The sequence below is a fragment of the Lissotriton vulgaris genome, chromosome 2_1 (genome assembly GCF_964263255.1).
Source record: "Lissotriton vulgaris chromosome 2_1, aLisVul1.2, whole genome shotgun sequence".
Lineage (NCBI taxonomy): Eukaryota > Metazoa > Chordata > Amphibia > Caudata > Salamandridae > Lissotriton > Lissotriton vulgaris.
In genome coordinates this window covers 502,397,790-502,541,968 of record NC_141687.1, presented here as the reverse complement: position 1 = coordinate 502,541,968, position 144,179 = coordinate 502,397,790, and positions in this window count along the sequence as shown.

Genomic DNA, 144,179 nt, shown 5'->3' with positions numbered 1-144,179 from the left:
CCGATCCCTCAGCTTAACGTGTGTAAAATCCCCCAAATTACATGTTGCAGCTAAAACTCTTAGCACTGGTGTATAATTATCCGCTTACTCATTTGATAATTGTAGTACCGAGGAAAATCAACTTTTCTCCAATTCTATATTTTGCATGGATTGAAGTTTTCTTCTAGTGTGAATTCAAACTCATTGCATTCCTGTTCTGCCTCTGGTAAAGATATGCTGGGGCACTTTTTGTACTTTTCGAGCGCAAACAATCGGTGTTACAGTGCTTTATTACATTTTGAAAAGTGATTATCACTCCATTGAGCTCCAAAACCCGAAAAACGCCTAATTCTACTGCTAGCACTCATAGCTTACTGGACTTGCAAACAATAACTGGCAAAGGCAATAGGTCTCCAGTGGCGGGTGAGATTTTGGCTTTGCCAGTGCTGTGTTCTGCGCTCTGCTTCAACACTAGTTTACCGTCCAAGAAAACAGCATCTTGCCGAGCTTGGAAGTGTAAACTTATGATAATATTTCATAAGAACACTTCATAGGTGGAGCCTGGTTTGTGCATGCAGAAATTCAGGCGGTCACTTTAAATTCCAAGACTGCCATTGCTTTTACATACATGCACAGCTGACAATTTTAAAATGTTTTGTCATCAAATATAAAGAATCCTTCCTAGATAGACGTGCATGCCCTTCATAATTTCCGAGCTTGACTATGCCAACTGCCTATACATTGGTGCACCCAGATTCATCATACACAAAATACAACTAATTGAAAATGCTTCCTGAAGACTCCTTGTCTGCCTAAACCCAAGAGAACGCGTGACTTTAGTCCTGCAATCTGGCAACCTTTAGCTAGGAGGGCAATACTCAAGGTACTGTGCATTGTCCACAGAGCCACCAAGGAAAAGGACAACTATACCATTCAAACTAAATTCAAGTAGTACAAACAAAACCGGAGACTACGCTCCAGGCTTGCACCACACATCATCACACCATCTCACTATAATAAATCCATAGATGGCACCGCTTTCTCAGTAGAAGCCTTCAAGCTCTATACTTCACTACCATTAAAGATTTGAAACATCCAGAAAAATATACATTTCAGATAACAGTTAAAAACATGGTAATCTCCTGAGGAACATGGCGGCTGCTAGCTAAACGGCCGCGGTCACACTCTCCCGTGAACCTGACGCATATTTTTTTTTTACTGTTGGTGTAACCCCTCTCTCCCGCGTACCTCAGAGGAGGTGATGCGAGGCAATTATTTTGGCCCGGATAGACGGTCGGTCTTGCTTCCTCATTTCTTGGAGGTCGGTGACTGGTGCTGGAGGTGGGAGAGGCGGCTCGGCTGTGGGGGTGCCGGGACGCCGCCCGCTTCCTGCTCCGGATCGCCAGGGAAAGAGACAGCACTGGTGCCGGCTTCTATCCGAGTTCCGAGGCGAGAAATGAGCAGCGGGCAGATCTTGAACAGCAGGTACTGTTAGTTGGGAAGTACAAAGGTAAGAGGGAGCGTATAGCACCCCCAGTCAGCCTCTTTATCAGTTCCACCTGCAGAGCTGTTGTGTGGCGTTTAGAGCACCGAGTGAATTTTCCTGATTCATGCCCTTATATAGGTACAATTCACATTGCCCTTATATAGGCAAACAAAAACCAATCCCTTATTTAGACATAGCCCATGCAGACCAAATACAGGCATGGTTATTTCCACCCATACCAAACATCACAACGGTTTCTTGGAAAATCGGCTTAAGCAGTTAGGGAACTTTCCCTTGCTTGAATATTGATTTGTCCAAGAACTCATGTACTTTGCAAAGAACAACTATTCCCTAGGGGTTCTTTCCTGACCTTATTATGCCCGACTTTACGTCAATCTATGGCATTCCTAAACACCTTAAAGGTATAAATATACCTTCACTTGCTCTTGCAAACTACGGTGGTTCGGAGAAGTTCGACTATTTACTTGCCCAACGCAGCACGCTACAGCAAGTGCCGAAGGAAGCTGACCCTCCAGCTGATGCACTGATCAAGAGACTGCCTTTTGCGGAGAATCCAGCTCCAGTGTTTCCAAGCTCCCCTTGGGGGGTGTTGGGAAATCGGGTTCTGAGACAGATATACCAGACCGCCTTCATTCTACACCAAGGTATGGAGCTGCTTAGAACCTAGAGAATCTTTGGAAGATTCTTGGCAAAAACAAATAAACCTATGCTACACAAAACGTACTTCTTCCCGCGTACTAGACTTAGGTGAGGTACATCGGGGTAGGCGTATTTAGAAGCACCAATTGAGTATTTTAGTCAATGTTATTTATTTATGTATTTGTATATGGCTTAGAAACCATACAATGCTTTTACAGTATTATTTTATAATACTATTCTCGCTGTACGCATTATACTTTTCATTCTGCTTAACGATTGTAGCAGTTCACTTCTCTTGTATGAGAAAGAAGACTGTTCGATAAATTTTTTTATTGAAAACTCCTGTCTCTCTATTTCTCTACCAGCTCTGTTGAAACGAAGCATGCACAATTGACTGAGTAAAATAGTTATCTATTGTTTCCGCGACTCTAGAGATATATTTCTTATTCTTGGGAAACAAAGTTGTCATGTTTATGCGGTTGTCAGAAACTAAACCCTTCTTGTGAATTTGAGAAAGTTTCTAGTAACCTCTGAACTAGCTGGCACTCACTATTAAGTTTAGTATATTTGATAGAGATCTAGTCGACCTCAGTCATATGTCTAATCTATAGGATATATTATTCCAATGTGCAGACGTTTGGTAAGGCACTAATTTAACGCTAGATAGTAAAGTAACTCAGTTGTGCTTTTCTCAGAGACCCCTTTTCCCGTAAAATACTCCAATAGACGTCTGGAGTAGGTAAAGGGATAAAGTATCCGCCATAGCTGAATAGGACGAAAATCCTATGTATTAGTTTTTGGTTTGTTCAACGTTGAAGGATACAGTGTTCCAAAATATTGTGCACCTTATCTTTGTTTCCTTGAAACTTGCTCTGCAATTTTCATTAAACAATGTCGGTTAACAGCGACAACAACGCAACCGGTGGAGCTGAATTAAATCCAGCAGCTTTTGACATAAAAGGTTTCCAAGAGACCGACCCGGATTCTATAATCATCCCAGAAATTTTAAGGAAAGCCATCACTATGAAATTTATAAGAAATGACCTATCAGTAAGAGGTGGTAGGGTAGTTTTTGTGACAGAGACACATGAATATCATCAGGCAGAGGTATTCTGTTGATGGATAATCTTCCCTGAAGCAAATCCAGTATCAAAAGTGTTTCACTTCTAGAAAGAAGATGAAGCTCCAGAGCAATACATTCCTTTCGAGAATGTTGAAATTCCACGAACATACCAAGAGCATGTGCTCTGGTTTAAAGGCGCCCTAAAACATACACATCACATTACAATGCTCGGTCCACTAGGTAGACCAGGAGCAACATGGCTAGCTTTAGCCAACTACAGACCTGACCCTGACATTGAAGCAATGTAAGACGATGAATTACTAAGTAATATACCGAATTGAGTAGAATTATATAGCTATAGGTCTTAATTAAAAATAATCCTACTCCTTCCAAGAAGAAGTGAGCGAATACAAAACAAACTTCTAAAGAGAAGTATTCTCAATCCCGAGGTAGGTCTTCTCAAAAGGAGCTCTCTGAAAAGAGGTACAACCTCAGGAATAGGGATAATTTGAGAAAACCTGATAGATATTAAGATACTGATACACGTTCCTCTTGTACCTTTAAGACTTCCTCTTAGAAATCGGAAACAAGAGGACGATCAGAACAGAAAGAAGAATGCATGAAGTCCAAAGACGATCAACACATTTCAAAAAATAAGAAAACTCAATTCACCAAAAAGAAGGTAGCAGGTCTAAAAATCAGACCTGCTGAGGATCTTGAGGACACGACTCAAGAATGAGGAATGGGCTCAGACATTGTTGGACAGCGCAGCAGAATTCACCATAGCTCGCAAGAACTTGAAGGATCATCTGGAGACAGTGGACTTGAATGAATACATCCAAGTTGAAACTGCAGATACCAGGGTTAGTGTCCCACATAGTTATATGAAGTAACACTACGGATGGAGAGGGACATAACTTGAAAAATAAGAGCAATCTTTTGGGAGGAGCTCTCTCAGGGTTATGACATACTTTTCGCTGCAGTTGTTACTTTGTTAGGGAGCACACATCTACCTGCCATCTGTCCAGAGTCCAAAGACGCTGTTTGCAACGCTTCTGCCCTGACGGCCGTCCCGCTGTTTCTGCAGGCTTGGACGCGGGCGGCCGGCCAAGGACTCAATTTTCCGTCTTCCCTCGTTGGCGAGCAATATCCATGTCATCACATAGCAGCAGGAGACGCTTAAATCCATGCCTAACCTCCTGCAGCGCGGGACGCGCGCGGGCGTGCCCTGGCGAAGCCCAGGCCAAGGACGGGCCAGTCCGCGCCCGTCAGAGACCAGGGGAGGCCAGGTCGGGCCACCCCCCTAACATTGAAGTATGGGTATTCGAAAACAACTTTGTACACAAGACCAAGGGGGATTAAAGGCCAAAATACCCTGAAAGTCAGCTTCCATATTTAATTATCTGACATCAGCAGCAGGGGCATTAAATAAAGAGATTGAGAATGCTGAAAAGGAATTAGGTCTGGAAACAAGTAAGGCTGAAGTCGAGGGCATAACTCTGCCTGACCCTGTGCTCAAAATACCTGTTCCCCTGGAACCCACAGTTTTGTTATCCACACTGTCAATAGCGAATAAGGCCTCGACTTATGATGGAATTCAGGGGGAAACAACCGATTTGACATCTATGGCTTTGATGGTCGAGGTGGAAGCGGCATCAAAGGGACTCCTGTGGAAATCCCGGGGAAAGGGAGATCCACCAAAAAACTGTGTAAGTGGGATAGAGGAAAAAAACACAATTCCCCGTGGTCAAGGGAAGGCTGTTCGGGAGAACATTTACTTATCGGTACAGAATATAGTGGAGGATATTTTTTCCTCAAGGCTGGAGTCTGTTTTAACCACCATAGCCAAAGACTTAATTGACACCTTGAACACTTGTGTTGTAGGGATCTTGAAAATATGTGAGCATATTGATACCTTTTTAGCTGCATCGCAAATGCAAACGCAAACGCAAACTTTATCTGTAAATTCCAGCTCATTCCTGCCCTTGAAGGTCTACTTAGATCCTAGGCCAGCTGTAGGTAAGGCTATTGGGGGTACTGAAAACCAACTTTCCCCTTCACACGCTGGAGGGAATACAGTTCGGATGGATGATTGTATAGCTCCATTGGGTCCTCAGGAGGGTGGTAAGAACACTAGTTGTGCTATCTCTAACTCTTTAATCAGGGTATCGGCGGGGGCCAGTAGAGAAGCCTCGCGGTTTCCTGTAAAGAGTAACGCACCTGAAGACAGCAGACTTGACCTTCCCCCAGAAGCTACTTCCTTGGTATTGATTCTTGTCGGGTACCCCGTTTAGGCAATGATGGGAAGGACTCTACAATGGCCCTTTTTTCAAACGTTAACAAATGGTGTGATGCCCAATGTGCTGAGAATGCTAATATCTCCTCCAATATTAACATGGTTAGACGGGTGGGGTGGGTCAGTAATCGTACAAAATGTATTGATGGTGATTGCATTATAGTAAACTTCAATAGACAGAATGTAGCTGACAGGTTGCTATGGGATGCCTCAGAGTTCCAAAAAGTGAAGGGGGGCAACAGGGTAGTGCCCCTGGGCTTCTTCTTTCCCCCCAGGTAAAAGGTCAAATGCACCAGCTAGGTTGCAGCTGAATGAACTCCCTCCGAGGCTTCGTCAATCTCCTCATGATTTGTTTAATAATTCAAGGGGGGATACCAATTGGGAAACTATAAGTAGGAGAAATACATTGGTATTGCCTAACCTCCCTATGTTAAAAGGAGAGGAAGGAATTGACTTAACCACATCAAACAGTTTTTCTCCACTATCACATTTATATAATAATAATGACTGACTAGGGTTATCAGTTGAATCTAATCTTGAAGACGGTCATAATTCACACTCACTGGCAGCAGAAACTGACCCCAATTCCAAGATCATTAGCTGGAACATCGCGGGTCTTAGATCCAAAAGAGATGTCCCTAGTTGGTTCAATTTTATAAAACAATATGATGTTATTTCTCTTCAGAAAACTTGGGAGAATGAGACTATTTTTTGGTTGGATGGCTTTATATCATACTGCTTACCAGCTCGTCCGAGTATAGCAGGTAGAGCAAAGGGGGGACTCGCCCTCCTTCTTTCATTAAAATTAAAAGGTTTAACAAAGAGGCTGGAGGCAACTTCCCACAACTGTTTGTGTGTAAAATGATGTACTCCTAGTTATCCTAATGTTTTATTTGTTAATTTCTATAACTCTGGGGAAGGCAATCTCATGAATGAACATTTACTCTATCTACAGGCATTTTTAGAAATTTATAGGTCAAAACAAACTTCTTTTTATCACATTATTCTTGTGGGCGATTTTAAAATCCATTTGTGTAACTTGAATTGTCATGTTGTTAATCACTTGGGTCCTGAATATTCTGTGTTACCCCATTTTGAAAACAAGCAACAGGAGGAGGTTCTGGATGACCTTCTGGCAGGTGCTGATTTGTTTGAACCTATCTTTAATGAGTCAAGTGAACGGTGTCCAACTTTTAAAGCTCGAGAAAGGGACACTATTATTGATTATATATTTGTGTCCCCTACAATACTAGCTAATGTCACTTTCTATAATGCTCAGTTCTCCCCGTTCAGTGATCATAATCCAGTAATTTTGGAGTTAAATAAGGATGTGTGCCTTTTGGGTTCACCAGGAAGGTTTATAGGATCTAAGTGTTTATCATCAAGGGATCAGGGGAGGAGACTTAAGTGGTCCAAAGTTATCCCTGAATCCTTCCATAGTGATCTGTATGAAAAGGCCAAGCTTAAATTTGATATGTGTAAAGATCCTAGCACCCCAGGAATTGAGGTAATTAAAGCCTTTGCGGGCATTTGCAGGCAAGTAGCTCTGGATTTGACTATTACATCTAAACCAAAATGGAATAATGGGGAAAGGTGGTTTGATGCTAACTGTTCTAGGGCCCATCACAAACTAATGCATGCCTCAAGAAAACACCAAGAGAGAGGGAGCATTTAGCTCAAGCGAGGAAGTGTTATAAGTTAGCCGTATCTTCCAGAAAAAATGAGATAAAAAAAGAGGCATGGAATGCACTCATGTCCGTCGAGGTTATTAAGGAGAGTTCCAGATTTTGAGCCATTATTAATGCTCCTTTTTTCTCGGGTATGGAGAATGACAGTATGGAAGCTAATATCACAGAATCTCAATGGTTAGATCATTTTCAGTCCATTTATGGAATCTGTGAGGGTCTAGAGTCCTCTCCGCCTTCAGAAACATATGGAGATTCATCAGGTTTCGTTTTTTTTAGAGGAGGATATCGAAATATCTATTAAAGAGACCTCCACTAATAAAGCTCCTGGACCAGACTGTGTTCCCTCAGATTTGTATAAATGTGACCCTAAATTGTGGGCGAAGATTTTGGTGAATGTGTTTAATGCTGTAGTGGCTTATGGGGTCCCTGCTTCTTGGTCTAGGTCCATAATCATCCCAATATTTAAAAAAGGCCATAGAGGTGACCCATATCACTGATCGATTCTGTAGTTAAGATTTTAGGGAAAGCGATTTTGGCTAAAGTTACTGATTGGGCTAATGAAAATGGAGTAATATATAATCTGCAATATGGTTTCAGAAAAGGGAGAAGTACTATGGACCAATGCCTTAACTTACATCTATTAACAAGCAAATATATGGTAGCCAAGGAGGGTTCCCTGTATATGGGATTTATGGACCTCACATCAGCTTTCGACCTGGTTAACAGATGGAAGCTGTGGTCCATTTTACTTGATTGGGCATTGATGCAAGTTTGGTATATTTTTTGGCAGATTTACATTGGGATCTATTGGCTGCAGTCAGGGTCACTCAGGATGGCAAATGTACAAGACATTTTAAATCATGCAGAGGTCTGCCAAAGGGTTGTATCCTGGCCCCTCTGCTTTTTACCCTTTACATAAATAATTTAGATAAAACATTCGCCCAGGCAAGTTTGGATACTCCGCGTGTAGGGCACTTCCTATTCCAGTTCTCCCACACGCGGATAATGCTATTTTATTATCCCGAACTGCCGTGGGCACCCAGAGGCTTTTGGATGATCTTGGGGGTTTTATGGGTTCTTTGAATTGAATAGTGAATATTGCCAAGTCTAATGTTATGAATGTGGGGCATAGAAATAGAAAGTCCTAATCCTTCACTTGTAATGGAGAGGTGGTGTCCAAAGTACCCTCTTTTACTTATTTGGGCGTACTTTTTGATGACAGAGGCTCATGCGTCCCCCAATATATATGAAAAAAAATGCTTTAGTTCGATCTACCTCAGCATCAATGGGGTTTGCACGGCGCCTGGGAGCTAGGCCTTTTGAAGCCATCCTTTCCATCTATAGAACAAAATGCCTGGCCATTGCTATGTATGGTGCTGCAATTTGGGGTTACAAACAAGTGGGTGGGGTACAGTTGGCTGAAAATTGTTTTTTACGCACCCTCCTGTCTGTGCCCCAATCAACCTCAACCTTTGCTATTCATCATCAATTGGGCCTGGGTTATGTGACCGGCCTATTAAAAGTAGCACCTTTGGTCTGTTGGCTTAAGACTTGGCTCAACCCTGATATAACATTGAATCCTCTAATCCTACGGAACTGTGTTTTACTGGATAAGGCCACTAGTTGTGGAAAAAGGTAGGGCCGATGACCTTTTTCAGAGTTGCCCTGCGTTAACCGCCTCTATACCCACTCAAGTTACCAAACAAAGAGGCAGGCGCTGGAGACTGGAAGGCAGGAAACAGAAGTTTTATTCCGACGGAGCAGAACACATCAAATCAGACAACAGGGTATCTTCTCGAGGTGCTCTAACCGCATCTCTGAGGCCTGGCCTCTTATACACGAGTTTATTGCTTTAGTGTATGAAACACATCTCTGTCAACCCTTTGATGTACGGAAAGACATCCTCGGAATCCCCCCTTCAGGCCTGTTCCCACACACATTTACAGTTGAAGTCCCCACCCCGGTCACAACAGGTGATGATTATCGCGCAGCTGGATATTCCGCCGATTCACGGAATGTGTGGGGTTGATCGGATCTCATAGGGTGGGGTCCTTTGAGGGGGGAAGCTTCCTACTGTACAGGGGGGCAATAAACAGTATCCGCAGGGCCAGGTGGCGGCCTGGGAACGAGGAGGACAAACGGGCACACAGGAAAAGGGGGTTGTATCAAAGGACCCGGGACCATGAAAGGAATGAAGGGAGGTGTCGCGCTGGGAACAGGATGGGGTTCCGAGGCAGAGCTGTGCTGAAGAGGGGTTTATGACCCAAGGCATGTGAGAGCGAGGGTTGTCAGCGTGCGGGGGATGCTTGCGAGGTTAGGAGGGAGAGAGAGTCCAGTGGCGTGGGGTAGCAACCCACAGATCCAGCAGTTGGTGGCATGGGTGGCGAGATTGTGCAGGTGGAGTAGCTGCACAAAAGAGTTGTTCCAGAACTCCTTTCGCCTTTCTCTGAGTTGAGGAGATAGTGAGATCAAATAATGTTCTTTTATGGTGGTAGGCTGTGCAGTTGTTAACAATATCTGATGAGCAGGCGTGCTCTCTTCCAGGATCCAGAAGGAAGTCATAAGGAGGAGGCAAAAGAGGAAGACAATGAAGAAGGCGATTGTCTTTGATTTGTGCATATTGTCAGTCTTTGGGTTCCTGTTGCTTCCATCATCTTCTTATCTGGTGCTTCCATCATCGTCAAGGTGCTCGGTAGCGGGCAGAACCACAGACTTTGTTTAGCTTCTCTCCGGGTAACCCTTGTAGTGTTTAGGTCACCGTTCTGAGATTTAACTCAGTCTGTGGTCTACTTAGCCGAAGCTCCCTCCTTTCGACGCAGGAAATACCCTTCTCTGGTTGGCACAGTGGGATCAGAGAATTTGGCAAGTTCAAGTGCCTCGGTGTCAGGATAGCAGTTCAGTGATGGTCGATCCTTGTTCAGGAGCTCTTCTTGGTTGTTGATGTTTTCTGTCGTGGCCAGGGTCGAGGAGACCTTCTTACAGTGGTGTGCGTGCAGCCAGTGACGTTTCCCCTCCACTCGAAGCGCCGTCCGGGTGGTGATCAGCACTTGCCAGGGGCCCGTCCACCAGGGTTCCAAACTCTTCGCCCGCTGAAAATTCCGGACTAATATATAGTCCCCCGGTTGGATGTCGTGGCCCGGACCCCTGGAAGCATTGGGGATGGCCTGCTGCACCTGCTGATGAATGACAGACAGAGTTTCAGTTAACTTGTACAAATAATCAGACATTAGGACGTCCGGGACGTCATGAATGAAGGTGGGTTTAGGTGCAGACCAGACGCTCATGGGCCGGCCGAAAACGACCTCGTATGGTGTCAGGTGGTGTTTGGTGGGGGTGGAACGCATTGATAGCAATGCCAGTGGGAGAGCGTCTGGCCATTTCAGTCCTGTGGTAGCCACTATCTTGGCTAATTTTAACTTCAGTGTGGCATTGTGTCGCTCGACTAGTCCAGCAGACTGGGGGTGGAAGACTGCGTGGAACTTTTGTGTGATACCCAGTCCCTTTAAGATGAGCTGGATGACTTCGGCTATGAAGTGGGGGCCATTGTCGCTCCATAAAATTCGACAAAGGCCGTAGCGAGGGAAGAATTCTTTTAGCAGTACTTTTGCAGTGGCCATAGCAGTGTTATCACGGGTTGGGTATGCCTCCACCCACTTGCTAAATGCACATACCACTACAAGCACATATTTCAGGCCTTGGCATCTGTCTAGCTGGATGTAGTCCATCTGTAGGACTTCAAATGGGTGATTGGGAACCCCAAACCCTCCCCGGGGGACCACAGTTCCTTTCCCAGGGTTATGTTGCAGGCATATCAGGCATTGTTGGACCAGATGTTTGGCGGAGTCCGTGATTTTATCGTTGTGCCAAACTCTGGAGAAGAGTTCAATCATGGGGGCTGATCCTATGTGGGCAGGGGAGTGTGCCATAGTCAGTATGGGAATCAGATATGAGTCAGGTAGCAACCATTTGTTTGCGTCTTTTGTCCGCCAGCAGCCTTCATCTCCTTTAGTCCCACCCGTGCCCATTCAGTCAGTTCGCGTTGTGTGCTAGCCATTTGAATATCCCTAACAGTGTCCCTAGCGTCGGACCATTTTTCTGCCTGCGACCTGGTCACGTACATGCGTGTTGTCGTCCTATTTTCAGCTGTCGTTCGAGCAGTGAGGTCCGCTAGTGCATTTCCCTGTCCAATAATGTCTGTCACTTTCTTGTGTGCCTGGCATTTGATGACCGCAAGTCTTTTGGGGAGAAGGACAGCTTCGATCAAGGCGGAGACTAAATCTTCATGCAAGATAGGGGTGCCGTGTGAGGTCAAGAATCCCCTTTCCTTCCAAAGGAGCCCAAAATGGTGAACCACCCCGAAGGCATACTGGCTGTCGGTGTAAATGTTCGCTGTGGTACCTGCTGCTAGGATGCATGCTCGTGTCAGGGCAATCAGTTCCGCTGCCTGGGCAGATCGTTGTGTGATGCGGGCTGTCTCTACTACAGTTCGGGCCGTGGTGACTGCATAGGCAGCTGAAGTGGTGCCATCGGGGAGTTTGATGCAAGAACCGTCCACCCACAGCTCTCCGTCAGGGTCAGGAAAAGCCGTGTCTCTGAGGTCAACCCTACTTCTAGTCTGTTCGTCCGTAAGAGTCACACAGTCGTGTACAGGGGGCACATTGGGATCGTTCTCTGGTAGGGGTAGCAAAGTTGCCGGGTTCAGTGTGGTGCACCTTTTCAGGGTGATATGGGGTGCAAGCAAAGTCAGCTCGTATCCAGTCAGTCGTGCACTCGTCAGATGTTGCGTCTTGGTTTGGTTCAGGAGGGTGTCAACTGCATGGGGTACTAGTACCGTGAGGGAATTCGAGAGCACGATCCCCTCACTCTGTCGGATAGAGATAGCAGCGGCAGCTACAGCTCGAAGGCAGGCAGGTAAGGCTCTGGCTACAGGGTCAAGAGTGGCAGAGAAGTAAGCGCACGGTCGTTGCTTTGGGCCAATGGACTGGGTTAGGACAGATAAAGCGCACCCCTCCCTTTCGTGAGTGTAGAGGGAGAAGGGCTTTGTGTAATCGGGGGTACCTAGGACAGGGGCCGAACAAAGGGCATCTCGTAGTTCCGTGAAGGAGGTTTGGCACTCAGGGGTCCAAGGGAGTGGGAAGGGGACATCTTTAGCTAGCAGAGAAAGCAGCGGTTTCACAATGAGGCTAAAGTTTGGTAACCACTGTCGGCAGAAGGAGGTGAGGCCTAGTAGGGAGCGAACCTGTTTCTGAGTCTTGGGGACGGGGGTTTCGAGAATGGTTTGGATCCGGTCGGGAGTAAGTTTCCTTCCGTCTTTGGACAGGAGGTGGCCTAAGTAAGTGACCTGGGGTTGGCAGAATTGCAACTTCTTTTTGAAGACCTTGTGGCCATTTTCCGCAAGGAAGTGCAGGAGTTGAATGGTGGCTGTGACTGCCAGTGGAGTGGTGTCGGCCGCCAAAAGAATGTCATTGACGTATTGTACTAACACCACTCCATCGGGTAACTGGACCTGATCCAGTTGTCTCTTGAGGGCCTGACTGTAGATACTGGGGCTTTCAGTGTAGCCTTGGGGTGCTCGGCAGAACCGATATGAGCGGGCTTTCAGGGTGAAGCCGAAGAGATATCGGCTGTCTGGGTGGATGGGGATAGAGAAAAATGCATTTTTGAGGTCAATGACAGTGAAGGTGGTGGCAGTAGAAGGAATCAAGGTCAGGATAGTGGTGATGTCTGAGACCACGGGGTACTGGGGTACAACCACTTTGTTGATCTCTCGAAGGTCGATGATGAAGCGGTATGCTTTCTCATCCCCCTCTCCCTGTTTCTTGATGATGGGCAAGATAGGACTGTTGCAAACGTTGCTAACCACTTCCTCTACCACTCCTGCGTCTATCAGTGACTGAATAATCTTTACCAATGCCTTCTCGCCCTCGGGCGATATCCGATATTGTGGAAGTTTTGGGAGTGTTGCGTCTGGTCGGACAGTAATGTGCACTGGGTCAATCATCATGCGCCCTACGTCCGAATCCGTCTTGGCCCACAGATACGGAGGCAGAGTGTCAAGCAGGGATGTGTCAGCGTCATTGATAGAAAACATGCGTCGGGAAGGGCAATGTCTAAGCAGAATGGGGTTGTCGTACAGGAAAACTCGAACTCCATCTTGGGAACATCTAATGGTCGCTCGGAAGTGTTTCAGTAAGTCAAGTCCCATAATGGCGTCAGGAGTATTGGGGGAAAGCAAAAACGTTGTGTCAGTGGTATTGTTTTCTAAGTCGAAGGGGATGGGAGCGGACAAAGGGTTAGTGGAGGGCGTTCCATCGAAACCTATCGATGTCACAAGTGAGCCAGACAAGGGTGCCCTTGGAATCAGTCTTTTAGATAACACACTACGTGTTGCGCCAGTGTCTACCAGAAATGGAGACTTTGTACCCAGGACCTTAGCAGTGACATAAGGACCTTGCTGGTCAACATAGAGCTCGACTGGATCCCTCCCTTGCCCTTGGCAGTCCTATGCAAAGTCGTGGGCATCGTTGCAGTCAGACTGTTGGTACTGATTCTGTCTGGGTCGGTCAAATGTATTCGGTCTGTTTGATCTATCGTTAGTCATGTCATTTGTGAGCCCTCGCTGCTGTCCTCTATTTCTTGGTCCACCCGCTACGTCCTTGGGGTCCCTATTTCTGTTCATCTCTGAAAGAACCGGGCACTGGGATTTCCAATGGCCATATCCTTTACAGAAGGCACACTGGTCCTCTCTAATGTCTGTACGTCCAATGTGGGGTGTCGAGGTGCGGTCTTTAGGAGGTGCGTTCTTAGGGACATTCGTCTGATAGCTTCCTTTGTATTGCTCTCGTCCTATAGTCACCCCTTGCAATTGCGCAATCATCACCCTCTCTTTTAAGTCTTTCTTCTTTTTCTCTGTCGCTCTATCGTTTTCGTTTTTCTGGTGTTCGTAATATTGGGCCATCTGGAGGATAGCCGCAGGTTTGGAGGCAGCCCAACTACTCTCGCTGGCCTGCAGTTTCTGGGAGACCTCCGGTGACAAACCTTTAACGTAATTTTGGACAAACAGATGGTGTCCGGTTGCAGTGGTCATGTCCTGGCCGCTGTAATCGGAGAACACCGTTTCAAACCGGGAGAAGTATTCCGATACATCCTCCTGGGGTTTCTGACGACAAGCCGTTACTATCGACCAGTCCACTTTCTTTTCTGGAATCAGGGTTTTCAATTTCTGTACGATCTTATCTGGGAGGTCTAAAATGGGTTTCAAGGGTTTCTGTCCAGGCTCTCGTTGCTTATCTATGTCATCGAGTTGTGACCAGGTATGTCCGAACAGCTCAAGGTGGTCGACTTTCCGGATTTGCTTCCACACATCAGCTGGGAGACATAGCCCGAAAAACAAATCGATATCAGCCAGGGTCATGATCGTTGAACCTAGGGCTGTACCTAATTCAGTATAGAAGGCAGTGGGGCTTTTACGTAAATCAGGCAGAGATTTTCGGAACGTCAGAATATCCTGCCGATCCCATGGCTGGTAGACCCAATTATACACTACCCTCCCTCTTGCATCTTTGTGGTTACCGTCATCATGAGTTCCTAGACCTCGTGGAGGAACCCAGTAGGGGGCAGCCTCTCTAATTGGCATCATGGTGCTAGCTCGCTCAGTTTGGGGTTCGGTTGCTACGGGTGTCGGGGGTTTAGCTTCCGATTCTTGTTCAGTGAGGTGTCGGAAAACCTCAAGCGTACGCGTAAGGAGGTCCGTCACATGACACTCACTCTCATCCCCGATATCGACCTTTCTGTATAGAGTCGTAAGGCTCTCGGGACCCTTTTCTCGATATCGGTCCTCGTACGCATTCAAGATATGGTAACACAGTCGTACGGTAAAATGTCGTCTGTGGCTCCCTGTATACGTGTTGAACATGTCTGTGACGTGCTCTTCACTTTCCTTTCTTTCTACCAATGTCCTCACTACCTTGTCAATCCCTGCTCGCTCATCCTTGCTTAATCTGTTCGTTCTTGCAGAATCAGCCTTCCGGGCCTCTGGTAGTATATGAAAGAAGGGTCCCAGTAGAGATTGATACATTTGCTTGAATTTATTTGCAAAAATTAATTGAATAAAACAGGCAATGTCAATTAATCACAGTGCATGATCTATCTATTTTAGTAAGTAAAAGTGCCCCAGAAAGGGAAGGGAAGTGGGATAGCGTGATGCTGTGAAAGGGGAATAGTGAGGGAATAGAGTTTGTGACAAATCATCTATTGCAGAATTATTTCAAAATGCAATAAGGTTTTGTGGCTTCAGGTTTCTGAGCCCAAACATACGGGGATTATCATATATCCCAAAACAATTGAATTGTTTCTGTTGACAACGTAATATTCAAAATCTTAGGGGAAGGCCAACAAAAACAAAAATAGGAGTAGCCGTCGACGTTTCGACCCCACGCTACACTTGTAGGCGTGATTGTGACCTTACATCGGGGTCTTCATCAGGACAGGGTAGTCGGCAAAAGGGCACTACAATATCTGGAATTGAAAAATATAGATGTAACTTCCTGACATTCAATGCCAATTTACCGTAGTGAGCGGTAAACACATGACTAAAACTATTACCATGGTTAACTAGATGAAAACCTATTATTAAACATGTTAGGACTGTGCAGTTAAGAACCTTAGTACAGAGAAATCAATCAACATTTAAATATACATTTCAAGTCATTCCTTATGAACCACAACTGGTATCTAATTTGTGAAACATCGGTGTATACAGACTCACACCAACACAATGCCCTGACTTAACCAGGAGGAACCAAAATCGTAAGTAGGAATTATTAAATCCATAGGGGTCCTAAGATTCCCAAAAAGTTGGACCTGGATATGTAGTTGAATGGGGTCTATTCGAGAATTATACATAGGCAAATTGGAGAGAGACAGATTAAAGGAAACATACCTGCTCATGTAGAGCAGACTTCATGGCATTGGCCAAATCATTCTTGCTGAGCGAGCAGGCTGCATCTGCAGGTAGAGTGATATACATTACTTGGACAGCCCATATTGGACTGTACATGGTGACCTAACTGTTGGAAAAAGGCGCTTACCTATTAGAATGGCTTGAATGAATAAATTCTGCTCTTGAATATATATTAGGTAAGGGATGTGCCGCATCTGTGGAAGTTAATTGAAGGTTGTGTTTCAGAATGCTGCACAACTGATAGGTGGCTTTTATCTAAACCCCAAACAAAAAGGGGTGCTCACCTGATTTGTGTTGTTACCAGCGGGAGCCTGATTGTAGCGAATCAGAAGGGATTTGGTCCACCCGAACCTGTGGGCGGTGGGGTAACTGTTAGTCGGGTCGTACAACGATTTAAATACATGCAAAGCTTATGGCACATGAAGCATAACGCATTTACCTCGAGGGGGTTGGACGTTGTTATTTAGTCAAAACGGAGCGTCCGTGAAGATCGCCTCGCGCGTTGCAGTATCTGTAAATAAACAGAGGCGGTAAATTGTGCCCAGACTTAATTTAATAGTTGGCATACCCAACTAAATGTAATAATACACGTTACATGAGCTACACCTTCATGATGTATTTACGAGAGTTTATTTATCACTTACACGACAGCCCCTGTTTCTGATCTACACCCTCATGTTGGAGAGGTGCATCAGTATTCAAGAACGTAGATATGTGTTACATTTATAACGCAATCGCGCTAGATTGTAAACATTAGGTGTTGCATTGCCTCTTTCAATTAGGTTGCCACTAGCAACGCTCAGGACTATATGTCCGTCTTTCACTCTGACCCGGAACTGTCACTTGCACCATGCGTTACCAAGGGCAACGCTCCGGAGGTATATAACCTCCGTGCAGGCCCCGCCCATTTGCTTACAGCCTGCAGTCAGGAGAGGCGGAAATCCTTGCATTCCGTGTCAGTTCCTAAACGGTAAGAATTTTGCTACCCCACAAAATTTCCTGAACTTCCCTAAAATCTTCACAGAGTCGGCAATAATTTACCGCCTCTGTTTATTTACAGATACTGCAACGCGCGAGGCGATCTTCACGGACGCTCCGTTTTGACTAAATAACAACGTCCAACCCCCTCGAGGTAAATGCGTTATGCTTCATGTGCCATAAGCTTTGCATGTATTTAAATCGTTGTACGACCCGACTAACAGTTACCCCACCGCCCACAGGTTCGGGTGGACCAAATCCCTTCTGATTCGCTACAATCAGGCTCCCGCTGGTAACAACACAAATCAGGTGAGCACCCCTTTTTGTTTGGGGTTTAGATAAAAGCCACCTATCAGTTGTGCAGCATTCTGAAACACAACCTTCAATTAACTTCCACAGATGCGGCACATCCCTTACCTAATATATATTCAAGAGCAGAATTTATTCATTCAAGCCATTCTAATAGGTAAGCGCCTTTTTCCAACAGTTAGGTCACCATGTACAGTCCAATATGGGCTGTCCAAGTAATGTATATCACTCTACCTGCAGATGCAGCCTGCTCGCTCAGCAAGAATGATTTGGCCAATGCCATGAAGTCTGCTCTACATGAGCAGGTATGTTTCCTTTAATCTGTCTCTCTCCAATTTGCCTATGTATAATTCTCGAATAGACCCCATTCAACTACATATCCAGGTCCAACTTTTTGGGAATCTTAGGACCCCTATGGATTTAATAATTCCTACTTACGATTTTGGTTCCTCCTGGTTAAGTCAGGGCATTGTGTTGGTGTGAGTCTGTATACACCGATGTTTCACAAATTAGATACCAGTTGTGGTTCATAAGGAATGACTTGAAATGTATATTTAAATGTTGATTGATTTCTCTGTACTAAGGTTCTTAACTGCACAGTCCTAACATGTTTAATAATAGGTTTTCATCTAGTTAACCATGGTAATAGTTTTAGTCATGTGTTTACCGCTCACTACGGTAAATTGGCATTGAATGTCAGGAAGTTACATCTATATTTTTCAATTCCAGATATTGTAGTGCCCTTTTGCCGACTACCCTGTCCTGATGAAGACCCCGATGTAAGGTCACAATCACGCCTACAAGTGTAGCGTGGGGTCGAAACGTCGACGGCTACTCCTATTTTTGTTTTTGTTGGCCTTCCCCTAAGATTTTGAATATTACGTTGTCAACAGAAACAATTCAATTGTTTTGGGATATATGATAATCCCCGTATGTTTGGGCTCAGAAACCTGAAGCCACGAAACCTTATTGCATTTTGAAATAATTCTGCAATAGATGATTTGTCACAAACTCTATTCCCTCACTATTCCCCTTTCACAGCATCACGCTATCCCACTTCCCTTCCCTTTCTGGGGCACTTTTACTTACTAAAATAGATAGTTCATGCACTGTGATTAATTGACATTGCCTGTTTTATTCAATTAATTTTTGCAAATAAATTCAAGCAAATGTATCAATCTCTACTGGGACCCTTCTTTCATATACTACCTAGCACCCAGGTCCCATGTGGATATCTCGGGTAGAACCCCCCTTCTATACCATTCCGGGCCTCTGGGTCATTTAACACTGCCACTTGTGTTGTACCTAATACAAGGGGTTCGGCCGGCACAGAGGCCACGGGGGCCGAAGCTCTGGTGCTACTCTCGCCTGTGCTTGGGGGTGGTGGGTGCTGTGCTAAGGGTTGGGAAGGGGCATATGGAGGGGGCATGTAGATGATCGGAGGACCTAACAGCAGATCATCGTTGGCTCGCTGTTTCAGGGGTAATTCAGGATAGAGCGTGGAGGGTGTTCTAACCGGACACTGGCTTGATGTTTCCATCTCTAGTTTCTGTTTGGCTTCTTCTCTTTCCTTAATTTCTTCTTCTAGTTTCTGAGCAGCTAGGTGGGCTGCTTTTCGCAGCTCTTTTCCCAACCTACTCCCAGTTCTCTTTTTACGTTGTTCGGTTTCTTTGCGCCACATGCCGAGACTATCAAGCATAGTGGGCGTTGTCTTGTGTTTACCAAGGGCTGTTTCTAGCGCGCTTATTTTATCCTCATCGAAGGATACTATCAGTGGCCACTGACTTTCTCGATCCTTTTTCGTATATTTATGCCACAGCTTGCTATAAGCTATAGCGATCAGTCCATGCTTCATGAACATGTCCTTATTAGGGGTGCCTTCCAGTGGAGCCGGATGGTTCATCTCTAATAAGCGGTCCGGCTAAACAGGCTACCAATCAGTGGGGAGAAGACAGGCATGACGGATTACAACGGGGACAAAAGTCAGCACTACCTATCTTATCACTGCGTGCAAAGACTAGACAGAATTTTTCTATTCTACGTTGTTTGCAGGCGGTGAATACCTCAAAAAGAACCAATATCGAACAGTCAATGTTCGGTCAATCAAACAATCAATGGGGAGAATAAGTAGGCGCGACGGGTTACAACGGGGACAAAAGTCTGCGTTACCTACCCTTTCACTACCTGCAAAGAGAGAACCTGTTCTTCCCTGTTTTCAGACAGAGAATCTCCAGAGAACAATCCACGAACAGTAGTTCGGGCAAAACAATCAATCAGTGGGGGAGAAAGATAGGCACAACGGATTACAATGGGGACAAAAGTCTGCGTTACCTATCCTTCACTGCTTGCAAAGAGAGAGCCTGTTGTTTCTCCGTTTGCAGACAGCGAATCTCCAAACAAATCCACAAAAGAGTAATACTAGTATTTTCCAAACAATCAAACAATCATTTCGCAATTCGTCGTGTTTACACGACCTTACCCGGACCGCATGGACAGTTTCTTGTCTTCCGAATCCAGCGCCTGATCGTCCTCTATTCTTCGTGATCCTCGCGGCACTCCTGATGGTTCCCAGTCAGGACCGTAGATCACTCGAGAGAGGTCTGTTCGGAACCAGTGAAGTTCGGATGATCGGCTGTCAGACGAGGGTCTATCGGACAGGTGCACTCCCGATCGTTGCAGTCGTTCACTCTGTCGTCAGGACCTCTCCCACTGGATCCACGAGTCGCTGATGGGCCCCACGTTTGGGACGCCAATTGTGGAAAAAGGTAGGGCGGATGACCTTTTTCAGAGTTGCCCGGCGTTAACCGCCTCTATACCCACTCAAGTTACCAAACAAAGAGGCAGGCGCTGGAGACTGGAAGGCAGGAAACAGAAGTTTTATTCCGACGGAGCAGAACACATCAAATCAGACAACATGGTATCTTCTCGAGGTGCTCTAACCGCATCTCTGAGGCCTGGCCTCTTATACACAAGTTTATTGCTTTATTGTATGAAACACATCTCTGTCAACCCTTTGATGTACGGAAAGACATCCTCGGAATCCCCCCTTCAGGCCCGTTCCCACACACATTTACAGTTGAAGTCCCCACCCCGGTCACAACAGGTGATGATTATCGCGCAGCTGGATATTCCGCCGATTCACGGAATGTGTGGGGTTGATCGGATCTCATAGGGTGGGGGGCTTTGATCAACTCGAGGGTCCTTTGATAGGGGAAGCTTCCTACTGTACAGGGGGGCAATAAACAGTATCCGCAGGGCCAGGTGGCGGCCTGGGAACGAGGAGGACAAACGAGCAAGCAGGAAAAGGGGGTTGTATCAAAGGACCCGGGACCATGAAAGGAATGAAGGGAGGTTTCGCGCTGGGAACAGGATGGGGTTCCGAGGCAGAGCTGCGCTGAAGAGGGGTTTATGACCCAAGGCATGTGAGAGCGGGGGTTGTCAGCGTGCGGGGGATGCTTGCGAGGTTAGGAGGGAGAGAGAGAGACGCGCTGGCTATCAGCGAGGGGCAGAGAGGCCATGGTACTCAAAATGGCTGCCGCTTACGCGCACGAATGGGCTCGAAAAGGGGCCAGATGGCGCCGATAATGTTGACGTTTGCGGCCTAAGTTTTAACATAGTATCTAATGGTTGTCATATGTAAAATCTATGCTTACCAAGCTGGGACAGCCAGATCGTTATCATAACCCGGATGGGATTAGAAAAGATGATGTGAAGTGGGTTAAGACACAATTTTTTAATTTAAAGATGATGGAACGGGAGGAAGAGGAGCTTCAAAAACCTCTTGTTAGGGCCCATTACTTGATAAATGCCTCTCCATTAATTGAGCCCTATTTAAAAATTGCTGACCAACCACTTCCATCGGTGGCTCCTGACTAGGTTTCGATTGAATATGATTCACTTTATTTTGGGGGAAAGCATAGGGTGGTGTAAACCAGAAGACGCCGGCCCAAGCAAGTGTGATAATTTCTCATCACAGGACACCTTGCATTTTATGCTATTTTGTGACCTTTTTACTGATATTCAGAGGAAGTTTGTAGTTCCACTCCTGAGGGGAAAATGATTTTTGCAGGCTAGACCAGCACTACTCTATCTTCAATTATTAGATAAACCTTGGATCATGTTTGGTGTTGCTAGTTTCCTTGCTGCTGCTGTGCGCCTTAGGAAGAAAAGATCTTTTATACTTGGTGTCATATGAATTGCTGATTTTTATATTTTTAATGAAATTGTTCTTATCTATTTCATATGGATTATTGATTTGATTCTGATGTATTTTATCTAGTATTGCCCATATGTACATACTAAATGCTGTCAGTTCTGTGTCGTCTTGTGTATATGTACTTTTTATGATTTTAATTAATCGAATAAAGTATTTTTTGACTGACTGACTGACTGACATACTTTCAAGGAAGGATTTGATCCAAAGATAGGCAGGGCCCTGTATGCCAGCTTGTCAAATGCGGCCGATAAATCCAGTAACACCAAAGCCTGTGAGCCCCCTTCATCAGCATTGGCTCTGATGGTGTCAAGTAAGGCCAGGATCACTGACTCGGTGGAATGGAAAGGCTGGAATCCTGCCTGGCATGGCTCCAAATATTCAGATTGTTCAATAAAATTAGGTAAGCTTGTGGTAACATGGGCCTCCAAAATCTTAGCCAGATAAGGGAGGAGAGAAATAGGCCGGTAGTTGGAAGGGTCTGTGGAGTCAGCCTCTGGTTTTTTAAGCAGAGGAACCACTACTACATTTTTCAAGGCGCTAGGGACCTTCCCCTGTATAAGAGACTCGTTAAGAAAAGGTAGCACACTGTGAGGTAGGGTGGAAAAAATATCCCTCATAATGTGGGGGAGGGCAATGATCATTAGGAGAGCCGGATTTGACACGCATCAATAACTCTGCAAGAGTCAGAGGGCAAATGGTGGAAAAAAGATCAAAAGTAGATGCATTGGTAGCCAGAGTGTCCGAGGAATCCCTGATTGACGTGATGGCGATATTAGCTTTAATGGTAGATATTTTGACTATAAAGAAATCGTTCAGGGAATTACATAGGACTTGGGTGGGAAACTGACTTGGAAGAGTCCTGTTGATGTTACATAGGTCATTGACTACAGAGAAGATTTCCTTAGACTTATTTTGGGCAGCGGATATTCTATGAGAGAAATAAGCCTTTTTAGCTCCCAGGATAGCTATCTTGTATACTCTGCGAGCAAGTAGGAACTGAAGTCTGTCTTCAGGGGAATAGCGCACTCTTCATTTCCTTTCTTTTTGGCGAAGTTCAAGTTTCTGTTTTTTCAGCTCTGCTGAGAACCATTTGTGGGCGCCCGAATGACGGGAACGGGTAATTTTGGTAAGGGGGGCATGAACATTGCTGGCAGCTAGGAGCCATGTAGACAAGTTTGCTTCCATCAAGAATAGACAGAGGTGTGGATTTGGCCAATGTGTCAATGAAAGCTTGTTTGTCAAGGGCCCTCCACTTTCTCGACAGTCCACCTTTAATGGGGGGAGCTTAGATTTAAGAAGCAAGGAAATATTGAATCGTATTAAATGGTGATCTGACCATATGCAAGGGGAAATAGTCAGACCGGATAACGTCATGTTGGTAGACCAGATTTGATCCAATGCGTGGCCCTTTATATGGGTAGCAGAGAAGACGTGTTGAGTGATGGCGTTCACGTTGCAGGGAATTTATTGGCTGATGAAGCCGCGAAGGCAGCTGTGCAAATGGCTTCCGTAGCAGCAAATCACTCGTTCAAAAATGAAAATAGACGTCGAAATAATGTTAGCTGTCAATGCCACAAGCATTGGCAGCTGACTGACTGACATACTTTTAGCTGAACAAGACTGGTCACCTGAATTTGTCAGGGAGTGCCCACATGGTGAAGAAATCATTATGCCAGCTTTCTCCAATCATATTCCAATTCATAAAAAATATACCCATGCCAGGAAATGGGCAGTAGCCCAGGCTCCTGCATTATACAAAAATCATGTAGGATGGCGTGAGGATTCTCCTCAACATAAAATCCAGTTAAAAAATCAACCAACTGCACAAAGGCAGTATCCAGTTAAGCAAGAAGCTAAAAAACAGGTCAGGGAGATATTAGATCTACTTGAATACTGAGGGGTGATTGAAACATGCACCTCGTCCATGAACAATCCCTTCTTTCCTGTCTCCAAACCAGAAAATACATATTGTCTAGTTTTGGATTACAGACATTTAAACTCTTGTTGCAAAACTTTTGAAGTACAGAATGCACACAGTGCAGCACTAATGAATAACATTGTGCGTAAAAAATATAAAACCACATTATATATTTCTAACGGTTTCTTCTGTCAAAACATTGCACCAGAAAGTAGGAACTTGACCGCTTTCTCAATTATGGGGACACAGTGTCAATCCTGTCGTCTCCCCGAGGGATTCAAGAATAGTCGAGGGTTATTTTCAACCAGAGTAACAGAGTTACTACAAACCTATGATGATGAGACATTATTATATGTCAATGACATCTATCTAACAGACAATGACTTGGATAGGCACTTGAACAGAGTGAACACCATAATATTGGGCTTCGCCTCTGAAGGGTACAAATTAGATTTTAAGAAATCGAGAATCGCCCACCTCAACGTACTTTTTCTAGGATACGAGTTATCAAGTGAAGGCAAAAGCCTGGCAACAAGCTTTCTAGAGAAATGTGCGCTGCTTCAACCTCCAAAAATGCTGTCGATTCTAGGTTTCCTAAATTTCGGAAGAACATACATTCTAAATTATGCAGAAAGGGTTAAACCTCACTACGAATTAATCAAACCTGATTTCAAAACAGTTAATTGGACACACAAACACACAGAAATGTTGCGTTCAGTCCAAACGGACATGTTGGAAACAACACATTTACAGACTTGAGTAAACGTAAGCAACTTACTGATCCGAATCATTCCAGGAAGATGCTGATTCACATACTGAACTTTTAATGAAGGAGAAAAAGTTCTAATATTACAAATCACACTTGTATACACAGGCAGAAATGAAATTCCCTTCTACAGAAAAAATTCTGACAGCAATTCAAACTGCAGTAGCAAAAGAGAGAGCCCTCGCACAGGGTAAGCGCATAATGGTCGTTTCTCCTGTACCTACCTTAGAGGCAGTGACAAAAGCGAGCATTCCAAATGCAAAAGCTTTACATCCGAGATGGATACAATGGGTTAATTCTCTTGCTGCATCAGACGTTGAATGCGTTTTTGACCCTTATTTGAAAACACAAGAATTTCTACAATATGAACAAGAATGTACTCTACCTACTGAGAGTCTGCCTCTAGAGTGGTATGAATGTATAATTTATACAGGCGGATCAGCACAGCCCGCGATTGGGGGTAAACAATCTTACAGTGCTGCGTGCGGTCATTGGCGAGATGGCAAATTCCGACCAATGGTCACTAAAACTCAATCTCTAGGAGATTGTGCAGCTTAGCGAGCTGAACTACAAGCATTCAAGATGGCGCTTGAAAATACTGATTGCGAATTCCCCACACTCATAGTGTGCAATTCATAATATTGCATTCAATCTTACAATCAATACTTGCAGAGCTGGATTGAAAACGGTTTCAAAGATACAAAAGGTGGCACAATCAAGAGTAAGTTGCTATGGGAACAAGGGGAACAAGTACTTCAGTTACGACAAGAACTACAAAAAACTCACATGATCCATACACTGAGTCATCAACATGATGGCGTTCACGTTGCACAGAATTTATTGGCTGATGAAGACGCGAAGGCAGCTGTGCAAACGCTTCCGTAGCTGCAATTACTCGTTCAAAAACGAAAATAGACGGCAAAATAATGCTAGCTGTCAATGCCACAAGAAAAGACAGTGGTGAAATATTACCAAAAGGCTTTCTACTCAAATACTCATACATAACTGATACATATAATGTTCAGTTTGCTCGAATTCCTGGAGTGGGGGATAGAGTGATTCCAAACATAGAACATAGATTAGGACTAATCCTAGCAGCACATGAAGGGCTTGCCTCTGCACACGCAGGTGTTTCCGCTACAGTATCATTATTAAAACAGAGATACTGAGGAAATAAACCAGAAACTATGTTTTGGGAGGTGAAATCAGCCAAAAGATGAAAGTCTCTACAGTGAAACATCCTGCGCAGACACCCATATTGATTTCAGACAAACCATTAGCTTGCGTTTACCTGGATCACTGCGGTCCCTCACATGGGGATGGTAACTATAAATATATCATGGTTGCAGTGGATTCGTGCTCAAGATTCATTTGGATGTGGTCTCAGCCCTCTGCTGATGCTCGAACTGTTATAAAAGATTTGCGAGTCTTTATCGACACATACGCAGTAGGCATGCTACATTCTGACCAGGGTCCTGCGTTTAGCTCCAGAGCTTACAAAGAAGCCATGGCCAGCATGGGCGTTGCATTGCGGTATTGTAGTCCATTCCATCCTGAGGGAAATTCGGTAGTGGAGAGAAAAATCCGGGACATAAAGCAATCTAAAACAGCTACGGTTCTAGGCTCGGGTGACGAGTGGGTTAAACATCTAATAAGTGTCCAACGTAGTCTTAATAATCTGCCAAGAAGTTCTCTAGGGGGTATCACTCCATATAAAATCCTTTTTGGTACTAGAATGATGGCGCAGGACCTCAATTGTCACACTTCAGTGGTGGAACAAAAAACCAAAGATATCAAAGATCGTTTGGCTGTTTTGCAGGAATTCAATGAAATAAGAGCCAGACAAAGTAACGTACTCCAGAAGCCAACAACCACTGAAGAGAAACCATCCGTCCCAGCAAGACCTGTCTGGAATCCAAAGATTGGGGATCTGGTCAGAGAAAAGATCGTGGACAAGAAGGAATTTGGGCCTTCTTACAGACAACCAGTCCCTGTCCTAAGCCATCCATGGATCAAGAACAGTGGTACTGCCGCCCCTTGCTGGAAGAAATGAGAACAGGTTTGTGTCCATCGACCTGGTCACACCACATCATGTGGCCAATCATAAGTAGTGGGCCAAGTGGACTCCAAAGATGTAGCAGACGCCTGAATCTGGCTACTATCCAAGAGGTTCAGACTGAGACACTCATCACTTTTGAAGAATCTGCAGTGCGAAAAGAAGGACTATGCAACAAGACCATGGAACTTGTACCTCTTGGGACCCAAATAACAGTTCGTCAATAAATGCCTGCCTACAATGAGATAGCAACTGACCATACAAATGTATCAAGTGATCAAGTGGTTCCAGTGATTTCACCAAATCCTGATGCAATCCCAACAATTGACAGAACTGCCTCTGGCTATTTCATTGACTTTGATATGTCTTTCTAGGATCCCAACGAACCGAAAACAACGCCAGCTGAAAGAACTTTCAAAGAACAAGCAATAGAACTTTTTCATCAACTGGAAAAGACTTATCTGGTTTCACCATGGATTGAACTTTGGATTGTGTTGGGTGTTCATTTTCTTCTGCTTTGGTTGACTCTTGTATTTACTTTGGGAATGCTGATAAATGGAAGATATCTTAAAAATGACAGCAAGTAAGTACATCAACTTACTCCTCAAGCCTCACATATCATCTCATCGTGAACAAAGAGACTTGTCATCAGTGAACATCACAGCCGTTCCTATACCAGGTGGCATAGCTTGGGACAGAACTGAATATGACATTCTTGGTCCGGCGGAGCTGTTGAAGATTCCACACCAATTCAAGATTTCCTTGAGTGACTTTGTTTATCTAGTACCTTTTCTGATGATTGAGACTTCGAGACTGTTAATAATATAAAGCCAGACTTAGAAATGTCTGCAAATATACAAATCATGAATACTTAGAAGGTTCATCAGATTATGAAGAAATGTATAGTTATAATCACTATGGTCATAATTTCTTGGCTAAATCTGCAAATCCTAGAAATGCATTAAGTTATAACCAATGGGAACATTGTCCTACGCCACCAAAGGGTAGCTCAAAAACCTTTTTAGGCAAGTTTCCATACTTTTCAGGGTATAATGTTTTGAATCCAGAACCATTTTACTTTAAAAATGTTAATATGATAGGAATGAAAAGTATGTTAACAAATACAAAGCAAATTTATTCTGCGGCCCTTTGTGCTCAGCTATCTACATTAGGTTTTGACTTTTGGAGAGACACCATTGAGACAAAAACTGTCTGGGGCACAAAAGACTGGCAAGCGCAGGGATTAGGAACTTTATTCAGAGCCTGCATCATCCCAGAGCAAATAATGTTTTTGAATGACACTACTCAACACACATCTTGTCTTGGATTAGCCAAGATAATAGATTTAAACAAACTATCCATACCTACACCTACGACTGATAGCAGTAACACTTTAGAGAGGGTGGTCGACATACATACTATTTTGCTTCACAACAGAACAGATCCTGAATGGAAAAAATGGATAATCTGGCCCACAGACACAAACAACTGTCAAGATAGATTCCTGAACAAAACAGAGGGGTTCACATATACCAGGCCAGATCCAAGATATGTTTAGAGACAGCATCCAGGGATAGTACCATCATACAGTGTAGGGAAACTGTGCCTTGAGTGGCCACACAAGTCCACACTGAAGGAAGTGAAACATCATTTATCTTTACTTAAAGATGGCCCTGACCTGAGGGACTTCTTACAAGGACCGAAGAAGCTGCGTCATAAACGTTTTATATACGCCGGTATCTATGCTCTTTATAATGATGCGTGGAAGATTACACAAGCAGAGACTGCAGAACGTATACAAGAACTTGATCGTATTAATTTAGAGAAATCTCTCTCTGTAGTTCACAATGGGTTAACGACTCTGTCATCTAGAATATATTCTTTGGAGAGCATAGCATGCTCTGCCACAGAAATAATGGAACAGGACTTGGTCATGTTGCAACATGGTCAGTCGCAATTGCGTTCTATAATGCAATTAGGTTGGATGTTACAAAACCTTCATTCAGGCTATGTGCCTTGGCATTTAATCAACACAACGTCATTGTTTTCTGAATTTAATCTCACGGAGAAACAAATCAAATTGGCGCAGATGTGATCAGACTATACGGTACTGAGCATTGAAAAACTGGAAAGATTGCCATTTACAGTCGCTGAAAAACCAGTTATTGAATGGATAATACACCGTACAATCACTCTGCCTGTTACAATTTTCCACTTTCAGTATTGCTTAAAACGTCTACCTGTAGGCCTATATGAAAGGTTGGGTAGAGAATATATCAAGACATCCTGGGAATTACCTTATACACATAGATGTTGGAGTGGGGGGAAAGAAGTGTTTCTTAGTGGTAATAATTGTGTAAACGTACTATGCGGATCTCTCCTGTGTCCGGGTATAAATTTACATGGGGCCTGAGATGATTCCTCTAACAATTTATCCTGCCACCTGCAAAGTTCACCAGCTGCAGTGATTGATCCCATTTTTAGGCAACTTTCTAATGGAAGTTACATTATGTTGAATGACCACAGCTGCTGTGGCATGTTGCCAGGTTTAGCCTATCTCGTAACTATGTCAGCCAGGGTCACTTACTGTATGCAAGTATTGTTTCCAAAAATGAAGACAGACCGGGAGTCGTCGTTATGGCCTTCACTGAACATCTCTTCTATACGAATTGATACTTTGAGCAGAATGAAAGCCATTCTTTTACAAAAACCTGTGCCATTGACATCGGCCAAAGAAACCTATGATCTGCAAGTTGCAAGGACTTCTGCAGAGATACACACCTTATTAACTACAAACTGCCCAGTACATTTCTCAGAAATGTTAGGTCACATCTTAAACATGTCTGATAAAAGTGGTATTGTACATGTATTTAAGACGATTTAGCTCCCTTTGTAACAGTCCTAGGAATTTTTCCAAAGTTCGTGCACTCTGTGTTTGTCGGACTGCCTCTCGTTTTGGGACTCGCAGCAGGGATACTATTTTTGCTCCTTTTGCTCCGATATGGCAAGTTAAATCACCAGCGATACCCAGATCACCGTGGAAAACACTCTTCTGGTGATAAAGTGTCGTAAGCGCATTGTTCAAATTTTGGGATTAACTTGTTTACGAGAATTAAATACCACATGGTTTATGTCATTCAGACCAATCTGGCAAGATTGCATCTTACCTGTTCTACGATACCTGCTATGTGGAGAAGAATGCGTGTTAGATATCTGTCTCACACTCCCATCAGTCATGCTAACGGATGTTGATGCTTTGCTGGACCCGGTAAAGGCCCATTCACAGTATTGTTCCCAGTGGCTACCAATTCTGATGACGGCATTCATTGAGATCTCACAGACGCAAAATGATGACAGTGAGGTATGGAAGGAGAGCGGCACACAGGTACCATCCAATTTGAACATTGATAACGTGATAAAACGCTGTAGGCGATGCTTCTCATCTTTGAGCAATTAATCTTCTTAACGAGGTAATCCAACTATCACCTACAATGATAGACAAATTCTTTTCAGACTTGGAAGATTTGATGTTTCCTCCAAACAATAACTCTGACTTTTATATAGCACAGTGTTCAGAGAGACAGTGAATTCGACCTTTGTTTTTCAAAACAAATTTCTAACTTTGGAACTCTATCTTATTCTATGATCAAGCTTTTGCTTTTCCAAATTTGTATTTTTTCATTTTTTGCCACAAAGTAATCTGCTCATAGTAGAACTATTCATAGAGAACTAGAATTCTTTGAAATAACTGCCAAGTGCCAATATTTGACCTTGTCTACATTCACACAGTTTTATAATCGGCCATGGAATGGTCCCAACCTTTTTTGTTTTTTCTGTAAATTGGAGCCATTTCATAAATGTATTTTCGTGATTCATTCGGATAGCATTTCGAAATGTCAAACTATATGTTTGAATATAACAATGCTTTAAAATGCGTACAGCACAAATGCTTTTCATGTACAACCAATTTGAATGCATTTTTTATGTATTTGTGAATGAGTTTTAACACATCATGTTTAGATATGTTTTAATGTGTTTAGAACTTAGTAAGGTCGTACATAATAAAGTGGAGTGGGTGTTATGTGGCGTTTGGAGCTCCGAGTGAATTTACCCTATTCATGCCCTTATATAGGTACAACTCACATAGCTCTTATATAGGCATAAAAATCAATCCCTTATTTAAACATAGCCCATGCAGACTAAATACAGGCATGGCTACTTCCACCCGTACCAAACGTCCCAACGGTTTCTTGGAAAATCGGCTTAAGCAGTTAGGGAACTTCACCTTGCTTGAATATTGATTTGTCCAAGAACTCATGTACTTTTTAAAGAACAACTATTCCCTAGGGGTTCTTTCTTGACGTTATTATGCTCGACTTTACGTCACTCTATGGCATTCCTAAACACCTTCAAGGTATAAATATACCTTCACTTGCTATGGCAAACTACGGTGGTTCGGAGCAGTTTGACTATCTACTTGCCCGAAGCAGCTCGCTACAGCAAGTGCCGAAGGAAGCCGACCCTCCAGCAAAGCACTGATCAAGAGACTGCCTTTCTCTCGCCGAGAATCCAGCTCCAGTGTTGCCAAGCTCCCCTTGCGGGGTGTTGGGAAATCGAGTCCTGAGACAGAGATACCAGACCTCGTTCATTCTACACCAAGGTATGGAGCTGATTAGAACCTAGAGAAACCTTTGGTAGATTCTTGGCAAAAACAACTAAACCTATGCTACACAAAACTTACTTCTTCCGCGTACTAGACTTAGGTTAGGTACATTGGGGTAGGCGTATTTAGAAGCACCAGTTGAGTATTTTAGTCAATGTTATTTAGGTATGTATTTGTATATGGCTTAGAAACCATACAATGCTTTTACAGTATTATTTTATGATACTATTCTCGCTGCACGCATTATACTGTGCAGTCTGCTTACCGATTGTAGCAGTTCACTTCTCTTGTATGAGAAAGAAGACTGTTCGATAAAACTTTTTATTGAAAACTCCTGTCTCTCTATTTCTCTACAAGCTCTGTTGAAATGTAGCATGCACGATTGACTGGGTGAAATGCTTATCTATTGTTTCCGCAACTCAGTTGTCATGTTTATGCGGTTGTCAGAAACGAATCCCTTCTTGTGAATTCGAGAAAGTTTCTAGTGACCTCTGAGCTAGCTGGCACTCACTATTAAGTTTAGTATATTTGATAGAGACCTAGTCGACTTCAGTCCTACGTCTAATCTATAGGATATATTATTCCAATGCGCAGAGCCTATTGGGAATATAGGAACTACACTACAGAGCCTACTCGACCCAATATAAGTAAACTTTAATATCAACAAGCACAAGTCCACCAGTGGAAGTAGAGGTGCCTCTCTGCCACATGAGATAGGAGAAGTAGCGAAAGTGGCTAAAGCGATCTCCTCACCTTCTAAAATCAGCTGATACATGCTGCGAGCAAGAGTATCCCACTCATCCCATAATACTGACATTACCCAGCCTATTTTGACCCCCAGAATATTCACCCCTATTTCAGAAATTAAAGCATTGGTTATGCAGCGCAAACAGAGAGGGGACACAATGGACAAGTTAGATTCTAAGGGGAGAGAGGTGGGCAAGGGTAAGGGGAGAGGCAGGAAGAAGAAAAAATCGTCTTTAATAGTGAAAATGACTCCCTCTCTTAAAACATGTTACAAAGTCATATCCACTTCAACAGCGACTACAAGCGAGCCTGCAAAAAGGGCTGTCCAGGAGTGTTCTCAGGGTGACCTGCATAATTCACCAGTCGATGATACAGGCAAACCTTCAGACCACATAAAAGTAACCTCTGAAGCTGCGTTTCTCACCCAGCAGTGTAAACCGAGAGGGCCAAAACCACAGACCCCTCTGGGAAAGCAAGCTAAATGCCCGGTTGGACCAGGGGGATCAACAGTAACTCCATCAGCTGATCACCTGGCAGTCAGCCTTTCTAATAGGTATTCTGTAATGGAAATTCAGGACAGTACAAGGGATACTGTTACTGAGAATTATGGGGCCCCAGATCCTATGTCTCCTTCATTGTCCAATATATTACTTGCTATGAAGGAAAAGATGACGAGCAGGTTTATGGTCTCAGAAAGGAATCAGGCTGAGATGGTGAGCAGGTTCACCATGTCAGACGCGAATCAGGCGGCTATTCAATCATCCTGTGAGGTGTTAGGCTAGAAATTGGAGGAGGTCACCATGAGGACATACGCAATAGAGTCAGAGATTTCGAAACTTAAGGAAGCTATACACGCTACCTCAGTGGATCAGCCCAAAATAAAGGCCAAGGAAGATATTGATTAATTTCCTCTCATACTCTGTTAAGGAGCGAATTTTATCTTTTGCCCTCAAGGAAGGTACTATAACATATACACCTACGGGCCAAGACCCATTCCCCTTCTCGATAAGATCAGATAGTTCACATATCAGCAACAAGACAGTGGGAGTTGGGGAAGAAACTTGAGGCTCTAAAAGGTCTGGTGGCAAAGGCTAAATTGAAATTCCCAGCCCAATTACGGGTAATGTGGCACAATCAGACGCATCAGTTTTGCTCAACAGAGAAGGTAGATGCCTTCATTTTTAAAATTAAAATTGAGTCCGAGGACAGAGGAGGAAGGCGTTGATGGTATAGGGGGTTCCTTGGCATCAGGTTCCCAGATTTAACCAATAGCACTAAGTACATGATTAAAGCCCGAGGGAGCAGTGATCAAATAGGCATTGCCTATTGGAAGGGAGGGTTCGTCATGGGGTAAGGGGTCTCAGCAGGGGGAAGGGGAGCACTGCGTGGGGAGCAGAGGATAAAATTAAAAAAGTATTCCTCGTCTCACTTGAATTTTAGGAAAAGCACGTTTAGTCAATATCAAGGGTTTGTAAGCTAATGGCAGGTGTTTCCATAAAAAATAGTAAGGTCAGTTTTATCTCTTGGAATGCAAACAGGTTGAGATGTCCACTAAAGCAAAGGCTGATATTTAAATACTTATAGCTTTCTTCAGCTCAGGTTTGTCTTTTACAAGAGATACACTTGAGTTTAGAAGAATCCAGCACAACATTCTCTAGAATCCCTTGGACAAAAAGTAATTGTTCCTCACAACAAACGATTAATAGTAGGGGTGTCACAGTCCTGATTAAGCAGGGAGTTACTTGCTCTATTAAATCTGTACAGACCGACCAGATGGGGAGGTGGATAGTGGCATGACTGGATTTTGGAGGAACAGAATTAATTTGTGCTTCTTTTTATGGACCAAACGTTAACGACCCATCCTATATCTGTATTTGATGCATGACTTAGATTTGGTAGAATTTTGGAGGGCAAAGAAGGGAGATCTTCCGGGGTACATGTTTTATAGTAAAAAGTGGGTAATGAACATATGTTACTCCCTGACCTGATGCACAGCTGAACTACGTTAAACTGCTAATCAAAGTTTAATTCACAAATTATTACTCAGTTTTTTCATCAATTTCTCTTGGTTTTATTCACTGTATTGTTTTTCTATATGATGAACACATTTAGCATTTTTTTAAATTTCATCTTATTCATATCATATCAAATATTGTTCATTTCCTATACAGTTAGTCTTTGGTGTGATATAGCTCACACTTAACACAGCCCAAAACAATTGTTTTCTGACGAATGAGGATTAATTTGCCCGATGCATTTCGGGACCCTGCCCCTTCTTCGGGGGCCTTCCTGCAAAAGGAATACATCTATATCATATTTGATTTTTCAATATCTACATGCTTACATTTATTTATGTACTCAAAGGACACTTTTAGTTTCAAATCTATCACCAATATAGCGTATACAAAACATGTCTTCTAGCATGTTCATCTAACTTTACATTTCTATTCCTGTGTATTGTCATATTTATGCAATTCCAAACCTCTCGCTGATCGCGTTTTTACTCTGTAAATGTTGTGCTAATCATTATAGTCTTGTCCAAAGCAGACAACTGGGTATTGCACAGTGATTATCCTTGTTTTACGTAGCTGGAGACGGTGGGTACTGAATGATTTGCTTTCAGGATATTTTCACAATTTACGGAAATATACATGGGAAAAGATGTTAATTTTCTCTTAATCAGATCGTAAACCTGGGTGTCTAGGGGGATACTGAAAATGAAAACTAGATTCCTGCTGCGGGAACTGGGTCTGAAACATTTAAATAAAACATTGCATGAACGAGGACGGTGTCATTATTACCTTTTCGTTCGGTGTTGAATTCTTTACGTTAGTGTGCAGCCGGGAGATGTGAATATACCGGGAACTGTAAAAATAATGAATCTGATATAATACCGCTCTGCATGCTGGACGCTGTTGTGTATGAAAAAAATCTATACTTTTGTTACCTTACAGCGTGAAATAGCCTTCCTGCATGAGCTTGTGGGTCATGGGTCGATGCTCCCTTCTCAACGACTCTGTATATTGTGGTCCTAAGGGAGTAACATAAAGTTCGGTTCAAGTCTAAGTTTATATCGAACGTGGGTTTAAAAACTATCTCACGGTTTATTTCTATCTGCACGTTTACCGCTCGTTTAGCTTACCGGCTCAAATTCTTTTTTCGGGCTTTCGGCTTTCAGTCACTTGTTCAATCGGCTCGTAAACTCCAGTGTATCGAAATCTAGAGAGATTAAAATGCGATGCTTTTATTTACCTAGCCGGTGACTCTATTTCCTTCTTCGTTTTTGGGCGCCATGTTGGAACGGTGTAAAGTTACCTTAACCATATAAAATGGAAAGTAGCTACTAACGCTATGGATATTAACATAAATCTTATCGATCATTTAATAAAGGAGAGAAATGTTTAGACTTCATTGAAGAAACTTCCTTTTAGGGAGCTTGTGTGATTTCGAGCGCCATGTTGAAACAGAGTAAAGACACATTAAATATCATCCTGATTGGTATAGACCTGTTTTTACATCTAATTAGTAGCAGTGTGAATGGAAATAAATCTTAATTTTAACAGTAGAATGATGCTACTGGTTAATTTCTGGTGGTTGTAGACACCTGGGGGAAACCCAATGTTACTGATGGTTGGTACACTAAAACGCAAACAAAAATAAAAATAAGGAGGATTAACTGCCTAGTGTGCATTGGCGATATACAAAAATAATGTTACATTGCCTGAGAGCTACATACTATCGAGGGAAGAATCCGGCAATTAGAAGTCAAGAGGATTTGACTCAGCGATGGGTGTCCAGGAAGATTGGCAAAAGTCCAGGATGACCTAGAGGGGGGCAGGCAGGAGAATAGGGGCAAAATGGACCAGAAGTGCAAGGCACAATGGCTCATTAATAACATGCAAAACTATGAATACGGGGAGAAAGCAGGTGCTCTTTTGGCTTGGAAGGCTAGAGTTGATCACTCAAAAAACAATATCAGTGAGCTTATAATAAATAATAATGGGGAAAAATCTATCAGTGTAGAAGATATGCAGACCTGCCTCCTCTCTCTCTTTTCATATCTCTATAAAGATACTTTCTCAGGAACGAATACAAATCTGGTTGAGGAGTAAATCCCTGCCAACGTTAACTGAAGCTAGCTGTGAAATCCTAGATGCTCCTATTACATTAGCAGAAATTAAAAGCCAAATAAAGAAATCTGAAAACAATAAAGCATCAGGAATTGACGCATTGCTGAATGAAGTTTATAAACTCCTATCAGATGAAGTGACCCCGGCACTGGGCACCTTGTTTAAATCAGCATATAATCTCAAAGGCCAGGTCCCAAGCTCCTGGAAGGAAGCAACTATCGTACTGATATTAAAACCCGGTAAGGACCCACTTAAAGCTAATTCATACCACCCAATTTCCCTGCTGAATGCCGATTATAAGATCTTTATGGGTATTTTGGCAGGGAGACTGGCTAAGATGGTTCCTGATCTGGTTAACATTGATCGGAAGGGCTTCGTAACCGGGAGAAACATTTAAGAGCAGACACAATTGCTGATAGGCAATATTGATTTTGGCATAGTAAGATCAGATCCCTTGGCAGTAGTTGCCTTGGACGCAGCCATGACTTTTGACAGGGTCTGCTGGGTGTATCTCTGGGAGGTATTAGGGGCAATGGGCTTCCGCCCTATATTCATTCAAAAACTGAGGAAATGCTATCAGGGAGCGTCAGCAAAGATTCTATTAAACGTTATGCTTACCTCTGGTTCTAACATCCAGAGGGGAACAAGACAGGGGTGCCCTATTTCACCTCTGTTGTTCAATATTTAGGTAGAGCCACTGGCACAAGCCATTAGATTGGACGATTTAATATACCCCTTTAAATCTCAGCATTATCAATGTAAATTATTTCTATATGCTGATGATATAATATTATATGCTAGCAATCCAGGGGAGACTATTCCATGGGTTGAAACTCTTTTGGAGGAATTAGGCTCCATTTCTGGTTATTTAGCCAACTCCCCCAAAACAGATATGATGTGTTGGAACATCGATCAGTGGGAGGGGCCTATTAGCAGCGAGTTTAAATACCTTGGTATTTATATTGATAAATAACTGGATAAAATACTCCTGATCAACTTGAATAAAACTATTAAGGAAATTGATCACCTCTTTGCAAGGTGGAGGAATCTTCCCTTGACAATCTACAGGAAGGTTAACCTGGTGAAGATGGTCACTCTCCCTAAGCTGACTTATATGTTCAATGCAGTTCCTTTGGATTTTCCCAAACAGTGTATTTGCAAGATCCAAAGCAAGATTGGGAGTTTCATGTGGGGTGATAAAGGAGTATGGTTATCATGGAAGAAATTGAGGCGCAGACTTACTAAAGGGGGGTTGGCCCTCCCAGACATCAGCTGGTATTCAGTTGCATTCCAATTTAAAGCTATACGGATGCTACTTTCTAAACCAGCAGAGACATCATAGGGAAGATTGTTGGGCGAGATGGCAATGACCGAGGGTGGAAGCGGTGCAGAAAGTTTTCTATGTAAGTTTGGGGCCCCAGGTTCTTTAAAGGAGTGTGTCCGAAGGTCCTTAAGGAGACCCTGGAAACCTGGTATAAAGTGAGAACTAGATGCGAAATTGGTTATTATTTAGATTTTGCCCCTATATGGGACTCCCCTAGGACATCACTCTGTCTTCAAGATTGTTTGGATGGACCCATTAAGAGAGCAGGCATATCCATCTGGTCTGACTTGATGGACGCAAATGGAATCCATCCGTGGGAGTTATTAAGAGCCAAGATAGGTTCTGGTTTTTCTATGTTTAAGTATTTACAACTTAAATCTTGGTTTGATGCAGAAAAAGGAGGCATAAGAGGAGATTAGGATACAGAGATTCTTTTTCAATCAGTCCAGCCAATGAAGAAAGAAATCTCCATTTGGTATTAGAAGTTTCTAGATGAAGAAGACATACAAATCCCACCACAATCATCGGTCTGGAACCAATCCCCCTTCGAGTCCACCATAGCAGATCTTTTAGAACCATCTCTAAAATTACTTTATGAATTCATCAAACCAGGCAGCGTAAAGAAAAATCTAATTTTTGTCACCAATGCCTTTACCATACGCCTGCCAGAATTGCCAAGTTCGTCCCACTGCTTTCAGCAAAATGCCCTAAGTGTATGAAATCCAACGCCAATGATATACACATCTTCTATGAGTGTCCCGAATTATGAACTTTCTGGAAGGGGGTGGGATACTCTCTGTGTGGCATCTTTAAAGTAAACATTGAGGTTAATATATCACTAGTGTTCCTAGCAATTATAGTTTATCCACTTTGGACCTCACAGATTCATTGTGGGTTGTTGTTATACTTGGTGTGTTTCGCCCGGAGAGAAATATGTATGAAGTGGAAAGAATCTCAACCCCAAAAAACAGAAGAATGGCATAAATCCTCATATGCTATGGCCCGCCTAGACATTGATGGGACTGGAGATAGACCTATAAACATCTGCTGAGATTTAAGAATAATATAACTTCTGTTGATCTTACTTTTTGGTCCTATGATTACACTAGCCCCCACTAAAAAGGGGTCGGTCGGGTCGACCTAAGCAAGTGCAGTAAGCTAAAGGGCGCCCAGGTAGAGAATGACGGCTTTTTAAGATCTGCAGTAGCTTATTGATGAGATGGGGACTAAAAAAAAAAAGGTTATTTCCAAGATAATTACATAATTCCACAACCCTGAAATTGAACTCAGCAGGATAATTGCAACTTCAAGTTCTATCTACAGTTTACAGCCCACAGATATCGAACTACCCAGCAAGCACACATTTTTCTATATCCAGGCAAGCTAATAAGAGCTGACCTATGGTTAGTCTGGGTATTATAAAGTAATGTCACTTAATATAGAAACGGTTTTAATGTATCCTTCATAGCAATGTGAATGTTGTTCCCAGATAACCATATTTACTGAAATGTCATAAAAATAGTAATTTGGAACATGTTTCTTATAATGTTTATTTTCATGTAGATTGTTTGTTTTAAAAGCCCCTTGATGGTAATTTCCTGACGAAGACACTTGTTGTCGAAACGAGTAGAGAAGAATTCGTCATTACCTCATTTGTACCACTTTTTAATATATTTTTTTATATAATTTGTTGTTCATGCAATGTACTTTTATTATGTATAAATATTTTGTATGTAAAACTTTTTTATTCATATGTATATGATAATTATTAAAACGTTAAGAATTTTCTAAAAACAGATACTATTTTGTTGTTCCATGTCATTTTCAGTTGTCTGGGTCTCATCACACTGTTTATCTAGGTTGCTTGCCTGGGTGTGTTATTTACAATAGTCTATTTACCCTGACCCAGGAGCTTGATCCAATTTTCATGGGGTCCTTGTTACTTATAATTATAGTAACACAACCCATCCTAGCAGATATTTTTAATAATGAAGACTATGAAAGCCTTTCAGAGATAGCTGCCCACATCAGCGCCATGAGAGTTGAGAGTTACTGCTACTAGCAAACTGTGGCTTGGCAGAGGTAAGCAAGTAGCTGTCCGCCATTTGCATAATTGAAAAAACAGATAAATATAAGAAAAAAATTATATTATTTTAAAAAGACACAAGACATTGATGCTCCAACTTGGTAATGATCCTGTAACAAACAGACTTGAAAACAACAAATTATAATAATTACTAATACATTTTTCATTTATCAGCCAAATATGTGTATTGGGGTCTGAACAAGATGTAATGAGCAGAGGGCACAGTTAAAAGCCTTTAAAGATGGCCATTTTGTATGTGCACTCCTACTTAGTGGCCATTTTTCATAGTTGGTCACTGTGGATGCACTCCCAGTTATCATGTTTAAATTGTGCTTGCGAAATTAAACTAAATTGCTTTTAAAGATGGGAACAGTGGATGTTCATGCATATTGGTAGCTATCTTTGAATGCATTTTACTTTATTTGTACAAATCCTGTTTAAAGAGGGCCACCGTGTGCGGTGTCTTGTGGGGTAGCAATGACATAACTCTTTTGGCTCCTGATGGATGTCATAGAGCTATGACGTAGGTGTTAGAGCGGAAAGCAGTGAAGGCTGATTTAGAATGTTGTGTTTGTGGTTACACGCAGAAAAATTAAGATGTGTAACACTAAGCTCTGTGTGGGGCACAGTCATTGGTGGGTACCCAGGCTGGGGAAGACTGTACAATGTGGAGGTGCGACCATTCACCTTGGGCATCTAAGATTAAAGAAAAAGCAGTAGCAAAACCAATAGGTTTCACAGTCAAGACCCTTTGGCTCTGCCAATGCTTAATCTGTACAGTGAGAAAAAACATACCTTAATGCAATTTTTGCCTGGTGGATTGCACAGATAACCTCATAGAAGCTACAATACCAACACATGTACCAAAATACATCCACACATGTGCATAAAAAGAATGATTGACAGGCTAGTTAGCTGAATACTTGTACCTTAAAGCGGTAAGCTCTATCTGTTGCTCTCCGTCCTTCCCCTCTTTCAATCCTTTCTTCCTTTGAGCTATCATCTCTCTCCGCATTCTACACTCACTCTAACACCTCCCCTTGCCTCGCTTTTCTCACTCCTCTCTCACCTGCCCTATTCTCTCCTCTTTCACAATAGCCGCTCCTATCACATCCACATCACTTTCTCCTCTCCAGAGTGGCCAGGGCCCGACTAGATGTTTCCCCAGAAGACTGGAAGGGTGGGGGATAGTTTTGCAGCAGTGTGGGCCGGTATTGTTACTGGGGGCAGGTTTTGCAGCAGTGCTGCAAAATCAGCCACTATTAACAAAAGCAGCAGTGCTTCACACTTGCAATGCCCACCCCCCCTCGGAGGGTTTGTCTGACAAATTGCCAGGGCTGTTTGGGTTCCCAGTCCGGCCCTGAGTGTGGCACTATAACACTCTTCTCAGCCCGAAGATGTAGAAGGAAAGGGTGTGCACAAACCTCAAGTAAGTTAAGAAGTCAGTGGCGATTGCTCGGGTACCAAATTGTGGGGCAGCGGGGGAGGTCGAGTACAAAAATAAGCACAGACACATAGACAAAGAAAGAAAGAAGAACAATAAAACTTGTTTTACTAACCTGCTGCTACGGTCGCTGCATTGCTGCTCTCCCGATCCTTGACTCCAGGGCTGGTGCACACTGTGCAGGGTCTAAGATACCAAATCCGAACACTGCTCTCATGCTAAAAATACTATTCCAGCATGAGAGAAGCAATGGAATTGGTCCGAGCAGCCTGGTTTGCCACTCAGACAGTGCCCGGGAGCCTGTGGCTTTTCTCCACACAGCTGTACAACACACCCAGGTGGAGAAATCCTAAATGTGCCTAACGGTTTGGCTGGCCTAAGACGGCCTGCTAAACCGTCATTCACACTTAGTAGTGCCCATCACTCCTCCTCCCCACTGTTGTCACAGATTGCATGGCCCCGCCCACGTATGACAGTCTCGCTGGCAGCCTGCAGGTACAAAGAAAAATAAAATGATAATAAAATTGATTATCATTTCATTTTTCATGTGTGTAAATCAGCTGCTGGGAATACGCTCCTCCGCCATAATGGAGGAGCTGCCAAAGTGCTCAAACAGAGGAGCTCATTTGATTAGAATGTTTTTTTAGTGTTGGCTCTGGCTGTAGTCACGTGTGTCTGGCACAGGTAAGAGCAGTGGGGAGGGGAGTAGACAGATGACGGATAGGAAAAATTAAATAAAAAAATAAATAAAACCACTTACCTTGCGCTCACAATTCAGTCTGGGGCGAGTGTAAGGTGAGTGGTTTAATTATTTTTTTTATTTTATTTTGCATATCCTGTCGGCTCCCCTCCACTGTCTCACCGCTCTTAACTGTGCTCGCTGTGCCTGGCCATAGTGACAGAAAAGTTCTATGTCTTCCTGGGAGATGGAAATGAGAAACTTGCCCGTGCCTATTCAGTTAAAAAGGACTGACTGTGCTACAGACCGTTACTAAATAGCTAACAATGTTTAATATTTATTATTGGTCTACTAAATCCAAGAATCAACTGTTCTCCTGCACAACTATGATGTACTTGATTGTGCGGGGAATGAGATTTTGATATCTTTTCTGATTACCTAGATACCTATCTCATTCATCCAATTTTGGATCGATTATTGACTGTCATTGAGTAAAAGGCAAACCCACATAAGTTAAATCAACCCCATAGACTGACGCAACTCTGAAAAACCACTTACGACTGGTAAAGTTTAAAAGTTTAATATAAAACTAAAGTCAAATGTAAATACAATCCTCTCAAGATAAGATTCAACAAGTATACAGGAACTAAAAGGAACATAAATTCTCTAAAGAATCTCAGTCCACACAAGAAAACGATTAAAACCAATTCAAGAATTCAACAAATTGAATAACATAGACACAAAATGAATATGATGCGTCATTTACAGAAAGTGAATAAACAAGTTAAATCTGTCCCTACTCTATGCTAGATGACATCCCTACTAGCAAGTCCTTTTACCTAAAAAGGTGTCAGCAGTTTGACTTCCAAAGAAGTTCAAACTCTCTCAATCTCTGATGGAAACCTATGTCGAGAAGCAGTACCCTTTCTGCCTACCCATCCGCTCTCTAAGGGTCCTCGGCCTACTGCTCTCCTTCTGCTCTCACTCCTCTGTTCCTTCTGTTGCGTTCTCTCTGCTCTGACTTCTTCTCCCCGGGGTGCTGTCCCTAAATACAAAATCACAGTATGGGTGGAACGCCCCTTTGAGACGCCCACCACGTACACATTTCACATAGTCCCTCTTCTGGGTTTTTCCATAGCTTCATCTCTTCGCGTCGTCTGTTAAGTTGACCTTGCTTCTTAGGCGCCATCTTCGTCATCATGCTGGTAACCTCATGACATTCCAGTTGACACTTTCAGAGCAAAGTGAGCTCTATTCATTACAGATGTGATTGTAACCTCTTTTGGTCCTGTGAACAGTCACTTCTAAACAAGACCCCAAATTCCAAGCGTCCCTTATCTCACTTAAGCCATAAACTTCGTCCAGCATTGTCACTTTAATTTAACAAGACCTTTGACTCTTGGCTCGCACGTACAGATCAAAGCTATCCCCCTCTTCCTGAGAGGCCACTAAATTATATGCAGTGGACTACACTCTTGCGAACCCTTGGTCCGTTAGGTTAAAATCACATATGAACACACTATTCTAAAATTCCTACAAACTCTTCTACACAGTATGACTTTTTAACACACATATATATAATCGAATTAGTAACTTATTCATTATAATCGAATCCTTGTTACATAAAATACAATGTTATACTCTCGTTCCTACACAGTGCTATATAGTCTGCACATTTCTTCACTTTACATTGCACCGCTTTCTCCGTTCAATAATTACATACGTTCATGAACTCTGTTTAGCACGTTCTACTGTTCTTAAGCATTTACACATTTCTATATTAGCCCAACCTATGTATACGGGCCTTTCTAATTCTAATGCACATTCTAGAATAAAGACAGATACATTTCTTATTACTAAGTTACATGTGCTTCAACATGAGAATGGGACCCCCTCTATTGTTACTGTGATGGTCGGGGAAAGAGAGGAAAGGCAAAGCATTGACAAATAATCTATATTCCCCCTTGACCTTTATAATTTCAATGGAATGTATCCAACATTTTAGTTTTTGTATTTTAACACATAAGGGCAAACATCAAGAGAAAAAAAAATTTTTGGGGGGAACTTTATAATTTTATTATTTTTTTCTTTTTCGTTCTATTTCTTAGTACAAAAGTTTTCTCATTTATCAATGTATTACATCAATTTATATGATTTTCAAAAACCACATAGTATAAAACACATCATATTATAACATCATCAATAAAAGACTATTCCATGCAGAGAAAACGATATACAAAACAATAAACATTCTTACAAACACATACACCCCTTTCTTATCATACATACTGCATTCATTCTTGATTCTGCGTCTGAGGGATCGCAGATGAAAGTGCAAATTAATACGCAAGGTCGACGCGTTTCGGCAGTGTAGAACCGCCTTTCCTCAGGACCTGTCTTGCAGAATATTCACGTATTCACAAACAATATTTTATAGCCCCTGCATGGTTGGGTATCTGTAACGATAAATGACATACATTTGTTTCATCTCTCTTTTTTTACATTGTTTTCATCAATTTCGTTGCCCTATGTGTAACCAAGAAAACACTATTCATTTACATATGTTATACTTTATTAACTTGTCTCTCTCTTGTGGTTGAACTTGGCCTGAGCAATGCTGTGGCATAACCGCGACTCTCATAGCAAACAACAAAACCCTAACCTTATCAATTGTTATAAGGTTCTGTATCTATGAACATGGTTACAATTACAGGGTAAATTCTATACTTGTTGTTAGAGAAGACTTATTGGTTGGAAGTTCTCACATGTCCATAATTTATACTGAATAGCAGAACGACAGTATTATCAATATAAGCATAGGGTGACATAAACTTCTATATATGACTGCGTCTTAGTCTAGTTTAAGACTTTCTAAAGTTCGAACAATTATTTCTACAAGGCAGCTTGAGAATGTTATCACTAAGAGAAAGAAGACAATCATAGGTTTAGTAGATGGTGTACCTTCTCTTCTGGAGAAAGGATTCCTATCAAGCTTCAAGCATAGACTTCAGGGTTTATTTTTGTGTTGCTACCTGTATCAAAGTGAGAACGGAGTCTATCACTTTCCTGAGATGTAACATTCTAATAGAGGGGTTTTACCAAGTAGTTATATACCAATTGCTTACCAAAATTGTCAGGTATAGATTTTTGAAGGTTGTTGGTTCTAAGGGTCGTTATGTTCATTTATAAAAACCGTTGTTTATCTGCAGAAACCCAAGAGAAAAAGGGGGGAGCAAAGCCCTGTCTTATTGATATTGAGTATGAACAGGAAGTATTTCTGTTATATATTGATGTTGCCACTATGTTACTGACCTTATGTCCAAGATGCCTGAGGTTCAGAGTAGCTAGCAACTCTATCCGTAGTTTTTTTAAAAAAACGAGTGATGATTGTGTACTTGTAGTTTAGGACCGCAGTATATCTGCAGAGGTTTAGAAATAAAACACATGGACCCAGGCTTACTAACGTTTTGCATAGCATAATTCCCAGGCTTGTGATTAGATGTGTCGAGTTTTCAGAACTGACCTTGTTTGTAGGAATTGTAAATCAAAGTGTCTACTGACGGCGGTAAATAAACTCAACCTAATGCGGCACTGAGTCTTTCGAAATTCGATCCCCAGAAAGCATAGGTGGGATGCTCTGAAAGTAAAATAGAAAAATCCTCATCAGAACCACTCTCTAGTGTTCCCTCGTCTTTTAAAATTGCACTCGCGCTGTACTTACTTCTATTCCTCTCTCGTTTGGACAGGCATCTCCCTCAGAACGATCCCGCACTCGCGCTGCTCAGGAAGCTTGACAAGTTGTTGTTTAGTCAGTTTCATTTATACGTGGTTTTCGCGCCACGGCGGCAGTCACCTGGTTGGAGCCCTGGCAACCAATACACAGCGGTGTCAAACGGAGTGTTTACATCGCTCTATGGTAACACGGACTACGTCATAGGGGGTGCCTGGAGCGCGATCACGTGATTAGGGTAACGCGGCGGCCATTACTGAATGGTGTTATTGATACCTAATTTGCGTGATATATACAGAGTATTCTATTACTGTTTTCTAATTGTAGTTCAGGTAATGATTTCTATAAATACGGGTTATTTAGGAAATTTATTGAGTAACATACCAGGAAATGTTCTCATTTAGGCCCCTTTTGACACTATCGAAATAAAAAATCCAAAAGCATTCCCGTTTTTTCCTGGTTATCTCCGGTGATTCCCCTTTCCTACATTGAATTTTCTCAAGTATACACCACTTAAGTTCTGACTCATTGTGGTTACGGTCTATACAATGTTGTGTCAGAGGTGATGTCAGCTTGTTTGTTCGCACTGATGATTTGTGCTCGCTAAATCTTAGCCTGAATTCGCGTCCAGTCTCGCCTATGTATGGCAAACCACAGGGGCATACAATATAATAGACGATGTTTTTGCTGCGACAATTTGTAAATGATCTTAGAGTGATCATTTTGTCATTGTGAGACAGATTGTTGCCTGTAATTGCAGCATCACACGCATGACAATTACCACATCTGTGGTTGCCTCGAATCGTATCTTGAAGGCAGGGCGATGTATATCGTTTTCTCTGCATGGAATAGTCTTTTATTGATGATGTTATAATATGATGTGTTTTTTGAAAATCATATAAATTGATGTAATACATTGATAAATGAGAAAACTTTTGTACTAAGAAATAGAACGAAAAAGAAAAAAACAATAAAATTATAAAGTTCCCCAAAAAAAAAAATGTTTTTTCTCTTGATGTTTGCCCTTATGTGTTAAAATACAAAAACTAAAATGTTGGATACATTCCATTGAAATTATAAAGGTCAAGGGGGAATATAGATTATTTGTCAATGCTAAGTTACATGTGCTAACTTCATGCTATAAGCTTCTAATTTCACGTTACAAGTTCTAAATATGCTACAATCTTGTAAATATGGTACGGATATATGTTTCATTCAAATTGCGCTCTCTCAGTTCCCCCCTTTGATGACCTCTAGGGGTCATCACAAACACCTCAATTTGAATGTCACTTTACACAGAACTAGTTACAAGGTTCCCTCTTTTTATCGTCTCGAGAGCTCTTAAACTTCTATACTGCTGATCTTGCAAAGCAGCTAATCTCCTTTCTTGCTCTCTCATGGACCTTTGTAACCGGTTTGACTTATACCATTTGTACAGTCTCACTAAACCCAACAGTGTGATTATGCAAATCAATATTATTAAGACAGGTTTCAAAATGTACCAAACAACACTTTTACCAAGGTTGGTAAACCAACTTCCAACCTTTCCCATTCCATGACCTACTTTCTCCCAAACATTTACTTTTGTTAAATCTTCGATTTCTTGATGTATCTCTGTAATGTTCCGTATAACCTTCTCAAGTGGTTTTGAATTGTCTGGAATATAAGTACAACATTCCTGGACCTTCAAAGCCTTGCAAACTCCGCCCTCTTTCGCTAGCAGAACATCTAAAGCAAGACGGTTTTGAAGAACCATTGCCCTAATCGACTGCATCTCTCCTTCTACTAGCATCAATGACCTTGCAGTACTTGCAGACAATCTATCCACAACTGTAGCTAGTCTCCTGATCTTAACATCATTAAGTATTAAACCTAAAAGAGGAAACATTGCTCCAAATATGTCTCCAACTACTTCAGCATCTCCTACTTCCCTTTTCACCTTTGTTGAAGCCTTTCCTTCTATTATCTCTAAATCCTTTGCATGATATATTTTGGGGAAGACAATTGCCAAATAACACGAACCATACCAATTGTCAGGCAATTTTACATAGGTATTTCTTCCACACACAAAATATACATTAGGAATCGCTTGCATCCCTTTCATGAAATCCTTCGTATAATACTCTAACCGAAAAGCATGTTCGCAATTAACTTCACCTACAAATACACTCTCATAATATGTCTTGCTTCGAGTTAAGCATAACTTTCCTTTCTGCGTTCTATCCAAAGCTATTGGACCATTACTACCCTTCCTTTTGTGTGCTTTTTCCTCTTCGGTCCAATCAGTTTTCCACTGTCCTGACATTTTTAGAATCTTCTGCCTCCTGTACCGGTCATCTACCTGTCCAATAAACTTCTTCTCAACCTCTGACACTTTGCAAGTCAGATTATTTCGGCGTGCATATGAAGTATCTAATGTATCCCAAGGAAGAAAGAATTTTGCTAATCTATCTTCCTTTTTGTGATAGTCCCACTTATTCATTTGTTTATAATTCGGGACTTCAGGCAGTACCGAATCATAATTTGAAAAGTAGTACTCAAACCCTTCTCTACCATAAAATATACTAAGCAATAAACTACATGTTATCCCATATGTCAGTGGGAGGTGATGATATCTGATGCCTTCATCTACAGAAGCCGGCAATTGCATGCAAACATAACAATCTTTGGCCTCCATGGCATCAATATATTCGTATAATAGCTTGGCATATGCATTTGATCTAAAATTTCCCTGCGACTCGTCTACGTGTAACCTACGAGCTTCATCTGCCAGCAACGCCTTTTCACGAATTACATTGCTCTCCTCCTTCTTCCCAACAAGAGCAGGTTTCAAAGTCGTTACAGGCTTTACATCTGTTGTCTCCTTTACGCTTGTATGTCCTACTATGTATGATATGGTAACTACTGTAATGATAAGAGAAATTACTACTGCTATTAGTGTACCTATTATGCATTTGACCTTTCGGTTTGGGTTGCCATTCTCCATGTCATCAAACAACGTGGCTCCTTTCTTTTTCGAGGAAAAGTTTTCTCTTTCAGGTCTTTACTTGCTTTATTTGATTTCTCAGTCTGTGAAGCACTCTTAACCAACAAAAGTCTCTTTTTCACAACAATGTCCTTTTACTTCAGCCACAGACAACCCTAACCTTCTCCGTCCTCTAAATGTAATCCCTAATTTGATTCTTCTTTCCACTCGGCGCTAGGTTATCTTCTTCTTTATAGCTTAATTATAAAAAGTCTCTATGCATCTACAACAATTCTCGTAAAGATCAGTAACTCCTCAGACTCGATTCCAGGAGTCAACATCCATATTTCCACTGTCACAATTTGATCGAGATTGGTCACCTGCACTTCTCTCACTCTCACTCTCCCAGATCTCTGTCTCCAGGACATCTGCTAGATAAGTCCATTCTGGGGTGGCGTATCTTCTGCAGGGCACACGTACCCTTCTTGATCTTCTCGGACTCTCAGAGACTGAGTCCGTAGCTCCTTCGTCTAGATCTGAATCTTCAGAGATCGGGACAAGGGTTCTCTCTGAATTTGCTCTCAAGGTTGACCTTCTCCTTCTTTCCGGCCAACTAGCTTCTCCATTCCTTGTCCTCCTGCTCCTTGTTCTTGGACTCGTCTCTTGATCACTTACAGCTTGTTCGGTATCTGACTCGAACTCCCAGCTGTTTTCTTCTTCTGAGGCAACTTCGGTCTCACTGGTGTCCTGACCGTCATCAGCCTGTTCCGACACAGGCTCAGCCTCTTCGATTATCACTACAGCTCGACTTTCCCTCTCTGTGGCTTCTCCGCTTCCCGCTGGATTTTCATCCGAGAGAAGAGCTGTTTCTTCCAGAGGTACTGGAACTCTTCGGGTGTGTGAGGCGTGTATCCAGTTGGGCAAGCCTCCACACTTTACTGCAGTGTTCGTAACTAGTATGACTTGGAATGGTCCACGCCAACGCACATCTAGACAGTTCTTCCTGACATGCTTCTTCACCAGGACCCAGTCCCCCGGACACAGGTCATGGCACAAGTCTTGTGCTGATGGAACCTCTGCAGCCTGGACCTGGAGGGACACAGAATGAATGGCATCAGATAGTCCCTTGCAGTAGTCCAAGATCAAATCGTCTGTGATGTTCAACAATGCTGCAGTCGGAACCGATGGCAGTCTCATAGCTCTCCCCATTAGCACCTCGTGTGGAGAGAGACCTGTCCTTCTATCAGGTGTGCTACGTATGCTCATAAGGACCAATGGAAGTGCATCAGGCCAACTCAGGGATGTCGATGAACAAACCTTGGCGAGTCTGGATTTTATTGTGCTGTTGATTTGTTCTACAATCCCCGAAGCTTCTGGTCGATAACTACAGTGGAGCTTCTGGTCGATACTTAAGGCTGAACATAGCATCTTCACTATTTCGCTGTTGAAGTGAGTTCCTCTGTCCGATTCCAAAGAGGCTGGCACCCCAAACCTCGGTATCAACTCTCTAAGCAACAATTTTGCTACTGTAAGTGTATCGCACCTACGTGTAGGGTAAGCTTCAACCCATCTGGAAAATATACAGACAATCACTAAGACGTATCTGAGTCGATTGCACTTGGGCATTTCAATAAAATCCAGCTGCATTCTATTGAAAGGCCCCCCAGACCTCCCTATGTGACTCAATGTGACTGGTGTTCTTTTTCCTACGTTTAGTTGCTGACAGATAGCACAACGCTGACATACTGCTTCTGCCGCTACTCTAAACTTCGGATTGTACCACGTTTGTCTGAATACTCTCACCATGGCATCTCTACCTATGTGTGCTGGTCCATGCAATCTCCTTGCCATTGGACTAACAAGTTCGTTTGGTAAAACTGCTCTCCCATCTGCAGAAATCCAAAAATTCATCTCACTTTTGGTACAACCAGCTGTTTCCCATGCCTTTTTCTCAAAATCTGGTGCATTTTCCTGGACACACTTCAATTCATCCCACGTATCTACAGTGTCTAACAGCATAGTCAAATAAGTTCTTTCTTGTATTCCCCCCACTTCTACCTTGGTGTGAGAATACCCCTGTTCCGCACAGTAACGTGCGACCTCATCTGCGTATCGATTACCTTGCGACACAAAATCTGTATTCTTTGTGTGCGCGGCACATTTGACAACCGCTATAGCTTCTGGACCTTGTAATGCTTCTAACAATAATCTCACGAATTCTCCGTTCCTAATAGGAGAACCCGAGGAGGTCATGTAACCTCTTTGAGACCACAACTGCCCATAGTCGTGAACTACCCCGAAACCATACTGGCTATCGGTGTATATGGTGACTCGAATTTTGTTGCCTGCCAAACAGGCACGGGTCAAAGCAATGATTTCAGCTACCTGAGCGGAGTGTACTCCTTCCAGGCAGGCGGCTTCCACCACTCCGGTGATAGTACAAACTGCATATGCTGCTCTCAGCTGACCGATATCGTCTCTTACGCATGAACCATCAACAAAGAATATTTCATCAGGGTCAGTCAATGGCTCATCTACGATATCTGGTCTTGGTTTGGTGCATAGTTCAGTCACATCAAGGCAGTCATGATCTGTACAAATTTCATCATCAATATCATTAGGAAGTGGCATCAAAGTAGCAGGATTCAAGACAGAGCATCTTTTTAGGGTCACATTCTCAGCAGCCAATATGACTTGCTCATAGCGTGTGAGCCTGCTATTCGTCAAATGCTGAGTCTTGGTCCTGGTCATTAACAATTCCACAGAATGCGGTACGTACACCACTAACTGATGTCCCATCACCACATTTTCACACCTTTCAATGCTGACACCCGTTGCAGCAACGGATTTGAGACATCCGGGCAACGCTGCGGCTACTGGATCTAAGGTAGCCGAAAAGTATGCAACTGGTCTACGGGCATTTCCGTGTATCTGGGCCAAAACTGCTAAAGCACAACCTTCCCTTTCACAGCAGTAAAGCAAGAATGGTTTTTCGTAATCAGGCATTCCCAAAGCCGGGGCACGACACAAGTCCTCCCTCAGCTGCAAAAATGCCATCAAACAATCTTTGTCCCATGGTACCGGATCACTCACCCCCTTGTGCGTCAGTTTTTGTAAAGGTTTTGCCTTCAGTGAAAAGTTGGCTATCCACTGCCGACAATAACCAACCATGCCTAGAAACATCCTGACTTCTCTTTGTGTTTTAGGCGCGTTCATTTTCATGATCGCCTCTATTCTGTCTGGAGACACCTTCCGTTTTCCCTTTTCAATCCTATGGCCCAAGTATTGCACTTCGGTCAGACAATACTGCAATTTACTTGGAGACACCTTGTGTCCGTTCTCGGCCAAGTGATTTAGCAGGGTGATGGTGTCTACTTTGCAAGCTTCCTCAGTTTCTGACGCCACAAGTAGGTCGTCTATGTACTGGACCAGAACCGAGTTCATGGGCAGTACTAGACTTTCAAGATTTTTCTTCAGCAGCTGGTTAAAAATCGATGGGCTTTCTGTATACCCCTGGGGAATACGACACCATGTTAAAACGCGATTTTCCAGCTTAAAAGCGAACAGATACTGGCTGTCCTCATCTAAGGGTATTGAAAAGAAAGGCTGACACAAGTCTATCACGGTGAACCATTCAGCTTGGAACGGTATCTGAAACAATATCACTGATGGATTCGGTACCACTGGACAACATGAAACAACGATATTATTAATCTTTCGAAGGTCCTGCACTATTCTGTATTTCCCACTAGGCTTCTGCAAACCCATAATCGGGGAGTTACATGGACTTCCCACGATCTCCTTCAGTATTCCCTGTTTAATCATGGATTCGATCACAGGCTTTATTCCTGCAATTGTCTCCGGTGTCAACTTATATTGTGGTGTTCTTGGATACTCGGCATTGGGTTTTACCATGATCTTTACCGGTTCTACCCCTTTAATCAGACCTATTTCCTCTCCAGTAAAGTCCTGTGGAAGCTCCTCCACCGTTAGGGTAGGATATAGTTCCACGCATCCCTGCGAGTTTACAACCTTAAAATCGGCATCATCATCGTTAGTCTGCACTTCTACTCCTTCAGGTGTGCAATATATTGTGCAATTTAATTTACACAACAAATCACTTCCTAGCAGACACACAGGGCTAGAATCACAAATCACAAACTGATGTTCATCACTGTACTTCCCTATCTTCACTGACACTGGTTCTGTCAGTGGATTCGTCATTCTCCTATTTGCGACTCCTACCACCTGAATCGTCTCTCCCGACATTGGCAGACCTGGGACTACCGCCAATCTCAAAGTGGATCGAGTGGCCCCCGTATCCACCAAAAAGGTCATAGGGCATCCAGCCACTTCAGCCTCTACGTATGGTCCTCTCTGGTCTACCTCCAGGGCTGCTCCTAGAGTACAGTCTTCTTCCCTATTCACTCGTTGTCCCGTAAGGGGATCAACGTAGTAGCATTCTTCTCCTCCTACAAACAGTGGCAGTTGTCTATAGGTTTTTCCTCCATTTGCAATGCGAGGCGGTTGAGGGAACTGAGCTCGAGGGGTCTGATTCCCCCCTTTGATAAACTTTCCCTTCGGAACCACGGTTCCCTTTACCAGGCTGTTCTGAACCTCATCCTCCTCCTGTTCTATTTCCCCCGTCTCGACATTATAGGGACACTCGCGTCTCCAATGTCCCACTTCGTTACACTGATGGCACCTCGTTGTCTTTTTCAGCGCCGCGATATCTACTCTAGGTCTCGGTTTTTCTTCCTCATCTCTGCTTTGATTATTCTGTTTCTTCCCTAGGGTTCCTGTTCCCTGTTGCCGCTGTCCACCCTTTCCAGCTGACTGCATCTGCACCAACATCAGCTTCTCCTTAAGTTTCTTTGCTTTCGAATCTATTTCATCGCTACAGTACCTCGCATACCTCAGGATCTCATCTAAAGGTTTGTTTTGCCAACAAATCAAATGCTGTTGAATCATTAAGCTTATGTCTGATCTCTATCCCAGGACGAACTTCGACACGAACTGTCCTATGTCTTTAGGATCCATCACATCCAATCCACTGTACTGTTTGAATGCTTTCAGCAATCTCTCATAGAACTCGTGAACGGTCTCTTTAGGTTCCTGAGTTGTTCGATCTATCTTAACCCAGTCTATGTCCTGCAACGGCACCTTCTCTTTTAACCACGCAATTACCCTCTCGTACTTTTCCATGACTCTCTCTGATGGACCATTCGTCCGGGCATCCCTATCTGGTTCACAAATGGGCCATTCGACACTAAGCTTACATGCCGTCCACAAATCTCCAGGTACTACAATGTCAAACAGGGTGTTCAAGTCGACCCACAGCACCTTAGAGATCTTCACGAACCTCTCTACTTGTTTGTACCACTCGACGGGGTTCTCCCTTAACTTTGGGAAAGAATTGGTAAATGCCGCTAGATCCCCCCTACTCCAGGGCACATGCATGTAGTTTCCGTTCGCGATCTCTCGCAAAGGGAAAGCTTCCATTCGCATTAGCCCTCCCTCCGGGGACCCCGCAAGTGTACTCCTTCTGACAGATCCCCTCTTGGACCATCTTTCCTCCCATTTATCCAAATTCCTCCACAATCTGATACTCAAGATCAGTTCCTTTATGTGTACTTTCAGTCCAATCGTCCTACGCTCATCTAGATCCTGATCCGTGCAGTTTAACCTATGGTTGCCCTGTAAAGCTTTAGTTCGTGATAAGTCTATCATATACCTGTCTGCCAACTCAGATAATTTTTCATGAACTGACCTCGCTTTCCGAGTAACATCCTTAGATATAAACAGTATTTCATCCTGTTCATACAGATCGATCCTTTCCATTGGCAATGTGCCGTCTATTATTTCATCCAAATCTGACTTCAAACTGGTTACATCGAGCCGTTTTGCTTTTATCTCAGCTCTCAGTACCTCACTCCTAGGTGGTTCGTTTACATCCCTCTCACCCCCACTACGAGTCCTACGTCTGGGCACAGGTGAGTTATGAGGAGTCCTCCTTGTTTCTCTTTGTTCCCACCTCTCTAGGTCCCAAGCTTTTCCATCTTCCCTAGGGGTATGGTGGAACAATGTTCTATTCCCCATTACTGCATTCTGTCTTTTCAGCTCGGCCTCTCTAGATGCGAGATAGGATCCTCCGTTCGGTTCTAAATCACTGCTATTCCCTTGCTGTCTGGTGTCACTCAATAAATGGAAAGGTCCTTCACGGCCCTCCATGTTCCCGCGATCCCGTCCGTGATCACCGGATGCATGGCGAGACCCTTCGCGACTCTCCATATTCTCGTGACTCCAATGTCGCACATTTTCGTCCGGGGCATGGTGAGTGCACCTGAAACTATTTCGGTACTCCTGTGTCTTTCGTTCTCCCTCACTAAGGATGGGGCGAGGCATCCCCCCACATCCTGTACTCTTGTCTTCACACAATTGTCTATTGCCACCGATGGTATGGCAAGTATCTCCTTTGCTTCCTTGACTCCCTCCCTCCCACTCCGGGCTGCTTTCGTCAGCTCCGCAGTGAGAGAGGATCCTGTTATCTTGATCTCTCCATTCTGTTTCTGTTTCTATTCTTTTATTCTGAGTTTCTACGGCAGCATCCCATTCTTTCAAGTACTCTCTTAACTCCTTAAAGGATTTTGGTTTTGGTCCCCTCAGATCCATCTGTCCTCTCTGACCCCCCTGTTCTATCCCGGGATCCGTTACTGGACCCAATGGGGTACTCCGATTCCTTGGTCCTAGCAACTGCCTTTGGGAATTGATCGTATTATTCCTACTTTCCATCTCTGCCCTTTCCCTGTCCCACCGTGCCTGTTCCTCCTGTTGGGCTCCCTCCGGGTTGTAGATTGACACTATAGGACCTATGGTAACAGGTACTTGTAGAGCATCTGGCAGTTGTTACGACCTTGCGCACTCCGTTTCTGGCACCTTCTGGACCACGAATCTTCCTACTACTCTTTGTACGGGACTAGATTGAGATACTTCCTCACCTTTCTTGGGATCCCACTCTGTTACTGGGAGCGGTTTATATTCCCCCCACCTAGCCCCGTCCCCTTGCTGTAGTTCGGGACTTTCGGCTTCTCTATTGTACGGAGGTGGTCTGTCCATTAATAGCCTCTCTATCAGACCATCATCCGACTCGCTGTCCTCGTCTTCTTCTAGAGGCTTTTTTCCTCCCGTAGCCTCTAGCATTGGGTACAGTTTGTCTGCTTCTATTTTTTGCACCCTCCACTTTTTAGCTTCATCATCCCATTTAGCATCCTGCACTGCTTTTACCGATCGTCTCACTCTTTCTTGGCGTCTATTCAAGCTCCTGTCGTGTGCCGCCCTGAACCATGCACTAAGGGCTTCGAACTGTGTTGGCCTCGGTAGAGGTCTCGTTGCTAGCATTACCGCTTTCAGTTGATTCAATACTTCTAACCTAAACGTCCCGTATCTCGGAAACGTCAGTTCCTCATTTCCTTCTGTTAGCCTACTCCACTCGGATATCCATAGTATTGAGTGTAACCCTACATTCACAGCCATATAATAAGCTGGTGTGCCTTCTGGTGGGGCTTCTTCCCCTGCATACAAGTTTCCTCTATCTCTCTTAAAGATCTCCCTTAAACGCTTAAAACACTTCATTTTCAAAAATCTACGATTTTCCTTATTTCTCTTCCTTATTGACTTCTCGCTGACAAACCACCAATTCCTGCGCGGCTCTCGCTGACCAGCCTATCCCAGCGCGACTCTACGCTAACCAGCCAATCCCAGCGCGGCTCTACGCTGACGTCACTCGTCCCCTCTGCAGCAGTTCCCCTCCTTTCTCAGCTCGTCTCGTGGTCTTGCATGCGTTTCATTCATACACCGAAAAATGACTACTTCCGACCAAGCGATCACTTTTCTTGACTGTACGTCCACAATCTAACTGTAATTGTCACCTCAACTGACGAGACGTCTTTCCTCTCACGTTCAGACGCTCGCTTTATCTGATAGGTTACTTACACACAGTAAACGTCCGACCAGCGTCCGTTACTCATACACTCACTCAGACATTCCCCCTATCACGGTCCTGCGGGCGATCAATGGTACCTCATGACCCCCTTTACAACGGTAGACAATTACTCTGGGTGTTCGATACACCCGAACCACTTAAGCCCTTCTCTGGACTTAAGATTTTATCCGGTTGCGCGCGCTCACAACCTTCCCACAATCACACTACAGGCATTCAACTCCGCTTGACATTACAACACAGGTACAACACAAAACACCGCAATCTGGCAACGCATGACCCTTATACTCACTCTCGACCGACTCTGCTGCTTTTCTCTCTCGCACCGTCAGCACCTTCTTCGGCAGGGATTCTTCTTCTGGTCGTCGATGACTAGGGACCTTGGGGTAATCTAGACCTGACATAGGTTGCCTTCCTCAAGAAGCCAACCATCTTTCTCTGCTACCAACTGCGGGGAATGAGATTTTGATATCTTTTCTGATTACCTAGATACCTATCTCATTCATCCAATTTTGGATCGATTATTGACTGTCATTGAGTAAAAGGCAAACCCACATAAGTTAAATCAACCCCATAGACTGACGCAACTCTGAAAAACCACTTACGACTGGTAAAGTTTAAAAGTTTAATATAAAACTAAAGTCAAATGTAAATACAATCCTCTCAAGATAAGATTCAACAAGTATACAGGAACTAAAAGGAACATAAATTCTCTAAAGAATCTCAGTCCACACAAGAAAACGATTAAAACCAATTCTAGAATTCAACAAATTGAATAACATAGACACAAAATGAATATGATGCGTCATTTACAGAAAGTGAATAAACAAGTTAAATCTGTCCCTACTCTATGCTAGATGACATCCCTACTAGCAAGTCCTTTTACCTAAAAAGGTGTCAGCAGTTTGACTTCCAAAGAAGTTCAAACTCTCTCAATCTCTGATGGAAACCTATGTCGAGAAGCAGTACCCTTTCTGCCTACCCATCCGCTCTCTAAGGGTCCTCGGCCTACTGCTCTCCTTCTGCTCTCACTCCTCTGTTCCTTCTGTTGCGTTCTCTCTGCTCTGACTTCTTCTCCCCGGGGTGCTGTCCCTAAATACAAAATCACAGTATGGGTGGATTGCCCCTTTGAGACGCCCACCACGTACACATTTCACATAGTCCCTCTTCTGGGTTTTTCCATAGCTTCATCTCTTCGCGTCGTCTGTTAAGTTGACCTTGCTTCTTAGGCGCCATCTTCGTCATCATGCTGGTAACCTCATGACATTCCAGTTGACACTTTCAGAGCAAAGTCTATCACCTCAACAGAGCTCTATTCATTACAGATGTGATTGTAACCTCTTTTGGTCCTGTGAACAGTCACTTCTAAACAAGACCCCAAATTCCAAGCGTCCCTTATCTCACTTAAGCCATAAACTTCGTCCAGCATTGTCACTTTAATTTAACAAGACCTTTGACTCTTGGCTCGCACGTACAGATCAAAGCTATCCCCCTCTTCCTGAGAGGCCACTAAATTATATGCAGTGGACTACACTCTTGCGAACCCTTGGTCCGTTAGGTTAAAATCACATATGAACACACTATTCTAAAATTCCTACAAACTCTTCTACACAGTATGACTTTTAACACACATATATATAATCGAATTAGTAACTTATTCATTATAATCGAATCCTTGTTACATAAAATACAATGTTATACTCTCGTTCCTACACAGTGCTATATAGTCTGCACATTTCTTCACTTTACATTGCACCGCTTTCTCCGTTCAATAATTACATACGTTCATGAACTCTGTTTAGCACGTTCTACTGTTCTTAAGCATTTACACATTTCTATATTAGCCCAACCAATGTATACGGGCCTTTCTAATTCTAATGCACATTCTAGAATAAAGACAGATACATTTCTTATTACTAAGTTACATGTGCTAACTTCATGCTATAAGCTTCTAATTTCACGTTACAAGTTCTAAATATGCTACAATCTTGTAAATATGGTACGGATATATGTTTCATTCAAATTGCGCTCTCTCAATTGCTTCTGAAACTTGCCATCTCCATCCAACGTTTGTTATACTGCCAAACCCCACTGAGCACCATAAACTGGATTATATTAATACCTATGAATTATCTCTAACAGCGGAAGTGCACTGTTGTTTAGTGCTAAAGATTATAAAACACCAAAACAAGTACATTTAAAGCTTGGATTTCAGGTCATATTGTAAGCGCTGCGCATATTCATTCTATAATCTGCCCTCACTGCTTCTCCCAATTTGAAGGTAATAAACTGCTTGGATGCTTTGGGGTCGCATACATTAAAAGAGAACAACAGAGTGAAGAACTAACAAATCCCCTCTTTTCTTTATTAAATGCAGTTTAATATGCCCTTCTTAAACTTCGTTGTAGGTGCTAGGAAGGTGTGGGCTCATAGAAGGTAACTGGCCTGACAAGCAACAAATGAGGACCGGAGTTTGTTGCCTTCTGGGCTGTCTTTGTGTACAATTAATGAAGTCGCAAAAGATGAGCATGGTGGGGTGGGGAGGAAAATCCCTGTGTTCAAGCTGCATTCCTCCAGTTCTTTAAACAGACCGGTACTGTCCGAGAGAGAGTACCTGCACACTTCTCAAGAGAGACATAATAAGTTTATTGACAGAAATTCATCAAACATCAATACTTCATGCAATTATACATTTGAAAGCACAGCAGATATAAGGAACTGGTTCATATAAGCCATGAGAAAATGTAAGAAGAAGAAAGGAAAAAAGACTTAAAATACTACGAGTAAGCAATTGTATAAAATATCAGGAATAATACATTAAACAATGTGTGATCAAGAATAAGGAAGTCAAGGATGTTGAGCAACTTCTTGTACCAGAGGGGTAGGAGCGAAGTATCTTTTTGCACTTTTATCTAAAAACTGTGTAACAGGAGACCATAGTTGTGATCGCTTCCCAGCAAGAGATATAGACTATACAAATGTTGTGTTCAACCTATGATTATAACAGACAGCCTACCAGCAGGCCAAATGAGATAATTAAGAAGATATTTGTGCATGAAAAAAGCATTGAAAAATAATATTATTATGAGATCATACTTGTTTCCAAAATGTAAGCACAAATGGATCTGTAAATAATAAATGTTTCGGATCAGCTTGTTTGAGGGAACATGACCAACTAGTATCAGGAGTTTCAGCATGTATTTTGTGTAAGGTCATAGGTGTCAATAAAAGCCTGTTGCAAATAAAGAAAAGAGTTTGTGTAGTATTTGCTGCCCTAGAAGTTTTCCTAATTTATGTCCAAATCCTGTGCCATAATGTAATGGGCCAGCTTATGTTTAAATCTGCTCACCAAGAGAATTCTATCTTTGTTGTGTCTCTATCAGTGGAAAAAATTGTCAAATGGGAATACATAATAGATGCTTATTGATTTATATGAAGACAATTGTACCACGTAGCATCATTCAGAGCTTCAAATTGAGCTCATTCCTCCAGTATTGCAGATCGTAGAAATGAAAACATTTGTTAAAAAGAAAGGGGTAGTTGAAAAAGAGTACTTGCTTGTGAGAAATGTGTCATGTGCAAATAGTTTATGTACCCGAAGATGACCTTTATTTCTCCAAGTTTTCTAATAAACATGTTTACTTTTAATTGGTATAAATGTATTACGGTAAATGGTGGAATTAAGAAAGGAGTCAAGATTGTTTGGAATAGATTGTAGAGTGGAGTTTAATAACTTGCAAGAATACTTGAGAACTGATGTGGATAACTTTTGTGGTTTGCATGAAAGATAAATGTCCTGAAATGAAAAATGTGAAAAGAACAACTTTTCCAGGTCTACCCAAAGTGGTGAATCTAATGGTGAGTCAGAGATTCATTGAGATAATTGTCTTAATTGGAACACCTTATGATATGTAGGGAAATCAGGGAAATTTTCGCAACATTCCAATTTTGGGCATGACAGTTTTATGAGTGACATTCTAGACATATTTATCTTCCATAAGAAAGATTCAAGGATGGAAATAATATTATGAAATAACTTAACTCCAATAGTTACAGGAATATTGGATATAGTATAAAGGATAACAGGGGTCAACATCATCTTGATGGTGTCTAAACGACCCCACCAGGAAAGATAAAGTAGATGCCATTTCGATGTGAGTGCAGATAATTTAAATAAACATTTATCCAGATTCAGAGTAATTGATATCCTAATAGCGGGAGTGAACCATAGGCCGAGGTATTTAGTATGTTGAGGATTCCATGTAAATTTAGAAATTGAGAAATTCTCTTTAAAAGGTGAAATCTCCCACTTTCCATTACTTAGTCTATAATCAGATACTTTATTTTAGCATTCGACTTCTCTCAAAAATGCAGGCTGTGGATGTGATAAAACCAAAAGTACATCATCTGCATAAGCTGTTAGTTTATTGTGTTGAGAATTAGATGTATATCCAGTTATGGAGTGATTTTGACGTATTTTAGATAAAAAAAGGTTCTAATGCTAAGCTGAATAGAAATGGGGATGGGATAGAAAGTAGGGGACCCCTACTAAGTTTTAAAGGTTCAACATGTTATATATATATATGTGCCCACTACTGTAATTATCTTTATTTTCTGTACATTTGACTGTCACTTATGCTTTAAATTATAGTGCCAAAGACGGATTACCTGATGAAGGCTCCACAGCCGAAACGCGCGTAGTGTCATCTACCGCTTTGCCTGAATCATGTCTTTTTCCCTCTTTTTTTATGCTCAACTATGTGTCCTTTTTTAGACTTAAATCAGAAAGTTCATAAAAAATATTAACTCTCTATCAAATGCAATGGAATGTATTTAATTTTTTTTTATCTCTAATAACCAGTAAAAAGGAAAAAAATATATTTTCATAAATAATAAATATTTAACAAAATGCACTTCAGTGGTTGGTGACAGTTTATATTTAGGGGTCAACAGACATATATATCTCTTTAACTTCATTGTCTAGTTATAGGCCTTTCCAAACTAGAAATGGGGATGGGGCAACCTTGACGCACTCTTCTCTGTAATGTAAAATATGGGGAAGTAAGGCCATTAGCAAAAATAGCGGCGTTGAGTTCAGTATAAAGTAAGGAAATTAGAGATATGATTTTTGGGCCAAAACCAAACCATTTAAGGGTGTGAAAAATAAAAGGGGAATATACTCTATCAAAAGCCTTCACCACATCTAAAGCAATCGCTGCAAGAGGTATTGAGAGATTTGACTATTTTGATAAATATAAAAAAATAAGCGTGTGTTATCAGTGATATAACGTCCCCTGACAAAACCTGTTTGTTCCTTGCCAAGTAGTTGAGGGAGATATGACTCAAGGCAAAGTGCTAGGGCTTTGGAGAATATTTTGTAATCGACATTAGCTAGGGAGATAGGTCTGTAATTTTGGCAATAACGGTGGTCTTTTCCATCTTTTGGAATGAGACAAATTAGAGCTTCTAATAAGGAACCTGATGTCTTATGAGACTCAAGAAAAGAAGACATGAGGGTGTGTAAGTGCGGGTTAAGTATTTGGGAAAAGTGCAAATAAAATTCAACTGTTAATCCATTAAATCCTGAAGCTTTGTTCTTGCGGACAATTTTCAATGCACTGAGCAAATCCGCTTGTTTAATATCGGATTCTAAAAGGTCAACATTTATTGGAGGGTACACAGATTTCTGGACAGTGAAAAGATAATGGAATATGTATCCAAGAGTGAATTCCCTGGTGTGTACAGTGATTTACAGAACTGCACGAACTCATATAAAATTTCAGAGTCTTTGAATTTTGATATATGATCTGAGTGAATAATGGATTCAATTTGAAATATGTTCTGCTTAATTTTGAGATAGTTAGCTAACAGTTTACCTGATTTGTTTTGTCTGCAATAACATTTTGCACTAGACTTTAGTAGATAAATGGATGCATTCTCTGTAGAATCCTCATTAAACTGAATATTTGTTTGAATGAGTTCTGATAGACAATCTTTGGATTTAGAAGTATAAAAGTAGTGCTCCAGTCTCTTTATTTTAGATAGTAGTTCAGCATGGAGTGTTTGTGATTGTTTCTCTTTGCTAGAGATATATTTGATTATGAAACCTTGAGTAGCATGCTTAAAGGCATTCCAAACCATGTGAAAGGGAAAAATGGGAGATTGATTAAAGCGGAAATAGTCATGAAATACATTGTAAAAAAGGAGTTAAATTTAGGGTCTAGAAGTAGGGAGTTATTGAACTGCCATCTATTTGGAAGAGTAGTTGGATAGCATATCTAACTGAATCCAAACTGCGGCATGATCAGAAATAAGAATGGGTCCTATTGCTGCTGCGCATAAAGATTGAGAGACATTATGTGATATAAAAATGTGATCAATTCTGTATTGGGTTTCATGTAGAGGAGAAAAATAGGAGTATTCTTGTAAGGAGGGACTGCATAATCTCCATGCTTCTGTTAGTTGTTGTTGCTTTATGTTTTGTAAAAAAGATTTATGAGCTTTATTTGAGGTGAAAAGAACCTTGAAATTTCGGTCCCAAACGGGATCTACCACCTGGTTACAGTAACCCGCAAAGATGATTTGCAAGGAACTGGGAAATTTGGGACAAGACAAGAGCATCTCCATTTGTAGGGGCATACACATTAAAAAAGAAACTGGAGTTCCTTCCTATCAGTAAATTAGTAAACAACCATCTGCCCTCATCGTCTGATTCTTGAGAAACAACCTTCACATTCAATGCCTTATGACATAGTGTCATAACTCCATTTCTCTTGCCATCTCCAGGGGAGAAGAACACAAACATCACCTACTCAATATCTTTTTAATTTTAGTGATTCAGATTGGGTGGAATGAGATTCTTGTATCAAGGCTGTATTAACATCTAGTTTAGATAAATCTGATAGAACTGGTGGTCTTTTGATAGGGGAATTTAAACCTTTGATGTTCCATGTTACAATTTTTAAAGACATAATATATTTATATTATAATGATAACAAAATGAACCAGCAATGGTGTAAAGGATATTAAGGAAGTACATGCATTATAAGAACAAAATTCAAAAAATTGAGAGAAAGGAGAGGAGTGGGACAAGAGATACGAGATCAAGAGTGAAAGAAATAATTTTAGAGGGGAAAACTGAGTAGAAAAAACAAGTTAGAAATTTCCAAAAAGAAATTTGATGACAGACTTAAGAGAAAAACAAACAACATACTGTTAGATCTGGGTATTTCTGGTTGGCTAAGGCTGACGCCAAAGCTAGGCAGGAACCACCATTCTAGTCAGGGCAAGGGAGTCACACGCCAAGATAACCCCTGCTCACCCCCTTGGTAGCTTGGCACGAGCAGACAGGCCAATCTCGGAGGCAATGTGTAAAGCATTTGCACCAGCACACAACATCAACAACATCCTAGGCACACCACAAAAGGAACTACACACAAGGTTATATAAAAATAACTTCTGTATTGTCAAAACACATCAGATAGAATCACACATGTACATTGGATTATTTACACAGGACAGGGCACAAGGGCACCTGTCAGAATCAGCACTTAGTAGAAAATAGAATATAGGATATAAAATCACTGTAGCACAAATTAGCAAATGTAAAGCACAACAGTAACTACTGGTAACAGGTAAGTACCACCTACGCACCCCTAAACACCTTAGGAGAATGTCACGCAGGGAACCAGGACCTCACTAGGACCACCTGTATTAGAAAGAACAACCACCTAAGTATCACAATACAATTAGGGGTATAAGCAAGAACACATTACACATGATGCATCACAACATTCAGAGGTGTAGGGAAGGAAAACACATGATGCATAAAACATACATTCAGAGGTGTAAGAACAAGGCACATGATGCATCAATAACACATTCAGAGGTACCGGAGAAAACACATGATGCCTAAAACATTCAGAGGTGTAAGGAAGGAAAAACACATGATGCATAAATCAACACATTCAGAGGTGTAAAATCAAGGAAGACACAAGATGCATAAAAACATTCAGAGGTGCCAGAACATACCTCAATAGCGCAAAAACACATGATGCCTAAAATCATTCAGAGGTGTAAGATCAAGGTGCGTAATCATATTAAATGCATTACATTTCCTAGCACCACATCACATTGCGCAAAACTCACATTAGGCAATTACCATCAGATAGATAATCACATTGCGCCTAAATAAAATCACATACCAGCCCCCATCTAATAAAGGGACTAAAGAGCCCTGTGTCCAGAATGTCAGGGCGTGCTGCCAATGCAGCGCCAGTCAGGGGTGCGCCACTGCGCAAAACCTAAATGTTGCAGGTGCCCACTACTTGCTGGGCACCTGGGAACAATCACAGGGCTTAAACGTTGCAGCTGGCACTAAGTGCTGCGCAGCTGTAGCAGGCCTGGCACCACTGTGCCATCTCTGTCCCACACAGGGACTCTCTCTTCCTTGGCGCCTAAACGGTGCAGCTGCCCACCAATTGCTGGGCAGCTGGGAACTTCCCATTGTGGCAAGGGCTCTCATTGGCCCTAGGTACAGCACTGCGCCAACATGTAGGAGCCACACAGGCTCTGGGAAACAATGGTGGGGAGGGAACCATCTAGCTCCTTAAGGCAAACATGCCCTTGAGCCTCTCAGGCTCCTTAAAACAAATATGGCCCCCTTAGAGCTTCGTGGGCTCTAACAACACACATATGCCGCCTCACGACGATGGAGCCCCTCACTGGGGACTCAGCAACTACTGGCCATCGTGGGAGCCACGGGGCTCTGAAAAGAAACATGCCCCAGATGCTGTGCCTACACAGGCACCGACCTGTGCCCCAACAGAGCCTCTTGGGGCTTCTAAAACAATTTTGCCCCTTGTTGGAGTCACCCCTCTGGGGACTCGTGATCAGACGAAATGCCCCCTAAGCCTCCCTGGGCTCGTCAACAAATGTGGGCGTTGGAGCACTCTGGGCTCCGTCGACACGTTGGGGCGGCCCACTGCCATCTGGGGCCGCCCTACCTCCACCCTCGTCCTTGTGCCTCTCTCCGGCACCAACAGCAGCCCCCACGGAGCCCCCCAGCCCTTTTTACTGACCGGGCTGTTCCTCTGGCGGGGGCTCCTGCTTCACTCGCGGCGGGGGCAGCTCCTTCAGGCGGTGGCGTGCGTGGGGCTCTCTCACTCGGGAGAGCCTCGCAGGGAAACCAGGCAACTTCGGAAGGCTTCTCCTGTGGGCGGCGCGGGCTCCTCTTCCACAACAGAACCCCGCCTGCACCTTCAGCCGCCGAGCTCCTCTTCCCTCCCCGGACTGCGGGGGCAGGACTTCCAGCCGCCTCTCCCCGGGCCGCGCGGCGATTGGCCGGCCGAATCAACACTTCCGGGTCGTCGCGGGCAGCGCGGCAGCCCGTTTCAAGCAGGCAGGCGGGGTATCAATATCCGAGGGGTAGGCTCCCTCGTAAATTCAAATATGAAGAGAGGTAGACACTTGCTATGCTCCGTCATTTCGGGCAAATGCCGGGTGGGCACCGGCTGGGCACACAAGGCGCACTTAAGCGCTGGAAGTAAAATAAAGCGCTCCCAGCGCTAGAAATACAAATAAAGTGCTCCCAGGTGCTTAGGGGCAATATAACGCACTCTCCAGCGCTATTGGAAGGGATAAAGCGCTCCCAGCGCTATAAATCCAGTTCAGGGACAAGAGAGGTGGAGCACAGCAGCTCCCAACAAAGAAAAGTCCTCCAGCTCCCCCAGGAAAGTCCATCAAGTGTCCAGGGGCTGGGCAGGGCTCAGGGAGGCAAGCCTTCCCCTGAGCCCAAGCAGCAGCACGCCCCTGGCAGGATTCAAGTCAGAAACAAGAACATTTTGGAAGGGGACACAGCCCCTTTTTATACTATAAAATCCTTTGTCTAGCAGGGTGCAGGCAGTGTGAGAACCAGCTAGAACTGGTTATAGGGAATTCCTTTCAATGGCCAGGCTAGGGACATCAGACGCACCCCAGGGGGTGGAGTCAGCATTGTGGGGGGAAAGCCCAGCCTCATTCAGGACCCTCAAACCAGACGGTCAATCCACAAGCAGGCCCAGGCTCACTCCTCCCCTCGCATCAGCATGCTAAACACTCCATTCACCACTGGGGCAGACCCTCCCAGACTCTTGGAGCCAGGCTCACCAGCCAGCCTCAGCCAATCACACACCAGGCACAAATTTCTCAAATATGCCAACTTCTAGAAGTGGCACTTCTACACTAGATACAATCATGCTGCATATACCATTGCGCAGCATTTAATCTCACGAGTTTGCACATACCAAACTCAACCCTGCACTCCCCACACATCAGGAACTACCATGGGCATACATATTCCCCATTCATTCCTATGGGAGGGCATTTCACTCACCACACATACACAGAGAGCTCACGCACTTTACACTGTACCACAGTGAAAAAGTGCGCAGAGGCCTAAAATCACCAACACCAGGTCACAGAAATAGGCTAGGAAAAAGCAAAAAGTCTCGGGGTGAACCTGCCAAAAGGGCCGGGTCCAACACATACCTAACAAAATACCTAAAAAACACAAGGGTGGGGGGGTGAGGCCACATGGACTAGATGACACGGCCAGACTCCAGAAGGGAAGTCAGGAAATTCGCAGTACAAATGACATGAAAAACAAGGGAAGGCCACATAACAAAAAGAAGAGATCTGCAAGGAAAGAGCAAGAACATTATCACTTAAATCACTTTTGATAAATATATACAATTACTATATTCTTAGATGTAGGTTAACAGCAACATATCTTAAACAGCTAAAGAAGAAAAATTATGCAGACTACTCAGTGCTTGCTGAAGAGGTGTCCATCTTAACTGTTGTACAAGAATTAAGAAATCGTTTCAGCCTAATAGGGTCTTCATAGGTAATTGTCTTATTATTGTAAGTTACTCCGAATAGACAAGGATGAAAAAGGCCAAAGCGTGCACCAATTGTGCGGAAAGCTGGTCTCATAAAAAGGAGCTCCATGCACCTGTCAGCTATATCCTTTGTGTAATCCTGTGAGAAAAATAGAGGATTGCCTGACCATGAAACCCGTTTGATGGATCTGACTGCAGCCAAGATTTTGAGAAGATATGTTTTCTCCAAAAAGTACATTAGGACTCCTCTTGATTTCCTCATGTTGGAAGCAGCGTTGCGTGGAGAGCCCTACTTACACTCGTTGAATGTTGACAAGGATGCCCTCTGGTAGATTTAGAATTGTTGGAAGGAAAGATTTGAAGAAGACTATGAGATCCGAAGCCTCTGAGCCCTTTGGTAAGCCATATAGATGAAGATTAATCCTTCTATTCCCATTTTCTAAATTCTCAACTTGTTTCTGAAGAGATACAACTTGGGCATGAAGAACGTTAGCCTAAAGAATCAGTTTTTTGTTAAGCTGTAGTAAGTCTTTTTTCCATCCGCGTCAATCTGTCTGTGAGGACTTGCAATTTAGAATTGGTCTCCTCCACTAATGGACGTAGATCATGAATCTCTTCTAGATGAAGGTCCATAGACACAGTTGAAACCTGTTTTGGAGGTGACAAAGGGTCTTTTTTCAGACGTTTGGTGGAATCTTTATTTCATATAGAAGGCATATTAATATTAGATGAAGAGGCGCCTTTAGGCGGGGAAACAGCTAATTCATCCATTAAGGTACAACGTGTGAGGAAAGATGATCTAATTATGCGTTTATGAACAGAAGGTGTCAGCAGAGATTTCTGTTTTTCAATCTTCCCATATGAGATAATAAACAGTTTATAATATTAACCTTACATATGACACTTGAAATGGCACAATTTTTTTTAAAAGAGTAGAAAAATCAAAGAGAATCTTTTAAAACATAAAAAGGCACAGTAATATGCCAATTTATACTCTAAGGTAATAAATGAAGTGATGTGTTCTCACGTTTAGGATGGCACACTTAACAAGCAGGAGCTAGTGGCAAGGATCACACTCTTACATGTGAGACATCAGGGCTAGGGCCTGTCTCAGTTTCTGTTGGTTTGTCCGTATCCACACAGCAGGACCCACTGACTGCACAAATAACCTGAACTATGAGGCTTTATGCCGGAAATTAATAAAGGTACATTTCAACACGTCATCCAAATGCACAGCCGCCGCACCCCGCCTTATTGCATACTGGGGTTAACAGGTACTAATCCGTAAGAGATGAAACAGGCCAGTTGAACAGGGAACAGAAAAACACCAATACTTTAGATGCAAGTCAATTCAATTCAATTCAAACACCACTTTATTCGATTATTTAAAATCATAAAAGCATACTATTCAATTACATTTTTTAAAATCACAATTAGACAAATAAAATAGTCATAATTACAAATAATACAATTCATAGTTCATCAGGTACACAGATTTCCAGAATATCTTGTCAAATATACACATGATCTGTAGATAAAATCAATAATGATTTTAGTTTCATTGTCTAATCAATTAAATCTTTACAATCTCTACCGACATGAAAAGTTACTTTTATACTCAATCACAATTTGTTTCCTCTAGGTGTCTAGTTTTTTTGTTGCGGATAGATGTTACAATAAAATTTGCTACCCCACACATGACAACCGAGGATTCCATCATCTGTAAGTAAATTTATGCCGGTTTTACTTGAATAAAAACCCATATTTTTCAGTAAAGGTAAAATAAACCTTTTCCTTCCTTCCATATAAAATGGGCAAAGAAACACAAAATGCATAGTGTCCTGGTATGAATGATAACAATTACAGGGAGCGGCATCTTCCGGTTTACTCCACTCCCTGTAGTTTCCCAATAACACATGCAATTGATTAAATCGAAAGTTAGTTAAAAGCCATCTATGGTAAGGTTTAGTAACAATAGTCAAGTATGGTTGAATAGACATTGTCAAAATCAGTAGATAATGAGCCCTTACTGTCGGCTTACATAGTTCCTTGGCCTCACGGGCCATTTCCCTTAATTTAATATAGTTGGTTTTTACCCAGTTAATATCAGCTTTAACTAGGGTTTCAGGGTTTGAGAATATTTCTGGGCGCCCCAAATGATTAGATGCTATTTTGATATATATCAACCATTTTATTTCAGCTACTTTGTCTAATGCCATGCAGGCCTTAATGATCTTTTGATTAAGGGTCAGGGCAGGGCTTATCCAAATTTTAATCCATAGCAGGATAGGAGCCATATTCAGTTGATCGGAGATGTAACCCACCCCTAACTTTCGATGTACAGCAAAACTGGGAGTTGATTGAGGCAGGCCCAGCAATGCTCTTAACCTCTTCGCCGCTAATGACAAGGGTAACTCGTCATGGACTTTCCATTGATTTCAATGGAAAGTGAATGAGTGCAGGAATAATGCCTTAGCAGTAAAGGGGTTAAGAATTTATCTTCTTCCCTCTGTATACGAGTTACATCCTTGTAGCCCCATATTGCAGCCCCATACCTAGCTATGGCCACAGTTTTCGCTTTGTAAATAGACAATATTGCTTCCCCTGGTTTACCACCCAGTCTCTTAGCAAAACCAAGAATAGCAAATGATGATCTCTTTTTGGCAGCCACTTTATTTGATAATTGGGGAACCCAGGAACCTACGTCATCAAAGACCACTCCTAGATAAGTGAAAACTCTCACCTTACTAATTATATTGGCATTGCATGACACTGTTTTTAATTGCTTTCTGCATTTCCCTATAAACATGACATGAGATGTATCCGTGTTGACCACCAAGTCTAGCTTTTCCATGAACACTCCAAATGAATCTAGCAATTTTTGTAAGGCATTAGGTGTTCTTGCCAAAAGTACTGTGTCGTCCGCGTATAGGAGTACTGGGATATACTTTCCTCCCATACGCGGAATATCTGTTGTTACAGTTGCCAAGACTTTCTCTAGAGAGTTATTGTGAAGTGTAAACAACATTGGTTCCAATATACAGCCTTGACGCACACCTCTGCCTGATTTAAAAGTGGCAGTACATTTGCCCTCTTGCGTCATTCTAATCGTGGCCGATAGATCTCTATGTAGTTCTGCGAGAAAATTTACCAGAACCCGGTCCAGACCTAACTCCAGGAGTATTTTCCACAGCTTTGACCTATTGACTAGATCAAAAGCTGTGGATAAGTCCATAAATGCCAAAAAAATGGAGCATTTTGATGCTATTGTGTATTTATTCACTGTTAGGTGTAGGTTTAGGCATTGATCTTGCGTGCCTCTTCCTGTTCTAAACCCATATTGGGCGTCACATAAAATATCTTTGTCCATCACCCATGCATTTATTCTTGTACGAATTACTTTTCCTAATATCTTGATCGACGTGTCGATCGATGAAATAGGACGGTAACATTTAGGGTCGCCTCTCTGGCCCTTCTTAAATATCGGTATTATAATGGATCGGGACCAAGTCTTGGGGCAGGATGAAGGGCTGGAGTTAGCTGCTAGGTTAAAAACATTAGCAAGTATTATGGACCAGAACTCGGGGTTGGCTTTATACAAATCAGATGGTACCTCATCTGGTCCTGGTGCTTTCTTAACTGAAGTTTCAGTTATCGCTAACTGTACCTCTTTGATCGTGATATTCTGAACGGGACCTACTATTTCTTTAGGCAGCGTCTCATATCTATCCAATATCAGGTTACTGCCATAAACATTCTCGAAATGGGTTAACCATTCTAATTCAGTAATATTTACTTCTAGTGGTGCGTTTTCCAACCCATTAAACAAGGGTGAATTGACAATAGTCCAGAACTTGAAACTGTTCCTTAGAGTTTCTTTTTCAAAAAGTGAGTCCCATGCATCTTTTTTAAGTTCATTTTTCCTGTTATGAAGTGTCATTTTATATAATTTCCTTAAAAAGGAGACCTTACTTTTATCTCTAGGTTTCTTATTTAAGGCTTGTAGGAGCTCGCCATGTATTTTGGTACATTTATGATCGAACCATCTGTGCTCTTTTTTGGGTTTATGTAATGTCTTCACCGTTAGTTCTGAATTCACCTGTTGGCATATTTTTTCAAACGAGTCTATTACATTACCCCCAAATCTAAGTGGGTCAATACAGGTGTCAATATCATCTCCCACCTTTGATTTAATCTTTAGGAGGAGCTCCTCAGGGACGACTTTATTCCATTGTAACCTCCTTACCTGGTCCTTACTTCGAACACTAGTGATAACTTTATCCGTTTCCGTATTATAACAAGAAAGTGTTGTATTGGCTAGTTCCATAACCACTGGGTTATGGTCACTGAATGTAGATTGAATAGCATTATAATATAAAACAGAACTTAATAAAACAAGGGATATAAACATATAATCAATTATAGTTTCGCTTTCCCTGGCATTGTAAGTAGGTACCCAATCCTTTATATCTGAGAAGCCTGGTTCAAACAGATCTACCTCTGTAAGCAGTTCCTCTAGGCCTATTCCCTTTACAGAGTGTTTGAAATGTTGATAACTTGAATAGGCCGGGTAATCGTCCTCTGCAAACTGACAATTTAAGTCACACAAATGCACATTAAAATCTCCCATTAGAATAATGGAGAAAAAAGTGGTTTGAACTTCTTTGTATGCCATTAAGAATGTAGACAATGAATCAAGGTGCTCTATTGGGGTATCACCCTGTGGTGCATTATAGAAATTGATGTATAAAACTTTGTTTTTATTTGGCAATAGAACTTCTGAAGCTAAAAAGTTAGGGGAATTAGATTTAAGCTCTTTCACTGATCCTGCAATATTAACCGTAATTAAAACTAACAATCCTCCTTTATCCCTTCCCGATTTAGAGATACATGAGGGTACGAAATAAGAGGTATACCCGTCCACCCAAAAATTACATTCCCTGTCCCATGTTTCTTGCAATGCTACTATATCATATTGCCTGAGAAATCCTATCCATGTCTTGTTGTCCCTCTTAGCACGTAATCCTGCTATATTCCAACTCATTAGTTTGACTGAAGTCTCCTTTTCTTCATGTTGTTCTATTGACGAGGTCAGATGTTCTATTGATGGAATCAGATGTTTAGTTTGGCATTTATTTGTCAGTCAATCAATGTCCTCCAATTGGGATAACGCTGCAAATCTGTTTGACGTTGTAATACCCTCAGTTGATGTGGTGCTGGAATAGTGGGCTGCTTTGGGGCGCAATCCAGATTTTTTGGTTGCCTAAGTCTGTAGTGTTAGTACAGTTTCTGAGTTTTTTACAGGTGCCATTCTCGCAGTCTCTTGTGGGCTTCTTTTGTATGTATGTGGTCTAGGATATAAAAACCCCAGTGGAAGTGCTCTTATCTCTCCCTCTTCTGGAGGCATATCTGTCGCATCCCAGAATAACCGTGATGCTTCATGTGGTCTACTGAAATTCACAATTAGACAGTCTCCCTTAAGATGTTTTTGGGTATTTCCTTCCGAACTCACCCGTCTTCCCATACTAATATTAGCAAAGAGATTTTTCCCCCTGTACAGTTTTCATCACACCACACCTTAATATTTCTCATCAGAGTATCATATGACTCTGACTCGCCAGTTTTGAGCGGTGGTACATTAACTAGTATGGCTACATAAGGTGTGGCCTCTGGGGGTAGGTGCACATTTTGTTTCCAGGCCACGTCCTTGCTCTTAGATTGCTGACTCTCGGGGGGGAGTTCTGAGGGTAAGATTGTATGGTGTCTTTAACAGTAGTTTGCCTACTCTTTTCACATCCCTTAGCCCGATCTATTAGTATCATTCCATTGTGATCCATATTGGACATTGGTCTAGTCAGGGATGTTGATGTCCCACAGGCATGGACAGGCCTCCTGGTTACACTGGCCTGTAGTTGTAGATTTCTAGGCTGATCGTCGTTGTTGGAAACCGCTGTGTGCTCCTTTGAAGCTAGAAATGTATTTATACGTTCACATTTTTTCAGTATTTCTAGCACACACTCTCTTAATGTTTCAGTGATATCACTGCAAATTTGGGATAGAGTGGTTTCCAGCTTTTCAATAAGTATATCATCAATTAGATCTCTCATCGAGGTTTCAAATTGTCTAGATGTAACTTGATTTTGTTTCATTTTAGACGGTGTAGGTTTTGATGCCCTTTTTGACTGCTTCTTAACATGCTTATTAACTGCGGTTCTGTCCTCCGCCATAGGTATGTTATCATTTGAAATGTTTACACCCACTTCCTTTTCTATATTTGTTCTACTGGTGGAAGGGGCGGTATCAGTCATTTTCCTACTAACGACCAAAGATTCCAGGGTATTGTGTTGTGAGTCAATTACTGAGGGATCAGGGAGCTCAACTACGGATGCTTCGAGTCCCAATTCTCATTCTGTAGTTGCAATCTCCTTATTTAATTTACCCACAGCCGATGTGAGATATGTCAAAATGTTACTAGAGTTATTAGAGTGGCGTGGTACTTTAGATTTAACACTACTCACAGTATCAGAATTTTGTAGCTTCCGCTTACCCATTTTGCTCGGTGCTCCTTAGGGGGGTGGCCCGTCCCGTCCCCTGTCGTCCCCGGACGGCCACAGATGGCCCGCCCTTTTCCCGGGCTTCTCCCGCGTGCGACTCGCGGGGCGAGAGGCGTTCCCTGCTAATGAAGCGCCTCCTGGCGCGTGTCAGGCGTCATGACCGCCGCGTCCACCCCCGGGGCAGCTGGGTGATGTAGTTCCCCAGCTGCTGCTGCACCGGGTGGATGGCGGTGTAGGTGCTAGCCGTTTCCCTCATAGCGCGGTTTTGGTGCAAGGCAGGGGTAAGTTTGTTGTCCGGTTGGCCGTTCCCCTCACGGCAGGCTTGGCGGTGTTTCTGTGTCCCCAGAGCGCTTCGGCGCTCCTTGCTAATGAAGCGCCTCCTGTTGCGTGTCAGGCGTCATGACCGCCGCGTCCACCCCCGGGGCAGCTGGGTGATGTAGTTCCCCAGCTGCTGCTGCACCGGGTGGATGGCGGTGTAGGCGCTAGCCGTTTCCCTCACGGCGCGGTTTTGGTGCAAGGCAGGGGTAAGTTTGTTGTCCGGTTGGCCGTTCCCCTCACGGCAGGCTGGGCGGTGTTTCTGTGTCCCCAGAGCGCTTCGGCGCTCCCTGCTAATGAAGCGCCTCGTGTCGCGTGTCAGGCGTCACGACCGCTGCGTCCACCCCCGAGGCAGCTGGGTGATGTAGTTCCCCAGCTGCTGCTGCACCGGGTGGATGGCGGTGTAGGCGCTAGCCGTCTCCCTCACGGCGCGGTTTTGGTGCAAGGCAGGGGTAAGTTTGTTGTCCGGTTGGCTATTCCCCTCATGGCAGGCTTGGCGGTGTTTCTGATGCAAGTCAGTCAAGCCAACAAATAGTCAGAAAGGGTTAATGGCAAAGCCATGCCCTTCCAGCCTCCTCGGCCAGGGCACTGAACATGATGCAAGGCACCGGAGGCATGACTGCTCGCTCGGAGCCTTGGACTCGGTTGAAACCAAGTCTGTTAGTGACCACTATCAAGAAATAACAGCATAGGTTTGTTACTTACTCTGTTACTTAGGCACTGGCACTTCTATTACAGAAGAGGCCTGCTCCTACACAATGCAGCACCACATGCTGGATGTGCCTGCTTCAAATGATAGTGCCCTGGATGTCCTGATGAACTGTAGGGTGGTAACTCGTGCAGTACGTAAATGTTGTGGAATTTTTAAAAAATGTTATGCACTCTGCCGCAGCCCACAGAGCCAAATCCAGCCCAATCAGCCCACCGGAAAGACTGAACTGATGGCAAACTGGTGTGCATTTATTATCAGCTTAGCAACAGAAGCACTCTTCACCGGGTCATGGGGAGACAGACTGTGTAGTTTAAACAACACTACGGTCAATGATACTTACTGTGACACATGAGGTGCAGTCCAGTCATTCATGTGAGTTGACAGTGGCACTTAGGTGTAGACCCAGCCCTGATAAATTAAGTGCTGGTGCTAAGCACTGGAAAGCAACAGCACAAATTAAGCACTGGTTGGGCCCCCATTACTCCCCTGGGGCTTCAGGGGCTTGAGTTACACCCTTGATTGAACGTATGGTACAAAGAGGTGTACAACAAGTGTGTATGGGACAAGTATTGGTGTCTGTTGGAAATGGCCCTCTCGGGGGGCTTTCCCTTGAATGTTTGCTTTTCTCTTTCCCTGTTTTCTGCTGCTGTGGAAACTAGGCTTAGGACTTTGAGCGCATTTGACACTGCCATTCATTGCCAAAGCACTGAGCTCGTCATATACATGATTTGGCTGGCACACACAATATTCTTCTGACCTTGTTCGTGTGTTGGCTCCTCCGTTTGTATAGGAAAGTTGCTGATGATGAAATAGTGAGCAAATTGGTGAGAACCTGCCAATCGCTCCTTGGTGGCTGCTTCTGTGAAGCACTTCCTATATATTTTGCACACACACTTTTTATAACTTATATTCTTACTTACCCTTTATACCCTGAGGAACACAACCTGGCTTTCTTTTAAATGAACACACACACTGGGGTTGTTCCTAGATAAATACTAGAACTATTCCCATTCTAATTATAGAATAGGGGCACCACATGTATTGTATATTGGATGTGTAATACGTAACACAGGCTTTTTGCTTTTGACTGAAACTTTTAAAAATGTGCCTGTTAACAAACTGAACTACTATAAACAACAAGGGAACCCACTAGGTAGGCAAGGACCTGGGGTATCAATTTTACGAAAAACAATGGTCCTTGACACAAGGATGGGAGGATATAATAATTATAGGCCACAATGTGCACTACAATAGTAAACAAAGTCCAGCCGGACTTGCAAAATTTATTAATTAGTTCATATAACCAGTTGAAAAGGAACAATAAAACAGTGGGACACAGTCCTGTATCCTCAGTGCTTACACAGACTCAGAGACAATACAGACATATACAAATACATCAGGCATGTAAACGAAAAATGGAGCAAGAAAGGGACTCTGTAATATACTCGCTTCACAAATGTGGGGAACAAAACAAATTATGCACATAATAGTGAACTAATGTTAAGCCCACATATACTGTCGACGGCGTTTCGATCCTTTCATAGATAACGGATCATCATCAGGACTACCATTGTTTGCCTGATAAAAACATCAAAACGGAGAATCGCCCACGGTAATTTCAATGGTATTCTGGCAGACGTGGTCACGGCTAATTAACCGAGGTGCGTGAGAGCGCTTGCATCTGAGTCAGTATTAACCCAGCTGGGCGTAGGGCATATGATAGCTGATTGTCTCGAAGAAGGCTGCGTGGGTCTAGAATTAATCTACAAATTCACGGCGCGATTGTGCACCGGGATACCGCCTTGCCGTTCCACCACGGACGCAGGTACCGACTCAGCGTAATTCAGTGCTGAAGTTAAGGGTCCTTCAACCATTTGGAATTCCATTCACGTCCTTACTTCTACCTCACTAGCGCCACAATTCCAGCAGTGACCAGGTCACCACAAGGCCCACGCTGCAGACAACAGGACGCCCAGCAATCCATGATCTGCTTACAGTGGCTCCTACCCGTGAATTTGTAGATTAATTCTAGACCCACGCAGCCTTCTTCTTCCCCACATTTGTGAAGCGAGTATATTACAGAGTCCCTTTCTTGCTCCATTTTTCGTTTACATGCCTGATGTATTTGTATATGTCTGTATTGTCTCTGAGTCTGTGTAAGCACTGAGGATACAGGACTGTGTCCCACTGTTTTATTGTTCCTTTTCAACTGGTTATATGAACTAATTAATAAATTTTGCAAGTCCGGCTGGACTTTGTTTACTATTGTAGTGCACATTGTGGCCTATAATTATTATATCCTCCCATCCTTGTGTCAAGGACCATTGTTTTTCGTAAAAATGTTAACAAACTGAAGCCTGTTTGCATAAGCTTCAAACTGTATTATAGGAGCTGGATGTCCCCCTTAATGAGGTGTGATCTTCCTCCCAGAGCTGAGACAAAGGCATTGGGTGTGAGATGTGTTCTGTTTCTCTGGCAGGATGATCATCTAAGGTGTGCCTAGGAACTTAATTTACTTCAAAGGCACTAACCCCATCACAGGCAAAGGTAGTAAACACCTCGGCCTGCACCGTTCCTTTGTCCCCCTATCCTGTCTGTCACTAGGCCCAGTGGGAGAGGAGCTGCCCTCAGAATTGGCTTTGCCTTTTTGTGACCACAGAGGAGGGGTTGCTCGTAGCCCTGGCCACACCTCTGGGAGTTACAGGAGCTTTGCACAGAAAGTTTGTGCCATGTTGATTTTGGATAGCGAGGGGCACTGTGGTATTGATTACACATAGGAAGTGCTGTAAAAGTGGGTGGTGTCACTACAGGGAACGTTTACCCTATTTCTAATGGTGTGGTTAGGAGTCTCCACAACCCACCGGCTGGTAATGGGCATAAAAGTCGACCTGTGAACTGAGAAAAGCCTTGAAGACTGGACCTGTCCTCCCTCTTGTACCCAGGAAAAAGAGGTGAATCCCAAGAGTCATAAGGCAGACCTCCTCTTTGGTCTAAACAAGCTTGGACTCCACAAGTGTCAAGAGAACTTTTCCTGGATTTATAGTGAACATTTACCTGCCCTGGACTCCACTGTCGGCCTCTGCTGGAGTGAGTCCAGACCTCCAAGTGCTGTCTCGGAGGTCCAGGACCCTTGGTTGGATTCAAAGTAGACTTCTGTCAGGTCTGTCGAGGTCCTGAACCATTTTCTGAGTCTGGCAGGGGCAGAGTGTGCAGAGAATAAAAACAATGCTACCGGGCAGGGCCCTGCATGTCATTATAGTTGTTTTGGGCCTGCAACTTCCTGCCGTCATGTCTCCAACTTTACAGCTGGGTTCCCTCAGGATCTATGGCGTCCTCCATCAGCTACTCGCTTTGGGCTGGATACCGTCACGGTGCTGTGGTGGCCATATCCTCGGGTGGATTCTCCTGCGTTCTTCTTGATGCTGGATATATCTTCGCTGAAGCTTCTGAAAAGAAAAGAAAGATAAACAAAGAATCAAGTTGCTACTAACCTTGTCTGGTAATACACTAACACACTCTGCATGCACTAGCAAAGACTGCCTTTTCAGTCGACAGTGATGTTGGGACCTTGCATTGTTGTCTCCTCTTGCACCCGCAGAAAATCCAGGTGAGATTCTGACAGAACGACAAGCCCATGCAGAGTTTGTGCCTGAGCGAAATGGAGGCACGCGAGATCATCCTAGCAGACGAGGCCCATATGATAGGTAATCTATAAAAAGAAACACAGGTGTTGACCCAAACAGTAGACACATTACAAGGAATGGGGGCTGCTGGAATCAGGGGACAGACGTCAGGACAAGGTGCAATGGCAACAGGTGGTATATTTCCTTCATTCACCACTACAGGCATTAGCCAGGGTTCCGGGGCACCAGTTATAGACGTCTCTACCCCCTCACTATTCCGTTAGCTCCTCCTGAAAGGTCCACAGGAGATTTTGTGAAGTTTGTCTCCTTTAGCAACCATTGTCAATTGCATTTTATGTGCAAATCATCTTGCTTCTCTGGTGAACAGTCAAAGATTTTGTGTTATCATACTTAGGTGGCTCAGCATCTACATGGTCCATTTCATTAGTGGAATGGAATGATTATTTGCTATACAATGATGATGCCTTCAAACCTAAATTGAAATGGCTGTTTGGTCCTCACATGCAATTAGTAGACACAGAGCTACTGAATTTAAGGCAGGGTAACAATGACCTCATGACTTATATTTGCAATTTTATTCGGTTAGTTGCGGAAGCAAGTTGGCCTGAAAGTAAACATAGTTCTCATTTTTACAGAGGCTTGAAAGATGAACTAAAGGATCTATTAGCCCAAATAGTAGATCCCCCCAAATGCTGTAGTTATTTAATAGACCTAGTAGTAAAATTAGGCCACAACCTTGCAGAAAGACATAGGAATAGGAGACATACTGATAACACGGTGCTTGTGTTTAGAGAAAGAAAACCAGAGCCAGAGAAAAACACAGATGAGCCAGAACCTCTGCAAATAGATAGTCTAAGAGAAAAATTGAAACATGAGAAAAATTAAAAAAATCGCTCATTTGTTATCTCACTCTGCTCTCATCCAGGCAGTACTCGCACTAGTCCTCTCGCGATTAGATTTCTCTAACTCGACCTACCTTGGCCTTCCCCTCACCATCTCTAAACGCCTGCAGATTGTGCAAAATCAAGCAGCCAGATTAATCTTCAAGAGCAATGGTAGGAAGTCAGCCAAACCCCTGCTAGCCTCCCTCCACTGGCTCCCCATTACCCATCGGATCATCTTTAAGACAGGCTGCATAATTTTCAAGGCTCTTCACGGAAAAAGCCCTAGGTTCATCAACCAACTCCTTATCAAACATATCCCGCCCCGTGAGCTTCGGTCTGCCCATCTATCCCTTCTCAAGGCGCCGACTTTTAAAAAGAAACGACTCGGCGGATCTAGTTTCGCATACCTCGCCCCAAAGACCTGGAACTCTCTGCCCTTGTCCATCCGGAGCTGCTCCAAGTTGATTGAGTTCAGACGTGCATTGAAAACCTGGCTATTTAAACAAGCGTACGGCTAGAACTCTACATCTTCTGACCCCTCCCTTCTGTTTTCTCTAGCGCCATGAAACCCCTGGGTGTCCGCGCGCTTAACAAATTCCGCATAGAAATAGAAATAGAAATAGAAGAGGTCCGCTAAGTGTGGAGGAGGAGCAGAGACATCACAAGATTAAGTTGAGTTTGTATTGTGACTGTACCTTGAAGTCTAAATGAAAAGGGGAGGTGGGAAATTAGCTATCCTGAAACCTGCTAAGATGAGTGTTTCGGGAGGTGTTCTAGTCTTAGTGCCTCAAAATCCTTGGCACAAATCACTTCCATGCATACTATCATAATTTTTTGTTCGCACATGGGTGACTTGGGTGAGCACTCTGCACATCTGCATATATTAATTGATTCTGCTACCAGGAATTCTATGGACATAGCCTTAGGTAATCAGTTTGGTACACCTACCTTTTCTAAGGATATAATGGATGAAGTTAAGACTATTGATGGAAGTGCTTTAAAGTCAGGGTCCATTACCCATTTCAATGAGGCTTTGTTGTTGTATATTCAGGAAAACCACAAGTAAGTAGTACATTTTGATTGAATCCAGGACCCTCAATTCCAATCTATACGCGGAATACCTTGGCTAGAAAAGCACAACCCCGACATCGATTGGAATAAGCATACCCTGACATTTCGATGTGCCTTTTGTGTTAAGCATTTTTTATCCGCTACTCCTATGCCTGGTTCACAGAAAAAGCTAACGGCAATCATGTTGGCTGCTTCTCCTATTATGCCTCCATGCTACCAGGACCTTGCAGAAGTGTTTGATAAAAGTAAGGCTACCATTTTCCCCACTCACAAGCCATACGATTGCCAAATTGACCATCTACTTGGGGCGTAAATACCATGCAGTAGGATACTTCTCTTGAAGGAGACAGAGAATCTCCATCTTTGTGAATACACTGCTGAAATACTTTGGATTGGTTTTATAAGGCCTTCTCGCTCTCCTACCTCTTCACCTTTATTTTTTGTGCAAAAGAGGGGTGGAGAGCTTTGTTCAGGTAATGACTACCGAGCCCTCAACAATGTGACCATTAAATACTGTTACCCTTTAATGTTGATGCAATCATTACTAGACCAGGTCAAGAATGCTACAATCTTTACAAAAGTGGAATTGAGGCGGCAAGGGTTAAAGTGGAAGACACGTACAAAACTGCATTCGGGACTAAAGTCAGTTTATATGAATACTTGGTCATCTGCAATGCCCCAGCTACCTTACAATCCTTCATAAATAAGGCCTATGGGGAATACCTGCATATACACGCTATGGCATATATCGATGACATATGGATATATTCCTCCTCTGTACAAGTCCAAACATATCAGAGCTATATTGAATAAATTGAAGGAGCATGGTTTGTTTGTCAAATTGGAGAAATGTAAATTCCACATAGCCACGGTTTCCTTTTCGGTAATGTCTTGTTTGCACAAGGGGTTAACATGGATCCCCAGAAGATATTGGCAATCACAGAGTGGAATCGCCCCAGATGGTGAAAATGGGAAGAGTTTTCTGGGGTTCTCCAACTTCTACTGATGTTATATTGACCACTTTTCCACCTTAGCCTCTCCCATTACCAGGGTATTATGCAAGGGTATGAAGTTTCTGTGGACTGAAGAAACAGAAGAAGCCTTCCAACAATTAAATAAGGCTTTTATCAGCATCCTCATTCTATAACACCCAAATCCTACCCAGCCATTCATTGTTGAATCAGATGGCTCTCAAGTAGCTGTGGCTGGGGTTTTGTCCCAACAGGATAGGAAGCTGGTGAAACAACATCCAGTATCATTCTTTTCCGGTAAAAAGAGTCCAGCTGAACCCACATATGCGGTGCGTGATAGGGAGTTGTTAGCCATTAAATGGCTTTTGGTGAGTGGTGGCATTACTTGTTGAGTTGCTTACATACTGTCACAGTCCTAACAGATCACAGAAATCTGAAGTTTTTTAAATAATCCTGAGCCTTGTCCATGTAGCAAGTGCATTGGACTCAGTTTTTTAATGACTTTGATATTCAGTTTCAATCAGGCTGACAACATGTTAAGGCTGATGCCCTTTCACGTTTGAGGTATGCACCCAAGACAGACATCCACACAATATATCATTGCATGAATACTAGGGGCCTTGTATCCACAAGAGTAGTCCTGACTATGAAATTGGCGACAAAGTGTGGTTATCCACACATTATATAACCTTGAAAGGATCATGCAAATTCAAACCTCCATTCATTGGGCCTCATAAAATCACATAAAAGATCAACAAGGTTGTAATGAAATTGGAGTTGCCCTCTATGTTATAGATACATCCTGTGTTTCATGTCTCTTTGTTGAAGGCAGTCACGTCTGAAACACAAATTCCTGCTAAACCATTAGCAGTGTTACTTGATGATGAACCCAAATTTAAAGTTAAAGCCATATTGGACTCCAAAAAGGTAAAGTGTAAATGGCATACACTGGAAGGGATATGGTCCTAAAGATCGCACTTGGGCAACCCGCTGCTCAAGAAAATGCCCCTCGTCTACTCAGACATTTCCATCAGATATCCCAACAAACTCAAACCAGTTGGGGGTGTTGTAGGAAGGATGTACTGTCACGCCTGTCAAAGTCCCGAACCATCTTCTGAGTGCGGTGGGGGGGGCAGAGCACGCAGAGGATAAAGGCACTACCGGTGGGCAGGAAGCTGCTTGTTGCACTAGTTGTTTCAGCCTGCAGCTTCCTGTCGTAGCGTCTCCTAGCTTACTTCTGGTTTCCCTTGAGGTCTATGGTGTGCTCCATTGGCTCCTCACTTTGGGCTGAATTCTGTAGCAGTGCTTTCGTCGCCTTGTCTTTGGGGTGGAATCCCTTGCATTCTTCTTGATCTTGGATATGTCTTTGCTGAAGCTCCTGAAAAGAAAAGAAAGATAAATGAAGAATCAACTCACTGCTAACCTTGTCTGATAATGTGCTAACACGCTCTGCATGCACTATCAAAGACTATCTTTAAAGCTATACTTTATCAGACTCTGAATTAAACAGCTGAGTCAGATGTCGGATGGCACGGCTGTTTGCCATCGGGCCCCAGAGTGGAACACGTCCCTTCATTGCATCAAGGAACTGTGCTCCTGTAGAGTCGGCTTGTTCAATGTCCTTGGCTCGTTTTTGTCTATGATGATTCGCTGGAGCCACATAAGTCGGAGGGAGGATGAAGGAGATGAAACAAGTGCCCCCCCAGCCTTTGGGGAGCCAGGTGTAAGCCTTTGTGCCGCAAACAAAGTACATGTTTGGAGAGGATACGAAGGAAGGTGGATCAGTAGAGTCCAAAGTTCTGGTGAAGCGGCAAGCACTGCGGCCCACCAGCTGTGTCCCAAGCCCTTCTATGCACATATGGCCTGTGACGTTGATGACAGATAGAGCCACAGTTAGAGTGGCAGCTGTTCGCTTCAGTAGGTAGGAGAAGGTGGGTCTGGTTGGATTGTTGAACACCTGCATTTCAATTCGTTCTTTAGCAGGGATGTCCATGTGGATAGAGTCGTTGGAGGTCCGCGGGCAGAAATGTGTCTTTGTTTTGTTTCGCCAGACCTCATGAAAGAAATGCATCATGGTTTTGCTGGAGGTGGCATTGTCCTTATTGCTCTCTTGCAGGAGGATCAGCCAAGCAAGGCAGGAGCCGTGAATTGAGAAGGGTGAAGGGATGAAAGGTATCGAATGTCCAGTGGCGTGGGGTAGCAACCCACAGATCCAGCAGTTGGTGGCATTGGTGGCAAGATTGTGCTGGTGCAGCAGCTGCACAAAGGAGTTGTTCCAAAACTCCTTTCGCCTTTCTCTGAGTTGGGGAGAGAGAGAGATCAAATAATGTTCCTTCAAGGTAGTAGGCTGCGCAGTGGTTAGGAATGTTTCATGAGCAGGTGCATTTTCTTCCACAATCCAGAGCGTGGTCATGAGGAGAAAGCAGAAAAGGATTGTGATGAAAAGTGCAATTGTCTTTGAACTATGGATTCTGTCTGTCTTTGGGTCCCTGTAGTGGATTTTCGGATGTCCTGTTGCTTCCATCACCTTCTTATTGGGCGCTTCCATCACCTTCTTATCGGACGCTTCCATCATCTTCAAGGGAGCTTGGTAGCGGGCAGAACCAAAGACCTCGTCTGGCTTTCTCTCCTGACAGCCCTTGTTGTGCTAGGCCACCGATCTGAGAATTATGACTTAATCAATGGTCTGCTTAGCATAAACTCTCTCCTTTCGTCGCAGGTTATACCCTTCTTTGGATGGCACGGTAGGGTCATGAATCTTTGCAAGTTCGAGTGTCTCTGTGTCTGGGTAGCAAGTCAGCGATGGTCGGTCTTTGTTCAAGAGCTCTTCCTGGGTGGTCACGTCTTTGGTTGTCATCAGAGTCGGGGAATCCTCTTACAATGGTGCGCATGCACCCAGGTCCGCTTTCCTTCCACTCGAAGAGCTGTTCGGGTGGTCAGTAGGACTTACCAGGGGCCCGTCCACCGGGGTTCCAGACTCTTGGCACGCTGGAAGTTCTTGATTAAGATGTAATCCCCGGGTTGCAGGTTGTGTCCGGGACCCCTGGAAGCGTCAGGGATGGCATGCAGCACCTGTTGGTGAATGACAGACAGAGTTTCAGTCAATTTATACAAGTAATCAGACATTAGGACGTCCAGGACGTCATGAATGGAAGTCGGTTTTGGTGCAGACCAGATGCTCATGGGTCGGCCGAAAACGACCTTGTAAGGTGTCAAATGGTGTTTGGTAGGGGTGGAACGCATTGATAGCAATGCCAATGGGAGAGCGTCTGGCCATTTCAGTCCTGTGGTAGCCACTATCTTGGCTAGCTTTAGTTTTAGTGTGGCATTGTGTCGCTCAACAAGTCCAGCAGACTGGGGGTGGAAGACTGCGTGGAACTTCTGCTTGATACCCAGCCCCTTTAAAATGAGCTGGATAACTTCGGCTACGAAGTGGGGGCCATTGTCGCTCCATAAAATTCGACAAAGGCCGTAGCGAGGGAAAAATTCCTTTAACAGTACCTTTGCAGTGGCCATAGCAGTGTTATCACGGGTTGGGTATGCCTCCACCCATTTGCTGAATGCACACACCACTACAAGTACATATTTCAGGCCTTGGCATCTGTCTAGTTGGATGTAGTCCATCTGCAGGACTTCAAACGGGTGGTTGGGAACCCCAAACCCTCCCCGGGTCCCGCAGTTCCTTTCCCGGGGTTATGTTGTAGGCATATCAAGCATTGTTGGACCAGACGTTTGGCGGAGTCTGTGATTTTGTCGTTGTGCCAAACTCTGGAGACAAGTTCAATCATGGGGGCGGATCCTATGTGAGCAGGGGAGTGTGCCATAGTCAGTATGGGAATCAGGTATGAGTCAGGTAGCAACCTTTTGTTCGTGTCTTTCGTCCGCCAGCAGCCTTCATCGTCCTTCAGTCCCACCCGTGCCCATTCAGTTAATTCGTGTTGTGTGCTAGCCATTTGAATGTCCCTAATAGTGTCCCTAGCGTTGGTCCATTTCTCTGCTTGTGACCTGGTCACGTACATGCGTGTCCTCGTCCTATTTTCAGCTGTGGTTCGAGCAGTGATATCGGCTAGTGCATTTCCCTGTCCAATAATGTCTGTCACTTTCTTGTGTGCCTGGCATTTGATGACCGCAAGTCTTTTGGGGAGAAGGACAGCTTCGATCAGGGCGGAAACTAGATCTCCATGTAAGATGGGAGTGCCGTGTGAGATCAAGAATCCCCTTTCCTTCCAAAGGAGCCCAAAATGGTGAACCACCCCGAAGGCATACTGGCTGTCGGTGTAAATGTTCGCTGTGGTTCCTGCTGCTAGGATGCATGCTCGTGTCAGGGCGATCAGTTCAGCTGCCTGTGCAGATCGTTGCGTGATGCGGGCTGTCTCTACTATAGTTCGGGCCGTGGTGACTGCATAGGCAGCTGAAGTGGTGCCATCGGGGAGTTTGATGCAAGAGCCGTCCGCCCACAGCTCTCCGTCAGGGTCAGGAAAAGCTGTGTCTCTGAGGTCAACCCTACTTCTAGTCTGTTCGTCCGTGAGGGTCACACAGTCATGTACAGGGGGCACGCTGGGATCGTTTTCCGGTAGGGGCAACAAAGTTGCTGGGTTCAGTGTGGTGCATCTTTTCAGGGTGATGTGGGGTGCGAGCAGAGTCAGTTCGTATCCAGTCAGTCGTGCACTCGTCAGGTGTTGCGTCTTGGTTTGGTTCAGGAGGGTGTCAACTGCATGGGGTACTAGTACCATGAGGGAATTCGAGAGCACGATCCCCTCACTCTGTCGGATAGAGATAGCAGCGGCAGCTACAGCTCAAAGGCAGGCAGGCAAGGCTAATAATCTTTACCAATGCCTTCTCGCCCTCGGGCGATATCCGATATTGTGGAAGTTTTGGGAGTATTACGTCCGGCCGAACAGTGATGTGCACTGGGTCAATCATCATGCGTCCTACGTCCGAATCTGTCTTAGCCCACAGATACGGAGGCAGAGTGTCAAGTAGGGACGAGTCAGTGTCGGTGATGGAAAACATGCGTCGGGAAGGGCAATGTCTAAGCAGCATGGGGTTGTCGTACAGGAAGACTCGAACTCCGTCTTGGGAACATCTAATAGTCGCTTGGAAATGCTTCAGTAAGTCAAGTCCCATAATGGCGTCAGGAGTATTGGCAGAAAGCAAAAACGTCGTGTCAGTCGTGTTGTTCTCTAAGTCAAAGGAGATCGGTGTGGACAAAGGGTTAGCGGAGGGCGTTCCATCGAAGCCTATCGATGTCACAAGTGAGCCAGACAAGGGTGCCCTTGGAATCAGTCATTTAGATAATGCACTACGTGCCACGCCAGTGTCTACCAGAAATGGAGACTTTGTACCCAGGACCTTAGCAGTGACATAAGGACCTTGCTGGTCAACATAGAGCTCGACTGGATCCCTCCCTTGCCCTTGGCAGTCCTATGCGAAGTCGCGGGCATCGTCGCAGTCAGACTGCTGGTACTGGTTCTGTCTGGGTCGGTCAAATGTATTTGGTCTGTTTGATCTATCGTTAGTCGTGTCATTTGCGGGCCCCCGTTGCTGTCCTCTATTTCTCGGTCCACCCGCTACGTCCTTGTTGTCCCTATTTCTGTTCATCTCCAAAAGAACCGGGCACTGGGATTTCCAATGGCCGAATCCTTTACAGAAGGCACACTGGTCCTCTCTAATGTCTGTACGTCCAATGTGGGGTGTCGAGGTGCGGTCTTTAGGAGGTACGTTCCTAGGGGCATTTGTCTGATAGTTTCCTTTGTATTGTTCTCGTCCTATAGTCACCCCTTGCAACTGTGCGATCATCACCCTCTCTTTTAAGTCTTTTTTCTTTTTCTCTGTTGCTCTATCGTTTTCATTTTTCTGGTGCTCGTAATATTGGGCCATCTGAAGGATAGCCGCAGGTTTGGAGGCCGCCCAACTACTCTCGCTGGCCTGCAGTTTCTGGGAGACCTCCGGCGACAAACCCTTAACATAATTCTGGACAAACAGATGGTGTCCGGTTGCAGTGGTCATGTCCTGGCCGCTGTAATCGGAGAACACTGTTTCAAACCGGGAGAAGTATTCCGATACGTCTTCCTGGGGTTTCTGACGACAAGCCGTTACGATCGACCAGTCCACTTTCTTTTCTGGGATCAGGGTTTTCAGTTTCTGTACAATTTTGTCTGGGAGGTCTAAAATGGATTTCAAAGGCTTCTGTCCAGGTTCTCGTTGCCTATCTATGCCATCGAGTTGTGACCAGGTATGTCCGAACAGCTCAAGGTGGTCGACTTTCCGGATTTGCTTCCACACATCAGCTGGCAGACATAACCCGAAAAACAAGTCGATGTCAGCCAAGGTCATGATCGTTGAACCTAGGGCCGTACCTAATTCAGTATAGAAGGCAGTGGGGTTTTTACGTAAATCGGGCAGAGATTTCCGGAACGTCAGAATTTCTTGCCGATCCCATGGCTGGTAGACCCAGTTATACACTATCTTCCCTCTTGCATCTTGGTGGTTGACATCATCGTGTGTTCCTAGACCTCGTGGAGGAACCCAGTAGGGGGCAGCCTCTCTTATTGGCATCATGGTGCTAGCTCGCTCAGTTTGTGGTTCGGTTGCTGCGGGTGTCGTGGGTTTAGCTTCCAATTCCTGTTCAGTGAGGTGGCGGAAAACCTCAAGCGTACGCGTAAGGAGGTCCGTCACATCACACTCGCCCTCATCCCCGAAATCGACCTTTCTATACAGAGTCGTTAGGCTCTCGGGACCTTTGTCTCGATAATGGTCCTCATACGCATTCAGGATATGATAACACAGTCGAACAGCAAAATGTCGTCTGTGGCTCCCTGCATATGAGTTGAACATATCCGTGATGTGTTCTTCACTTTCCTTTCTTTCTACCAGTGTCCTCACTATTTTGTCAATCCCTGCTCGCTCATCCTTGCTTAATCTGTTTGTTCTTGCGGAATCAGCCTTTCGGGTCTCTGGGTCATCTAACACTGTCGCTTGTGCTGTATCTAGTACAAGTGGTTCGGCCGGCGCGGAGGCCATAGGGACCGAAACTCTGGTACTATTCTCATCTGTGCTTGGGGATAGCGGGTGTTGTGCTAAGGTTTGGGAAGGGGCATATGGAGGGGGCATGTAGATGATCGGAGGACCTAACAAAAGATCATCGTTGGCTCGCTGTTTCAAGGGCAATTCAGGATAGAGTGCAGAGGGCGTTCTAACCGGACACTGGCTTGATGTCTCTACCTCTAGTTTCTGTTTGGCTTCTTCTCTTTCCTTAATCTCTTCTTCTAATTTTTTAGCAGCTAGATGGGCTGCCTTTCGCAGCTCTTTTCCCAACCTACTCTCAGTTCTCTTTTTAGGCTGTTCGGCTTGTTTGCGCCACATGCCGAGACTATCAAGCATAGTGGGCGTCGTCTTGTGTTTCCCAAGGGCTGTTTCTAGCGCGCTTATTTTATCCTCATCAAAGGATCCTATCAGTGGCCACTGACTTTCCCGATCCTTCTTCGTATATTTATGCCACAGCTTGCTATAAGCTATAGCGATCAATCCATGCTTCATGAACATGTCCTTATTAGGGGTGCCCTCCAGTGGAGCCGGATGGTTCATCTCTAATAAGCGGTCCGGGCTAAACAGGCTACCAATCAGTGGGGAGAAGATAGGCATGACGGATTACAACGGGGACAAAGGTCTGCACTACCTATCTTATCACTGCGTGCAAAGACTAGACAGAATATTTCTATTCTTCGTTGTTTGCAGGCGGTGAATACCTCAAAAGAACCAATATCGAACAGTCAATGTTCGGTCAATCAAACAATCAATGGGGAGAATAAGTAGGCACGACGGGTTACAACGGGGACAAAAGTCTGCGTTACCTACCCTTTCACTACCTGCAAAGAGAGAACCTGTTCTTCCCTGTTTGCAGACAGAGAATCTCCAGAAAACAATCCGCGAACAACAGTTCGGGCCAAACAATCAATCAGTGGGGGAGGAAGATAGGCACGACGGATTACAACGGGGACAAAAGTCTGCGTTACCTATCCTTCACTGCTTGCAAAGAGAGAGCCTGTTGTTTCTCCGTTTGCAGACAGTGAATCTCCAAACAAACCAACAAAAGAGTAGTACTAGTATTTTCCAAACAAACAAACAATCATTTCGCAATTTGTCGTGTTTACACGACCTTACCCGGACCGCATGGACAGTTTCTTGTCTTCCGAATCCAGCGCCCGATCGTCCTCTATTCTTCGTGATCTTAGCGGCACTCCTGATGGTTCCCAGTCAGGACCGTAGATCACTCGAGAGAGGTCTGTTCGGAACCAGTGAAATTCGGATGATCGGCTGTCAGACGAGGGTCTATCGGACAGGAGCTCTCCCGATCGTTGCAGTCGTTCACTCTGTCGTCAGGACCTCTTCCACTGGATCCGCGAGTCGCTGATGGGCCCCACGTTTGGGACGCCAATTGTGGAAAAAGGTAGGGCCGATGACCTTTTTCAGAGTTGCCCGGCGATAACCGCCTCTTTCTACCATTCAAATTACCAAACAAAGAGGCAGGCGCTGGAGACTGGAAGGCAGGAAACAGAAGTTTTATTCCGACGGAGCAGAACACATCAAATCAGACAACAGGGTATCTTCTCGAGGTGCTCTAACTGCATCTCTGAGGCCTGGCCTCTTATACACAGGTTTATGATCTTTATTGCACGTGGCACATTCTTGCAAATGCTTTGAAGTATGGAAGGACATCCTCGGAATCCCCGCTTCAGGCCCGTTCCCACACACATTTACAGTTGAAGTCCCCACCCCGGTCACAACAGGTGATGATTATCGCGCAGCTGGACATTCCGCCGATTCACGGAATGTATGTGGTTGATCGGATCTCATGGGGTGGGGGCTTTGATCAACTCGTGGATCCTTTGATGGGAGAAGCTTCCTACTGTATAGGGGCGGGGGCAATAAACAGTATCCGCAGGGCCAGGTGGCGGCCTGGGAACGAGTAAGACAAACGGGCACAGAGGAAAGGGGGTTTTATCAAAGGACCCGGGATCATGAAAGGAATAAAGGGAGGTGCCGCGCTGGGAACAGGATGGGGTTCCGAGGCAGAGTTGTGCTGAAGAGGGGTTTATGGCCCAAGGCATGTGAGAGCGGGGGCTGTCAGCGCGCGGGGGATGCCTGCGAGGTCAGGAAAGAGAGAGAGAGAGATGCGTTGGCTGTCGGCGATGGGCAGAGAGGCCATGGCATTTAAAATGGCTGCCGCTTACGCGCACAAATGGGCTCGAAATGGGGCAAGATGGCGCCGATAATGTTGACACTGCAGTCTAGGTTTTAACACAGGGACGGATCCCGGCTTCGGTTCTTGTAAGTCCTGGTTTGGCCGAGAAAGGGGTGACCCCTTCCGGTAGCCACAGTGCTGCCGACAATTAAAGCCTAAGCAGCCAGTGCCCTCTGGAAGGAGTCCCAAGAGGAAAACCCTGGAAGTAAAACACCTCTGATGATGATGGTGAGACTCCCGGAATGAAGGAGAAGACAAGGAGACAGAAAACACTGGAAGACCAGGAGCCCAAAATGGAACCAGGAGAAAACGGGAAGTCAAGCTGGAGCAGAGGGCGTGAGGGGAAAAGGAGCACCAACAGAAGGAAGGAATCACCAAAATAGGAGCAAGGAACCAATAGGAGCGAGGACACACTAGCAGGAACAAAGAGGGAAGTGCAGTATAGGAAGATCGCCATGTTAGGAATGTAAGTAACCCTCCCTAATTGCCTTCTGGGAGCAAGGTTGAGAAGAGGAGAGCAACAATATAGCCCGCAACGATGAGGATCACCAGATGCCAACACCAGGTAAGTGTAGTGCCCCAAGGTGCCTCATGAAATGGATGGGCTGCCGCTCAAGTACGGGGAATGCCTGACAGAGCTAACCTGTGCTACACAAACAAATGATGGACGTAATGCTGAATGAATCATACATTCATTACCAGTCAAGAGATCTGGGTTAAATCCATTGTTCTTTTGCTCACCATGCCACCCCAGTTTAGACCCAGCCGTATGCAAATCAGTCTTTACCCTGTGCCTCTTGGGAACAGTCCTGAACAAACTGCCACGCCAGGTCCTCCCTGAACCGGACACAAGCATCCTGGGACAGGTTTCAGGGTATGTCACCCTTCATCAGCCAGGCTAGCTTGGATCCAGTGGCACAGTGACCAAGGGATCCACATCTGGGCATACCCATCCCACATATGGCCAAAAGTGCTAAACAAATAAATGATGGATGGAATGCTGAATGAATCATACATTCACCACCAATCAGGATATCTGGGTTAAATCCATTCTTCTTTTGCTCACCATGCCAAATTAGACCCAGCCATATGCAAATCAGTCTTGACCCTGTGCCATCATGAGAACAGTCCAGACCTCACTGCCAAGCCAAGTCCTTCCTGGACCGGAAACAAGCATCATGGGACCGGTTTCAGGGTATGTCACCCTTAATCAGCCAGGCCAGCTTAAATCCAGTGGCACAGTAATCAAGGGCCCCACGTCTGGGCATTCCCACCCCACATAGGGCGAAAAGTGCTACACAAACAAATGATGGACGGAATGCTGAATGAATCATACATTCACTCCCAGTCAAGAGATCTGGGTTAAATCCATTGTTATTTTGCTCACCATGCCACCCAGTTTAGACCCAGCCATATGCAAATCAGTCTTGACCCTGTGCCTCATGGGAACAGTCCAGACCGAACAGCCAAGCCAAGTCCTCCCTGGACCGGAAAGAAGCATCCTGGGACCAGTTTCATGGTATGTCAACCTGGAATGGCATGGTGAGCAAAAAATAATGGATTTAGTCCCAGATCTCTGTACTGGGGTGAATGTATGACATTGTTCTGCATTCTGTCCATTAATTGTTCTTTTTGCATTTGTCACCCCGAGTGGGACGGGTATGCCGAGATGTGAGTCTCGTGCTCTCCATGCCACTGGAGTCAAGCTATCCTAGCTCATGAGGGCTAAAGCCCGAAACCGGTCCTAGGATGATTGTTTCCAGTCTAGGGAGGATCTGGTCTGGCAGTTTGGGCTGGACTGTTCTCATTGGGCACAGGGTCAAGACTAAGTTGCATTTGGCTGGGTCCAAACTGGAATGGTATGGTGAGCAAAGAAACGATGGATTTAGGCCTAGATCTCTGTACTGGGGTGAATGTATGACATTGTTCTGTATTCTGTCCATCAATTGTTCTTTTTGCATTTGACAGAGCAAACCAACAGATGCGGCGGGTGCTTTCCGCGACACTGCCAAAATGCCAACTGTAGGCGGTCGTGCCGCACATCGGTGCCCCCGGAGAGGAGGGAGGGGTGCCACGGGCTGCACTACGGCCAGCGAGGAGAAAAGAGGCAGCCCGGTGGGTCGCAATTCAGCCTGTGAAGTAACAATAGCAGCAAATTCAATTCTGCCATATTTTGCGGAGATTGTGTTAGGCCTCGTGGAGCCCTTTACGGCTACAGCCTGCAGCCTTGCCCCACTGGAAGAATCTAAGCTCCAACAAACTGACTAAGTCCAGATATTCGCGAGAAGAGGGAACACTCTGCAGGACTGGGACTGCACTTTTGTAAGCATATCGATAAAGAAGGGGAAACTCTAACCTCCAATTAAGCTGCAATAGGACATGAAATCTAAATAAAAATCTGCAACTCTGATAATAAAGGCAGGATTGTGTATGGATGGGGACAGAGTCCTGAAGCTTTCCCTCGTTTTTAAGCATGAAAAATCGTTTTCTTAAACTGTTTTTAAAACCAGGAATGATAAAGGAGTAATAAGGAAAACAAAAATATAGGAAACGACTGGTAGATAAATAGATCTATGAATCTGGAATAACGGAAGGAGGGATTTTTTATACTTCTCGGTTATATCAAGAGCCTAGCCCCAATTAATTCAAGGAATAATTGGAATAAGGGTGAAAAAATTTGAGAAAACAGAATTTTAAAGCCTTGATAAAGATGGAGTGAAGGGAAAAAAAACATCGAAACGCATCGACACCTTTTATGATGACATAATCCTGTTGGTATGCTGTTGTGGGACCGTACAAATCAGAGTGTGGCCAGATTGCATTTATTCACCCTCGCGCACGGCAGCTGAAGAAGCGCCCAGCGAGTAGTAGAGCACTCATTTTAAACTTTTTTTCACTATCTGCTCCCTCGTGCACGGCGGCTGAAGAAGCGCCCAGCGCGCGTTGAGCACCAATGTAAACCAGCTTGCATTTTTATTTCGCCAGCATGAGATGATTATGCTCTTTTAAAAATTATATGAACTGTTTTAAAATATAAACGCTGTCACTAATCACTTGCTGCACATTACCTGTTAATTGTAAGGCACACGGCGAGTCACACTACTCCACCACCAAAAGTTTGGCTGTGTGGAGGGGACTAGCGCCACTAAAAGGAAGTACTGCACACCCACTTCCGTTTTGCCAACACTAGCGGCAGGTCAGCACTCTAGTGCCTCGCCTACCCCGGCCATAAAAGCCAATGCTCCCAGTCAAGCGCAGCGGACGTGCGCAGCGGGCGCGACGTCTGCGCGCCGGAGTCGCGCCAGAGTCATGCCCGTCTGCGCCCGTCCGCGCCGGGACCGCCGGACCACGGATCAGTTACCCTGATGTACCCCACACCAATCCTTTACATATATACCAATACTCTAGGGATCAGCTACTTTCCATTAGGCAACCTCTACATCTTTCCCCCTCCTGTCCTACTCTCCTTAATCCCAATACCTTATGTGGGCCGATTAACTGTAACACCTGCACTCCCCACCCACCCACCCCCGCTCATAACACTATTATTGCCGCTCTCCTCAATACCCGTTCCCTTCCTAGACACAAATGGGACATTTTAGAGCTCATATTGTCCAAATCCCTGGATCTATTATTTTTAACAGAAACTTGGGCAGATCTATCATCGGGACCAGACTTTACGGCCGCTCTACCCTCAGGATATTGTGTAAGTAGATTGGACAGAAAAGGACAGAAGGGTGGTGGAATAGCCATAGTACATAGAGAAGAAGTCCGCCTCCATACCACACCCCTATCCCTCAAAGAATGTGAAGCCATGGCCTTTAGTTGCACCTTGTCTAAAAAACAATCATTCGCTGGGACACTAGTGTATCGTCCCCCTGGTCCACGTACTAAATTTCTTGCCAACTTCCATTCCATCTTGGAAAATTCTATAGGATCGACGCATTACACCATCTTGGGTGACTTAAATTTTCACCTAGAGATAACAGATGATACAGACTCTATTACTATTCTAAATGATTGCCTAGCGGCTGGCCTCCATCAATTAGTTGTAGCCCCTACCCACATTGCAGGACATACTTTGGATGCGATATTCACGAACAATAATGACATCAAGGTCTCTAGAGTAGAACCTCTTACATGGACTGATCACTCGGTGGTATATTTTAACATCAAACTGAATCCTATGACTATGGTACCAACTAAACCACCACCCCATACGACATCAAGGAACTGGAAAAACCTTAACATCCCTGAATTTTCCACAATGTTAACGGAATTACTGCAAAACACCTACTCTGATCCTGACATAGCATCCAATAACTATCTTACACACCTCACCCAGGCATGCAATACTTTCGCCCCCCTCAAAAACTTCCAATAGAAATCGTCACACCCCATCAGCACCTTGGTTTTCAGAGGATCTCCGTAGGCAAAAACAACACTGCCGAAACCTAGAAAGGAGATGGCGCAAGCATTATCACCCATCCGACAAATTAATTTATAAATCAGCCTTAACCAATTACAAACAAATGATCTTCACCCAGAAGACTAACTATTTTGTGTCACAAATTAACTCCGCACAAAACTCCACTAAACAATTGTTTCAGGTAGTGAACCAGCTTTCCAATCCCCCGGTACCCCCGGAGGATACATCCCAACAACTCTGTGACTCGCTTGCCCAGTTTTTTACAGACAAGGTTATGTCAATCTTTAGCACTTTTTCCCCTTCCACTCATTCTGGTGCATCAACATCTTCGCCTGACCCTTCAAACATCTCAGTCACATTTTCTCATTTTCAAGAAACCTCCCAAGAGTGCATCCAACACCTTATAACCAAAATCAAATCCGGCTCCCCCACCGACCCATGTCCACCTTCCATCCTTAATTCGATCGCACACATTATTACACCAGCAATTGCCAACATCTGTAACACCATGTTCAGTACAGGAATATACCCCTCAGTATGGAAACAAGCAGTCATATGCCCACTTCTTAAAAAGCCTAACCTAGACCCTGGAGATCCAGCTAGCTACAGGCCTATTGCCTGCCTTCCCTTTCCGTCTAAGATATTTGAGAGTCTTATGAACACGCAACTCTCCAACTTCATTGAAACCAACGACCTTTTAGATGACACACAATTTGGTTTCAGACAGGCACATGGCACAGAAACAGCACTCATTAAAGCGGCTGATGAGATTAGGTCTACTATGGACAAAGGGGGAGCGGCGGTCCTGATATTATTGGACTTGTCCGCAGCCTTCGACACGGTCGACCACACCACCTTGGTCGACCGTGTCTCTGCATTGGGGATTACACACAAAGCAAAAAATCTCATCTCTTCATTCCTTGAGAATCGTTCCCTAACAGTCAAACTAGGACAATTTTGTTCGCCTACTTTCTCACTTCCATGCGGCGTCCCTCAAGGATCCTCGCTAAGTCCGACACTGTTTAATATATACGTGTCGGACTTGGCGAGGGTAATTAAAGCCCACAATATCAGCCTTACAACCTACGCTGACGACACACAGCTCGTCTTAATGTGGCCGCTAACTTTCAATCAGGCATGTTAGCAATAAGCGACTGGATGGCTGCCAATTGCTTAAAGTTGAATTCCTCCAAGACAGAGATAATGGTCTTCGGTAAACTGGAACCCATCTGGTCTCCCGTCTGGTGGCCTGACAAGCTAGGCCCCCCCCCTACCCCGGTCACCAAGGTGCGGAACTTAGGGGTAATATTTGATGACTAACTGCTATTTACCCACCATGCGAACAATGTGGTGTCCTCTTCATTTTTTACGTTACGGAAAATAAAAAAGCTACTACCTTATATCCCCAGTACTCATGCAAAAACACTCATCACCTCCTTGATTTTTTCACGTATAGATTACTGTAATGCTCTTTTTTTGAATGCACAGGCCAAAATCACTAACAAACTTCAGCTAGTGCAGAATGCGGCAGCCAGAGTCCTTCTCAAGATTCCCAAATTTCAATCCATTTCCTCCCACCTGCAAAACCTTCATTGGCTTTCCATCAAAAACCGCACCAGATTTAAGTCCCTCTGCATAGCATACAAAGCAATCAACAACATAGGTCCTGCTTTTCTCAGAGAGGCCTTTAAACCTAAAAACAACCCTAGAACCCTGCGCTCCTCTTCCTATCATTGTGTTAACATTCCTCGCACCCGAAGAGTTAACTGGGGAGACAGATGCTTTGTTATAGCCACTGCCAAACTTTGGAATTCTCTCCCCACTTACATCAAAATCAGCCCCACCCTCATGACCTTCAGGAGACAGCTGAAAACGTGGCTTTTCACTCAGTAAATTGCCCTTTCTGTTCAACCACTTTCTGTCTGACTACTTTTGATCTATAGCGCCGAGACACCCACGGGTAGTTGCGCGCTTTAAAAGTCGCATAAATAAATAAATAAATAAATAAATATATGTAAAAGGATATGTCAAATTTATAACAAAGGCAACTGTCTGATTTTGTGATTTCTCTGTATTGTGATTTATTCTCTTTTTTGTATTTTTGTGAAATATATATATGGATTTATTGTGTAGGACAGTATTATATTGTGAGATAATTGATTTTTAATGTATGAATTATTTATATTGTTTAGATATTTTTAAATAAAAATAATTGTTGCAACATTTTTTAACTTCAGTTTTATGCTATATGTTCGATTTGTATGTTCTAAATATAGGTTGTGGCTTGTTTTGACAAAGTCTAATGAAACAAAGGGCCTAATTCGATAAAAGTCTGTGCTTAAAGGGAATCCTATTTTAGACAATAAGTCCAAAGATACAAATCTTCACACGGTAAATGCCCAAAAAGTAAAAGTAAAAAGGGCCTTTCTCTTGGAATGAAATTTAAATTTCTCCCACTCCGTACTTTCCTGCCCAAAATCAGTGCCTTCACCGAAACCTCGTCCCATGGCTAACCGACAATGCAGAGCCCTCTTCGCCCACTGCCTGCTGTATTGCCCCATTGACAATTTTTGATTTCCATTCTAGAGACTAAGTATAAATGTAAAACTTTTCACCGGGATGAACCTGGGAGCTTATGGACCTACACCTTATCCTTGTTCCAGTCAAGCACAACCAGATGCTCTTACTTGCTGCTTAAAGCTTTTCTATGCTATTTTGAACCTTAAACTTAAAAAATTCATACCTGTTTCCACCTATTAGCTTTTTGTCATTTTGGGATCGTTTTACTTATGAAATTTACTCTACTTTTCTAAATTGCTTTGTGATTTTTTTGTGTTGTGTTTTGACTTTATTACTGAATGAGGTTTGCATAAATACTTCACACATTGGCTCTACGTTTTGCCTGTCTGCTCTGAGCCATAGCTATTAGGGGGTTGAGCTCAGGATAATTTAGCTACTTTAGTGGTTCATCCCCCCCTCCTTAACTAATTCCCCAATTTCTTACACCTGTATAAAAGCTAATGACTAATAATAATGAGAATGTTTTATTCTACTTAGAAGATATTTGCCCCTCAGACACAGCCCTACTCACCTAATTTTTTTGCAACTGACAAATATTAAAAACCTTTTGACGATCAAGCATATTATTAACCCTTTATGTAGCCAGGATGGCTAGACAGTTTTTCCAACATACATTTCACAAGCAATATTTGGCTCTTACCAGAACAGTGAGCAATGGAGAGGAAATTGCCAGCTGTAGATTGCTTTACAAGAATGGCCGTATTAGTAGAAAATATGATCTGTGAGACACATTTTCTGATGAGTTAGGGACTGTTGGGTTTGGACTGACAGTGACATTTTTGTAAACTCCTGAATTCTCATTTTGCTAGAAATCCATGTGTTCTTCTTCAAAAGCCACAATTGTTCCAGACATCTGGATTATTCAATTCTATAGTATTTATAGTAAAATTATTCAATTGGATAAGGTTGGTTATACCCCCGCCCCTTCATGCGTCAGAAATATTGTTTGTAATTTATCAGAAGTCCTGGAACCAATCCCCAACAACCCTGGTGTTTAAGCCCCTGGACCTCATTGAGTCCCAATGGTTCTTTATAAGACTTGTGGACCCCCATCATTACCAGGGTACTCAATTCTGAATGTTTGTCATCTATGCCAGCTTCATGCTCCCAATTGATTATAGTCCCATTTTATAAGAAGGGAAATACAAGAGATTCTCGCAGTTACCATCCTGTTTAGTTAACCACAGCTGGCTTCAGATTGAGGAAAACAAATTCTACAGATGACTTACAGCACTACATTGAAGTTTTTCGAAAGCTTTGCTCCATGAAGAGGTTGGTCACTCATATTTAAAGGACAGAAGTAAGCTCCCACCTCCTTCCACTTATCTAAACAGGCAGATTATTATGGACTGTTTAAACTCATACTTCTGATTTTGTATTAAATGGTAAAAATATATTAAACAATTGCAATGAGTGAGACAGACCTGGCCTTTTTACAAAACCTAAGAATATAGTTAAAAAGGACGAGAACTGGGTTAGGAATATCTTCAGATTTAGCAAACCATCTGTTAAATCACACAATCTGCTCAAAATTACAATTAACAGGGCGACCCTACTTACTTGTGATGTGTAATGTTGGAGAAGGTTATCTGTTAACATGTTTTAGTGTGGGATTTGTTCATCATTTATCTTTTCCCAAGGAGTTGGTCGATATTGGGAATATTAATGTATGTCACTGTGATCACTCTCATCTACAAACTACAATGCAGTTCATGTTTTTCAGTAGATTTTGTAAGTTACCTAGACATGGATTCCTTGTTCTTATATTTAGATGGACTGGGTTTACTATATGCAGACATGCTTGTCTTTTTTAGCAATTGCTATCCACTCTTTAGTATGTTTTTCTTTTAGTGATTTTTTTATGAGATGCAATTAAAGTGAGACACCGACGTCATTGTCACTCAGCTTAATAGTTCCAAGATGTTACCTTAGTTTACTTTGTGAAAGTCTTTTTAGGTTCCACCTGCACAGCGCATGTGATGTGCTTGTGAAATTTCTTGTATTCAATATATATTAAAAGGGGACTCTTCTCAGTTCCCATTGCTGAATTACTGTGCTTCATTCACTTTTGTGTGGAACTTATTTTTTTGTAAACTTCCCCTGGCTGCACGCTTTATGATACTTCTGCTAAAGCTGTTCACACTGTTTAAGCCCCATTCACGGGCAAGATAAGATCTCTTCCCATGGAAAAGGCAGACATATTCTAACAGTATGCTGGAATGCTTGTTTTTTATTACTTAGTTGTGTAAAGCAGATGCTGAAGCCTTAGAACGTTTTTAGCTTTCCAATTCATGCCCCAGTACCTTTCTTCACACTTTGTAGACATTATAAAACTTAACTTAATATATTTTGTCATTCTGATAAAATTCTAAATCTTGTAATAAACAATGCATGTCCTTTGAACCTGGAATTTGCCCTTTGCAGCCAGCAAGTAAGCCAGCCTTTGTATCGCCACTGCTACTGCCATAAATATATCGGGACCAGGACCGGGAGTGTAGTGAGTAAGAGGACTACACTCCCCAGGATCCTTTGCAGCAAAGGAGCTGTTGCGCACACGCAGACATCACCGGAGCACCAGGAGGCGCGTTTAAAAGTACCCGGGGGGCGTACAGCTCGGGCCGTGCCCGGGCGAAGCCCAGGCCAAGAGCGGGCCCATCTGCGCCCGTCAGCGCCTGACAGAGGCTGGGCTGGGCAACCCCTCTGAAGTGTGGATATAAATATGGGTAAGCATAAAACAACATGTTCAAATGACTTACCTAAGACTAAAGCTAAAATTCCTCGCAATTGTACCTGAATTATGTCCTATTTGACTAGCGCTGTTGGGGCGATTACAATGGAAATTCCCAATGTAGAAGCTCAGTTGGGGATGGGTGAAGGGAATGAGGAAATGAGTGCCCTCCCCTCTGTCAGCCCCTTGTATTTCCGGAACTGACCATGCCATTGACGCAGTAGCAAGGGCCCAAGACTCTAATTATGGGAAAGCTATTGTATTAAAACCTCATCATGAACAACCTTTATTTACCACTAATAACACTTCCATGATTTCTTTAACGGAACACCTAGCAACATCTATGAAGAAAAAAAGAAAGAAAGGAATTAAGGGAAGAGCCATAATAAAAGTCCTTGCCACTCAGTCGGTGCCTGGATCTCAATTAAATGTCACCGGCAGGTTACCTGCTTATCCTGGAACCTCATACCCTGATATTTCATTGGAGACCATTCTCACTCATATTGACACTCTATTTGAGTCATTAAGACTGGAATTAATTAACAGTATGAAGTTTGGTCTAGGTGAAATTATGAAGAAATTATCATATCTTGAGAACAAAGGGACAGGGGGTGGGACTGGGGTAGCTAACATTAATACAAGCTCCAAGAAGAATGAGATTGGTGATGGTGGGGATGAGGGTAGAACACGACACTGTGAACCATCTTGTAGCTACAGTAGTGTTATTAAGGGGAAAGGGTTAGCTACAGGAGGTGACTGAAACTTAGGTTTGGTCCCCCGGAAACATGGTGAGTCTCCCCAGGGAAGTAGTAGAAATTCCAATCAGCAGGCTAATATGGACTCCGTTAGAAGAACAGATGTGAACCAGACAGCCAATTCGGTAATGTTAAGTGGACCAGAGTGTATAGTTAGGCTTCATTTGCCCCTGAAAGCTACTCCATTAAGCAGTTTTTACTGGGGTACCCCCTCTTAAGGCAAACATTAGGGAAACCACAGAAGAGTTAATCCGTAAAGTCAAATGTTGGTGTTTGAAATATTCTGAGGGAGACTTAATGGTGTCATCCCATATTATCATGGCAAGAGGCATTGACTGGGTTGGTCGCTGTCCCAAAAATGCTGGGGGAGACTGTGTGGTGGTCAACTTTGGCAAGAAGGATGTGGTAGGTTGGCTCTTTGGGGATAATCAGTCTAGTGATAAGGAGGGAATTAGAGCACTCCCATTTGGGGTGTTTTACCCGCCTAGAACTCTTGGAAGGTTTTAGAGCTTATCAACATCCCCCGGGCAACATCAAAGAAGGAACAGACAAAGTCAGGCTAGTAGACCAAGATCCACTGAGGCAAACAACTTAGCTAGCGGAATTTCTATAAATCCCTTAACTTTAGGGGGGGTCAGGGGAGATGGCCCTAAATTTAGTGGGGTGGAAATATCAAATAGATTTGACTCATTATCTCAGTTTGACAGTAATGACTGGCTAATCAGTATTCCACCTGCCCTGATCTATGAGGATGATAAACAGCGGGATCAATCAATTGATGTACTCCATTAGTTGCAGTTCTTACTGGGGTACCCCCTCTTAAGGCAAACATTAGGGAAACCACAGAAGAGTTAATCCGTAAAGTCAAATGTTGGTGTTTGAAATATTCTGACGGAGGCTTAATTGTGTCATCTCATATTATCATGGCAAGAGGCATTGACTGGGTTGGCCACTGTCCCAAAAATGCTGAGGGAGACTGTGTGGTGGTCAACTTTGGCAAGAAGGACGTGGCAGGTTGGCTCTTTGGGGATAATCAGTCTAGTGATAAGGAGGGAATTAGAGCACTCCCATTTAGGGTGTTTTACCCACCTAGAACTCTTGGAAGGTTTTGCAGTTTATCAACATCCCCCGGGCAACATCAAAGAAGGAAGACTCATTATCTCAGTTAGACAGTAATGACTGACTAATCGATTCGATTCAAAATCTTTATTCGGATTACAAGAAATCCATAAAAGCACAGTTTAAAATACAATTCAGCATTTTTTTAAATTACAATAAATGTAATAAATGTTATAAAGTGCATATCAATACAATTACAAAGTAACATATTTTCATTGTATAAAGTGCAAAGGAGGTCAACAATCATAAAAAGTGCAAATAAATCAGGGACATTCCATAGTTTTACGTACATTAAAAATATCTTTTAAGAAAGTGCTTGTGCGGAATATAAGTTCATCATCCTCTAATTTTAGGAGCATTAAATAGGACTGATTCAAGGAGAGCGGTCTATGTTTTTTAAAATATGGGGCTAAAAACCATTTAATATACTGACTAATCAGTATTCCACCTGCCCTGATCTATGAGGATGATAAACAGCGGGATCAATCAATTGATGTTTCTCAACCACGTATTTCACAAGAAGTTGGCCTAATAAAAATTCTTAGCTGGAATATTGCGGGGTTAAGAACCTGCATGGAGGATGCAAACTGGATCACTTTTTTAAAAGATTATGATATTGTTGGGCTCCAAGAATCATGGGAGGTTGATAGCGCACTATGGATAGATGGCTTTACTTCCTATTTTGAACCTGCTAGACCATCTAATATGGGAAGAGCGAAAGGGGACTTGAATACCCTGATTGCCTTTAAGGTCTCTGGGAGTCACCGTAAATTAGATACAGGACTGTCAAATTGCATAATTGTAGAGATAGTAACTGTAAATTTAAACAGAGTTTTAATTGTTAATTTTTATAATTCTTTTGTCTTTTGAAAGAAACACAGTCATTGAACACTTATTTAGTCTTAAAACATACCTAGAGGGTTACATGGAAAATAATCTTATACCGTATTCGGGTAATATTTTAGGGGATTTTAATATACACCTATGTTATAAGCAGTGCTGTATCTCTGATAGTTTAGGGCCCAACAGGTATCCAGAGACATCATTTGAACATACTGCACAATGTGAATTTTCTAGAGCAAACTATAGTTCATTTGGGTCTTTCATATTCAACTATCCCATTTGATATGGATGATACCCCAACTTTTAAAGGAAGGGGGAACCACACGACCATTGATTATATATCTATAAATACTGCCCTTGAGCCTTATGTTAAAGACTACGCAGAATTGTGGTCACAATTTAGTGACCACAATCACATACATTTGACCTTGGGGGGTATTGGTCTTAACTCTGAAGTTAAAACATGGGCAACTATAGGAGTGGTTAAGAACATAGATCAGAGCCGTAGATTGAAATGGTGTATGGTCATTCCAGAAGATTTTTGTATTCATTCAGTTAACACAATAGGGCCAGAAATAGAGCTGTGTTGCGACAAAAAGGCCAGAGATATCGGGGTTTTAATTGCCTATAGGAAAATTTGTATGCAGGTAGCACATGTTCTTTCGTACTCACACAAATAATATGTAAATAAAGGTGAAAGGTGGTTCAACCATAGATGCCCAGATCAAAATCTAATGGGCGCCCTAAAAAACTAGACAAGGTAGAAATCCAAAATGATGCTTTTTGCGAATTATTGTCGACTGATGTGCTAAAGAATAGAGCCAAATTTTGGAATGTGGTGAACAGACCTTTTCTCTCTGAAAAAAAAGGTAGCATGCTGGAGTATAATATTCCAGAGGAGGATTGGTTCAACCATTTCAAAGTTATTTATGGGGACTAGGGAGATACTGAACCCAGTAGTCCCCCTTATGTGTGAAAAAAATATTCACTAACTATTTCAGATAAGGAAATAGGATTGGCCATAGCCCAAATGACAAGACATTAAGCTCCAGGCCCAGACCGGGTACCTGTTGACCTTTTTATCACTAATATACCTCTTTGGTCTAAATTGTTAGCTAACATTTTTAATACAGCTTTTAAAATGGGTTTACCAGACTCCTGGTCAAAGTCAATATTAGTGCCGGTTTTTAAAAAAGGTAATAGAAGTGACCCTCGCTGCTACAAGCCAATTTCTTTGATAGACTCATCTGTGAAGGTCTTAGGTAGAGTAATTTTGGCCAAACTTACAGAGTGGGTGAATGACGCCAACATCCTGGCAAACATTCAGTATGGCTTTAGGAAAGGGAGAGGCACTATTGATCAGTGCCTTAACTTACTTCTATTGTGTGGGAAATACACGATCGCAAAGAAGGGCTCACTTCACTTGGCTTTGATTAACCTTTCTTCGGCTTTCGATCATGTAAATAGATCTAAGTTATGGCAACTATTACTAAAGTCAGGGCTTGATTAACATATTGTATTCTTTTTGGTGGATTTGCACAAGGATCTAGAAGCAACAGTCAGATTTGATGAAACAGGAAACCTTAAACGCAGCATCCATTTTATCAAAGGGGTGAGGCAGGGTTGCATTCTGGCTCCAATTTTATTTACTGTATATATTAATGATCTTGAAATGGTTTTATCCGGTGCTAGTATGGACATTCCCCGCGCTGGTGAGAAATGAATTCCAGCTCTCCTTTACGCGGATGATGCTGATATAAAAGCTAGAACATCTTTTAAAAACGTTTGCATCTTTTATGAAATCTTTGGACCTGGATATACATTTTTTAAAATCCCATGTCATGAACATAGGGGTAAAGGTGATGAAATGTAAAACCTATTCTTTTGGGGGCAACAAACTTACACAGGTGGCATCATTCTCATACCTAGGAGTATTATTTGATGAAAGGGGCAAATGGATCCCTCAAATGAAAGCCAAAAGAAATGTAATGGCTAGATCTACCATTGCAGTTTTAGATTTTTCTCGCAGATTGGGAGCTAAACTGATATGTGTCATGTTAAACATTTACAAGGCGAAATCCCTTGCTATCACAAGATATGGTTCTGATCTTTGGGGCTATAGGGACGTTGGTGAGGTCCAGGTAGTCGAAAAATAAATTCTTACGAAATCTGCTATCTGTACCATCACCAAGTTCCACCTATATTATACATCAAGGGATCGGTTTAGGTTTTATCTCAGACATTATAGGTATGGCCCTTTTACTCAAATGGATCAGTATCTGGATAAATCCAGATATTGAAATGAACTGTGTCATTATTCGCGAGTGTCTTACACTTGATCTTGCAAGCAGCATACCATGGTTAAACTATGTTAAAAATTCAGCAATTTATTTGGGGCAACTCAAACTATTTACTGCCCCAGAAAAACTCCAAAAAGAAGATTTTGCTTGGGTTAAAAGTACCTATCTTATTATATCACAATGTGAAAGAGCAGCCAAGGAATTAAATAAACCCCTTCTGCCTGCTCATCAATTGCTATCTACATCACAAATGATTGAGCCATATCTAATCAGCATCATCCTTTTCTCCTGGTCCGATTCAGATTGAATCAGCTGCATTCATTTTTTTCTGAATCAAGGGGATGGAAAAACCTGGAGGGTATGGCAGTATGTACATGCAACAATTTTTCTATCCAAGACTCGATGCACCTTGTTTTATTTTATGATCACTTTTTGCACATTAGAAAACGGTTTATATTACCTATTTTAAAAGGTAAAGATTTTACTCAGGCCAGACCGGCTTTTATGTATTTGCAAATGTTAACAATGTTTGGGAAACTTTTAACATAACTAGCTTTTTTACCAGAGTTGTTAGACTAAGGAGGAAAGGAAAATGATTACCTCTGTTAGAAATTGCATGAAATTTTAATTTCTCTTTTTATCACTTGTTAATTGATGAGTTAGATCCTGTCCTTGATATTTTGTGATGTATATAACACGGTAATACCAAGGTATTATTTTTATTGTGTATTTATTTATTTTTTAGTATGCTTTTATGGTTTTAATTAACCAAATAAAGTGACATTGACTGACTGACTGGCATGCTAAAAATATAGTTAATATACAAAAGCTATGCTATATTTTACTACTAAACAGGCAGCCACAAGTACAGTTGCCTTGCTGACAATAGGGCCATGATTTGAATGGTGCAGCCGGTGCAGTAGCACCGGACCAACACAAGTTGTCAGAGCTCCCCTAAATACATAATATTGCTATATTTGACTACTAAACAGGCAGTCACAAGTGCAGTTACCTTGCAGTTAAAAGGGACTTGATTTAAATGGTGCAGCAGACGCAATGTAAAGGGGGTCAAAAGTTTTCATAACTTCACTAAACACTTGATATTTGAATGGTGCAGCAGGTGCAGTGGCACCAGGGCCAAAAGATCTAGGGACCCCGACTAAACCCAGATTATTGCTAAAATGTAAAACTAAACAGACAGTCACAAGTGCAGTTATCTGACAATAGGGTCATGATTTCAAAGGTGCAGCAGGTGTAGTGACACTAAGACCAAAAGCTCTTGGCACCCCAATAAACACCTACAATGTGATAATTCACAACTAAACAAGCAGTCACAAGTGCAGTTACCTTGCAGGCAACAGGATCATGATCTGTATGGTGCAGCAGGTGCAGTATCACCTGGCCCAAAAGTTGTCAGAACTCCTCTAAACACCTAATATTGCTATATTTTATTACTATACAGGCTGCCACAATTGCAGATATTTTGCAGTTAAAAGGGGCTTGATTTAAATGGTGCAGCAGACGCAATGTAAACAGGGTCAAAAGTTTTCATAACTTCGCTAAACACTTGTTATTGCTACGTTTTACAACTAAACAGGCAGCCACAAGTGCAGTTATCTAGCAAGTGCTAGGATCATGATTTCAATAGTGCAGGAGGTGCAATGCCACTGGAGCCAAAAGCTCCAGTCACCCGACTAAACATTTATCATTTTCATATTTTACAACTAAACAGCCAGTACAAGTGCAGTTATCTATTAGGCACTAGGGTCATGATTTGAATGGTGCAGCAGGAACAGTAGCACGCACTGGGAAAAAAAGTTGTCAGAACTCCTCTAAACACTTAGGGGGTCATTAGGATGGAGGATTTTCCGCATCCTCCGGGCCGGCGGAAGCCACCGCCGGCCCGGAGGATGCGGAAAATCCTCTGCGGACCCACCAGGACCCACCGCCACATTAGGATGGCTGGTGGGTCATGGTTTAGGTCCGCAGCTTTTCCGCCGCGGCTGGCTTACAACCGCGGCGGAAAAGCACTAAAATGGTGAAGGTGTCTCTTAGACACCTTCAGCCAGATTAGGATGTGCATGGAAACATGCTTTTCCGCGGCGGCTTTTCCGCCGTGGAAAAGCATGTGTAACTGCACTGCAGGGGCCCATTGCGAGCCCCCTAGGTGTGGTGTGGGGTGGGGGGTGCACATGGGGGGGTACCTATGGTACCCCCCTGCATTTGCGTGCACAATGCAGCAGGCACCGCGCGGTGCCTGCCGCTTTGTGCACGCAAATGCTGTGCATGCATTTTTAACATTGCTGCGGGTGCAGCTTGAAGCTCCACCCGCAGCAATGTTAAAAATAGAGGATGTGACCGCCACCCTGGCGGTCACATCCTAATCTGCACAGAGGGAACGCCGCAGCCCATGCGGACGTTCCCTCATGCTCTGGGGTCGCGGACGGACTCAAGTCCGTCCGCGATCCTAATGACCCCCCTAATGTTGATATATTTTACTACCATATAGACAGACACAAATGCAGTTATCTTGCAGTTAAAAGGGTCTTGATTTGAATGATGCAGCAGGTACAGTGGCACTGGGGCCAAAATCTCTAGGGGTCCCACTAAAGCCAGATTATTGCTAAATTTTACTACTGAACAAGAAAGTCACAAGTGCAGTTAACTAGCAGGCAATAGGGTCATTATTTGAATGGTGCAGCAGGTGCATGCAGTAGCGCCAGGACCAAAACCTCAAGGCACCCCCACTAAACACCTAATATTGCTATAATTTGCTACTAAACAGGCAGTCACAAGTGCAGTTATCTAGCAGGCACTAGGGTCATGATTCCAATGGTGCTGCAGGTGCAGCGGCACAGGGGCCAAAAGTGGTTAGTACCCCTCTAAATACATATTATTGCTATTACATTAATTAATTCTATTATTTCTCTCTTTCTTTTTTCAAAATGTTACTATTACTTACCCGCACTATACCACTAATAACAGCACAATGTATTACTTTTTTGTACATAAACAAGTCAGAACACTTCTGTAACTTATATTGTACAACTGCTCAGCAAGCTACAACACACAAAAAAAAACTGCTTATTATTAATCACATAGGCGAAACTTGAAGCATTAACCAGTGGTTGTTTATGTTTTATTATGGGTTTACATTTTTTCTTTTATGTTTTTTACTAATTAAAATCAAGACGATTAAGGTGAATGATCATAGTTAAATGGCCCCTAACAACTCTGTGCATGTGCACACTTATTTATTTATTTGAAATATTTCACTAGCTCTGACTTAGGCACAAGGGCAGATAACAATGCATTATGAAAAAACGGCAAGGAAATGTGATCTGATGAATCGCAACATGATGCAAAATGTCACTGTAAATGCAAAATGTCAATAAAAATACAACAAAAAAACTGAATATGATATACGTGAACAAGAAAGGCTAGACAAGTGTAAAGAAAAGTTTGTTCATTAAGTAGGTCCATTCTGAATAAGTCAGTTTTTTTGTTCATTTCGGGAGGCTGTTTTAGGTGGAATATCAGCTTGGAGATTTGATCTGTTAGGGTCAAATGTTGGCATGGCAAAGCTGAGAGACCTGGCATTAGAAGCCCACAGTGGGGAAAATACCATGGAAGAGTAGAATTTTGAGTCATTAATGTTTTGGATATATTTGGGGTGGTTAGACTCTATAGAAGAGGAGTGCAAAATCTGTTTCTGAAAAGTTCATTTTCTGAAAGAGAGATGATAGTCAGTTATTCCAATAAATAATTTGCAAACGTCTATAAAGAGAAAGTTTTAGTTTGTAGTCAATATCTGCAGGTAGGAACTATGGTATGGCGGTTTCCAAGTATTACATCTTAAGAAAACACAATTTGTGTCACACAGAACAGTTTTTATTTTGCTGTTTTATAGAGAAGGAACTTGACCCAAAGGTATCAGAGCGCTTAACATGAGCACCTGTTGCATCACAGACGGACACATTCATTTTATTTTTAGGTACGGGAAGTTTAGGTGATTTGCCCAGAATAACAGGATGTTTGTGCTTCCTGTCGGACTAGAACTTGGCTCCCCAGCTTTAAAGTCGGCCACTCTGGTCGTTAAGCCACATCCTCTCATTGGTAGGTATCTTTTATTTTCCTTGAAGAGCATGGAATTAAGAATGTTCACGAGCTTAACAATGTTACTTCTAAAGCTTTCAGGTTGTAATGGCAACATTGAGCATTTCTATGAATGGCTGAAAGTATAGCATGGATTGGCATCTGTAACATTCCTTCAGTTAAAATATTGTCTATTAGCAATATGTGACCATCTATTTGAGTGTGTAAATTAAGCACACCTTACCAATGTAAATGGTTAGATAAAAACGAAATGTTTAGCCCATTTAGAGGAATTAAGACTAACGAAAGAGGCAACAAAATCTTCAGTAGCACTTACCCTTCAAATACAAACGACTGCCTCTATTCAGCCATACCTCACATTTAACAATACAAGCTATGAGAGGTATCTCCTGGTAAGGTTCAGGCTGAACTTTTTTCATCGTTTGGTCACATTCCCCACCAGAAATAACTGGGCCAAAGACCTTCCGCCGTGTCCTTGCGGTGAGACTTCTTCACAATCGACCATGCACACCATCCTTTTTTGCAAATTTTTCCATGATTTTAGGAAAAAATGGCTGGTCCCATTGCTACAGCAAACTGGATATAGACAATTTCGCCTAGCCTTTCTATTTTTGCAGCAGTTGTAGGGAGAGAGAATAACCTATCTTGTCATGAATTTTCTTAAATGTACGGTTAGAGCGTTTTTAAGTTAACTATTTGTCTTTCAATAACGAGTCATCTTATGAACTTTTAGAGGACTTTTAAAAGTATTAATTAAGTTTTAACAAATCTAAAAGCGAGAAGTTATAGGCACAGCCTCTTATTTTTATTCTACAAGTGATAAAGAATAATAGTTCTATTTTTAACTGAGCCTCATACCTGTGAGATTTGGTATGTTTCTTTTTATTTGTACATATTGAATTTACTGCAAACCAAATGTATTGTATTATGATTGTTGTTCGCTTTTTATGATTTATATTCTAAATCGAAATAAAGCTCAATTGACTAAATGCAATGTATTCTCAAAAAGCAAGATGAATTTTCAAGCACTCCCAAGCTGACGTGTTACTCTCTGTCGCTGAAGAACAATTATCCAGAAACGTGCATAGGGACACACAGCACTGGCTGCACCAACAATAGCAAACACGTTAATACCTACGTGTAAACTGAAGTGACTGTCACGCACTACATTTACCATAATGCATCTGTTTGAAGATCTGTGCTAGTATGCCAGGCAGTTTGCTCCCCTTCTCATTTGGATTGTCTTTGCCTAGTAGGAATGAACAGCCCCTGTGGGTGCACCTGCGCTCTGTGAGGGGTACTTAACCTGAAAAGACTTTAAGCAGCATTTCCAAGCACCCCCAAACCGACATGTTAGTCACTAATAAAGAATGAATATAATCCTGAACCTCTTATGTCCACAGTTGCACTGTCTGTACTAACTATGTCAGTAACATGTGACTAAATTAAAATCACTGTTATTATGCACTACACGTACCATAATGCACCTGTGAGAAAATGTGCCCTGGTATGCCTGGCATTGTGCCTTCCTCCACCCTGACCCACTTACATATTCTCATCACATTTCATAGTCTGTGATTATGTCTCAACTGGGCCCTTCACACCGTGCTGCTCTGTCTACAGGACCTCGTGGAAGAGATGTTTGTGCTGCAGCAAAGACATTATACGTGAATACATTTGTAGCTCCATAGCAGGCCCTCCTAGTGCACCCTCACCGGAGCGTCTGCTGCTCCTGCATCCAAGGTCTCTAGGGATATCGAGAACCAAGACCGGATCCTGTCCAGAAGGACATGCTGTTTGTTTGGATTCCTCCCCCCTGCCCTCTCTTCTGTGCAGAGGCAGTGCTTGCAGATAATGCCGAGCCTTCGGCTTGATCCTCACGCAGCTGGAGGGCATCAAAGAGACACGAGGAAGGGAGGCGTGACTCGTAGGGGTGGCAGAACAACCAGCGGTGAAGGCCGACCTTCTAGGTCGGGAGGGGCTGTTACCATGGAGCGGCTAGGACAGTGAAAAAAGGAATTCTGTCAAAAGCAGGCCACATCCAAGACGTTTCTATAAAGATAAAGAAACTGGAACTTTGATAAATAAAAAGTCAGCACTGGGCCAAAGGTCCTTTCACCATCTCCGAAGGCACATCATTGGATGCAGAGGGTGTGGTTGCGGTAGGGGGCGTATGGGATGGTTATGAGACCAGTATGTTTACGTTTGTAATATTTGAACATAAATGAAACATGCCTATTTAAAACAAAAAAGCCAGCCCTGGATCGATTTCTGTGGATTTTTCCAACATATGTTGGGTAACGTGTGTTCAATAGGAGATTCTAAAATATTTCAGTAAAGTATGCAAAGTAGTATTTTAATTGTTAGAGATATATGCAATCTGCTAAAGCTTTTATGTGTGATTTTTCTGTCATTTAACTAAATCATGTGGCAGGAAGTACCCTAAAGTTTACTCCTGCCTGATGTCATCACATCAGGTTAACAATACTCATTTCCTACATATTTCTTAGGCGCTGGAAGAAAGGGTGCGTGGGTGCTTTAGCACCCCGATAATAACCACGATGGAGTTCAGAAGGTGAACGAGTGACACGTTTTAATTTTTATCCTGTTACTTTTGATGTCCATTTAAAGACAGCCATCAAAAATCAGGCTCTGTCTTCCGACAAACTGCTGCTTGTTCTTTCAACATGGAGATTGGTGTTTACTTTTCTTTCCCATTACTATAGAATTAGAGGATTTTGTAAAGTGAACTATATGACAATCTTGCTGGGGCACAGAGACTGTGAAAGGAAAGGCTGTATGATATCAGACTTTTAATAAACATTTAAATGCCTGTACCCATATTTCAAAATATAACAGCACTTAGGAAAACACAAACGAAGCACGTTTGTCATTATGAAGCCTGATGGAAGCAAGGATTTTAAGAGGATCAAAATAAATCAAGACACTCCACTTGGTGATAAGCAAATGATGAATATTTGGTAATAAACGATTTCCACACATTATCTTTTGTGTGATATATTGTTTTATCAGTAAATGTCAGTTCTAATTTAGTGTGAATTTCAATGGAAAATCTGCCTGTAAATGCGATTTTATACCATGATCCAGTAAAATATTTGGCATTGTGCTCCAAAATGCACAACTGGCTACATATCACACCCATACCATTCTCTTGCAGGATGGCATGAGTAATGTGTTTATCCTTACAGTTTGATGCTTGGGTTTTTTACAATCCCCGTGACTTCTGTGAGGTAAAACTGTTAGCAGAACCACCACTCTGAAAATTGTTCCACCACCACTAACGTATTTGGTGTTATAATATACCATTTGTGAAAAAAATTCTTGTTTAACTCACAGTTCGCTTGCTTTCCATCATTTAATGTTTAACTGTATTTAATTTTATGACATCTAGATGTTGTCTTCCCACTCTCCAGAAAATGTGCCATATGCTCAAGAAAGGTCCCAGGAGTTAAGGAACCTGTCAATTAACATGTCACTCTTCTGTTTTCCAAATACCCTGATTATGTGGATTCAGTGGTGACTGGAAAACCTTTTAAGTGGTGTACAAAAAGCCACCACAAATTGCACTAAGTGAACATATTGAGCCTGTTTTTCTCCTAAGGGTGCTTAGGGCAAAATGGTGCATTTTATTGCACCATATACAAATAAATAGTCTAAACAAGCATCCATGTTGCAAGCAGTTCTGAGGAAGCACTCATGAAAAATTCCATTGCTTTCACGAAATATCAAAAAAGCCAGCTCGCAGGGGTTCATAACACCAATAACACTTTGAACACATGGCAGCAGCACAGTCAATTTCACAATGCAGTTTTGTAAAGCAAATTCTTTAAAAAGCAGCAGATTTTAAGGTGGTTCAAATTATCTAGGTATGAAATTTGAAAGAACCTTACACCGTTTTACAAGATGTACAAAGCATCATTCAGAAGGTACAAACTTCGATTGGGATGACATGCTTGGCATATCCGAACTCTGCTCCATTGTGTTGGGCCTGAAATCGTGCCTAGATATTAGTCAACCATGAATTATTATTTTTCTACTGTGCTTTACTTTTTCTACATTTGTGTGCCTTAAAACGCAAACAAACCGTGTATCCTGTTCCCCATTTCCACATTTAATCAATATGGTATTGTTTTGTTCATTAAAATAAAATGTTCTCTAATTTTTTTAAGTGGCTTGCAAATTATATTTTGATGTTTTCTTGAGTTTGGAATTGTCGGTTGTGTTTGAGCTTCACATTTACTCCGGATGTTGCCTGCTGTGTATGTCATAGCTATCAGGGGTTGAGCTGAATTTCGCTAACACTTGTGTCGAGACTAACCCTGGGTGGAGTTCGCGGAGTTGCAAGTGGCAAAAAAACTGAGTCACCTTATGCTGAACTCCGCAAGTGGCGGAATTCCATAGAATAATGCTGTTCGCTGTGATTGCACAGTGCGGATGCTTGTCCCGCCTGCGCAATCATTGCAAACGGCACCTTGCACAGTGCAAGCGGTCCCTTCTTTTCCACTTCTGCCACTCGAGTAGATTTTTACTCGAGCAGCATCTTTCTCAACGCGAACAAGCAGTTTCTCATCGCGAGAGGTTGCGAGCATACGTGACCACCAGCAATGACATACCTGACCACCCCGCGTTGAGAATATGGTATGATAGGACCTTTTTCAGTAGGTATCAGTGACTATTATTCAATTTTAGCAGAAATAAAAAGCCTCTTTCAATGATGATAGACAAACATTTGCTTTGGCAAGAAGAATTTGCTGATTATGTTTTAATTAAGTGATATTTTTTTATGGGAACATGGAGGTGGGACTGGCTACCCTGGATGGCCCAACCTTCATGGAAATGAAGGCCACGTGCAGAGAAAGGATGCCTAAGAGCATGGGCATGAGGTCCACCAAGCAAAGATAACCTCAGAGGAGAATGAGGATAGCATTGAGAAGCATGAGGAATTACCTCAAGGAGAAGGTTTGCCTGCGTTGTCAAGCACTGGGAGCAATGTGTCCTCTTGCAATTTGTCTACTGAACTAGCAGTTTTTTAGATGAAGCTGGAGAACAAGTAGGTTGAGTGGGACTTGAAAATCATATTGGGTACACCAGCGCTGGGAAAGAGGACATTATTTGCCCAAGAGGAACTAAAAGTTGCAGTAGAAGAGAAGAGGGCAACTGCTACCTTGGCTACTGATCAGAAACAGGTAGTTCTTGCACTGTTAGAGAAGGAGAGGAAGGCTGTACGGTCTCCTGACAGGACCAAGCTCAAGATGGAATTGATGTCCAGGAGGACATTGGAGTCCAGTGAGGATGACAGCGACAAGGAGTACCCAGGAGGGGTCGTTTACTAGCTATGTGGTTGGGGACGGCAAGGAGAAGTATTTTATGCTTATGAGATGCCCCAAAAAGCCTTAGGAAAGATAAGATGAAATTAAGGGTGGGGTGGCTTGTAAAGCCATATACCTATTTAGGGTAAGGATGCTATCCTGAATTTGGATGCATCAAAACAGGACCCTCCCCTGCCTGTAAAGGAAGCCCTTATTTAGAGCAAGTCTGGGCAAAGCACTACGCTAAGCTCGTAGCACAGTGCAAACACGCGTAGCGTAGTGCAGCGGTCATTTTCTGCTTGCTCGCGGTCCTCAACGTCAAGTTGGTGACCGCGAGCAAGCAAAATGACATCCCGGCGAGACTTTTTCCTCGTTCGGGATCAGGAACATCGAGTTGCCAATCGCGAGTGTGGAAAATAAACCTCCCGGCGAGCTTCTCAACGCGAGGAGGTCAGGTTTCTCAATGTGAGTGGTCATGTATGCGCGTGATGAGAAACTACCAGTCCGCGTTGAGACAGCTGCCACTCGAGTAGAAATTTACTCGAGCGGCAGAAAACGACCACTTGCACTGTGCAAGATGCAGTTTGCACTGATTGCACAGTGCGGACAAGCATCCAGCACTGTGAAGTCAGTGCGAACAGCATCTTGCACAGTGCGCTACGCAGTTTGCGAAGCTACGCGTAGCTCGCGTCGTGCGAAGTGCACTTCGCGTAACTACGTGTAGCGCTACTTAGCAAACTACGCCCAGGGTTAATTTAGATGTTTGGCCTTACTCCTGAAAACTATTGCAAGAAGTTCAGTTACATCCCAACTGAGTCATAGCCATATTAAGTGTATTTTGCGGTGGTGACATGGAAGGCAATGGAAGGTTAGATGAAGGGCAGAGAGGTAAAATAATGTAATGCCCTATAAATTGTGTTTATGCAAGAACATATCTGGTGTTGTTTTGTATCACTGTTTTACAGAGTTACACCAGCACCGATTTATACCAAGCTCCATTGATCACTGGACTTAAGCATGCATCTGTGAGTTGATGGCCTGTGAAGTGGTGCAGCAAACAGAGAGTTGTAATTTGGTTGCCCTGTGGTCAGAACTGACTCTGGGATGGGGATTGATATCTGAACCAGGAGGCGCATTAGGCTGTATAACCAGGTTAACCAAGCTGATACTCATCACTTATGGGATGCATCTATGAGAAGGCTAGGGATAGACCTCTCACATGTGTGTTCTGCAGATGAGGATCAGGGTTCAATGTGGGGAAGATTAGTGGCTAGGGCTGGTCTTTATAGAGTGGTACTGATAGGTTCTGAAGGGCATAGACTAGTGCCACTGCAGTGGTGGTGACTTGCCAATGTTTTATTGCCTGAGCAGGGAGGTCCATGAAGGGACTTATTAGTTTCCTCAGGCTCTTGGCGTATGTAACAGAGTTGCTTTTTCTGCATGGTCACACCTCTCTTTTGCCTTTTTAGGACCCTATGTTTGCTTGTATTTGGACTTTGTGCACTGTGACAGTGCAATTTAGTGCCACAGTGTATGTGCTCTGGTGCTAAATTAGTGCTGTCAAATTGATTTCTCCCAATTTTGTTTTACTTAACTCTCCTATAAGGCCATGGTAGATGGGCAGACATTGCTCCAGGGTTGTGGAAGCTAAATGTCATGTGAGGGCTGCAGTGCATATTTACACCACCAAAATATCACAAAATATATGTCTGCCAGGAACAACTCTGTGATCTGGGTGTGCTGCAGCTTGAGAACACAGCAATGATTCATTGAAAGGAATGCAGGAAAATATTTAGTAAGCATGGGCTGAAAATTTGTTCCGTTCGCGGAATTTGTGGATTTTCTGCGATTTCGCGATCCGCGAATCTCGCGAAATCGCGGTAAAAGCCGCGAATCAGCGGGGACGAATTTAAGCCAAGCACTTACAGGGTTACAGCAGCAGGTGCAAAAGTTGAAGCTAATTTTTTGTAACCTTTTACAAAAGGGTTACAAAGAAATTAACTTCAACTTGGGCACCTGCTGCTGTAAGCCTGTAAGTGCTTCCTGGCGCCTCGTTGCCTACTTGCAACTATTCTCTGACCCTGCTCTGACCCTTGAAGCAGGGTCAGAGAATAGTTACAAGTAGGCAATGAGGCGCCTGTCACGAAAATTAAACTTCAACAGGAAGCTCTGACAGATATAAAAACAAGCATTTGCAATGCAATAGGTCTCGCATTAGGAAAGTTTGAGCTATTGGTCTTGTAAATGAATTTTTTTTTTATTTATGTGTTGGTTTTGAAAATAGCTAAATTAATAGCTTTGTCATTTACAATGCCAATAGTTATAACTTTAGCAAATGTGACACCTATAGCATTTGTGATGCAACATGTTTTGTATTTACTTGACTTAGCTGTATTGATATTACAAATTACAATGGCTTTTAATATTTTTAAATAATTAATACTTAAATCAAAGTGATTTTAATTTATAATGGCAATAGCTTAAACTTTTGTAAATAACTTTTGTGAAGATTATGTTCAGTGTATTTTATTGTGACGAAAATCCAAGAATAGAAGGGAAATATTAACATCTTTTTGTGACATTTGTAATAAAGTTTGAAACATTGAGAGAACATTTTTGAACCAGTTGTTGAATGGTTGTGCAGATTGATGCTGGGGTGGCGCTGAGTGATGCTGGGATAGTGGTGCTGTGGTGATGCTGAGTGGTGCTGTGGTGGTGCTGAGTGATACTAGGATGGTGCTGAGTGATGCTGGGGTGGTGCTGAGTGGTTCTGTGGTGGTGCTGAGTGATGCTGTGGTGGTGCTGAATGATGCTGTGGTGGTGCTGAGTGGTGCTGTTGTGGTGCTGAGTGATAATGTGGTGGTGCTGAGTGATGCTGTGGTGGTGCTGAGTGATGCTGTGGTGGCGCTGAGTGGTGCTGTGGGGGTGCTCATTGGTGCTGTGGGGGTGCTGAATGATGCTGTGGTGGTGCTGAGTGATGCTGTGGAGGTGCTGAGTGGTACTGTTGTGGTGCTGAGTGATACTGTGGTGGCGCTGACTGATGCTGTGGTGGCGCTGAGTGACGCTGTGGTGGCGCTGAGTGGTGCTGTGGTGGTGCTGAGTGGTGCTGTGGTGGTGCTGAGTGATGCTGTGGTGGTGCTGAGTGGTGCTGCGGTGGTGCTGAGTGATGCTGTGGTGGTGCTGAGTGATGCTGTGGTGGTGCTGAGTGGTGCTGTGGTGGTGCTGAGTGATAATGTGGCAGTGCTGAGTGATGCTGTTGTGGTGCTGAGTGATGCTGTGGTGGCACTGAGTGGTGCTGTGGTGGTGCTGAGTGGTGCTGTGGTGGTGCTGAGTGATGCTGTGGTACTGCTGAGTGGTGCTGTGGTGGTACTGAGTGATAATGTGGTGGTGCTGAGTGATAATGTGATGGTGCTGAGTGATGCTGGGGTATTGCTGAGTGATGATGTGGTGATGCAGAGGGCAGAAAGGCACAAAAAGCAGTTTCACAAAGGGCAGAAGGGCAGAAAAACAAGTGAAAAACGAGTCTAACAGAGGGCAGAAGGGCACAAACATCCAGTCTAACAGAGGACAGAAGGGCAGAAAAACAAGGGAAAAACAAGTCTAACAGAGGGCAGAAGGGCACAAAAACGAGTCTAACAGAGGGCAGAAGGGCACAAAAAACGAGTCTAACAGGGGGCAGAAGGGCAGAAAAACAAGGGAAAAAGGAGTCTAACAGAGGGCAGAAAGGCACAAAAACAAGGGAAAAACTAGTCTAACAGAGGGCAGAAGGGCACAAAAAACGAGTCTAACAGGGGAGCAGAATGAATCCTGCCCTGTGTGATTGTCCACGAAGATGCCACCTTTTTGTGCAATACCTCTACTCAACTGGAGTACTTTCTACTGTCTAATCAGTAAGTGCTCCCTTGTCGGTTAAATGTATAGGGGCAGATTAACAATAACTGGTGCAACCCCAGGGATGCGCCAGTTATTGTGCGCCGCAGCTCCGCCACCCATGGTGCGTCGCATTTACAATGCAATACAAAACAGAGCCACCCAATATTCCCAAAGGGACTGGGTATATTAAATAACAAAATACAAAATGTCCCTATAAGAATTGTTACACCATTAATTTTTGAATTGTAAATTAGTCGCCTAGGTGATCCATGGTTTTATACAAGCAAGGAAAAGACAGAATTAAACTGTTCTTTATTTTTCTTATACAAATATTGTTTTCGAGTGATTTATATTTTTCACACACAATGTATAATATGGCAACAGAAATACTACTGCATTTGCAAAATCAATTGATAGTAGTATGTGACAACCTTTGCTAATAACATGGAGGAAACCAATACCATGTACTAGAAATTACTTTCTGTCATACAATCAATAGAAATTCGAATGATGATACATCCATCAGCAAAAAGGCTGTCAAGCGTCGACGTTTCGGTCCACGTTGGTTAACATAATCCATAGACCATCATCAGGACCATACGTTGCACATATAAATCTAAAAGTGAATATATATACATATAAATACAATATAATAGTGTCCTTGCAAAAATGGTATCGTCTACTTAACTCAAGGAAAAACTAATGAAAATGAACCTCGGACCAACATCCTGCATGTGCAAAATTGATTAGCCACCACCAAAACAAGACAAACCATAGTGTGCCTATTACCAAAACAATAACCTACACCTTTAGTGTACCGCTTGGAACAACCATCACCAAACACGTGAACAATCGTGTACCTACTACCTTCAAATCAGTAAGATCAACAGAGTCTTACCCCAGACCTCCAGCCGGAGGTCCTCCGACTTAGAACTCAGATATCCAATAAACTAATAGAAAGAAGAGAAAGGAACCAATGACAGCACATTATCAAAGACATGTTGTCCCATTTTATTCATAAAACATCTAGAGCATTTGGACAGCGTAAATCGCCACTCACAGATGAAGTCCAAGTATATATACCTCAATCGTCCTGAACGTCGAAATGAAACTGCCACACATAAACAGGAGATTTACGCATTACCTGTTAAATCAAAGAACGTCACATTAATGCCCAGTAAAACCGCTCTATGGAAGTACACTAATGTCAGACGAAGTCTTCCTCAGGATCTGATGTGATGATATAAGGGCTCACCTCTCGATACCTCCAATTCTGATTGTATTAAATACACAGAATATTGAAGTGATCAAGCGGGGGGAAAGAAAGTTAGGAAGGGAACTGCTGGGAGGGAGATCTGAAAAGGAAAAGTTATTTTTGCGAGTTTCCTAATGCTTCACTCGACTCTAAAACATAATATAAATAATAATATCTTCACTATTGAAAGAACAAGTTAGCTCAGAGATGAAATCTTCTTAAGTTTCTAGCAGAAAGACTGTTGTCTCTTTTAAGCGTATTCACAAACAAATTTGTTTCCAAAGGAAATGACTCAAAGAAACTTGTGACAGATTTATATTGTAAATAACCTCTTTACAATCTGTGCAACATCAAGAAGTTGTATCTGTATAATATCAGCAAATAACCACTTTTTGGTATTCTAATACTTTTCTTTAAAACCCAATTTTAAACAGTATTGCGACTAAACAGGTTGGAATTGCGATTAAACAAGTCTGAATTGCGACTCAGCAGGACTAAGCAAAAGCACCTTTATTTTACCCAAAGAATCAATGAATTGAAGAAATAAAAACATCACATGGAATCAAGAGAAATTGAATTGCCCTTATAATGTACCTGGCAAATATCACAGAAAACCTTTGTACATATTGCTCTTAGAAATCAAGAAAACATTCTTTAACTTCACTTTTTCGCAAATGGCTTTAACTCTCTTAATGTTAAGGTTTTAACTTTCTCCTACCTGTAGAGTACGACCTACTCTACAAACTGGAAGGGAGTGTCTGTCAACTCTGAATTCTCGAAGAAAGTCTTGAACTGGAATCAGCTTCTCCTCAGCTGCATTCGACTGGGAAACGCCTCTCTTCAACTCGACCCCTGAAAGAGACTCCAAACACTTCTCCAAACACTTCTGCCAGATTGGAGCACCTGGGACAAGCTGCTACACCTTCAGAATTCCCAGAATAGTGAGCACGGACGTTTGGGCGTGGTCGCGTATATTAGCGCAACTACACCTATGCTAAATCCCACGCATGCGACCGGTATGCTAAAGCTCACGCATCCGGCGGACGCGGTAAAGGTGCCAAACCTCATGCATCTGGCGGACTACTCTCAAATGGATATTCAAGCACACACAAGAACAAAGGACCTACAGACAACATTATTACTAAGGCTCTTTCACACATTTCTGCCACCAACGTCCTCCAAGAACCTAATGCATTTTGCCACACAATGGCACCAGACATGGCGGGCGATAGCTACGCCTGCAGAGTGGGGCGGGCCCTAGACCGCAAGCCACCCTAGTCCTGACTGTATTCCCCCCTCCCAAGAGCGGTCTAGGGCCCGGCTTTGAAGGGTGAAGGAGGTGGAATCTTCGTAATATTTGAGAGGCATGAATGTTTTCAGCTGATTCCCAAGAGTCATTCTCTGACCCATATCCTTTCCAAGACACGAGATACCACAGTTTTGTACCCTTACGTTTAGAGTCCAGTATATTTCGTACTTCGTATTCCCAATTGCCATGAACCAAAACCGGAGCTGGTTTGGGCGTCACATCTTGTCTAGCTGGTTTCAATAAGGACTATGAAATACAGGGTGAATTCACAAGCTTTTGGGAAGTTGTAGTTTATAAGTCACTTGATTGACTTAACGGAGTACTGGATATGGGCCGATAAATTTGGGATGGAACATGTTTTTGTGTTTAAAATGCAAATTTTTTGTAGACAACCATACTTTATCTCCAGAAGCATACATTGGTCCTGATCGATGATGTTTATCATATTGTTTTTTGTATTCTTCCTTACTTTGTAACAAACGTTTGTGAATTTGCTGATGTATTGTATTGCGATTTTTATATAGCGCACGTATCACCCGAAGGCATCAAGGCGCTTGCCTTGGGAACCCGCCCTGGTATTCCCCTGTGAGATAACCCCAGCAGGGTATCCACAAGGTGAAAGCCAGGCATCCCGCCGCAAGGGGCCGTAGTGGAGATTAAGCAAGCTATTGCCCAGAGTCGCAGAGTGTGAACCCGTGAGTCGAGTAGGCACCGGAACGAGAATTATCAAGTCCGTGGAATTTTTGAGCCCAAGACCCGCCGAGGCGGGGAATTGAACCCTGGTCCAGGACCGATCTCAGCTTCCGGGTCTGCCGCCTCTAACCCCTGAGCCACACTTCTCCATTGATGAACAGTCTGCATGAGTTGTACTGTATCTTGCACTGCAGGTGCATTACTCTCATCTTTGGGCAAGGTCAAAGGAATAGTCTTTGGTAAATATCCATAAAGAGCTTCAAAAGGAGAGGATCCTGTAGATGAATGAGGTGATGAATTGTAGGCTATTTCAGCAATGCAAAGCAAATCTAACCAGGACCTTTTGGAATCCGCAACATAACATCTCAAATATTGTTTTAATGTTTGATTTAATCGTTCGGTTTGACCATCCGTTTGCGGATGATAGCTGGTAGACATATTTGATGTAATTTGTAAACTATGACACAATTGTTGCCAAAATTTAGATGAAAACTGAGAACCACGGTCTGATAACAACACTGACGGTAAACCGTGTAAACGCACTATATCTTTTAGGAATATTTGTGCTAATTGTCCTGCCGTTGGCAATCGTTTACAAGCAATGAAATGTGCGTACTTAGTTTGACTGTCCACAACAACCAAAATGACTGAATGTTAATTGATCAGCGGTAGATTAGTAATAAAGTCTAAATAAATATGTTCCCATGGTCTAGTTGGTGTTGGTAGAACTTGTAACAAACCTTTTGGTTTACTATGATCTGTCTTAAATCTTGCACAAGTTTCACAATTTTGAGCCATTTTTGTAACATCTTTCTGTAGAGCCGGCCACCAGAATAATCTTTGTACTTTTTCTACAGTCTTTTTGGGGCCAGGATGTCCTGCCATTGGATGGGAGTGTAACCAATTGAACACAGTTTTTTGTAATTCTTTGGTAGGAAGATAAACCTGCTTTCCGTGGAATGGTATTCCTTCTTTGATTGTTTGATTTTCTTCTTTATTCACCCATTTTTTCCATTGAGATGGAGGAAAGTTTTCATGAATATTCTCTAAGAATTGGTCAGCAGACAATAAACAGATTACTTTGTCAGGATCTATTATAGCTTGTGGAGCTCCTTCGAATCTGTGCACAAAGAAGAGTCTTTTCTAGAAAGAGCATCAGCCTTTTTATTGTCTTGTCCAGGACGGTAAGTTACTATGAAATCATACTCCACAAAGAACATCATCCATCTTAACTGTCGAGGAGATAACATTCTAGCAAAACTCATGAATTGCAAATTTCTATGATCCGTATTTACTGTGAATTTTGCTCCCATTATATAATGTCTCCATTCTTTGAACGCTTCTAGTATGGCAAGTAATTCTTTCTTTGCAATAATGTAGTTTTGTTCTGCTGAGTTCAATTTTCGAGACATATATGCAACTGGATGCATCTGGCCAGTTTTGGGATGTCTTTGAGATAAAATGGCTGCTATTGCTACATCTGAAGCATCTGCTTCAATTATGAAAGGTTCATTTACATCTGGATGCATTAGAATTGGAGCTGCTGTAAAAGCCTTTTTCAAACTCTGAAACGCATCATTAGCTTCTGAAGTCCATGCAAATTTAACTTTTTTCCTTAGCAAACGAGTGATGGGAGCTACTACTGCTGAGAAGTGATCAATAAAACTACGATAAAAATTTGCAAAGCCCAAAAAACATTGCACATTGGAATGGGCCATTCTGCTACTGCCTGGATTTTTCTATCTGTCATTTTCATGCCAGTTGGTGTGAGTAGCACTCCCAAGAATTCCACTTCAAAAACATGAAAGTCACATTTAGATAATTTGCAATATAGATTATGTGCTTGTAAGGTACTCAGAACTTGTTTGACATGTCCCTCATGTTTTTCCACAGAATCTGAATAGATTAAAATATCATCTATATAGACGATAACAAACAGATCCAGAAATTCTCTCAGAACATCATTTAGGAAAAACTGAAAGGCTGCTGGCGCGTTACAAAGGCCAAATGGCATTACCAAATATTCAAATAATCCATATCGAGTTTTAAATGCGGTTTTCCACTCGTCTCCTTGTCTAATTCGCACCAAATGATAAGCTCCTCTAAGATCAAGTTTTGTATAGATTACTGCTGTTTTAACTTGATCCAAAAGGACAGGGATGAGCTGCAAGGGATATTTATTCTTGATTGGTATTTTGTTCAACGCCCTATAATCAATACAAGTTCTTAATTCCCCATTTGCTTTTGGGATAAAAAACAAAGGGGAGGCGGCTGGTGACTTAGAAGGGCGGATAAAACCATTCTCCAAATACTGATCCAAATATTGCCTTAGATGTTGATTTTCCTCTTCAGATAGAGCATATATTCTACAATTTGGTACACAAGAACCTGGTATGAGATCAATTTGGCAATCATAACTGCGATGAGGAGGGAGTATTGCTGCATTTTCTTCACTGAATACCTCTTGATACATTTTGTAGGCTGCGGGTAAAATCGTTTCCTTTTCTTCTGCAGTCACCATTTGACTCACAGTTGACTTGAAAGACTTTAAACAGGATGAATGACAAAAATCAGAGAGAAATACAAGTTCTCTTTTTTGCCAGTCAATCAAAAGATTATGTAAACAAAGCCAAGGCATTCCAAGAATGAATCAATACTGGGGAGCTTGGATTACGTCAAATTGAACCTCCTCGTTATGTCTTTGTCTTTTTGAGTCCTCACAAATCGTAGTCACCCTTGAAGTTTGCATAGTTACAGGTGCCCCAGACAAGATTTTCCCATCTACTGCTTGAACGATTTCTGGTGTTTCTTTTTTTCGCAAATTATACTTAGTCGTTGCACAGTTTCCAGATCAACAAAATTTCCTGTGGCTCCAGAATCGATTAAAACTTCCATTTGCCAAATTTTTTGAGTTACTTGTATTTGAACAGCTAATCGAAAATGAGCTTTATAATTAGTCACACAAGAGTTTATGGAAGGGTAGGCGATGGTTCCCAAGAGATCCCCCTCTAAACATCTTGGGCATGTTAGTTTTCCGACTTTTGATCTGTTGTTTTGATAACTGCCGCCTTGTTGACGTTTGGAGATTTGTTTTTAGGTTTCATCATACAATCTTTCACAAAATGTCCTTTACGACCACAATAGAGACACTGTCCATTTTTACGTCTGTTGTCTTTTTCTTCTTTTGACAATGGTTGTCGAAGGGTTCCAATTTCCATTGGTTCTGAGCTTGATTCAGAGTGTGCAAATTGAGTTCGAGATCTAGTTTCATTTTTCCAATTAGGTTTGTCACCTCTTTTCTTGTCCAATCTTCTTTCAGAAAGTCGGTGATCTAAACGTAAAGTTAAATGTATCAGATCTGAACAAGCTGTTGGCTGTGGGTCTATTTGGGCTAAAACATCCTTTAAATCGTCTTTTAGCCCCTGATAGAAAAGAGCTGCTCTCTTTTCCTCGGGCCAAGAAGTTTCTGCAACAAGTCTATTAAAGTGTGATAGATATATAATGAGGTCTCTATTTCCTTGTTTTAACTGTAATAATTCTCGATCTGCAGATAAAGTCACTGTTCGCCTATCAAACACTTTCTCAAATTCTTCAACAAAGTGTCTCCAATTATACAATAATGCGCTATCTTGTCTAACTAATAGGACTGCCCAATTAGCAGCATCTCCAGACAAGTAAGAAATGAGAAACGCAATTCTAGATTGGGGGGTAGGAAAAGCTGTTGGTCTACAGGAATAATGTAACTCAATTTGCGTTAGAAATGTTTGCACCATAGTAGAATCCCCAGAAAAACGCTCTGGAGAAGCCAAAGAAATTTGTGGTGGAACAGTGACTGATATGTTTGTGGATGCCCTTGCACCAGAGTCTTGAGCCTCATCAGGAAGGGGAGTGTTCAGAAGTTGTATATTGTCTACCTTGTCAGCCAATAATGTAGTTGCATTCATAGTTTCATTTAGATCAGCCTGCATTGTAACAATTACTGCCATTAAGTCATCGATGGTGGCCATTATGGCAACACAATCAGATTGGGAGGAAAATGATTCGTAGGCTCACTATTCTGTCAGACGAAGTCTTCCTCAGGATCTGATGTGATGATATAAGGGCCCACCTCTCGATACCTCCAATTCTGATTGTATTAAATACACAGAATATTGAAGTGATCAAGCGGGGGGAAAGAAAGTTAGGAAGGGAACTGCTGGGAGGGAGATCTGAAAAGGAAAAGTTATTGTTGCGAGTTTCCTAATGCTTCACTCGACTCTAAAACATAATATAAATAATAATATCTTCACTATTGAAAGATCAAGTTAGCTCAGAGATGAAATCTACTTAAGTTTCCAGCAGAAAGACTGTTGTCTCTTTTAAGCGTATTCACAAACAAATTTGTTTCCAAAGGAAATGACTAAGAAACTTGTGACAGATTTATATTGTAAATAAACTCTTTACAATCTGCGCAACTTCAAGAAGTTGTATCTGTATAATATCAGCAAATAACCACTTTTTGCTATTCTAATACTTTTCTTTAAAACCCAATTTTAAACAATATTGCGACTAAACAGGTTGGAATTGCAATTAAACAAGTCTGAATTGCGACTCAGCAGGACTAAGCAAAAGCACCTTTGTTTTACCCAAATAATCAATGAATTGAAGAAATAAAACATCACATTGAATCAAGAGAAATTGAATTGCCCTTATAATGTACCTGGCAAATATCACAGAAAACCTTTGTACATATTGCTCTTAGAAATCAAGAAAACATTCTTTAACTTCACTTTTTCGCAAATGGCTTTAACTCTCTTAATGTTAAGGTTTTAACTTTCTCCTACCTGTAGAGTACGACCTACTCTACAAACTGGAAGGGCGTGTCTGTCAACTCTGAATTCTCGAAGAAAGTCTTCTTGGAACTGGAATCAGCTTCTCCTCAGCTGCATTCGACTGGGAAACGCCTCTCTTTGACTCGACCCCTGAAAGAGACTCCAAACACTTCTCCAAACACTTCTGCCAGATTGGAGCACCTGGGACAAGCTGCTACACCTTCAGAATCCCCAGAATAGTGAGCACGGACGTTTGGGCGTGGTCGCGTATATTAGCGCGACTACGCCTATGCTAAATCCCACGCATGCGACCGGTATGCTAAAGCTCACGCATCCGGCGGACGCGGTAAGTGTGCCAAACCTCACGCATCTGGCGGACTACTCTCAAATGGATATTCAAGCACACACAAGAACAAAGGACCTACAGACAACATTATTACTAAGGCCCTTTCACACATTTCTGCCACCAACGTCCTCCAAGAACCTGATGCATTTTGCTACACAATGGCACCAGACATGGCGGGCGATAGCTACGCCTGCAGAGTGGGGCGGGCCCTAGACCGCAAGCCACCCTTTTCCTGACAACTAATTAGATCCAGAATCATTGTTCTAAAACCGGAGTGGTACAGACCGGCAATGTCACTTACTTAATAGCGCCCGGGAAGCACCGCCGTTACTGCCCACTCGATTGCCGCGTCCAAGGAAAACATGCCGCTACTTCCTTGTGTATACGCTAGAAGAGTGATGGCGCCATGCGTGTATAAATGCGGTGCCATATTAGTGAAGGTAGTAAAGTGAAGAAGTAAAAACGAGTCCTCTATGAGTAAATCCAGAACACCGGTCATACCTAGCCTGCCAGGTATGAAACATACTTAGCGTGCCCTGATAAATACTGCAGCCCAGGATAAAGTAGTCAACCAATGTCAAAGACTCCAGTAACTACTCTCTTCATCCTTAAGGCGGCCATCTTGGAATGGGTCCCCGTCCCCATAGGTCTACAAGCAAGCCACCGACTTTACACCTAAAAAACTACAATAGTAGTGTAATCACGCTCTATAATTCATGACAGATAATCACAAAAATGGTCAGAGATCTGAAAGTAACCGAATCATAAGGTGGCCACAGTATGCCACTCAATCAAAGAATTCAGACCTTGGTCAACAGCTTTACACATCCAGATCCATTATTCTCCCTTAGAGTAAGTAGACGATCCACATTGTGATAACGCTTGTTACTCTTAATTACATCAATAACAAACCATTGCATATCATTAGGCAAATGTGATTTCTGTTGGTAATGTTCTACCAAAGGAGCAGTTAAAACATTGCATCTTATGCGAGACTGGTGCTGTAAAATTTGTTTTTTAACTTCCTGTTTGGTCTTGCCTATATATGATAACATACACGGGCATTGTATACAGTAGATAACATTTTTGGTGTTACAGTTAGAATGATGGAACATTTTGATTTCTTTTTCATTCACCTTACAGCTTTTTATAGATTTGGTGGTCGCACATGCCGCACAATTACCGCATGGGTAATGCCCCGTTACTGGTGGCAAACCCCACTGTGATTGTAATGTATGGGTCACAGGCTCCTTATAGGCTTTTACCAAGAAATCTCTTAAGTTTCTACCTCTTTTGAATGCAAACCGAGGTTGCGTCAAATTAGGTTCTACTTTCCTGATCAAATGCCAATTTTTATTAATGATGGTCCTTATCTGATATGACTCTGAGCCAAACGTAGTGACACACGTGAGGGGCTTGATACCCAACCCAGTAATATCAGTCTCCTCTTTACTTGTCAATAGTGCTTCGTGATTTTATTATTGCTTCATGGCAAATCTATGAAAAGCTGTAAGGTGAATGAAAAAGAAATCAAAATGTTCCATCATTCTAACTGTAACACCAAAAATGTTATCTACTGTATACAATGCCCGTGTATGTTATCATATATAGGCCAGACCAAACAGGAAGTTAAAAAACGAATATTACAGCACCAGTCTCGCATAACATGCAATGTTTTAACTGCTCCTTTGGTAGAACATTACCAACAGAAATCACATTTGCCTAATGATATGCAATGGTTTGTTATTGATGTAATTAAGAGTAACAAGCGTTATCACAATGTGGATCGTCTACTTACTCTAAGGGAGAATAAATGGATCTGGATGTGTAATACTGTTGACCAAGGTCTGAATTCTTTGATTGAGTGGCATACTGTGGCCACCTTATGATTCGGTTACTTTCAGATCTCTGACCATTTTTGTGATTATCTGTCATGAATTATAGAGCGTGATTACACTACTATTGTAGTTTTTTAGGTGTAAAGTCGGTGGCTTGCTTGTAGACCTATGGGGACGGGGACCCGTTCCAAGATGGCCGCCTTAAGGATGAAGAGAGTAGTTACTGGAGTCTTTGACATTGTTTGACTACTTTATCCTGGGCTGCAGTAATTATCCCGGGCACGCTAAGTATGTTTCATCCCTGGCAGGCTAGGTATGACCGGTGTTCTGGATTTACTCGTAGAGGACTCGTTTTTACTTCTTCATTTTACTACCTTCACTAATATGGCACCGCATTTATACACGCATGACGCCATCACGCTTCTAGCGTATACACAAGGAAGTGGCGGCATGTTTTCCTTGGACGCGGCAATCGAGTGGGCAGTAACGGCGGTGCTTCCCGGGCGCTATTAATTAAGTGACATTGCCGGTCTGTACCACTCCGGTTTTAGAACAATGATTCTGGATCTAATTAGTGTACTTCCATAGAGCGGTTTTGCTGGGCATTAATGTAACGTTCTTTGATTTAACAGGTAACGCGTAAAGCTCCTGTTTATGTGTGGCAGTTTCATTTCGACGTTCAGGACGATTGAGGTGTATATACTTCGACTTCATCTGTGAGTGGCGATTTACGCTGTCCAAATGCTCTAGATGTTTTATGAATAAAATGGGACAACATGTCTTTGATAATGTGCTGTCATTGGTTCCTTTCTCTTCTTTCTATTAGTTTATTGGATATCTGAGTTCTAAGTCGTCGGACCTCCGGCTGGAGTAAGACTGTTGATTTTACTGATTTGAAGGTAGTAGGTACACGATTGTTCACGTGTTTGATGATGGTTTTTCCAATCGGTACACTAAAGGTGTAGGTTATTGTTTTAGTAATAGGCACACTATGGTTCGTCTTGTTTTGGTGGTGGCTAATCTATTTTGCACATGCAGGATGTTGGTCCGAGGTTCAATTTCATTCGTTTTTCCTTGAGTTAAGTAGACGATTCCATTTTTGCAAGGACACTATTATATTGTATTTATATGTATATATATTCACTTTTAGATTTATATGTGCAACGTACGGTCCTGATGATGGTCCTATGGATTATGTTAACCAAAGTTGATCAAAACGTCGACGCATGACAGCCTTTTTGCTGATGGATGTATCATCATTCAAATTTCTATTGATTGTATGACAGAAAGTAATTTCTAATTCATGGTATTGGTTTCCTCCATGTTATTACCAAAGGTTGTCACATACTGCTATCAATTGATTTTGCAAATGCAGTAGTATTTCTGTTGCCATATTATACATTGTGTGTGAAAAATATAAATCACTCGAAAACAATATTTGTATAAGAAAAATAAAGAACAGTTTAATTCTGTCTTTTCCTTGCTTGTATAAAACCATGGATCGCCTAGGCGACTAATTTACAATTCAAAAATGAATGGTGTAACAATTCCTATAGGGCATTTACAATGTGGCGCACCATGTGGCAAAAACGGCACAGGTGCGTCACGCATCTGTGCCGCAAAAGCAGCGCATTGCTGGAGCTGCGTCGCGCTTGCGACGCAGCTCCAGCAATGCACTGGGGGGCCCTATCTCCCCAATGCTGCATCAAGCCTTGCACCTGCTTCAAGCAGGTGCAGGGTTTTGACGCAGCATTGGCCTAAAAGTGACTGAGTGAAATCTTGTAGATTTCACTCAGCCACTTTTAAGAGGCGTTCCTGCGCCGGAACGCCTCCTAATGATGCAGGGCTTTACAACGTGACGCATCTCTCAGAATCGTCACGTTGTTAATACCCAGCACCATGGCTCATCTTTTGTGCTGCCGCTGCGTCACAAAAGGTCTCGGTAGAGGGTTGCAGTGGTGAATCTGAGGGTGGCAGTGATGAACCAGAGGGTGACAGTGATGAACCAGAGGGTGGCAGGGGTGAACCAGAGGGTGACAGTGCTGAACCAGAGGGTGGCAGTGCTGAACAAGAGGGTGGCAGGGGTGAACCAGAGGGTGGCAGTATTGAACTAGAGGGTGGCAGTGATGAACCAATTGGTGCCAGGGGTGAACCAGAGGGTGGCAGTGGTGAACCAGAGGGTGGCATGGGTGAACCAGAGGGTGGCAGTGGTGAACCAGAGAGTGGCAGTGGTGAACCAGAGGGTGGCAGTGCTGAACCAGAGGGTGACAGCGGTTAACCAGAGGGTGGCAGTCGTGAACCAGAGGTGCTGTGATGAACCAGAGGGTGGAAGTCGTGAACCAGAGGGTGCTGTGATGAACCAGAGGGTGGCAGTAGTGAACCAGAGGGTGGCAGTGGTGAACCAGAGGGTGGCAGTGGTGAATTAGAGGGTGGCAGTGCTGAACCAGAGGGTGACAGTGGTTAACCAGAGGGTGGCAGTGGTGAACCAGAGGTGCTGTGATGAACCAGAGGGTGGCAGTCGTGAACCAGAGGGTGGCAGGGGTGAACCAGAGAGTGGCAGTGCTGAACCAGAGGGTGGCAGTGGTGAATCAGAGGGTGGCAGGGGTGAACCAGAGGGTGGCAGTGGTGAACCAGAGGGTGGCAGTGATGTACCAGAGGGTGGCAGTGGTGAACCAGAGGGTGCTGTGCCCATACACGACTGCATGGGTAACTTCGCCATGCAAACGGCCCGCGAACACGCAAAAAGCCCCGCAAACACGCAAAAAACCCCGTAAACATGCTAAAAACCCAGCGAACACGCAAAAAAACCCCAAAAATCCGCAAATTCGCACAAATTCAGGATTTTGCAGATTGCGAATTTGATTTTGCGCAAATCCGCGGAACGCGATTCGCAAATTTCACCCATACTTAATATTTTGAATATATATCTATAGGAAGAGCTTTTATTGTTTTGGTTATAACTTTAGCATCGTTTGATGAACCTTCATGACATTTTCCAAACTAATACTTGGTTTATATCAGCTCCTATGTTGAACGTTTGGGGGTGATTTTTCAAAGGGGGTCGATAAAGAAGGGGGGTCCCAAAACGTGTTTTCTCAATGCAATTTACGTAGGAAACTTTAGACAAGGCTGCAGGTCGAACAGGTGGATGCAATTACCCCAAATTTAGCAAGGAGAAGGCTCTTGGTCTAGAAAGCAAGCTTTTGATTATTTGGTGTAAATCCATTCAGTAGTTTTGGAGAACTATCGAAATTTACAGATATCGATATTTGGGAATTCTGTCATCTGATTGGCTGAGGCGTTACGAGCACGAGCTTGCTGCTTATTGGCTGCGAACGGTTGCTTCTAGGAAGTGTTGGCAGCCATTTTGTGTTTCCGTTGAAGTGAGTAAGGGGAAAAAAGTAGGACAGAGGAGGGTAGGAGCACTGTGAGCTCTGTGGGCTGGTTAGGGTGTGCTATACAGGGATTGTGAAGCGAAGTATTTACCCCTACCGGTGTGAAAGTGCTGTTTTGCTCAGAGTGAGATGGTGCTGCGGTGAGGTGCTGGTACACTCGGGGATGAAAGCGTGTGCCTAAACCGTGAGCTGAGTGCTGTAAGCTGATGTGCTCTGGGCGCTGTAGCATACTGGCTGAAGCAAAGTATTTACGCCTACCGGTGTGAAAGTGCTGTTTTGCCCAGAGTGAGATGGTGCTGAGGTGAGGTGCCGGTACACTCGGGGATAAAAGCGTGCACCTAAACCATGAGCTGAATGCTGTAAACTGATGTGCTCTGGGCGCTGTAGCATACTGTCTGCTGTAGCATAGCTGTGCAGGTGGTGTTAGTATGCGTTTAGAGTGTAGCGGGAGTAGGAAGCAAAGTACTCACTTGTACCGGTCTGAAGACTCTGTGATGAAACCGTGAGCCTAAGCCATGAGCTGATTGCTGGATAGTAATGTGCCTTGGACGCTGTAGGATACTGGCCGCTGTAGCATACCTGTGTAAGTAGTGTTAGTATGCGTTTATACTATACAGGGAGTGGGAAGCAAACTACTCACCCCTACCGGTCTGAAGACTCGAATGCAGTGTTTTAGCAAGCAGGAATAAAGAAATAATCATGAAGAATATAATGCAGAATGTTGCAATGCCACAGAAGACAAATTGTGAAATCAGGTGTGTCTAAGAAAGGGGCTGTGTGTACTAAAGCAATGGAGTTTGAAAGTTATATAAAAAGTGTCTTTATTTAAGTGCCATAAATGGACCCAATGGTACAAGAGCTAAGGCATCCAGTGAGGCAAACTCCAACCGCTTCAGCTGTATTTAAAAGTAAACTCCTGCATCAGTGAATTCCAAATTACATGTTACAGTTCCATGTGACATAAACAATAGCTATTAGACTTGAATGACTCTAAATTCTATAATGAAAATAAAGGTAGGTTACGATAAGCACATGTATCCTTTAAGAAAACAAACAAACAAACAAAAAGAAATTGCAAAATGTAATCATAAAACTTTTTAGGTACCCTGGTACTCCATTTTTGTAACACAAAATTATCAACAGTAGAACAGTCAGCAATCTCTTGTACAATAGATTCGGTTCGGTTCGGTTCAAAAAACTTTATTTCGATTTCATGTAGAAACCATAAAAGTATACATAGACAATTTTAAAAAGACATTAGAATTAATCAACCATAAAATCGCAATACATGTTTACCAAAATCCATCAATATCTGTTTCTAATTACCAAAGCTGATCTAATAAAGTTTAAAACGGCATTACAAATACGTGCAGTTGACAAGGATAACAAGTGATCATACGCTTCTTTATAATAACACGTTTCAAATGATTCTAATAATGGTTTAAGGAAAGTGTTTCTTGGCACTTTGTACAGAGTGCAAAAAAAGCAGAAGGTGGAGAGTATTTTGTGAAACCCTATTGTTACAAGGGCAATAGGGTAACTTCTCCCACCAACCCCCCTGCTTTGGGAAAGCAAACAAAAAATGTAAGGTGCCAAGGCGAAATCTTGTGAGATAAAAACGCCATTGCGTGTTCGTAATATATGACAAATAGAACTGGCGAACTGGTTTTCCCCGTACAGTTGATACATGGTTATTTGTCTTAAAAGAACCTAAACTAATACTAAAAGCATTTTTAATAATCTCCTTGGCATCCCTACCAAGCAGTTCGGGATTTGTAAACATCTTACCTAAACCTATATTATTAAAAGTCTCTCTAACATATCGTAGCCACGGAATTTGGGTGTAATAATCAAGCTTAAGGCAATCTTGAATAATATCTTTTGTTAGTTTCAGTTCTTCAGATTGCCAAACCTTAGCCCATAGTGTTAAAGGGGCAACGTGAATAATATCACTTATAAACTCGATTCCGACTTCTCCATGGCAAAATATATTAGATGTGCCCATTGGGACAGATAATAAGCGTTTAACAAACTTGTTTTCCACAATTTGTATTTTTTCACAGTTATACGAACCCCAAACCCCTGCACCATAGGTCAAGGCAGAAACACACTTGGCTTTATATAATGATGTAATTTCTGCTACACGTCGCTGGCCTAATTTGCTGGCAAAGCGGAAAAGAGCTTCAATTAACTGTGCAACCTTCTGAACCCGTGCTATCAGCAAAGGTTCCCAGCTCAATTTTTTGTTAAAGAGGTTACCCAGATAACAGAAGTTATCCACTTTCTCAATAGTGGCGTTCTTCACCACATATTTCCGTGTTTTAAAATTTTTTTGACCACAGGCCGTGGCAAAAGATTTAGTAAAATTAACACCTAATTCTAATTTGCCCATAAATGTATCAAAAGCATTCAGGGAAATCTGCATGCTATTAGGGGTAAGTGCCATTAAAACAGTGTCATCTGCATAAGACAACATTGGGATTCTTCTTCCGTTTATCTTTGGAAAATCAGCAGATGTTTCTAACAAGAAGCCTTCTAAGCCGTTTGTATAGACCAGAAATAAAAAGGGTGCTAAAATACATCCTTGTCGGACACCTTCAGTGGATAATATAGGTTTCGATTTCTCTCCACCCCGGCCATATCTAACCCTAACCGTTGTGGCAGTATGTACCCTGCGGAGCAGGGTGACCAGTGGTTCTTCAAAACCCATAGAGTCCATCATGCGCCATAATTTGTCCCTACATACTGTATCAAAGGCGCTGGACAAGTCCATGAATGCCAAGTGTATAGAACCATGCTTGTACAATAGATTCAATCTGGTGCTTGTCAGAATTAGTAATAGTCTACGCACATCGGAGGAGGAACACAAACATTGCGCTTCTGAGAAGCACATTCGGTACACTTCTGGTCAAACCATACATTATTGTCTTTAGCAGTTTCAAAAATACATTCTTGTGCAGAGAGCTAAGGCATCGAGCTGAGGCAAACTCCAACCGCTTCTGCTGTATTCAAACCAAAGCTCCTGCATCAGTGAATTCCACATCACATGTTACAGTTCCATGTGACATAAACAATAGCTATTAGACATGAATGTCTAAATTCTATAATGAAAATAAAGGTAGGATACGATTACCGCACTGTGCCAACCAGTTCCTAAACAATGCTGTGTTTTTTTATCTTGATCACCAGCTGGTGAGCATAGGGTGAGGATGAGTACATGTGTGTGAAAGGGTTTCATGGCTAGCAGGCAGGCAGAGAGACGTGTTCACAAAGTATAGACATGGTTTCAAAATGGATGTCGGGTTTAGGCTAATTTAGCATAGGCCATGCATCACCCGTCCCTAGTTAGAGTTGAGACGTAAGGGGCAATAATGAAAACAGAGTTCAAATGCCTGAGCATACTTAGAAAGTTATTATATGAAAGTAGTTCAATTGAAGTGTATTATTAGGGGTCATGGCTAGCTGCTGACAAGCATGGCCACAGCCTGAACGAGCTCCCGCATCCCCGCTGGCTATCCTGGAAAAATCCTGAAGCATCATTACTGTACTACCGGGTCCGAGAGTGCAGAAAGAGTGGGGACCTAGTGGGGCACGCACACAAAAAAATTGAGCCCTACTAGACGTCTCCTGTGCTTGGAATAGTCAGACGGCAGCGGCTCCTGACATGGCAGCGTCCCGAGTCCCGAAGATCCTGGCTGGCTCCTTGTAGTTAAGCAAAGAGGTCTTCCCGTGGACATGAACAGCAGAGCGGGTTGTGACTCTGTGGAGGGATCAAATGCGGCGGCAGCGGTGGGCGAACATAAGGTCTGGAATAAGGTTGTAGCACCCCTGCAGTATGGAGTGGACGTCCCGAGGCGGCGCCACCTAATTGAGGTCCCAGCTCTTGGGGACCAGCTAGGCTTCAACCAACTCACAGTGGCAACGGAACTAAAGGAAAGAGGTGGACTACAAAGGAGAGGCCCGGAATGCAATAGGGGCGGAGTTGACGATACCGGGCCCCAGAAGAAGTGATCTAGGTATGCTGGGCACAGTGAAGTAAGCCCTGCGAAGCTGAGCGGCCGCCTTGGGTAGGCCCCGCAAATTGAGGCTCCGGCTACAGAAGACCTACTGGGCCCCATCACATCCCCAGAGGTAGCCGAGATGCCGAAGGCGGGCAAATGACAAGGAGGGGAGCCTGCAATCAGCTGGAGAACTGACCAAGATTGGGGACAGTCAGAGGAACACCTTGATTCCCTCCCCCCACCCCAGTAGCGTTTCTCCCCTTTCTGAATGCGGTAGAAAATAGACTTTGCACCGGCATAACGAATGGAGAGATATTGACTAAACAGGCGGACACAGAGCATAATTAGCGTCTTGATTGGGCGCCGCGGGCAAAGGACAGTCCACTGAAGGTTGGATATGAATTGAGAGATTTCCGGCTGCGGCTAGACGCATGTGAGTACACTGCTGATGGAGACATACATGCTAAAGATCACTTTGGGTGGTTAGTGAATTGTGCATTGGACAGAGATATATACTCAAATACCGTCGCTGGTGGCAACACCTGATGTGCATGGGGGGAGGGGCCTGCTCATGCCCTGCTCTCATAGGTGAGATCACCAGAACATGTCTGATGTCCGATGCCCAGGGGAGGCTGAGGTGACAGAACTGATGAGCAAGTCAGACAACCATGCACACTGAAGCTTCACCAGGAAGATAAACAAACATAGCGCGGACTGTTGTGACCCCCTCCTCAGCTGTTGTGTTCTAGCTGACCCGCAGCCGAGATTACCAGATGGAGTAGAGTCTGGATTTGCCAGAGTTGGAAGACAGGGTTCAGAGGGAAAACAGACAGGCCGGCGGTGAGTCATCACAACTCGCTGGGTAGGCGGCGTGGATTACCTCGAGATATCCTGTAGTTTAACATCAACTTGGTGGACGTCGGGGTGCGCGCATGGCATTGGTCAAGCGCCCTAAGGCCAATGCACAGAATAAAATCGCCAAATTCACTTGGAACAAGACAGAAGGGGAGAGAGACGCTCATCAAATGGAGCAGGATGGGGCACAAACTGCTCTCAAACCAGGGTCGGAGCCGACACTGCACGATGTAATGGTGGCAATAAACGGAATGCGTACCTCGCTGGACTTAGTTACAGTAGACGATTCATTAATCAGAGCAGACTTTCGTAAAATGAATGACAAGGTTAAAGACCAAAACCTTTTTACTAATGTGTTGCAAGTGGACACATCCCTGCTCAGATGACTGATCTGCAAACGAAACAACAGCGAATGACGCAGCAGCTTGATGAATATGAAGGAAGGGCACGTCTCAATAACATAAAAATCTTAGGTGTCCTGGAGCAGGCCGAGGGGCCTTCAGCAGACCTGTATGTAGAGTAGTTGATATCTACACATTTGCAACCTACGACTCTTTCACGCCACTTCTCGATAGAGAGAGCACATAGGGTGCCGGGGGGCAGGCTGAAGCCCGGTCCCCCCCCGAGACCCCCTATTGCACGTGTCTTCAACTATAGAGACAGAGATATAATACTGTAGACGGCGAGATCCTGCCCGCCACTAAAGATCGACAATAGCATGATTACCTTTTTTCAGGATTTTACGGCCAAAGTGCAAGCCCAGTGCCGCAACTTCCAGGTGGTGAAGAAGGAACTCCGAGACAGAGAAGCAAAATACGCCATGCTGTTTCCTGCAAAATTGAGAGTGGAGTCAGATGGCAAAACATGTGTTTTTTATGTCGCCGGAGGAGGCATGGGACTGGCTGGAGGGGTGGTGTAGGGTGGGGGGGCCAAAGAAGAGATCGTTCTAGCAGACCTGGACAGCAGAGAGGGCTCGTGGACAATTCACCAGAGAAGGGCTCAGCGGATAGCAGTGAGAGGACAAAGGAACCTGGATAGACTTTTGAGACTCAGGGTGCTGACCAGCAGCTCTGCAGAAGCATAAGTATTGTTGGGAGGGATTGTGTTATTAAGGTTCACACGTATCTGTGACTGTTTGGAGCTTTGATTGATGTATGCTTGGCTACTTCACGCCTCCAGGTGGGAGACCTTCTCGAGACACTTAATAGCAACGGACAAAGGTTAAAATGAGATAGGCAAGATGTAACATGAAAATAGTGGGGAGGGGGACTGGTTGAGCTTGCGCTCTTTTCAATTGGAAGGGGGGAGAGAGGCACTCTGCCTTGTGTGGGTAGTTTTAAATCCACAGGCAGAGACGCAGGGAGGGGGGCAGGATGTTCATATGTTCATTGTTTTACTGATTTGAAATGTAGTGATTGCAGGTTGGTTTATGGCTATTTGTACACTGGTCTCAGAAGCGGGGACAACATGCAGAGTGAGGTTACTCATGCCCATCTGGTATTAAGTTTAAACAATCAGATGACACCGTCAACTGACCCTAACTGCACAGCTAATGGCAGTACTCCGTCTGCCTAAATTAAACCAACAGTTATCTGTGTTTACTCTTATCTCTTTTCATTTTCTCAATGAGTTATTTACAAGTTTATTGTTTAATATGTGTATAAGAATTCATGTTTCACATCATTTTTAAACAAAAACAACCGTAGTTTTTTAAATGTCCTGAATTAGACATATATCTCTCTATCTAAACACAACATCAATTTTACAAAAAAACATTGTTGATAAAAAATTCATCTTTTCCAATCCCTATGCATTTCGGGAAGAAATCCCTTCGTCAGGGGAACTGTAAAAATAAACATACAAAAACAACTATTTTATTCCATCATCCAGTACATGGCAAAAATTGTCATTGTTAGTGATCCAATCCCTATTAATTAGTGCTCTCCATCCCCGCGCAGGTGTATATTGGAAAAAATTATGCAAAAAAATGAACAGAATGTAAAAGAAAAATAATGAAACCATGCAACTAAACTAAGTGAACGTGTTGCTTACGTGAAATGGCTTCAATCGATCATGTAAAACGCCAATCTTCAGAAAGAACTGACTGTGTGTCTTCACTCACAACAATCAATCTACAAAACATTTTTTGTGATATATAAATTACTGCTATTCAATTTTACACTCCTTTACTCTCAAACATTCTTACTAAAAGAGGCTATCCACGGATAATGAAAATACACCGTCTCCGTCTCACTATGGTTAAGAGCCTAGCTCTATATTACGTAGGTAATAAAACTCTGTGTTACATGTTATTGCCAGTGCCGTCCTGCTAGTTCCAACTGACGTTTTATTGTCAATCATAAATGATCACTCCTTCTGGGTTGGTCTGCAAACACTGATAGACTGTAAATAATGCCCTCACCTTGCCTCATCCGCGATATCCCAATCTTCCACTATCCTGTTACAATCTTTCAATGCCCAGGGTCGGCAACCCCCTCACTGTATAAGAAATAAGATGTCTATGAGCTATCATACAGACTGCATGGTGTGTTTTCATTGCTACGAATCAAGATAAATGATCTGTACCTAAGTATATCACGCTCCACTGTTTGTCACTCTTCCTATTTTCTTTCAAAAAATCTGGAATTCAGTTCTTTTCCTTCTGCGAATTCATAACACAAAACATCTCATTAAACTCCATAATTAAATATGACCTCGCTAATGCTTCTACACAAGCATTAACACACATACCTCTGACTGTGCGCTCCCAAATTCGGTGTAAGTTTCCGCCTTAGTACGCCGCCCTCCGCTGGTTCTCTCAGTTCATTCTGTGTGTAATCCCAAGTTCTGTTCTCAGGCTTCTACAAATTAGTGACATGCATTTCCATCAGTTGAGTGATTCAAAATGCCCCCGATCCTACTGCTTACTCGCACGTGTACACATACCTCAGTCTACGATCTCCCGTGCTCTAGAGAAGCGTCTCACGTCCTAATACTCCCGAATACGACAAACTCACAACACCAAACCCCCCCGTATTTAAAGATAAATAAAAACGGCGGCCATCTTTGCTAAAAACTACTGAATGCCACTCGTTCACGGCGCCCAGCATCACGATACTTGAGAATAAACACGAATAATGGACTCATGCTATCCTGCTAAAACAGCAGCCATCTTCCCACGATTGCAAAAAGTTTATTGAACACATAAAACCCATTACGCTCACAAGATCTGTTCAATTCTGTCATTGTGATTACAAAAATTGTTCGCATTGGGAACCAGTCATGTGGCACCATTGTCCTTAACATGGCATCTGACAAAACCTGATATTAGAGAAGAACCATGTACACAAACAGGGAACTGCTTTAAGGAAAATGTAGGTTGACTCTGCCCAACCCATTTGGGAAGCATACAAAGTGGTTATAAAGGGACAAGCTCTGTCCTTAAAAACAGGGTACATTCAAAAGAGGCGGCAGTGCAGTTAGAAGAAGACTTCCGCAAGTTAGAAAAGGATCAAGCACGCAACCCCTCGAGTGACACACATCACAGAGTGATTCTAAAACAAGACGAGTATAGAATTAAAGCTCGGGAGCACATGATGGCAAAACATTGCAATACCCAACACAGGTTATACGAACTAGGTGACAGGGCTGGCAAGACCCTGGAGTGGCTGGAAAAGAGAGAACAAGGCACGAGATTGGTACTCACATTGCAGACGCCAGAGGGAAGGATACTCACACACCCTGGGGACATTGCAGAAGCATTCGCTGACCACCTAGAGAAGATTTACTCCCCCTCCACCACCTACACAGCAGAAGACTCACGGCAGCTCCTTGCGGACACTGATGTGCCAACCCTCTTAGAGTCTGACAGAGACGCACTAGATGGGGACCTAACAAATCAGGAGATTCAAAAGGCCATTGGTCAAATCCACTCAGCGAAGGCGATGGGACCGAATGGCACCCCCATTGAATTTTTGAAAGTTATGTCCTCCCAAGTAACCCCGCATCTACAAGCCATGTTCCAGGAAAGCTATGAGAAGGGACAGTTACCGAAGGATCAGCGTCTGGCCACCATTGTGGTTAGCTGTAAGCCCTGGAAACCGGCAGAAAGATGTGGCTCGTATAGGCACATTTCATTGATATACATTGAAGCTAAGATCCTAGCTAAAGTTCTTACTATGTGACTCATGACAGTGATTTCATCCCTAGTACACCCTGATCAGCCAGCTTTCATGCCCGGGAGAAATACTGCTCTTAACCTACGCCATCTCCATAATTTACTGGCGCTCAGAGACTTTTTTGGAGGAAGATGCTGGTATATTATCTTTGGATGCCTCTATGGCATTTGCCTTCATAGAATGGCTATACTTATTTACCGTCCTTACGAGAGCAGGGCTGGGTCCCAAATTTATCGGATGGGTGAAATTATTATACACCGACATTCAGGGGCAAGTCAGAGTGAACAATTATACATCCCGCGCATTCATGCTGCAGAGGGGCACTACACAGTGGTGCCCTCTGTCTCCACTGATATTCTCTCTCATGCTGGAACCCTTGGCAGCGTGGATCAGGATGCAATAATACGAGTTTTGCGATGGGCAGAAGATCAGGAAGATCGAATATCCTTGTATGCCGATGACATTCTACTGTATCTCGCCTCCCCCTATAAATCCACACATGCGGTTCTGAACATATCTACAAACTTCGGGAAATATTCTGGGTATGCCATCAATTGGGGCAAGTCGATGTTATTCGTGCTTCATAGACAGATCCCCCGTCTTCCAGCAAACTGTCCGGTAGAAACAGCTGGAGAAGGATTCCGATACTTGGGGGTTTATGTTACGCAGGATCCCGCCCTTTTTTATTCTCAACTTGGAGACCCCACGTTGGCTTGACTGAGAACAGATGTAAAGCCCTTGTATATTCTTTAAAACTGCCCAAACCAAGTTCCAGACACAAGTCAAGTCAAGTCAAGTCAAAGAATTTATATAGCGCACTACATACCCATAGGGTCTCAAGGCGCTTAGGGAGGGGAGGAGGATTACTTGTCAAATATCCATGTTTTAAGTTGCTTTCTGAATGCTAGGTGGTTCTGGGTAAGGCGAAGGTGAGTGGGGAGTGAGTTCCATGTTTTAGCTGCCAGGTATGAGAAGGATCTGCCTCCCATGGTGGTCTTGTTGATGCGAGGTACAGTGGCGAGGGCTTGGTTGGAAGAACGTAGTTGGCGGGGGGGGGTGTAGAAGGACAGTCGTGAGTTGAGGCATTCTGGTCCGATGTCGTAGAGTGATTTGTGTGCGTGGGTTAGCAGTCGGAAAGTGATCCTCTTATTGACGGGTAGCCAGTGGAGGTCTTTCAGGTGACCGGAGATGTGTTCGTTACGCGGGATGTCTAATATGATCCTGGCTGAGGCGTTTTGGATTCGTTGGAGTTTCTTCTGGATTTTAGCGGTGGTACCTGCGTAGAGGGTGTTTCCGTAGTCCAGTCGGCTCGTGACCAGAGCATGGGTGACTGTTTTTCTGGTTTCGGTAGGGATCCAGCGAAATGTTTTTTTGAGCATGCGAAGAATGTTGAAGCAGGATGAGGATACAGCGCTGACTTGTCTGTTCATTGAGAGTGAAGAATACAGGATAACGCCTAGGTTCCGTACGTGGTCTGTCGGGATGGGTGCTTTTCCAAGGGCTTCCGGCCACCAAGAGTCGTCCCATGCAGAGGGGGATGTACCTAAGATGAGGACTTCTGTTTTATCTGAGTTGAGTTTCAGACGGCTGTGTTTCATCCATTCGGCAACTTCTTTCATTCCTTCGTGTAGGTTAGTTTTGGCGGTGCTGGGGTCATTGGTGAGAGAAAGGATCAATTGGGTGTCATCCGCGTAGGAGATGATGTTGAGGTTGTGTTGGCGAGCGATGGTCGCAAGGGGGCTCATGTATACGTTGAAGAGGGTGGGACTGAGTGAGGAACCTTGTGGTACGCCACAGATTACTTCAGTGGCCTCGGACTTGAATGGTGGAAGGCGGACTTTCTGGGTTCTTCCGGTGAGGAACGAGGTGATCCATTCCAGTGCTTTTCCTTGTATTCCAATGTTTCTGAGGCGTTGTAAAAGGGTGCTGTGGCAGACTGTGTCGAAAGCTGCAGAGAGGTCGAGGAGGATGAGGGCGACTGTGTCTCCATTGTCCAGTAGAGTTCGAATGTCGTCTGTTGCTGCGATGAGGGCGGTCTCAGTGCTGTGTTTTGCTCGGAAGCCAGATTGTGAGGAGTCGAGGGATTTGTTGGCTTCGAGGAAAGCGGCGAGCTGATTGTTGACAGCTTTCTCGATGACTTTGGCCGGGAAAGGAAGGAGTGATATGGGGCGGTAATTTTTGAGTTCGGTGGGGTCCGCTGTGGGTTTTTTCAGAAGGGCGGTGAGTTCAGCGTGTTTCCAGCTTTCCGGGAAGGTGGCGGAGTTGAAGGAGCAGTTGATGACGTCTCGGAGGTGGGGAGCTATGACGGAGTCTGCTTTGTTGAAGATGTGGTGAGGACATGGGTCAGTGGGGGATCCTGAATGGATGTAGTTCATCAGGCGGATGGTGTCCTCAGTGGAGATTGGGTTCCAGTCGTTAAGGGTGTTCAAGGGGGGAGAATGTTCAACATATGGTTGGGTGGGTTGGTCTCCGGGTTGGTTGTCGAAGCTGTTGTGGATGTCTGCAATTTTGTTGTGTAAAAATGAGGCTAGGGAGTCGCAGAGGGCTTGAGAGGGGGTGATGTCGTTGGAGTTGGCTGAGGGATTGGTAAATTCCTTGACAATGTTGAAAAGTTCCTTGCTGTTGTGGGCGTTGTTGTCTAGTCGATCCTTGAATGCTGTTTTCTTGGCCATTCGAATTAGTTGGTGGTGTGAGCGGGTGGCGCTTTTGAAGGCGTCCTTGGTGCTAGTGTTTGGGTCTTTTTTCCAGGCCTTTTCAAGGGAGCGGCAGAGTTTCTTGGACTTCTTAAGATCATCGTTGAACCATGAGGCCTTCTTGCTGCCAGGTTTGCATTGACGTTTTTTCAGTGGTGCTAAGGTGTCGGCGGTGTTGGATAACCAAAGGGTGAAGTTGGCGGCGGCTTGGTCTGGGTTAGAAGAGTGGGCTGGGGTGTTTAGAAGGAGCGATGAGGAGATCTGGTCGATGGTGATTTTGTTCCAGTTTCTTTGCAGGGTTGGTTGGGGGTTG